Below are 142,444 nucleotides of genomic sequence, written 5' to 3'. Positions count from 1 at the left end.
TCATTTCAAGTGTTTGTCCATATTATATATATATATATATATATATATATATACATGTATGAATTTTCTATTCAGACAATAGGAGTTTCTAGGCAAACAATAATAACAATCCACCGGATTTCTTTTAGTTAATCTCCGTTTTCCATCCATATCCAGCATTTCTACTCCTTCCTTCCCTCGGTCTCTAACCCTCTCCCATCCATATCCACCGAAATTCTTTCCTTCTTGAACTACTCATACCAAGTCCTGCTTAAGCAAATGATTCACATAACAGTTATCATCAAAAAGAATATGTAAGGCAAATTTACATGCAATTGCACACGACCATCGAACCAAACACACTCGTTATATGTGACCATTTATATTGATCTAGACAATTTGTTCATGCTAACATCATTCCCTGATTAAATATTCTCACAATTCCAAGCAAATTGAGTTTTGTTCCAAGTGGAAATAAATTTCTCTAAAGGGGCAATAAAACTATTTATTATTGTGTCAAAGTAGACAGCACAGAATCTAGAAGTGGATCAAACGAGCAAAAAGTTACAACAAATGCATGACAAAAATAAACACAAATTAGAAATTTCCTAGAAACTTAGTTGATCGTTTTGCATTAACCCGGTGAAACCATAAGAAGATCATTTGAACAACCTCCTTCAGATCTCATTGAAATGAAAAATGAGGAAGACATTTATAATAAAAAAAATACAATAAAATAATTTTTTTTTTTTTTTTTAATGATATCATCAAATGTGGTCCAAAATCCATGGTAAAGGAGACTTGAACTTTTTCAGATCTCATGGATTGTCTTTGCCTGCAACATATATTATGAAAAGAAACTAACCGGGTAAATTTTTTAGTCTCTTATAGAAAGCAAGTGTATTGCCAAAAATTTTCCTGTGCCTTAAAAACTAGAGATAATTTTTTTGGAAAGAGGGAATATAAAGTCGAGAGTTTGCATATAAAGAAAGCCTTGAAATAGTGACAACTAGACACATCTAGTAGTATTATTGGTTATTTCTTTCCACTTTCTTTGCTGTTATGTTCAGATATTTTACTTGTACAAGAAAATATTTGCATGCACTGAATTGTTCACTAAAGTTTTGGAAGATATATAGCATTATTATCACTGCCCACTGCAAGATATATATATATATATATATATGTATATATATTTTGGTAACAGCCACTGCAAAATGTGGTTCAGTGCGCATGGTGTACAACCAATGTGGTATACGTCGGCCAATTAAAATTAGCCATGTCAAAATTATTTCTCACATTATCTTTGCTAATTAAATATGGCCTAAAACTCTTCGACGCAGTTATCTTATTTTGCTTTCTTAATTTCTTTATTGCTTTCTCATGTGTTCTGCAGAGGTTTTTGGACTGAGAGGAGTTAGTGTTGTTCCAGCATCGAGGCACCACCTGGCCACTCAGGCCATTAGTTTCTAATGAACTATAAATTCCACCGACACAGGGCCCAAAAATACCCGGATATCAAAAACAAAAGGGGAATTTGGCCCTTTACCCTCACGGGCAGGGCTTTAACTGAATATACCCCCTCTTCTTTTATTTTTTTTATTTTACCCTTCTATTTTTCAATAATCCTAAAATACCCTTATATCAAAATTAAATATTTTTTTCATTTTTTTTTTCACCGGCCTTTCTCTTCTCCTTCATCACCTTTCTCCCAAAGCTAGCTCACCTCTTCTCATTCATGAAGATTTCTTCACTTAGTTACCTTTTTGCTAAACAATCTGATTTTATCTCTCAGGTCACTAAAATTCCATACATACCTGTTCAATTTGATAGTTCGGAATTCTAAATTAGGGTATTGTGAAGAAAGAGAATTTTAAAAGAATTAGGGTATTGCGTTGCCACCTCGTTACAAAAAATTCCTTTTTCTTCCACGCAATCCAATACCCAATAGCCCAAACCCCTCTCCATCGTCTTTTCGTTTCCTCTGCCTTTTGTTTTTTTAAGAAAAAAAAACATTACATTACTCAAAAATTTAATTTAATATCCTTTTTCAACCTTCTCGTTGTTATTTCTTTTTGTTCCTTTGGTGTTTCTTCAACCCTTGTTTTATGTTTCCGCGAACCAGAGAATCAGCCAAACTGTTTTTCTAGATTGTTAAGGCTTCAGAAGAAGCTGCGTACATCAGAGACCTCTCAGATGATTTGCTGCAGCCAACTACAAAACGGTCTCACAATGTCTCAACCAAGGAAGTCATATTCTGGAAAATTTTTAAGTGCCAACAATTGAAGTGTTCCCTGCAGCTGCTCTAACACCTGCACTAGCAGCACCAGAGATGACAATGAGTGAGTGGTCCTGAACCTCCTTTCATTTTGTCGCTTTCCATCATTTTTTGGGTAGAAAATTTGTTAGTATATGCAGACTTTCAATTGTTGCAGTAATTATGATGTAGTATCAAGTCTGTATGCAACTATAATTAGTGCCAGATTAATAAATTCCATAAGCAAGGAAATTTATCTTGTTCTATTGCTTTCTTTAAGTACTCATCAGAAAATCTATCTTCAATATTGCAGACTGAGGGAGGAATCAGAAGCCCTTTGTTGGAGAACCCGAATATATCCCCCTAGAAAGGTAACCATGCCGAGTAGATATCGGTAAAATGCATTAGAAGGTTCTTAAACAGTCATGACATGAAGGGGTTTCAAAAAAAAAAAAAAAAAGTTTAGAGAAGAAAGAACAAACTTCTGAACAATAATAATTATAATTAATTTCTCAATACCTTTGTCCAAATTTTGTGTTCATCTTTGGTCATAATGAAGGACCTCTGTTTGTGTTAGGCAATCACTCTAGATTTTTTGAATAATTTCTTAGATGCTATATACATAATTTTAAATGTTTTGAGTTTCAGGCCAAGGTGTTATTACTCTTTGTACTGACTCTTTCGAATGTGTTAATGGATGATGCAGGCTTGCCAGACAAGGCATCAACAACAAGATTTGCATTTGGTTGGGTGGGATCTTCCCTGTGGTACTGTCAAATAGCTGGTGAAAATCTGAGAGTTTTGATATGTTTGCCTGCATTTGGGAAGCTTCACAAAAAAGTATTGCAGATGCCTTCTGTGGGTTTAGGTTATCAAATGTTGAACTAAGCGAGCTTGTCTTGTCCTGTGCTCCCTTTTTGCTTTGTATAAACATTCTTTTTGGAAAAAGGAATATATATATATATATATATATATTTAGGAATCAATTTCTAAAATGATTAATAGGAAGAGTAACTCTTGGAATCCGTCATTTCTATTACAGTAGGTATGACTCAAAATTTGATATGCAGCAATATTTAGTGGTGATTATACTGAATGTATCAATTTTTTAGGACAATGACCAAGATTTTTTCTTGTAGTCTTGATATTACAAATAATAAAATTCAAACCATGCCATGGGCAGCGATTCTTGAAAAGGTTGTCCAGCTACAAAGTTTGCAACAGCTTTGTGTGGTTAAGGATCTTTCTGCTCATGATGTGGTGATGCAATTGATGCAGAAGGAAAACTACTTGATCAGAATGCTTAACAAGGGAGTACTTGCATTTCCAATCTCAAAATGGGTCCCTGGTGCTGGTCCAACTGTCAAATCTGGTTCAAAGGGAAAGTGTCGTCGTTTGATACTGACTAAAACCCTTGAGTGGACCTTAAATTGGTGCATACTACAGAGCATGTTTGATAGGTATGTTAAACTTGACTGTGCATTTCTTGTCATCGATTTCTGTTCATATTTAAGATACATATTTTGATTGGTGCGTACAGTTGGACATATGTCAATATGTAATATGTAAAATGTCCATTTCATATTTTTGAGACAATATGTAGAAGACAAGAAGTTATTTTTAAATTTGGTAGTTCTTACAAGTTTGTTCTTTTCAAGGGATGGTTACTTCTTATCCTAGATGCTTTATTGAACTTTATACCTTGCCTTTTAAAAGACAAGGTGGCAATGCAAATTAGAGATAGCCCTCAAATAGTCAGACGACCCTTTATAACGAGGAAATTTAAAATATTTAAAAACTTGATATAATTAAACCTGTGATTTTATCCAAAGATTTGACTTTTGTTCATTTTCCAGTAAAAACATGTCATGTTTAATTTTCTGTTTGCAATTTAATATCTTAGAATGAATAAATTTTTTGCAATCAATTTATTTAGTTTGAATTCTGATTTTTCCTTATCTTATTTACAACTGATAATTTAAAAACTTGGAACCCAGTGGAGTTGGAAGGTTTGAAAAAAGCACACATTCAAGATGGCATTGCAGTGGTGCAATATCTTGTTTGGTTGGATAAGCAGGTAATCCGTGAAACTTGTGCATCTGTTTATTTCTTGGACAAGTAGTCAATATACCCTTTTTTGAGGAAAAGTTTTTTATGAAAACAATAAAACTAAAAAAAAAAAAAAATGTCTAAGCTTTTAGTGCATATACGGATGTAGGAGATATATGGGGTTTCTGGTTACTTCTTGGAGGGAGACGAAGTGACTAAGAAAAAGCAATTGTAAGTTCATTTTTTGTTTTTCGTTTTTTTTTTTTTTTTGGTTTTTTTAGGTTGTTATGCAACATCTAACATTTGATTGAGATACCAGTTGAGATGTATTGTGGCCTAAATATTTCCTGAAAGAGGAATGTAAAAGGACATAAACCGTATCAGACAATTTGTCAGTACACAGCTTGTGTATATTTCTATGTGTTTGCATGCAATGCTCTGCTTGTGCAGTTTCAATACACACTAATCAAATAATGATGGAATGATTGCAAGCATGGAAAATTTCACCATATAAAGATAAATAAAGTGTTTTCTAATTTCAAATGAACTTTGACATGGATATGCTAATTCCTACTTTAGCAACCACTTTCAAAAGCTAGCATGACATTCGATGCATAACAAATTCCAATATATCAAGAGAAATAAAGGGTTGTCCACTTTTAAAATGAACTTTGACATGGATATGTTAATTCCTACTTTATTAACTACTTTCAAATGTTCTTGTTAAAAAGTGATATAGTTGAAAATGCTATAGTGCAGTAAATGCTAATCTATTTTGTTTTTCCTTTTTATTATCCTTATTATTATTATTATATTTTTTTGAGTCTTGCAAAGTAATTTTGTTTGCTTTATTTTGCAAGTCCTTAAGGGTCATATTGCACTTGGGAATGCTCAATTTCCTAATGGAACCAATGGTATTTTATTTTATTTTTTAAATTATGTATTTCATTTTAAGTGAAATGTATTGACTATATTCTTGTAAGTTTGTGTGATAGGAAGGTACATGTCAATTTTCCTATAGGTAATGCCTTAAACATTCTTGCTTGAGTTCCACTATAGAAAAATGGTCTTGATTATCGGCATGGTACAGGCCACGGAATTGGGTCTTACCTTAATGTTCATGAAGGCAAGTGTATTTTACTACTTTACTCTATTATTACTGGGTATGAGCTATTGTCTTAATTGTTATATTTGAACCTTTATACTTCTTTATGGATACTCTAGGTATTTAATTATTTTATTTGAAACTTGTATACTAAATATTGTAACTAACCGTAGATATTTCGTTTGATTTCATCCAGGTATCAAATGAGTCTCCGTTATAGTGGAGGTGCCCCGTATGCTTTTAGTGCTATCACTAAAGTTTGGCATTATACCAATTGTGGTGCGAGTTGGTGTTCAAGATTGTGACATTGATGGGTTACGAGACATTTGTTGGACCCAACATTCGGGACTTTCAGCTGGTGATAGTCGACATGGTGAGTCTCCTTATGGTAGTAGTCCAATTGATAATGTGAATGATGATGTGCTTGCCTCTCCTTGTACCGAAAACCATTTGGACATTCGACAGGATTCTACCGCAACCATGGCTGAACTTAGGGTTAACCATCGCTTCTCATCCGTCAATGCCCATGAAATCATTCGAATCAACCAAATCTTTGCGAGTAAGAATGCGCTACAGAAGAAGATTAGTCTTTATGCACTAAGGAGAAATTTTGAATTCAAGGTCAAGAAGTCGGATAGAGTCCGATATGAGGTTGTATGTGCAAACGACAATTGCGTATGGCGAATGCGTGCTACCAAACTACATGGTGATAATACAGAGGCCTTCATGATTAGGGCCTTCAAGGATGAGCATATTTGCTCTTTAAATATCATGAAAAGGGATCATCGTCAAGCAACAAGTTCAGTTATCGGAGACATCATCCAGCCAATGTTTGATGGGATTTCAAGGCAATACAAACCTCGAGATATCGTGCATGACATTCGCTCTAATTACGGAGTAAACATAAGCTGCAACAAAGTATGGGCCGCTAAGGAAGTTGCACTATCAGGTTTGTGGGGCACGTCAGAAGATTCATATGCAAAACTTCCTTTATGGAGTCACGTTTTGAAGAGCAAAAATCCGAGCACATTTACTCGAATTAAAACTGATGATCAAAACAGATTTTTATATTTTTTCATGGCATTTGGAGCTAGCATTAGAGGGTTCCAGCATATGCGGAGAGTCGTAGCTGTTGATGGAACTACACTGAAGAATAGATATAGAGGTTTGTTATATATTGCATCATGTTTGGATGGGAACAATCAAATTTATCCACTTGCTTATGGAATAGGCCCTGGGGAGACGGATGCGGCTTACACGTGGTTTTTTGAGAGCTTTAAAGAAGCGTTTGGGGATGATCCAAATATAGCTTTTATATCGGATAGACACAAGAGCATTGCAAAAGCAATACGTACAGTTTTCCCTAATAATCACCATGGCCACTGCACATATCATCTTGGTACAAATTTATGTGCTAAGAAGTTTAAAGATAATGTCAACGCGATTATATCAACTTTTAATGATGCAGCTAGAGTATATATTGTTGAGAATTTTGATAAGGCCATGCAGCTTTTAGAAGGGGTTAGTATTGAAGCTGTACAATATCTCAAGGATGCAAGTCCTTCAAAATGGGCTAGATCACATTTTCCGGGCAATAAATACAACATAATGACAACTAACATTGCAGAGAGCATGAACTCTGTGCTTATTGATGCTAGGGATAAATCTGTTTTGCCATTATTAGATCACATTCGTGATGTCTTGCAAAGGTGGTGGTATGAACGTCGAACTAACGTTGCTGCAATGCAAACTCCTGTTACTAATTGGTTGGAAAAAATCATGCAGGACAGCTCAAATAATGGCAGAGGCTTACGTGTTATGCCAATGAACTTATATGAGTTTCAAGTTGTTGGCCATGGCATGTTCATTGGAGTTGTTAACTTAGAAAATAAGACGTGCTCATGCAAAGAATTTGACATTGATGGATTTCCTTGTGTCCATGCAATTGCAGCATGTAAGCATCAACATATCTCTCCATATTTTCTTTGCTCGGCGCATTACTCAGTTGACTCACTCCGTGATGCATATTCGGAAACCATATATCCACTTGGAGATAAAGTCAATGGCATGCTCCAGATGATGTCATAAACCAGGTTGTACTTCCACCTCAAATTGGCAAACAGTCAGGAAGACTGAGAAAGAAGAGGATTCAATCTCAAGGAGAGGAGCGTCATCAATATAGATGCGGGAGGTGCAAACAGGTTGGTCACAACAGCCGATCAAGCTCCGCCGCCGTACCTCTTGATAGCACTAACAACCAATAGCACCACTGAAACAAACGCCCATCAATCGCATGATGCTATATTCAGACAATGAGGCCATGTTATGTGGTATGCGTGTGTATGAAATGTAGTCAGGAATGCAATTAGTTGGTCAACCGCATAACGTGTGTTTTGGCATAATAGACGTTGGCTTTATGTGTTCTTTTATTGTCAAATTTATCTGTCGTATTGTTTTGATAACATATCATTCCGTCTTCAGTTTTTGGTTCAGTTGTTTGTATGTTTCTTACTATTGCCTGGATGATATTACTGCCCAATGGTAATGACCAATGCATCATCGGTAATTGACATTTGTACACCGTCGTAAAAGACTCACAACAATTCCATCCGGCAACTTCAATCATGTGTGTTCCAACCAATAACATGCTAAATGTAGCATTATTAATGATAAATTCTGGCAAAGTAAGTGATTAAACGGCATTAAAAAATGAAAACGTTCAATTTGTTTTTGATTCAAAAATTATTGAAGGTTTCGTCGGTAATTACCGAAACCCTATGGCAATCACATTTTATCAATTTTTTGGGCCCCACAAGTCCCCTAAGGTGTGTTGAATGCAAAAAAAATGAAAAATATGGTTTCTAAAATTATCCTAAGGAGAGAAAATCCCAAAATTGCTTAAAAAGTTCTCAAATTTTCTAAAAAAATAGGATGACTGTTCACCCTCGGTAATTCCCGAGGAAATCGTCGATAACCAACAAATACCCTATGGAAAAATTACCGACGGTTTCATCGGTAATTCCCGAGGGTGTACAGTCCATAACATTTTACCAATTTTTTGGGCCCCACAAGTCCCATAACGTGTGTTGAATGCAAAAACATGGCAAATAGGGATTCTAAAATTATGCTAAGTAGAGAAAATCCCAAAATTTCATAAAAGTGTATCAAATTTTGAAAAAATTTGGATGACTGTTCACCCACGGTAATTCCCGAGGAAATCGTCGGTAACCAACACATACCCTCTGGAAAAATTACCGACGGTTTCGTCGGTAATTACCAAGGGTGTACAGTCAATCACATTTTACCAATTGTTTTGGGCCCCACAAGTCCCATAACGTGTGTTGAACGCAAAAAAATGAAAAATATGGATTCTAAAATTATCCTAAGGAGAGAAAATCCCAAAATTGCTTAAAAAGTTCTCAAATTTTGCAAAAAAATTGGATGACTGTATTCCCTCGGTAATTCCGGAGGAAATCGTCGGTAACCAACACATACCCTCTGGAAAAAGTACCGACGGTTTCGTCGGTAATTACCGAGGGTGTACAGTCCATCACATTTTACATTTTTTTTAGGCCCCACAAGTCCCATAACGTGTGTTGAATGCAAAAACATGCAAAATAGGGATTCTAAAATTATGCTAAGGAGAGAAAATCCCAAAATTTCATAAACGTGTCTCAAATTTTACAAAAAAATTGGATGACTGTACCCCCTCGGTAATGCCCGAGGAAACCGTCGGTAACCAACCACATACCCTCTGGAAAAATTACCAACGGTTTCTTCGGTATTTACCGAGGGTGAACAGTCATCATATTTTTTTGCAAAATTTGAGACACGTTTAGGAAATTTTGGGATTTTCTCTCCTGAGCATAATTTTAGAATCCCTATTTTGCATGTTTTTGCATTCAACACACGTTATGGGACTTGTGGGGCCCAAAAAACTTGTAAAATGTGATGGACTGTACACCCTCGGTAATTACCGATGAAACCGTCGGTAATTTTTCCAGAGGGTATGTGTTGGTTACCGATGATTTCCTCGGGAATTACCGAGGGTGAACAGTCATCCAATTTTTTGGCAAAATTTGATACACTTTTATGAAATTTTGGGATTTTCTCTACTTATATAATTTTAGAATCCCTATTTGCCATGTTTTTGCATTCAACACACGTTATGGGACTTGTGGGGCCGAAAAAATTGGTAAAATGTTATGGACTGTACACCCTCGGGTATTACCGACGAAACCGTCGGTAATTTTTCCAGAGGGTATTTGTTGGTTACCGACGATTTCCTCGGGAATTACCGAGGGTGAACAGTCATCCAATTTTTTTGCAAAATTTGAGACACTTTTATGAAATTTTGGGATTTTCTCTCCTTAGTATAATTTTAAAATCCCTATTTTGCATGTTTTTGCATTCAACACACGTTATGGGACTTGTGGGGCCGAAAAATTGGTAAAATGTTATGGACTGTACACCCTCGGAAATTACCGATGAAACCGTCGGTAATTTTTCCAGAGGGTATGTGTTGGTTACCGACGATTTCCTCGGGAATTACCGAGGGTGAACAGTCATCTAAATTTTTTGCAAAATTTGATACACTTTTATGAAATTTTAGGATTTTCTCTACTTAGCATAATTTTAGAATCCCTATTTGCCATGTTTTTGCATTCAACACACATTATGGGACTTGTGGGGCCCAAAAAATTGGTAAAATGTTATGGACTGTACACCCTCGGGAATTACCGACGAAACCGTCGGTAATTTTTCCAGAGGGTATGTGTTGGTTACCGATGATTTCCTCGGGAATTACCGAGGGTGAACAGTCATCCAAATGTTTTGCAAAATTTGAGACACTTTTATGAAATTTTGGGATTTTCTCTACTTAGCATAATTTTAAAATCCCTATTTGCCATGTTTTTGCATTCAACACACATTATGGGACTTGTGGGGCCCAAAAAACTGGAAAAATGTTATGGACTGTACACCCTCGGGAATTACCGACGAAACCGTCGGTAATTTTTCCTGAGGGTATTTGTTGGTTACCGACGATTTCCTCGGGAATTACCGAGGGTGAACAGTCATCCAATTTTTTTGCAAAATTTGAGACACTTTTATGAAATTTTGGGATTTTCGTGTATTTGTGTGTTCGTGTAAAGTCGTTTGTTTGGTTCTTTGTATTTGTGTGTTCGTGTAAAGACGTTTAGAAAAAGTTGATTTTTGTTTGGTTTAAAATATAATAGGATATGTAAGTAATTTTTTTTTTGTTTGAAGGTTACAATGGATATTGAGGGGTAGAACAAAAAAGATATCAAGTGAGGGGGCAAAAATCATTAACCTAGGTCCTATGAGGGTATTGGGCCAAATTCCCCAAAACAAAATTAAAAAGGAGAATTTGGCCCAATATCCCTTTTGAAAGAGCTTTGAAGATATATACCCACTGATTGTGAACTTTTTTGTTTTGCCTTTTAATATCTATTATGCCCTTAAAAAACTTTTAAAAGACCTGTATGTCTTTTCTCTCCCTCTTTTGCTTCTTCTTCTTCTTTGAACTCCAAACACCTTCACTTCCACGGCCTTCATGTTCGTGCTTCTTCAAATGTTACTGCTTCTGCTGACTCTGGCAATGGCAATGGAGCCGTACTAGCTCTAGAGAAGAACCCATATGTTACTCCTTATGGAAGACAGTATTTCTCTCTAGCTGCCATTGTTGGTCAAGTACTTCCCTTTTACTCTTTTTTTTTTTCCCTTCTTATGGAGAAAACGATGCTTTTTTCTCATTAATTCTGCATTTTCTTATGAAAATGGAATATGGGTTTTAGTATGGTCTTTTAGTGAAATGGGTTTAAATTATTTGAATTTCTTGAACGTTTTTTGGAGTTTTGGTTATCAGAGAATTTGTAGATTAATTTTGTGTTTGGGTGTGATGGCTTGGTGTTACCACAGAGGTTTCGGTAATTATCGATAAAACCTACGGTAATTTTTTCAGCAAAGACAAATTGATTACCGTAGGTTGCATCGGTAATTACCGAAGGTATTAAATTTTTTTGGCCAATTTGAGAACTTTTTCCAAAATTTTGGGGTTTTTTCTCCTTAGGATCATTGAATAATGTAAATTTTGTATATTGTTACATTTAACACACATTAGGGGACTTGTGGGGGCCAAAAAATTGGTAAAATGTGATAACCATGGGGGTTTCGATAATTACCAATGAAACCTACTGTAATTTTTCCAGCAACTACAAATTGATTACTGTAGGTTTCATCAGTAATTACCGAAGGCCCTACGGTAATCAAATTTTTGTGCCAATTTGAGAACTTTTTCAAAACTTTTAGGGTTTTTTTTCCTTAAGGTCATTGAAGAATATATATTTGCATGTTGTTGCATTTAACACACATTATGGGACTTGTGGGGGCCAAAAAAGTTGTCGAATGTGATTACCATAGGTGTTTCGGTAATTACCGATGATTTCTACGGTAATGTTTCCAGCAAGTATAAATTGATTACCGTAAGTTTCATCCGTAATTATCGAAGGCCCTACGGTAATCAAATTTTTGTGCCAATTTGAGAACTTTTTCAAAACTTTTGGGTTTATTTTTTTTAGGATCATTGAAGAATGTATATTTTACATGTTTTTGCATTAACACACATTAGGGAAATTATGGGGGCCAAAAAATTGAAAAAATATGATTACCACAAGGGTTTCGGTTATTACCGATGAAACCTACGGTAACCAAATATTTTTGCCAATTTGAGAACTTTTTCTGAACTTTTGGAGTTTTTTCTGTTTAAAGTCATTGATATTTTATCAACACAATACGACAGATGACTTTTCCAACAAAACAACACATAAAACCAACGTCTATTATGCCAAAACACATGTTATGCGGTTGAGCTACTAATTGCATTCCTTACTACATTGCATAACACACGCATACCACATAGCATGCCCTCATTGTCTTAATATAGCGTAGAGCGATTTATGGTCCTTCAATTGAATGGTGCTGTTGGTTGGCAGTGCTATCAAGAGGTATGGTGGCTGAGCATGATCGACTGCTGTGAGCAATTTGTTTGCACCTTCCGCATCTATATTGATGACGCTGCTCTCCTTGAGATTGAATCCTCTTCTTTCTTGGTCTTCCTGACTGTTTTCCAATCTTAGGTGGAAGTACAAGCTGGTTTATGACATCATCTAGAGCATGCCACTGACATTTATCTCCAAGTGGATATATGGTTTCCGAATATGCGTCACGGAGTGAGTCAACTGAGTAATGCACCGAGCAAAGGATATATGGGGAAATATGTTGATGCTTACATGCTGCATTTGCATGGACACAAGGAAAGCCAGGTTTCTCTATATGGCATGTGCATTATTTGTCAAATTTAAATGAATAATATGCTTTAGTAACTACCAAATAAGGGTGCTTATGAAATGAATGATGCAATCTAGAGAAAATCAACTCTAATAAATTGAAAAGTGTGCAAAGACTTTCAGATAGAAATTTTACCAGCCTAATCAAATACACTCCTTATTCCCAGCACTATGATAAAGAAAGCTTGTAAACATGTCCCCAAAGAAAAAAGGTTGTATCCATGTTCCCAAAGAAAAGTTTATAGTATATGGTTAGACAACATAAAAGAAAAGCTCTTTAGGTAAACAAATCAAATACCAATAACATACAAAACTACATGGTAATAATTTAGAGAATGTCATATAAAAAAATAAAGCAAAAGGTCATCAAGTTATTTTTTCTCATGGACATAATAAAATTCATTTCCTCCAAATCATAGTTAACACCCCGTCCCAAATCGCACCGGAATCCGTGCACGTTGACCGAGGTTGACTGTTGACCGTTGACCAAAGGGGTCAAAAGTTGACTTTTTGACTCGGTGAGAATTTTGAGTTGACTAGGGAACCGTGGCGAAGTGCACGATGCCACGAGTTCGTAGACTGGTAGCACGTCGAAAATGGAGCTACGGTTTGAAAGTTATGGACGAAACAAGTTGCGGTCCAAACTGTCCAAGGGGTGCCGGAGTTGACTTTTTGTTTATGGGGAATTGAGCTTTGACTCATGCATGGTTGTGAAGTGCTCGTCGATACGAGTTCACAGACTAGCGGCACGCTCAAAACGGACATCCGGTTAACAAGTTATGGACGTTTGAAGTTTACCGGATACCGTATTATTTTAATATTTTTTTTGGGTCGTGAACAGTGAAATGCCACGTGTCAGCTTCTGAGTGGTCCACGTGGCATGAACAGTGTCACGCAGGGTTTTAATTTTGAAAAACTCTCGGGGAAGAGAGAGAAAGAGAGAGAAGAGAGAGAAAGAGAGAGAGGAGAGAGAAAGAGAGAGAGAGAGCCACCGCCGGCCACCGGATTTTGCCACTGTTCCGGCCGAGTTACTGTACACGCGCCGGACAGAAAGCTTGCCCACCTCATTTCCGGCAAAACCTCCAAGTTTCACGGTGAACGGCCGCCGGACGCGCCCGGATCGGACGTCCGAAGTTTGGCGGCGATTTTTCCCCTCCACCGCCGGCCACCGCGAATCGGCACTGTTCCGGCCATTTTCCGGCCACACGCGCCTGACAGCCTTGATCCTCTCCTCAAGTCCGGCCTACCCACCAAAAATCACGGCCATCGGACCACCGACGCGCCGGGATCGGAGCGTTTTCCGGCGAGGGGTCGAAAATCTTCAAACGGTGATTTCTCCGCCGTCCGACCTCCGTTTTGCTCACCGTCGGTCCCGTTGGATTGCTCTCCTCACGATCTACAAATCTGCAAAATTTCACAGCAAACGGCCACCGTCGGAAAATACTGTTCCGGTGACGGTTGCCGGTGACGTGGCGGCCCGCCGGAAATTACTGTTCCGGCGAGTACCCGAAAATTCCGGCCAGCTCCAGTCTGCAGTGTTCGACCTCCTGAACCCAAATCCGACTTCCGTTTCCGCCAATTCGCGACGGTTTGGGAGAATTGCGGAGCCGAAACTCGAAAAGCTTTCCGGCGAGATTCCGACCCCGTCGGGTTCGATCACCGGAAAGTAAGACCGAATCCGTGATCCTCATCACGCGAGCTTCGATTCGGTATATAACTCGTAACCCTTAGATGTCGCTTGGTGTTCGCTCCCCGGGTATCCATTTGGGAATTACCCGAATAAAATATTAATATTTTTGGTTTGTGCACTGTGGTTGTTTAGGTGCACGCGCGAGTAGTGGAGTGGATCCCGAGGAGGATCTTAGTTGATTTGCGCTCTCCAGGTGAGTGACCCACCTTCAAAAATTATTTTGGGCAATTAATTAAATTTAATTGGTATTTAATTTAGTATTTAAATTATGCTCATGTGGTGTGGTTTAATTATGGTTTTAACGCGGTTTAATTTAATTTATTTGTTATGCATGAGCAAGGTATGTTTCGGTATTAATTTTACGTGGTTTCAAATGTGATTTCTCGGGCTTAATTGGGTTAAATATTTTGTGAAAATATTTGGTTAAATTTTATAAATTATGCCCGCGGTATTTTTATGGTTGCATTTTGTATTTCGAGAAAATTGTGGTTTGTTGTTATCGCTGTTTCGTACCGGGTGATTGGATAAAATATGTGGGATGGTGTTTTGTGAAATTTTGGTATACTTCCCACGGTGGTTTTTTGGAAAAACGGTACGGTTGGTTGTTTATGTTTATTTTTAGACGCACTCATACAGTATTGGTGTTCTGGTGTATGGTGTATGGACACGTGGTTTAGCACGCGGTTATTATGTGGTTTAGCGTGCGGTTATTACTTCACCCGTGAGTTGCCATTGGACCGTGGGCAGGCAAGGTTATTGTTGCGCACAGCCGCCCCCCTCCTTGGCCGGGTGATGGTTTTTAGCAGTCGGTACTGTCGGGACGCCGAAGTGACCACTGCAGGTTTCTCTCTTTAACCTCCCGCCAGTCGGTGCTCGGGACGCTGGGTATCGGAGGGCATCACCGGTATATGGTGTGGTGCGTCAGGTGTAATTGTCGGTGTAATTGCAAATAATGTTTTAAACCCCAAAGGTGTTCAAAATTTATTTATTATAATTTATTATATTTTTATTATATATTTGGGGTATGTATTTATTTAATTGTTGTTGTTAAATTATTTAATCCCTTGGTTTTTTTGGGAGGTATGCACATTGGGTTTTGCGAAAAGGTTTTAAAAAGGGAACATTTCAAACGGAGCGATTGGTGAGAGTTTTGAGGGAAATCATTATTTTCCAAAGGTTATTATTATTTATTATTAATTGTTGGTATTTGTTCCACTCCTTAATTATTATTATTTTATTATTATTATTAAAAGGTGTTCAGTAGTTCGGGTTACTCACGGAGATGATTAGCATCTCACACTCTTAAATTCCGTTCCCTTAGGTGCAAGTGGTGGTAGACGTTCTTCCGGAGCGAACCAAGTTTTCCGCTGCTGTTGTGTTTCGAGAAGTTTCTTTGTACTCTTTCATTTCAGTGTATTATTTCTTTTCAGCCTTGTTGTATTTCTGTTGTTTAGCACTTCTTAAAGCTCTGTATACTATTGGAATACTTCTGTTTTATTTGCATTGCACTGGACTGTTGTTGCTTTGAGAAGTGCTGGAATTTGTGGAATCAGTTTGTAGTTTGTGGGAGGAATAAGGGGATGTTTTTTAGAAGTGTGTTTTCAGTGCAGGTAAATTGTGGTAAGTAAATCCCTTAGGGGAGGCTCTGTCGGATTTTCCTTTGGAGGGTCCGGTAGGGTTTCCCTGGGATCAGGGCTGTCTAGGGTTCCGGGGAAGGAATTCTGGACGGGTCCTGACATCGATGACATGCAAAACGTCATCAGCTTAGGTACCAAACAAGTGAGCATTTTCCTCAAGATTAAGGGCTGCTCTTTCTTGGTGGTCCAAAGTAGTCTTGACGTGGCCGAGAGCGAAGTCCCGATGGTGACTATATCGCTGCCTAGAGCAGAAAAGGCATCTATGGCTTTGATAATTGAGTCTCATTTGGTTGGATTCTTTTGAGTCTTGAGGCCCGATTTTGTTCAGATATGAAGTTGACGAGTTCCTACTTAGAGACTTTTGATTGAGCTGTGAGGGACGAGCATGAAATCATAGTGGAGTTAGAGTGGTGGGGTTTCAGAGAGCAAGAATTAAAATAGCAGTGTTGTGGGTTGAATTGACTATTGGAAAGAAGGAGGTTTAAGGACGTAGAATTCTGGAAGCTTTAATGCTTTCGTAAATTTTTTTTTAATTTTTTTGTTTTTTTTTTTAATTCCTTTGTAATTTTTTTATATTTTTACAAGTATCATGCAAAATAATAAAATCTGATCTTAACAAAAAAAATTAAGCACTAATTGAAAATTACAAAATTGAAAAAATAACAAAAAAAAAAGAGGGAACCAAAGCCAACGCTTTTACATCCCAACAGCATTGACTTTGGTCCCCCAATTTTTAATTTTTTTATTATTTTCTTTTTTACTTTCTTTTTTTTTTAATTCCTATATAGTTTTTTTAGTTTTGCAAGTATCATTCAAAATAATAAAATTCAAACCTAACAAAAAAATTGAGAACCAATTGAAAATTACAAAATTGAAAAAATAATTAAAAAAAAATTAGGGGACCAAAGCCAACGCTATTACATCCCAGCAACGTTGGCTTTGGTCCTCCAATTTTTTAAATTTTTTTATTATTTTCATTATTATTTTCTTTTTTTTTAATTCTTTGTAATTTTTTTTATATTTTTATAAGCATCATTTAAAATAATAAAATTCAAATTTAACAAAAAAAATTGAGGACCAATTCAAAATTACAAAATTGAAAAGATAATAAAAAAAAATTGGGGGACCAAAGCCAATGCTATTACATCCCTGCAGCATTGGCTTTGGTCCCCCAATTTATTAAATTTTTTTATTATTTTCTTTTATTAATTCCTTTGTAATTTTTTTATATTTATACAAGTATCATTCAACATAATAAAATTCAAACTTAATAAAAAAAATTGAATGCTAATTGAAAATTACAAAATTGAAGAAATAATTAAAAAAAAAATTGGGAGACCGAAGACAACGCTATTATATCCCAGCAGTGTTGGCTTTGGTCCCCAAATTTTTAAAATTTTATTATTATTATTATTTTTAATTCCTTTGTAATTTTTTTTATATTTTTTCAAATATCGTTCAAAATAATAAAATTTAAACTTAACAAAAAAAATTGAGGATCAATTGAAAATTACAAAATTGAAAAGATAACAAGAAAAAAAATTGAGAAACCAAAGCCAACGCTTTTACATTCTAAAAGCCTTGACTTTGATCCTCTAATTTTTTAAATTTTTTTATTATTTTATTATTTTCTTTTTTTTAATTCCTTGGATGAAAATTGGACCCAAAAAAAAGAGGAAAAAACTTTTGATGAAAATGTGATAATGATTTAAAAAAAAAGAAAAAAAAAAAGAGGGTTTGTCTTTAAAATTGGACCCAAAAAAATAGAAAAATTTTCTAATGAAAATATGATAATGAACAAAAAAAAAAAAAGAAGGTTTGTGTTTAAAATTGGACTAGAAAAGAAGAAAAAAAAAAAAGAAAAAAAACTGTCACAAAAGGGAGCAAAGTCGACGGTATTTTTATAAAAGCGTCGGTTTTGTATAGACTTTAGCAATTTTATTTTAAAATAGCATCGTTAAAGCCTGTACAAACCTTTTTTTTTTTTTTTGGTTCATTATCATATTTGCGTCTAAAGTTTTTTTTCTCTTTTTTTGGTCCAATTTTAAATATAATTTTTTTTATTCATTATCATATTTTCATCAAAGAAATTAAAAAATAATAATAAAAAATTTAAAAAATTGAAGGGCCAAAGCCAAAGCTTTTAGGATGTAAAAGCATTGATTTTGGTCCCCCAATTTTACTTTTTTTATTTTTTCAATTTTGTAATTTTAAATTGGTTTTCAATTTATTTTGTTAAGTTTAAATTTTATTATTTAAATGATACTTATAAACATATAAAAAAATTACAAAATAATAAAAAAAAATAAAAAACAAAATAATAAAAAAAATTTAAAAATTGAAAGACCAAAAGCAATGCTGATGGAATATAATTGCGTCAGTTTTGGTTCCTTAATTTTATTTTTTATTATTTAATCAATTTTATAATTTTTAATTGATCTTTATTGTTTTTTGTTAAATTTAAATTTTATTATTTTAAATGATATTTATAAAAATATTAAAAATATTAAAATAAATAAAATAAAAAAATAAAAAATTGAGGATCAAAAACAACACTTTTAGCATGTAAAATCGTTGGTTAAAAAAAAAAGATTAAAAAAATAATTGTGAGAAGGCCGATCGGTATTTTCAATATTAAAAAACAAAATTTTATTTTTCGTAAAAAAAAAAAGACAAAAAAAAAAACAAAAAGATTTTATGTGAAAACCGATGCTTTTAACCAATGCTTTTTTAAAAGCGTCGGCTTTGGTGCTTTTAATATTAAAATAAAAAAAATAAAAAAAAAGCACTCAATTCCACCTTCCTGAGCAACTATGAATTTCACTCATGTTTTCCATCACTTTGCTTCTAACGCTGCAAGCGCAGTGATCTTATCGCCGTTGGCTATGGCGGTCATTCTTTGAACTCCGGAGGTGGGGTGGTGGTGTGATTCCTTCTTCCTCCAACGCAAGGAAGAACTCCGGCATTGACCGCTCCGTTATCGAATCTCTGCCCGTTTTCAGATTCGGATACCTCATGGTCAGAAAGATGGGCTCGAGTGCGCCATTTGCCTCACCAGGTTCGAGTGCTCCGAGGTCCTCTGTTTGCTTCCCAAATGCAAGCACGCTTTCCACGTCGAATGCATCGATACGTGGCTAGACGCCCCATTCCACCTCCCCCCTCTGTCGGTACAGGGTCGACCCGGAAGATATCCTCCTCGTCGAGGACTACAGGATCTTGAACCAGAACCAGAACCACCAATTGTCACCGCCGGAAGCACCACCACCCTAACCGCGTCTTGCTTCGAACTCGCCGAATCAGAATCGAATGCCAGGTGCAGAAATTTTTTGGTCATGGGGTCGATGAATGAGTAGCTTTTCTACCTTATTTGCTTTTCTGAATTTATTATTTTCCCTCAGAAATATCATACCACTAAACTTTAGAAAAAGATGAACCAGAGTAGAAAATTGTATAAAGATGTTGTATCTTCTTCAATTAAAAAAGCTATATTACGTTTTTCTTTTTCTTTTTTTTTTTTTTTTTGCGCTGATCTTACATTGTTTATGGATTATGCCTTTTTGGTACTGGAAGATTCATATTGAAGTTCCATCATCTTTGGTTCTTTTTTTTTTTTTTTTTCCTCTAAATTTTGGAGGAAAGTATATTTAGGTCTATGTAGTTTACCGACTCTCATGGCTGAGTATTTCTCATGGAATTTATTTTCTGCATAATAATCCAGCAAAAATAGTAGATTAAGGCAATAAGATTCTATTTGATCTTTGAAGAAAATATATTTTTATTTCTTCATTTTTTCTTTCCCCAGTGGATCCAAAGCATACAAATGCGATATAATATGTCTATCATTAAAGACCAGGTTTTGCCCTAGCTAATGGCACCTCTTCAAACCGCCACAAGGATATTGGAAGCACCTAATGCTTCAGTAAGTCAAACATCTCTTACTTAAACTTGATCTCCTCCAAATTGATATCTTCAACGGGGGTGAACCCTTCAGTGGAAAATGAATGGTGTTTTACCTCAGGCATTGCAGGAAGCTGTAATAGGCCATTTCCCATGGCCAATTTCCCAATTTCAAGTTCTTTCCACCTGTGTTAAAACAAAAAAAATTCGCTGCCACGGAGAGAGAGAGAGAGAGAGATAAACACCTAAAGATGTGAGAGCAATGATGCTCTTTATAGGCTCGGATGTAAGAAACAAATGCCCTGAGTCCTTTTTCTTTGTAGCAGACCGTATCTGAACAAGAGAAAAAAAAAAAAAAAAAAAAAAAGCATGCGAGCGCAAGCACATTTTTTCTGTAATGCTTGTGGAGCTTTCTTTTTCTTTTTCATTTTTTGCAACTTTTTTTGAATCATATTTGGTATATAGATTGTGGAGTTTTGTTTTTTTTTGTAATACTTTTCTTTTGCTGGAAATCCTTTAATTGATGGTGTGAATGGGACCCGTGGCGTCCAGTGGGAAGGGACTTTCGACAAGCGGGAAGAGAATTTTGATAATTTTTAGAAAATTTTAAATCTGAACTGTCCCTGCATATAGTTTTGAATCCAATTGTTACAATTTTTAGCATATTTTTGGACTGTATCATTATGATTAGGTCGGGGGGCCTGATTATAGAAAAACTATATATATATATATATATATATATAGTGCTAACATTCCACTGCAAAATGTGGTTCAGTACACATGGTGTACTACTGATGTGGGAACCCAATTCACCAATAGGACCATCCGCAGAAGAGTTCTTATAGTTTTCACATGTTCTCATTTCTTAACATATTAAATCATTAATTTGATCCAAAACTTCAGTGAATAATTCAGTGCATGCAAATGTGTTCTTGTACAAGTAAAATATCTGAACATAACAGCAAAGAAAGTGGAAAGAAATAACCAGTAATACTACTATATGTGTTTAGTTGTCACTACTTCAAGGCTTTCCTTTTTTGCTTTGGCACTATTTCAAGGCTTTCTTTATGTACAAACTCTTGACTTTATATTCCATCTTTCCAAAAATTTTACCTCTAGTTTTTAAGGCACAGGAAAATTTTTGCCAATGCACTTGCTTTCTATAAGAGACTAAAAAAATGACCTGGTTGGTTTCTTTTTATAATATATGTTGAAAGCAAATACAATCCATAAGATCTGAAAAAGATCAAGTCTCCTTCACCATGGATTTTGGACCACATTTGATGATATCATAAAAAAAAGAAAAAAAGAAAATTTATTTTATTGTATTTTACTTTATTATTATGTGTTCCTCATTTTTCATTTCAATGGGTAGTTATCATGCCCCTCTTAAGCTTTGACTTTTAGATTTGTGCAGGTGTCAACACATATGTCAGATTCTTGATATCTATATATATATATATATATATATATATATTTGTTTTTTTTTTTTTCCCCTTTCAAACATCCTAGAAAGTTTGATGTTAAAGATCGTTGACATTTACGAAACTTTTGCCTTAATTTCTCTCACTTTACGATATCCCTAGAAGAAACTTCCACTGGGAATTTGTTTGATGCTCAATCAGACGTAGATTGAAATCAAAGAATTGTTTAGAGCAACTGAAAAATATATTTTATTGTATTTGGATAAACAAAAAAAAAAATAATAATAATAATTATGTTACTACATTTCATAGAGTTGCATCTAGGGAGAAAAAACTATCTTCTTTGTTATTGAAAACAAATAATGTTTGTTGGTCTGTTATACAATACAGTTAGATTCATTTTCTATAGGCTTTTTTTATTGATTGCATAGATAGGTAGATTCATTTTCTATAGGCTTTTTTTATAGATAGGTGATTTAATATTTGTATGGAAAATTTCTGCATATTATTTAAATTATTGGCATTTAAGGAGACTCAACTATATCTGGTGGTTACCACGTACCAATCAATTTTTGCAATGAAAAAAATAAATAAATTAAATGTCAAATCTCTTGTATTTAAACGTGTTGGATGGCTCAAATAATTAATTCACCATTAAACTTTTCAAAAAAAAAAATACTTTTTTTTTTTTTAAACAATATACTGATGCCACCCAAATCTGTTTGCTCTTTGGAAGACAGTCCAAGAGGACATGTTGGCTCCATTTCGTGGCCTCCTAAAAAAGACTCAGTGATAAGGAAGCTTTCAACATCCCCCGGTGACAAACATTGTTTCGGACTGCACCATGTTGTTAATCACTATAACAGCCGGAGAAGAACTAGCAACTCCTAAGGTGTTGTTTTACACTATCTCTGTTTTTTCTTTCATTGGCATAAAACAATATCCTACTATGGTTGAAAAGTTAAGCCATCGGCCAAATACAGGTGAGAGTAGTGATGAAAACATCTCCAAATGTCAAGGTTTAATTTTATAGAAATATTGACAAAAATATCGATGAAATTATAAAAATTATGAATATTTTATTAAAATTTATACATGATAAATAATTTTAAAAATGCTAAAACAGTTGATAATGTATCACTATACAATTAAAACATTTATAAAATAATATATAACTGTTAAATTAATAATATATATAATAAATATAATCAACATTATAATGTAAAATTCTATCAACCATCATTTTTTTAACATTTAGAATTTTTAAAAAAGATAAATATTAAATATATTTTTTTGGATATTAACTTAGCAACTATTTTGCTTTATTATTATCCGTAATATTTCATTATATTTAATAATATTTTATACAAGCTACTTTATTTCTTTGAAATGTTTTAATGCAATTTTGATGGAAATAATTGATGTTTTGAGCCTATTTACTTCATTCATTTGCAAAATTTTCAAACATACTCTTCAAATATTACTTTTCAAAATTTTTTCCTTCCTAAATCTTTCCATGAAAAGGTTGAGTACCTTTTTATTTTTATTTTTTTACTCTATTTTGAAATAACAAACATTTTAAAAGAACTTTAATTATATAATTTTATCTTTTACATTTAGTTATTTAGAATATTTATAGAGTGAACTCAAATCCCACATCGGTCAAGAAAAAAAGTGAATAACACTTTATAATAATTTTTAAGTGTGTGCTTGGTAGTTAAATTGAATAGGTATATATGTATCTATTCAATTTAGCTTCTTGATAACTAAATTGGGCTACTTCCGTAGCCATGAGAAAGCTAAAACTTTTTGGTGACAAATAGCCACACAGGACTACAAGACGATGACCCATTACTGAAGAAGCATCAGGACTTAAACAGAAGAAGACAGCCAGACAAAAGAAGGCCCACACCGAAGACTTAAAACAGAAGAGACCAATAAAAAGGGACCAAAAAAGGAACAATACGACCCACATAGGACTGAAAGACACTGACCCATTAGAGGAAGGCAAATGAAGGCCCACACAGGACTAAAAACAGAAGAGAGACTCCAAAAAAAGGACCCAAACAAAGGGATAAATATGACCCACACAGGACTAGAAGACAAGGGGAATTTAGCCCAATAGCCCTGCTTGAAGGAGGCTAATAAAATCTATCCACGTTGTTTTAAAATTTTTTGTTTTACCCTCTTACCTTTTGATATTTCCAAATTATCCTTAGAAATAAAAATTAAAATGAGAAGCTATTGCATTTTTTCTGAAAGCGGAGTACGAAGTAAAAGAGGAAGAGAAAAAGCAGAAGAAAAAGTGAGAGGGAACGGTGAAACAGCTTGGGACGAACGGAGAGTTCTTCAAGAATAGTAATTGGATCAACTTTTCTTCTCTTTGTTTTTATTTTTCCATTTGTTTTCGAAACCATCAATTTATAAGAATATATAAAACGAAAATAATATACATGATCAGTAATCAGATCAACTGGCCTCTTTCCTTGAAATGATTCAGATTCGGAAGGCCAAAAATCAAATTGCAAAGCAAAAGATCCACAGCCGAAAGTAAAAGCAAAGCTGTGGTGGCAGGAACTGTTGAGCAATGTCAATTTTTCCGTTGTTGTATCCCAGTTGTTGCTCCATCTCCCATTCGGTTCAGTTTATCCTATTTGGCTTTTATAGTTGTGGATCGGCTCATTGCTCATTGCAACCAAAGTTTCAAAAGAATCGGTGGGCATAGTAAGTAGACCCAAAAAAAAAAAAAAAAAAAAGCCCCAGCCAATGGTTTTTATTTATTTATTTCTTTATTTTTTTTACTCGAATTTTCTAGTAAAAAAAGAAAGAAAAATTGCTCTCCAGAACCCCCCGAAAAAAAAAAGGGAAAAAAAAGAAAAATTTTGTTGCTTATCTTCTGGTCTCCACTAAAAAAAAAAAAAAAGGTAGAACTCTGTTATTGGGATTTGATAGTTCCAAACATTGGTAAAATCTTGAGCTCCCATGCGACTCTTTCTTGGCTTTCAAGAGAAATTAATTACATTTTTCATTAGTTTTTTATCTTCAAAGTTCAATGGGATTGTGTATGGGTTTGGGAAGAAGAAAGAAGGAAAGCAGTGCAGGGATTGTGCTTCTCGGGGAAGGAGGAAAGAAAAAAGTAATATTTTATTTTAATGAAGGGTAAAATAGGAACAGAGGGGCAGATATAAAAAATTTGAAAGAGAAGAGGCATATTTCATTAGCCATCTATTTTGGTGGGTATTGGGCCACATTCCCCATTGTATAATCTATTAAAAACAAAAGATTGGTTGTTCAAATTTGAGCTCAGCCCAATTGTAACGCCATCAACGCATATACACTATCCGGCTCCACTGGCTTCCTCTAGCGGGTCATTTTCTTCTAGTCCTGTGTGGGTCCTATTTGTCCCTTTTGTTTGGGTCCTTTTTCTGGAGTCTTTCTTCTGTTTTTAGTCGTGTGTGGGCCTTCATTCGACTTCCTCTAATGGATCAGTGTCTTTTAGTCCTGTGTGGGTCCTATTTGTCCCCTTTTTGGTCCTTTATGTTGGTCTCTTCTGTGTTAAGTCTTGTGTCTGGGCCTTATTTTGTCTGGCTGTCTTCTTCTGTTTAAGTCCTGGTGCTTTTTCAGTAATGGGTCATTGTCTTGTAGTCCTGTGTGGCTATTTGTCACCAAAAAGTTTAAGCTTTCACATGGAGTAGCCCAATTTGGTTCTAAAAAGACTAAATTGAATAGATACACCTATATCTATTCAATTTAGTTATCAAGTACGCGATCAAAAATTATTATAAAGTGTTATTTACTTTTTTTCTTGACCGATGTGGGATTTGAGTTCATTCTATAAATATTTTAAACAAATAAATGTAAAAGATAAAATTATATAATTAAAGTTCTTTTAAAATATTTGTTATTTCAAAATAGAGTAAAAAAATAAAAATAAAAAGGTACTCAACCTTTTCATGGAAAGATTTAGGAAGGAAAAAATTTTGAAAAGTAATATTTGAAGAGTATGTTTGAAAATTTTGCAAATGAATGAAGTAAATAGGCTTAAAACATCAATTATTTCCATCAAAATTGCATTAAAACATTTCAAAGAAATAAAGTAGCTTGTATAAAATATTATTAAATATAATGAAATATTACGGATAATAATAAAGCAAAATAGTTGCTAAGTTAATATCCAAAAAAATATATTTAATATTTATCTTTTTTAAGAATTCTGAATGTTAAAAATGATTGAAGATAGAATTTTACATTATAATATTGATTATATTTATTTTATATATATATTATTAATTTAACGGTTATATATTGTTTTATAAAGATTTTAATTGTATAATGATACATTATCAACTATTTTAGCATTTTTAAAATGATTTATCATATATAAATTTTAATAAAATATTCATAATTTTTATAATTTCATCGATATTTTTATTAATATTTTTATAAAATTAAATCTTTGACATTTGGAGATGTTTTCATCACTACTCTCACCTGTATTTGGCTGATGGCTTAACTTTTCAACCATAGTAGGATATTGTTTTATGCCAATGAAAGAACAAGCAGAGAAAGTGTAAAACAACACCACAGGAGTTGCTAGTTCTTCTCCGGCTGTTATAGTGATTGACAACATGGTGCCGTCCGAAACAATGTTTGTCACCGGGGGATGTTGAGAGCTTCCTTATCATTGAGTCTTTTTTAGGAGGCCACGAAATGGAGCCAACACGTCCTCTTGGACTGTTTTACAAAGAGCACACACATTTTGGGTGGCATCAATATATTGTTTCGAATCGGAAGTCAGGCAAGCCGTGGAGGACTCAGGACCTACAGATTTATGAAAGCATTTGTGGTTGTTCTCGGTGTTCACAAAAGTGATGTGAAAACCTCTGGAATGAAGAATTTCCTATCATTTATAAGTGTTTTGTCTGTATTATATTATTATATAAACAATAATACAATGATGCAATAATAAACAATAATACAAAACTCAAAAACTCTTTTTCACAATAATTATTTTAGACCAAGCAAATTTAGTTTTCTACTGCACTAATAATAGCTCATCAAAACTATACATGGCCACGTTAAGCATAACAGAATCTTAAAAACAAGAAGCTGTAGAGGAAGCCAATCCCGCAGTATAGCAGTAAGGAAATTGTTGTATGAAGCAATGTGTAGATGCAATTTTTGCTAGTCTTCCTTTGAAATCTTGATACCCATTTTCTTATCCTCAAAATCACCGGCACCATGGTGTTTCATTTCATATAAATTATCTTTATCTTCATATTTTGATTTTATAATCTAGCATAAATTTTAAAAGAGTCACTTTGTTTCTTATATATTTTTCTTTGTTTTTAAAAATTGCAATTTGTACCTCAAATATTTTTTTTCATTCCTTTTTGTGTTAATTAAATTTAAGACGTTGCAATTTAAGTTTTTGGATTTCATCTTAGTCCAATTTGATTTTCAGCAAAGTTGTTAAAAGTATGGGAGCATTAAAAGGCAATTTCTTTAAAATAAAAAAGTCTCTATAAATTGCAACAAATTAAAACTAAAAGGTTTAAATTGCAATAAACTATATTTTAATATTTATTATTTAATTTTCTACAATAGTAATGTTAAAAGTATTACTTAATGTTTAAAAGCATTATGAAAGTTATATAGATTTTATTACTAAATATATGGCTAATGTCAATCATCGCTAATATATAATTACAATTAGATTTTACGAACTATTCTTCCACTATTTAAGTTTTGCTTTAGAAATACACATATATATTTAAACGATAACATCATTTGAAAAATATAGGTTGCCACATTGAAAATCTTCTTTATAGAGCATCATCCTATTAAAAAGGATAACAAAGATAAAATTTCAAAGGCTTGGTTTCTAAAGATGACCAAGATTCTAAAACTGGATAGCCAACTTTTCATGCTTTAAGAATGATGATGATGATGATGATGATGATGATGATGATGATGATGATGATGTTATTGAATTAAAATTTTAAAACAAATTAATAGCTATAAAAAACTAAAAAAACAAAAGATTAGTTGTTCATATTTGAGCTCAGCCCAGCCATTAACACTTAAGCACTGGTTGTTCAACTTTTAGCTCAGCCCAGCTATATTATTAACACTTACGGACCGTTCCCAGCCAGTATTTGTGATTTTTTGTCCTGTTTATGGGGCGTTGTCCTTTAGTTCTGTTTGTGGGTCTCTTCTATGTTTTCAGTCAGAGCCCTGTGTGGGCTTTGTAGTGTTTGTGGGTCTCTTTTGTGTTTTCAGTCAGAGTCCTGTGTGGGCTTTGTGCTTATTCTTTGTTTTAGTTTGGGAGAATTTGGTCCAATATCCCTATTTAAACAACTCTAATGAAATCTATCCTCTACTCTCAAATTTTTTTTTATCTACCCATCTCTTTCTCAATATACCAATTATACCTTTAACCCATAAATTCTTCGAAAAACACAGAAGCACAGAAGCTAGCAGACATGGGTCTGGGGTTGCACAAACCGAATCTTCCACATATTAGAGGGATAAGTCGGAGAAAAGAGCGTGCGAGGGGGTGAGAGTAGGAAGAAGAAACAAGATGAATATGAAGAAGAAGAAGAGGAAAGCGTGAGTTTGGGTTTGGAATGGGATTTGGAATATGGGTTATGGTTGGTATTGATGTTAATGTCCTCTATACAGGGGACTCTTCTTCGATGGGTATTCATGCCCTTTTTTTGTTTTTTTTTTTTTTATGCATAGATAAAAAAATATAAAATAGAAATTGAAAATAAATGGAAAGCACAGGTGGAGCAGGATTGTTTGTTTTTTTTTTTTTTCAATAGGATTGTGTGTGGATTTGCTGAAAAAAAAAAAAAAGAAAGGTGAAATGCTTTTCGGAAGGAGAAAAGGAAAATAAGTAATTTTAAATTTAATTGAGGGTAAAATAGAAAGTAGAGGGTAAATAAAAAAAAAAACTGAAAAAGAAAATGATAAATATCTTTAATCCCTTCTTCTTTTTATGGGTATTGGGCCATATTCCCCTTTAGTTTGTCATGTTATATTTTATGGGGGAGAGAGAGGCTTGGCGTGCAGCTGAGGCGTTTTGCTGAGGTGGCAAAGCAAGTCAAATGGGGCAGGTCAATGGCTATAGTGTAGGGCAATTTGATCAACCATCTTAATGCCATCGCTTTGAGTAACAGGCTAGTGCTATATTCGAAGATATAATCGTATATAAAATACTTACATATACATATACATATACAAATGTGTTGCCTATGCTATAACTATTTGTTGCTGTCAGTACCAGAGAATTTCCTTTCACTTCAAGTGCTTGTCCATATTACATAATATATACATATATATATATATATATACATGCACAAATTTTCTATTCAGACAATAGGATTATCTAGGTAAACAATAATAAAAATCCACTGGATTTCTTTTAGTTAATCTCCATTTTCCATCCATATCCACCATTCCTACTCCTTCCCTCCCTCAGTCTCTTAACTTTCTCCCATCCATATCCACCCAAATTCTTTCCTTCTTGAACTACTCATACCAAGTCCTGCTTAAGGAAGCGATTCACATAACAATTATCATCAAAAAGAACATATAAGGCAAATTTACATGCAATTGCACACGACCACCGGACCCAACACACTCGTTATCTGTCCCCATTTATATTGATCTAGCCAATTTGTTCACGCCAATATCATTCCCTGATTAAACATTCTCACAATTTCAAGCAAATTGAGTCTTGTTCTGAGATATAGTAGAAGTGACAATAAAGTTCTCTAAAGGAGCAATAAAACTATTTATTATTGTGTCAAAGTACACAGTACAAAATCCAGAATTGGATCAAAAGAGCAAAAAGTAAGTTACAACAAATGCATGACAAAAGTAAACACAAATTACAAATTTCCTAGAAACTCAGTTGATCGTTTTTTAGTAACCCCGTGAAACCATAAGAAGTTCATTTGAACAACCTCCTTCTGGCTGATAAGAGACATTTTTGTTGGCCTGAGATGGATTAAAAGAAATGCGGGTGGAAATGATTCTAACTTACTTGGGCAGCCCGGTTTCTGGGTTGAGAAGAGCTAGGCTCTCGTCAGAAATCAAAACTGGACCTTTTCCAAGTCTCGTACAGATAAAATAACTCACATCTCCTCTGCTTTTCTTAGATGGAATGTTATCCTTAATTTCGGGAGGTGGTGGCAAAGCTTCAATATCCTTCAACCCCTGAATTCCAGCATCTTGTAGAATTGACTTGTCTCCAATAACAAAACTGGATAAGACAGAAAGAAAACCACAGAGAACAGCTTAATAGAGGTGCTCAATTTTCGAAGAGCCTTGAAAGAAGGAAAAACAATAAAAGAATATAGCATGTAGAAAAACTTTACTCGTTCAGATCTGCATCAGAATTTGGAGGAAAGTTGAAAAGTAGCCTCTGAAGCAAAAGACCAGCAGTTTTTCTGTTACGTGCAATCATAACTGCATTTGGCCCCGCATCAAAAGTATATGCCACCTGTCAATATCCATGATTAGGCATATAACTTAAGAAGATTGAAACTCAAAATAATAATCTAGTGGAGGCGTTATCACTTTGTATTTTCCAATAATAAGCTTTCAAATGTAAAATATTCAGGAAAACAGAGAAAAAAAAAAAAAGTGTGTAAACAAGTTAGAAAATGTAGTATGTCAGACAGATGCAAAGAGGTTACTGACTGGACAAAGCAATAGCAGGCTTGACTTTTGAAGTTACTATTTCATGAAATTACCATGCCAATGGTCAACAAAAATCATGATTATTTCCCCATTGTAAACAGCTCCAGATTAGGATTTCCAAGCTTACAAGAATAAATTATAATTTCTAGAAAGTCATAACAAATAGTTTGGAACTTAACCACTAACAAGGCGAATATATTTTCACTTGTGGAAGGTTATGTCTGAACGAATATTTATTAGCATGAGTTGAACAAATGATAAATCTGAAATCCAGTCCGTGAATTGAATTACCGCATAGCCAAGTGATACAATTCTCTTTTGTACTCACTAAGATAATTTTGGATATTTGGCAAGACTTTTATTTATCATTACTGTCTTAGAAACTGGAGCTTGTCTCCAAAATAGCTAGATTATTGATATTATCAGAAATTCAGCAAAGGAGCTTTAGCCCATTCTGTCATTGTATGCGTGTTATCAAGTCTTTTCGCAATTGCTCAGCATAATTATTAAACCAGATGTATAAACAATTCAGGTCTAAAGCTTCAGCTAGAAACTAAGAACTTGCACATTCATGACTAAACGTTTCTTTTTCTTTGATAGACATGACAATATTTACATCACAAAAGAACATGCAATCTTGAAACTTTTTGAAAACAATAATAGGAATATAAATAAAATTTGGTGACGAACAAAAATATGAAAATATGAACAGGCTGATTATCCTAAAGATAAGCAGAACAGTTCATACCTGTGGCGTTCCTTCAGAACGATTCCACTTCTCAACAAGGCTGATTATCCTGAAACATAGTAACTTTGTCAATAATGAATTCAAAGACTTTCATTTTGCTGCTCAATGAACAAAATTATGAACAGTAGGATTTTGCCTGTGGGATGTATCATTCATGTAGAATATTGGAGGAGATGTGTCTAGGCAAACTGCATGAAACTGGTTACTGTCGGCACAGGTCAATTGTGCGAAAGAAGTAAAATCACGATTTCTTATGGCTTCTTCCATTTGTAACACACGTTTTGGTACCACTTCCTACAATGTTCAAAGTAGAAAGGGATATTATTTAATGTTAAATGGACTTCAATAAGTACCAGAAAACAAACATATAATAAAATATAAGAAACAACCTGAAAGAGAACCAAGGCTGTTCAATTGGAAGAATATTTCAATGGCCTTGTAAAGCATAGACCCATTAAAATGAACAAGGAACAACTTTCAAACTATCTAACCAGGATGAAAGAGAAAAGACGGACTGAGAGAGAGTACCTTTGCCCTATGCTGTAAAAGTAAACTTGTTTCAACAGTGTCACGCATTCCAGTGGTGCTACTTGTTTCCTTCTGCCTTGAACTTACCTGGAATCAACACAAACAAAATTGGAATTAAAGAGATGATAGGGTACAGCAGGACCAGGAGACACTTTCAGACTACATCTATAAGAGAGTCCGTCCAACAACTCAAAGGATCCAAGAACATGATTGCATGGAGCAATGCTGTTCCATTTCTTGCTTTAAAATTTTTCTTCACTTTTTTTCTTTTGTTAGTTCTATATATAGATAGCAAAGGAATAAAAAGCACACAAGTTTTTGTAAAATGAAGAAAATGCCCACCAACCAAGAACCACAAGCTTTTTTGAATGACAAAAATACCCTTAAAGGGGAAACACTTACCACAGCAATAACAATGACAAGATCATCCCAATGCTTCTCATCTGCAAGTTGAACTGCAAGACTGTCACTTCCTTTATCATCCTTTAAGAGGGAGGGAAAAAAAAAAAAAAAATTCACATTCAAGACAGTCTCAGGAAAATTGATCTACAATGAATACTTTTGAGACAAAAAGACATTGAAAATAAGCAGACAAAATTAGTTGACAAGAAGACATTCAGAGATAAGCTGAAAAAATTAGACATACTTTTCCCATGATCCACTTTACAAATCCACCATATAAACTACGGCAAGCACTGCCTGAACCTTGCCTGTATAAATTTAAAAATAACAGCATTATGAATTATTATCTTCAGGAACCAGCATTCATGAATTGCTATTACCTAGAAATACTAAGCAATTTAAGATACAACATACTAGCGGAATATATATACATATATTGAAAGAAAAACAACAAACAAGATATAATAATATGCATCGTGACATGATTAAGTAAAGAAGAGCTTAGCATTGGCGATAAGATTGATGCCTCAGGATAAAGAGACCAGCAATAAAGGTCATTCAAAGATAATCATATCAACAAATGCAAACTTCAAGAACCTTGCAATAGCAGAAAGTTTGCTCTGATCTTCATTCACATTCATCAACTTTGCAAGGGCAAAAACTGCAATTGAAAAGAGAGTTATGATATCATTAACAATTCTTCATTTATAAAACCTGGCAATAGCTAGCTCAAATTCCCAACAAGCATATTGCTCTAAGACATATGTATAATGAAATGAAATACATAAATACTTGTATATTCATGCATAAGCATTTATGTAAATTGTATATTTTAAGCTATTTGTTATTAACATACACTGACCATTTAGAATGGAGATGTTCCATGTAGGCCAAGACTGAAATTTAATATGTAGTAGGTGGCAACAAAGTATTTCCAGTCATTTAAACATGTGTGTTTGTGTGTGTATATGTATAATACATATGTTACCTATTAAGACAATAGGATTTCTTTTAACAAGTAGACCAATGGGATTTGAACAATAAAAGGTTACTATATTGTACCCTACAGGAATATCGACCACTTATGCCATCCCATTCTAAAAGTATCCAGGCCTACAAAGAGTCCGACAAACAAAAAAATAGAAGCATGTATTGAAAGTGTCAGCTCAGAGTTGATAAGTCAATAAATTTAGAATATGCAGAGCTCTAAAAGCATGCAGACGAGGTAGGTCAAAGAATTCAACTATAAGCTTCTTAATATGTTACGGTAATCAATGTCTATTTATCTGACCATGAATACAAAGTAACAGACTTTTCCATAGATATCTTTTTCTCAAACAACTAAATCTCAGTTTCCCAAATTTTTAAATTCCAAGAAGTCATGCCTAATTCAGAAAATGTAAACACTACAATCCTTAATTCGGGTAGCTAAATCATTATTGTCAAGTACATAATAAGGAATAAAAAATCTCAACTGAATTCCAAAGAAAGAGTAAGAAAGCTCCATTTCTGACCACCCTTTACCCAGGGCTTGGTCCATGGTTCAAAGGCATCAACCTTTACATAAAGAAAAGTACATAGAAATTTCTAAACATTTAGCACAATGAAAAAATACAAGTTGGAGACTAGAATATAAAGCATATTTATATAGCCAAACTCAGCTAGGAAAATGTCTATAAAAGCTGTATTTATGCAATTAAACAATAAAATCATCCAGCAAGCATACAAAATCGGGATTTTGTTGAACAAAGTTATCTCAATAATGAAAAATAAATCAAATATATTAGTCATTAAGCACAACTTATCCTATATTAACAAAAATATTAAACTCAAAACTCTTGTTCACAGTGATCTTAGACCAAGTAAATTATAGTTTCTACTGCTATAATTTGCCAAAACAATAACAATAACAAGAAGCAAATATGAGAAAAGCAAGTGGGAAAAGGGATATGTTACCAAGACAGGCAAAACCAGCTGCTGAGGAAGCCAATCCAGCAGCGGTAGGGAAATTGTTATATGAAGCAATGTGTAGATGCAATTTTTGCCAGTCCTCCTTGGCAATCTTGACACCCTTATTCTTATCCTCAACATCACCAGCACGACCACGAATTTCTCTTAAACAATTTTGGTACCGGCCTCCAGAAAGTGAAATCTCCTATACCAACCAGCAAAAGTGCCATTAATCAGCACATGTACAAAAGGTTGGACCCGAGTATTTGGAAAGACAATCATCATAACTCCCATTACTTAGTTTCACTTTCACTTTTAGTGATATTATTTGTCAAATATTTTTTTTGTTTAATGTTATTATTTTATTTTCTTAAGATACAATACCTTGGAAGTCAATTGGACAATAACGTATAAAACCCAGAAGATTCATCGTCTTCCTCACCATGAAGCGACATCAGATTTTTTTCTAAGCATATTAATTTCAAGTGAATTTTCATTCCACCGAACTCAAGCGAATTATATATGCCAAAAAAAAAAAAAAAAAAAATTTCCAAAACCTTACTGTCTAAACTCTTTCTAATCGTCCAAACAATAAATAAATAAATTATCATCCTATAGATATAGATAAAAAGTTCCAACTGAAGGTATTAATTTTTCCTTGAACACAAACCTAAAAATTTCACTTCCACTCATTTTAAGAGAAAACCAAGGAATAAAAAATTAAAAAAAAATTGGAAAATGCAAAGTTTAGACCTTTCCATTAAGCCACATCCGATCACTGTCAAAGCTGGGACTAACAGCCACAGTGGTAGTGGTGCAGAGATGAGTGGGATCAAGGGTAACACTGATACTATCATTGACAGGCAAAATGAGGGTCTCATCCCTCTTCCCCCAGTACTTGATGACGGCTATGTTTGTGGGCGTCTGAGCAGTTACGGTCAGTATCCATTTCTGCGACTCGCCCGCCATTACAACACCAAAGAGGGTCGGAAAATTTTCCGGGAAAGTGAGAGGAAAGTGGAGGAAAAATGGCTATTTGATCTGATGGGGGAAAATGGGGAGTTGGTGAGGAAGCTTATATATAGAAAACAAGAGGAAGAGGAAGTAGAAGTAGGTAGGATTAATTTAGCCCATTTTCATTAACAAATCAAAAATCAAAAATCAAATAAAATTTTAGAAGCTGAGGAAATAGGGTCCCACTTCTCTTCTCTGAAACTATTTGAATCAGGCTGTCAAACTCATCATCAATCTTCACTCTCCTTTATTTTTATTTTTTATTTTTTGTTTTTAATTATTATTATTATTATTATTATTAACTATCGTTATTATTTGTTGGACTTCTATTTTTCTCGTGCGAAATTTATTTCCAAAATGCTCTATTTATTTATTTATAGTTTTTTTTTTCAGCAGAATTATTTATTTGTTATATATGCAAACTATTCCGTAAGTCGACTTCATTGACTCTTTGCTCTGTGTTTAATGTTTATAACGTGAGCCTGCCACCAAATTTTGATATTTTTGGTTTATTTATTTATTTATTATTATATTTGTCGTTAATACCAACTCTCTTTTCCCAAAATATATATATATATATATAAATATCTTTTCTTTCCCAAAAAAATACTATATTTTTTAAAAATTCTATTTATTGATAAAAAAAACTTAAATACGTAGAATAGTAATATGTATAATAGTTATACGTATTATCCGTGCAGATGAAACTACATGACACATTAAAATAAAAGCATGTTGCTATCTAGTTTCAAGTTTCAACTTGATAAAAAATATTAGAGATTAAACTACATGACACATTAAAATAAAAGCATGTTGCTATCTAGTTTCAAGTTTCAACTTGATAAAAAATATTAGAGACTCTTGCTTTATTTTTCATCGTTTTTTTTAATCATCAATAACAATTTTTTCTTGGTTAAATTTATCAATTGAATTAATTTTACTTGATAAATTTATTACCATTACATATGATATTTCATTAATATTACAAATAAATTTTACTTTTAAAGGGAAAAATATAAAAAAAAAAAATAGATACAAGGTTAATAGATGTGGTAATTTATTTTGTTTTTATCGACAAGTTGCAGCATTGGTAGTTTTTTATTTTTTTTCCCAATAAATAATGGCAGCATAGGTAGTTAGAGAATTTAGTATGCTAAAATAAATGGTAGTTGTCAATTTATTATATGGTGAAAAAAAATATAAAATGATATTTCATAAATAATGTACTTGGATAAGATTTTACAGACGTCAATGAAAAAAAAACAAAAACAAAAAAATGTAGGTAATACAATATCAAGCTGGGCAGTGTATAGTGTAAAAACAAATAAGAATAGATCAAATTTGGATCCCTCACTTTTTTAATTTAAAATATATTATAATCCTAAATAAAAAAATCTAGCTGTGCAAAATGCAGCAAAAAAAATATTAAAATAAATATTATACAAGTAACAATTATATTTTTTAAACAGAAAGTAACAATTGAATTTGATAAACAAGAAATAAGGAGGGAGAACATTATCGTAGAATTATATTAATTTCTTGAATAGATATATGGTTCTTCTCTTTTTATTATTATTATTATTATTATTATTATTATTTTAATGAGCTACGTGTAGTATATATAAAAAGATCCTTCTTTTTGGTCTCAAACACCAATCCCAAAAATAAACAAACAAATAAATAAATAAAGTTGATACTCCTATTTGTAACTTATATATAGATTAGTCCTTATTTTTGTTGTTTATTTCAGTTTGTCTCATTTACTCGAATTGAACCTTTAGAGAGTAGGTGGGGAATTGTAACTTTTTCTTTTATTATTATTTTTTTTTCTTTTTTTCTTTTTTTTAAATAAAATGAGATGGGCATTTGGTATGGATGCCCAATATCTGCTGAATAGGGTCATTGCTGGCCATCAGGTTGGAAATCCATTGGCTTTCTTTTTCTTTTTCTTTTTTCTTCTTTCTCAACAAAAGAAATCCATTGGCTTAGCCAATTTTTGTATCTAATTTATGCATTGTGAATTGGGCTAATATTAAAAATAAATAAATAATAAATTTCACTCTATTAAGTAACTGGGAGAGAGGAGAAACCTATTTGGCAATTTTTCTTTTTTCCTATTGCTCTATGTTTGTTTTCAGTGCCCATGTGAATTGAAAAATTCAAGGTTGGTGAAGATGATTTGAATATTGACCAAATTTTGTAACTATATATTATAAAATAATCCAATGTGTTGCACACACTGAATATTCTAATTTTATACAGTCAGTGACAACATTAACCGCAAAATTGTGGCCAAAATCATAAATGTATTGAAATTTGAGGAACAGATTCACAGTGAAGAGTAAGCATGAGCATGCTACATAGTTCACCAGATTTAATGCAATCTTTCTTTCTTTCTTTTCTTTTTATTTATTTAATATCCTTTTTGATGTTGCACTTTCCTTGTTGAGACCCATTTCAAATTAAAAATAGATAATTATAATTATGAAGGATAAATCTCTTTCTCTTGCTATTTTATTTTCAAATAAACATCCTCATAATATTCAAGAAATTTTAAATAATAATATATGGTTGATATAGACAGAATAATTATATGATCATGATCTTTTTGTAATAATAGATATTAGATATACCTTGTAAAAGGGGGTAAAGGAAAAACTATTTTATTGTGCAGGAAGACAAATAGTGGGATATGTGGTTAAGGCGGCTCATAAACATATTACCAATAATTCCCTTGACAATTCAGCAAAAAACAAAAAAATAATTTCTTTGACAAACTGCTTAAGTATTTTATTCTAATAATTAATTAGTGCATGTGGGTGTGATTTTGAAACCTTAATAGATTCTAATATGAGAAAATGAAAATAAATTAATGTACCAACTACTTTAATCACTATATTTAATCAATATAAAAGCTAACAATTTAATTTAATCAGGTACAACTACTAAAATTCAACATGGATTTTCTTGTGATGTAAGCAGCAGTACTAACTAGTAAGTAATATATGAGAAAGGAATATACCCAAAGCAACTTCAAAGCGAGATTGAAGCAAAGTAGCAATTTATAAAAAAAGGAAATACTAGCAGTTGAAAACAACGAGTCAAAAAATGATACTTTTTTTTTTTTTGGCAATAAAAAAAATGATATTTGTTACTAATGACTCATATGATAATATTGAGTTCTTTTTTGAATTCAATTTGAATTGTGAAATTCCTTTTTTTTGGGGGGGAAGGTAAGGAAGTTTAAATTTGAATCACTATCTATATGATTTTGCCAATTCACGATTAATTCAAGCAGTTTCATTAATTAATATTATTTGACTCAATGAGTATTTCCTATAAGATGGTACCCTATCTATCTGAAATTGCAAATTTTCACAGTTCAGGACAAGTATTTTTCTATATAATATTATTATTATTATGGTATGGATTATAATCAATGAGAAATGGGACTGTTTAAGACTTGGTATATTCTCATTTGTTCAATAGCCTCAGAATGTCTTAGTGATCAAGTGCTCTCTCCATTAGTCAAATAGTGCACAAGTCAAATGAGTACAAATAAAACCAAAAACATTTTTTCAGTCAAAATGGAGCAGCCCATTCGCAGCCCTCCATCGTGGGCTTCGCACGTATTGACCATGACTGCATGATTAATTGTCATTTTCTTAGCTTACCCTTTTTCAAGCTTATGATTTATATAATATATTTTACTGCTTTATCTGCAAAATTATAAGAATTTTGATTTTTGTTCCTTTCTTTTTCTTTTTCTTGTGGTTATAGTTTTAAATAATACGAAGAAATTGTCAAGAAAAGAAGGCTAACGAGGAAGATTTTTTTTTCTTTTTTAATTGTTGAGAATAAGAATGATTTATGCAAAAGCCCAATTGGGAAGCTTGGCATATGATATTGAACATTCAATATTGGACGCTGGCATATGATTGTGGATATAATTTTTCAAAACCCATACATACAAACAAACAAACCTACCTAATTTTGTTGCTCACTTGAGCAGACTTCTTTCCATTATTATTATCATTGTTTTTTATCAAAGTTTGTGGACTATTAAGTTAACCCAAAAAAAAAATCGACGTGAACTAACTAGTTATAATTATAATATGCAATTAATAATAAGTAAAATTTTAAGAAATTCTTATATCTAAAAGCAAGTTTGCTCGAGGTGCTGCTTTTTTTTTTTTTTTTTTTTTTGGGGTCAATTTCCTCAAGTATAAGCGTTTTGATTGTATACATTTATCAAGTAACATATATTTTGAAAGCATATATTTTTCATTTGAAAAAAAAAAAATATATATATATATATATATATATATATATTTAGTAACGTAAATTTAGCAATGAATTAAATTTTCATTTTGGGCCTTGGAAGTCTTTGAACTAAAAGTTCATTGGATAATTGAATTTACAAAATGTTTCCCCTCTCTCTGGTGAAAAATTTTAGAGGAACTGACTAGAAACATAAAATCACCAAGACTAAAATATCATTCATATTCAGAATCTGGATCTACATCCACAATATCAGGGAAAGCTTCCATCTCATATTCAGAATCCGCTTCAGAAGCAAATGCCTTACTCTTCTCAGGAATTGATGCCATTGAAGCACCTGTGTCTATCTTAGTAAACCCTTCTGTTTTATCCACCAAAACATTAAGGCCTGAGGCCATATCATTGCCTGCTTGATTTACAACTTCACTAAATGAAGCAACCTTTTCAGAAACTATTTCAGTACCTAATGAGCCGCCAATAGTTGCAGGAAAGGTGGAAATTTTTGCAGAAACGGAGTTTTCAACCTGTGTAATGGATTCTTGAAACTGATGTGAGTCAATCATAGTTTCATCCCCATTGCCTTTCTTCTCAGTACTTGCACTGGTTGCTAGAGGTTCCTTGTCACTCACGTCTAGAATTTCTTTATTAAATGAGCCACTCTCAACTGGAAGCTTTTTATCTAAATGGACTGTTACGGTTTCAGATGGCTTATCATTGTCGTTCGTAGTGTTGCCTGGGGTGCTGACTGGAAGTTCAGTTTCTTTACCATTTCCCAACCAGCATTCATACAGGTCATCATGATCCGGCTCAGAAGAACTGTGTCTTATTCCATCTTTGCCACTTGAAAATGTGGTTCTGTTCTCAAGACCATCAGAGCACAAACTTTCTGGGAATCTATGGTGGACACCATTAGAGATACTATTTGCGGTAAGGAAATCTTCCAGTGGAAGGACCCTGGGATGTATAAGCACTTCCAAGGCTAATAGTGCATGGGCACAGAATTCAGCAAGTTTTGTTCCAGTTTCTTGCTTACCTACAGAAACCACAAAATGCAATTACAACAATTCGCGAAACAGAACTACATGTAAAATATATGACAATGAATCTGATCATTTAAATGATTGCAATTCTCAGACTATCAGGATCATCTAAGTGTTATGAAAATGCAAGAGTGGAAGATCCTATCATTTTGCAATTTCAACAAGTATATAATTCTCTTCTTTTTAAAAAAGTAAATAAATAAATAAGAGAAGGGAAAATAAAAACTTAAGGCGTTCTGAATTCAAAAAATTTTCTCACTACAACAGAACCACGTAAAGAGTGATTTTACTGCATCATCTCTACCTCTTTCATTCAGGAATGGAGCCATAAAAGAAATTCAAAATACCTAATACCTGATTTTAATAAAAGAGGTACATGGTTAAATATTCATATTATTTTAAAGGTTTTTTAAATTGTAATCCTATTAATTTAGTGATGATTTGCCAGCGTGATTCAATTAGTTTTATATGGAAAGTTAAATAGTGAGAGAAGTTTCTGCTATCTAGTTTTCAATAGAAGAGGTGTCTCCACCTATAACCACAACAATTAGGGTGTGAGAGCAAAATACAAACTCATATTGGAGATAATTCAAAAAGCTCTAAATTTATTTTTCATTATTATCTCATTCACATCTATGATCCTAATTTCTGTAAGTGTACAGGACTATTTAGTGTAGTAACCGTGGTTTCGTATTACCTGTCATAACCACATGGTAATTGAAAAAGGACCACGAATATTGCATTTTACTTGTATATTCAAGTCTACATTTTGAAGAAAAGTGGACTCTAAATTGCAGACAATCACCTTTACGAAAGAGTTCTAGACCCTGGGCCAAATATGGTGAGCGAACACGAGATGAGGACAGAAAAGATGCTAATAGTGCACGCAATGCTGCGAGCTGCAAATTTGCCCAAACTTCAGTAGGTTCATTTGCCCACCCGCCTTTTAAAGAATTTGTTGCTATGTTCATGATAAGAAGATCAACATTTGACCGCCAGCCTTCAGATCTTAATGCACCACCCTGTGGAGAAAAAGAATATAATGTCTTGTAACTCCTCAGTGATATTTGAGGTTGGAAAAGAAGATATAAAAGCTAAAATTCCCAAACTAAGAAATTCAAATATTATAGATCAAGAAGATAAATCAATTCTGCAGTTAAGTATAATTGCCTGTCAAAGAGCTATCCTTGTTCTTATTACACAGTTCGCACAAGGGTGTTTTTGCTGCAAGTTGGTGACCACTTAAGGTGATAAAGCTAATAAAGAGGGAACATAAAGCCATAATGCACCAAAAGATTTTCAAAATTTTATAGTACAGACATTCAAATTTTTATTCTATTAAGACACAAAAGAAATTTTGCAAGTTTGCATCAAGTTTCTGGATAAAGAAAATAAAACTTGAAATTACTACAGTTGATATCAGTGGAATGTACCACAGGAAATATGTTATTTAATAAACTGCCATTAGGGTAATAATTCAGCAACCAGTATGTTCTTTTATAAGACAAAGATGGATCTTTATATCTCTCACAATATTTGTTTTTATAGAACAGTAGCGGGATAAGGAAAAACATGTACATGTATATCTTGTCTATCTTTCTACTCTCAACGCCATAAATTGCATCCTAGCACCACTGCACCAGTGTGAGAAGAAACAGCTGGCACTTGTGTTTGATACCTAAAACTTTCACTAGGTTTCACCCTGAATCAGACCTTGTAAAGGGACAAAACCAATGAAATAATACTAGAAGATAAATCAAGTAAACTAAATGATCAACCATCTTGATCCTAGAGGATAATTTATTCTAATGCACAGGTAGAATTCCTTACAGATAATGTTCTAAGACACATACCACGGTCAGAAGAGCCTCTAATGCCTCCAGTGCAGCTATTTTCAAAGAAATCAGAGTCACTGGATGGTTTTTGGTGGCTCCCGTATCTGAACTGCTTCTGTCATGCCACTGAAGGGATCCCATTGTAGTACCATGTTTCCTCTTTCTATTGCCTGCCTGTGGCAATGCTTCAGTAGAAGTGTTTGAGCTTGCACCAGAAGATGCGCCACCAGTTTCATTATCAGTGGGATTTAAATCAACAAATGCATTATTGATAACTTCCTGTGCAAGGCATACTGCCATTCCTGGTAAAGATAAGATCATGAATTATAAATCCAAAAAACATAATGTCCATTTGAGAGATATTGACAGCTGCTGGTGCAAAACTAGAAGGAAAAATGAGAGAAAGGAGAAAAACATAGATGAAGAGAAATAGAAGAGAGAAGAACCTAAGTTCTAGTCTATAATTTTCTCAATGGATTACAGTTAAACAATTTCATATTTGTGCAGAATAACCTTAGCAGTCCATGATAATTAAAGAACCTCTCAAGTTTATCCAAGTCATGGACACCAAAACAAAAGAAAGTTTCCAAAATCAAAATAAAACAAATAAAATAAATTGACTGAGATCCAGAGCCTATTACTAATGCACCCAGGTCCACTTCAAAATCCACACCATGTATAGACGTAATCATAACCTGAAAACATGATTGATGCTAAAAAAAGAGAAGGAGGAAAAAAATAAAAATAAAAAACTGCTCCTAATGATTGAAAATCAGTCCATTCAGAAAATATATGAAGATTCCTGCTAATATACTGCCAGTTAGCTCCCGTTGCTGATAACAGTTGCAAACAAAGAAAAGGGTGGTTTCATTTCAAATAGTTTACCTAGACAAAATATGCCTTATTTGCAAGATGGAAGACCTGTTGATGTGGTCTTCAACCCCATAACAGATGCTGTCACTTGAAAGTGTTTAGAGTTAAATCATGGGGCAAAACCAAGCTTGCACTAGCAAAGTTGAATATTCTCACGAACTAAGTCAGATAATTCATTAACAGGGTCTAAATTTGACAGAGATCTTTCAGATGTTACTGTTAAATTATCCCCTTCAAAATCCCTCCCCAACCTTAGCGTAAATTACCTAGGTTCCAATGGATTGGGCAACATACGGTAAGTTCATCTCTATTAGAAAAAGAAGAAAATCACAAGAGCAAAATGATAGAGGAAGACTTACATCTTTGCTACATTATCAACAAAAACAACTAATAAATGTCAGTTACCGTTATTTCTTTGACGAAAGGATATTGTGAGCATCAGCAGCTATTTGGTAAGACAAATACTAGGTACAAAGATACGTTAAAAAAAAAAAAATTTATGACATACCAACACCCATGGATATCAGCAATATCCTTGTGATTGAGTAGATCTTTTTCCTCAATTCTGGCAATGCACATTTCTTAAAATACACAGAGATGAGGCGCACAACAGATGCAGCATGTGGCAAAAGTTGACTGCAAAAGAAATATTTTTATATGGGTAGAAAATGAGCATTCCCATTATAAGATGCTGAGAAAAGTAAAAGTAAAAATCTCTTGAAAATATGGAGTGGCAGAAAGACACTAAAGAGCAATTCAGCATTCACAGCAAAAAAAGAATTAAGCATATTAAAATAAAATTTAAGTTCTAGTTGACTCGTACACAACTAATATCACAAGTTCCAAAAATCATGCATCACTATGTGTCATAGATCCACTAATGATGCGGAATAAACTCAACTATATTTATAATAAAAATGGTACATAAGAGAAAAAGGATGAAAATCCTTCATCAAATATATAATGACAAAACATTCTTCCAACTCAAATGTACTATAAATGCAGCTATCTCCTCCTTAAACTCTTTGGACTTGACACCCAGAAGGAAGCCAAAAACTCAATCCCATAGTAGCATGCCATATTGAAAATGTCTGAAATCTTTTCATTGTTTTACCATCCAAATTTTCCAAATCTAAGTCATCATTGCACACTTCCAAGGATTTTCCTGTTTCACTTCCCATAAACACCATAAAACAACCAATCAAAATCACGAAACAAGATTTTGGTTACACTCAAGAAAATTTAGCTCTGGTACCAACCAAAGGAATAAGCAGTTAATACTCTCTACTCCTCTTGCACATCATAGTCGTTCTCAGGTCAAACAAGCATTAGGTCTTTTTTTTTTGGGCAATACATCAGCACATGACATGTATTTAACTTTTCATGCATTAAAGCCAGACAAACACTAGGTCATTGTGGTAAAATATTCTTCCATATGACCTAAAAAAATTTCTGGCTTTATTAAAATTAACATTGAAGAATGAAATTGAAGGTTGAGTCAGCCCTCTGGAAGTATGAATGTGAAGCTTTCCTCCAATATTACAATGTAATGTCTAAGTTTATTTAGCTAATGAAGCAATAGGGGTATAATCTGCCTTACCTGCGAACACCCTTTACTATTGCAGTGAGGAGTTCCAAACCATATGAGTGCAAAACTGGAAGTTCTGAAGAAATGAACTCTTGCTGCATGGCTGTCGTAAGAGGCCGCACGGAAAGTGGCAAAGAGCCATTCACCATCAATACTCTTTCGACAAGTGCTAGTAAGGAGCGAACAGGCACAGTTACCTATTAGTCAAAACAAATCATATTACTGAGAATTATTGTATAGTTTTATGCATTTACACACAGAGTACTTTAAAACTCATCTTTTTTTTTTTGATAATTACTTTAAAACACATCAAGTACAAAGAGAATATCAGAATTTCACTCTTTCATTGAAAGCTTCTCTTAATAGCTACAAAAAGCACCACCTGAACAGGATATGAACTTGTGAGCAATTTACAGCAGCAAAGCATCAATGTAGAGACACTGGATATTAGCAAATGGGCAGACCTCCTTCTTTCCTTGTATGATTCTTCGTCCAACAATGCAAGTCCACCTAAAGGAGGGCGATCTTTTCCAGGTGGAACCAATAATCTAATGGCTTCATTAGATTTCATTTCTGCAGTAGACATAAAACATCATGTCACTCACCACCTTAACCCAGCACAAGCATAAAAATACAGCATCAATATGTACCATCTTCAAACCCTTGGAAGGCATCATTCAAGTGATAATTTATTAATAACAAAATCTTCTGCATCATTAAGGACCAGCTGTCCTCATCTCCTCTTGATTTTGGAAGTAACGCTAGAGAATGAGCAAGCTTCTGAAAGTTAACATGATATCAAATTCATGCGCATAGCATAGTTTGCTTAGAGTAATATGCTGGAGACATTATCATGAGAAAACAGAAAATCTTTACCTCAAAAATGTTAACGCTGCAATTTCCTGACAACATTTTTGAAGCAATAGCAGCTTCTACCTGAAAAGAGATTACACTATTAACATTATAATTGCATTAGCAAACGACATCTCATGATTATTTAGATGGCCAGATCCAGGGGAAAAACAGAGAGGAGGAAAATTAGCAAAGAGCTATGATTCCCCGACCTGTGGACATGGATACAACTGCAACACATAAGGTATCTCACAAGCCAAATACCATGAAGTCTAGACACATGAGTACATCACATACACGCATGCAAATACACAATTAAGCTCTTATCAAAATGTCCAGATAGAGCCATTATCCAGACCATCTCTTCTGAGCCCTTGGATCAAATCCGCATTCCTGATGCACAACTTCTTTTACACAAAATATTATGGTACACCATCCACAATACAGTTTTGTGAGCAAAAGATAGGAAGTTCAGTTCACATTTTGACAACCTTGGATATAGTTACATAAAATGGTTACATATGGAGAATTTAATTCCAGTTTCCAGTTTCTAACCTACACATTGCAAATTCTATGGATATCATAACTGCCACCATGGAAACCATATTTGATAATCCACTATGTAATTTGGACATAATATACAAGTGATGAAGTTAAAATTCTGCAACGGAAGGGTAAGGAACTCACACTTTCATAATGACGACTGATGGAAAATGGAAAGAAAGTTATAATGGTGCATAATAAAATATTTGCTCCTTCCTGCAAGTAATTCAAGGAAGATGACATAAGAATTTGGTATCAGATCACATAATACCATGAACAAAAATATTATCATTACTTAATGTTATATGCTATCCACAGTGTATATCTGAGCTTTCCCAAGTTCAAGTAAGAGACAGAGGTTATTAACATGTAACAAAAACAAGCAACTTACCAAAACAGCCTCTGATTGAACATCATTTAACAGCTTTAAAACTGGTTGAATGACTTTCCCAGCATGGGCAGTTCCATCTTTCTTCAAATTTGGAAATCCTCCTAACCTATTCAGAAAAGTTAATAGCTTCATGGGTTATAAAAGAATAAATGTGTACAAATATACATTAGGCTTCAAGTATAAAATAAAATAATGAAAACGAAAAAGTTGCAATCAGTGTATGTCCATTCAGAAAAGTAACAAGGAAAATTCAGTCACATTTTCAAGTTGTCTCACAACATAAAAGCTTAACTAAAATATTGTTGACATAGAATCCAGCACCAGCAAAATGGTAGTATCCTAATAATTGGAGGCATAATCAGGAAGACCAACTGGAACACGGACTACTGATAGCCACAGATGTACCAAAGTTTCCAGGAGAAATTTAAAAGAAATAAAATAAAATAAAATAAAACATATATATAATATAAGAGATTATCATTTTATTGACATGAAAACAAAATGGCTCCCAGTATTCAAAGGACTGAATATGATAAACAAATAACAATTTACATAAGATACCACTATTTGATCTACACCAAGACACATACCTAAGGCTTTTGCAGATGGGAAGTACCGTTTCTAAAATAAGTGCTGACACAACATTTACCACCAAGAGACCACATCATATATGAATGGGATGGAGACTTTCCATAAGGCTTAAGAACCTCCCTAAAAGGTCCACAAAATTTTTATGAAGCTCAATTCAAGAGGTTAACATGAGACACAACCTCTACTTCTTCTACATAGATATATAAATATAACCTCAATCTTCTATATTCTATATGTTTGTGTAAGTATATATATATATATATATATATATATAGAGAGAGAGAGAGAGAGAGAAATTTCTCCATCTAGTGACAAAGGAGCTGAGATAAAACACAGTCAATCAATCAGTTCCATGCACCCATGGTATTTGTTGTCACAAACAGAAGTTTCTACATTTATGCATGAATTACCTTGTAAGCATATCCGACATTGAAGCACAAGAGGCAATCTTCAAAAAATGAGAAGCTGCTGCTGACTGTAACAAGGACATAACGTAGCATAACATGTTAAAGTATCAAATTACAGACAAAAGTTTTTCCATAATATTACCTCAAAATCTTAGACCACTTAACTATAAGCTTTGGAATTGAAATGAATTTTTTGAAATATTCAGAACTTTATTATTTTGAAACGATATAGAAACCTTCAAGTGTCATATTCAAAAACCCAACCCTTAGTTCTATAAGTACAGCACAAATTATGACTAAGGCATGGCACTACCATACAGACGACTTACAAATTATGCATTATCTCAGTGCTGTGCACAACAGCTCTTAAAACAGACTAGTTCATGAACAAAAAGGAGGATTTAAAAGGACAAATGAGGTGCTGATGTTCTTGTAGACATTATTAGAAAACAAATGTACAATGCCAGATTGGAACTTCTATGAAAGCTTATATGAGGATAGGTAGACGATTGCTTCAAGGGAAACCTCTGATTCATAGATCTCCATTGATGATCAGATAGATCATCAACTAGGAAATTAAAATAAAATTTTGTAACTATAACTATTACACAAATTACAATACTACGATGCATAATTAAAATTTGGTTTCCGTACCTGAATATGTGATAGAAGCTTCTGGAACCAAACAGAATATGAAGCCAAGAAACGATCTGAGCTGCATTCTTGACAAGTCATTCCCAGCAAACAAATTCCTGCCCAACATTTGTCTGGCTGGAACAGAATCATAAGTACATATAAGTTAGTAAACGCTTAGGAAGATTCTCAAACAACTTAGTAGAATAACAAACAGATAACTTTACCCTTCCTGTCTCCTCGACCTACTTTACTACTAAAACTTATTACTTAGAAAACAAAGTTTTGATAATTTTGCTCCCTCCATTCACCAGTATAATCAAACTGCATCAAATTCTAACTTTATAACGCGGGTCCAATTTGTATTATCAAGTGAAGTAAAACTAGCCTTCAGAAGTACAAAATTTTAACAGTTCGATTCCAACATATTTTTCTAAAATTGCGTATGAATTTCTCTTACAGCCCGAAGAATAATTACAATTAGCATTAACAAAGTTTTGTTTCTGGTAAAAGTAAATAATAATAATAATAATAATTAACCGACATTAAATACAAAGGAAACAGTTTAGCCACTTAAGCTGAATTTTCATCAAATAATTTAAGTTCCTAAAAACAGGGAAAGATTTTATTTTTCCATCCATCCTTCACGCCTCCACATTTTTTCAGAGTAACCAAGCAAAGGTCAGATTGAATCCACAATTTCCATTATATATAAAATACACGAATCACCCACCAACCACCCTATAAAAAATAAGAGATAGCATTTTGCTAAGCAATTAGAAAGAAGACAATATAATTTTGTTTGAAACCAAGAATTAGCAGATTCATACCATGTCACTGGAAACGAGCTCCAACAAGCGGTTGACCCAGGAATCAACGGCGGCTCTCCAAGTATCCATTACCTTTTGGTCCGTGGGTTCTCTAACATATTCGGAGAGCAGATTGTGGGTTTTGATTGCGGAGACCACCATCGAAAGCTCGGATGGGCTACCAAAAGGGTGCTTCTCATTGGGGACATGGTCTCTGATAAGCGTACGGAGAAGCCGAGGCTTCAGAGCGATGTCATACATGTCCTTAATGTAGTCGAAGGCTGCCATTTCGGACTCTGAAAGCTCGAATTCTGAAAAAACACAGAAAAGAGAGAGGGAATTTGAGGGTTTAACGGTTGGTTTTTTTTTTTTTTGAAAAAAAAATATATATTTTATTTTAGTGTAGCTTAAACCCTAAACCCTATTTCACAATCCCTTCTTTGCCCTTTCATTGCAGACTGAATATTCATTTCCGTTAAGTTTCTTTTTCATGTAACTAGTATTTTTCAACCAAATATCTCTAAATTGTTTAATAACAATAATAATAATAATAATATATAATTAGAACTATCTGAAAATTTTAGCCTTCAAATAAAAAAATAAAAAAGAAACCTCCAATTTAAAGGGGCAGGTGCATGTGCAACACGCCCAATACATTCGATCTCTCTCTCTCTCTCTCTCTCTCTCTCTCTCTCTATATATATATATATATATATATATTTTTTAACACCTTTTGTCCTTTTAAGGGATCTATAAATTAGATCTTTTTTTTTTCTTTTTTTTTCCAATTTGGTTTTTTTTTTTCTTTAATGGAGATGGGTAACAAATTCAAATTATTATTAGCAAACAAAATATATAAAATTAGATCCAAAAATTAAAAATAAATAAATAAACACATTACAAAGAGGCAAATAATTTCAAATTGTTCAAAATCATATTATCAAATTATTAAAAATGTTTAATGATGGATCAACTAGCATATCATGTTCTATATGACTGAATTATCTAACATGTTGTTAGTTCATAAAGTATCAAACAAATTTAAACGAAATCATTGATAGTGCACAGATAAATTTTGGATGTCAAAAGTAAAGAATGCTGTAACAAAATGGTTATTTTTCAATTGTAATAAATTATATATTGAGAGTTTCAGTTTTTTTAGACAATCTAGATGACAATGATTATTGGTGATATTTTTTAGATTATTGTTAAAATTTTTATTTTTTAATTTTCAAAAAATTATATATATTTACAGAGAGAGAGAGAGAGAGAGGTGACTTATTATTTTGTATTGTTATTACATGGGTAGTTATTATGTATTGTTTAAGAAGAAAATAAAAAATAAGTAAAAGGGGATGTGCTTGGAGGATGCAATTCACCTTAGATGATCTTGATCTGAAATGGGCTTTTTTGCAGTTAATATTTGATGGGTTATCAAATAAGGGTTTTGCCTTCCAGAAAGTCCATGAAGAAGTAGCAAAAGTTGACGGTGTACACCTTGTGAAATTGAAAGCAAATGGGAAAGTAACAAATTTCTAAAGCTTTTATTTACCCAAAAAAAAAAAAAAGATTCATTTTTTTTTTCAACTTTGTAACAATATAATCAAATATTTAATACACTATTTATCAAAAAAATCAATATATAATTTATATTAAACAGATTTCACTTTTTTCTTGATCAGAGGGGTACAATTGGTATTAGATGGGTCGATATATAAACTCGGATAGTAATAAGGCTGGTCTTGACTAGAGAATTTTGGTGTCGCACGTTCTATTTTCGCTGCATAATCAAACCATAGAACTAACTACAAATCCACACTTTTTTAAACAGTAATTGGAATTTGATTTATGACCACAGTTTGCATTAATTCCATGAGTTTTTCTGGTCTTGATCTACAATTGCACAGAATGATTCTACCATTATGTTATCTCTACACTATTACTGAGCACCTACTGACTTTTATTTATTTATTTATTTTTTTGGTAATAACTAAGCACCTACCGGCTCTAACTTCAATATATATGTGTGTATATATAGAGAGTTTTCAATATATCCCGATTTTAATAAAATATAAATACACATCTCATAATTGTGGGATACATAATTTTAAATGTACATTTTATAGTATGTTATAGTATATATACATGTACTTTATTAAAATAAGACTGTCTTAATGTGAGGGAAACAAAAAGCCATATATAAATATAAAAAAAAATATATATATATATATACAAATTAATATAATTTTTTTATAGTGTGGATATCTACAAGTTAATATATATGTATATATATATACAGTCCGTCTATGGTGCGGACGGTCCTCATACGGACCACAGTATTGGTGATGGTTTTTCATAGTATTGGTGACGATTTTCTAAGAATCTGTTGTTAATATTATGAAAAAACCGTCACTAATACTGCGGTTCTCATGCGGACCGTCCTCATTATAGAATTTCCGTATATATATATATATATGCATATATTTAAATAAAAATAAAAAACTAATACCACTAAGGATTCATTTGATATAGTTGATGAAAATAAAACTTTAGTTTTATATAATAGATTTTTTTGAAAAAAAAGAATTTATTAAAAAACTAATAAATGTTTTGTTGTAATAAAAAAATTGCATTAAATGCTCGTTAAACTTTATTAAATGCTTATTAAATTTCCATATAAGGTAAAAAAAAGAATTTTTTTAGAAAAACTCAAAATTTGGACTTCTTTAAAACAGTTTAAAAAAATTCATTTTTTTGGTCAATAACTACTTATTGACTTTTGCCAAATATTTTTATTTTTTAATAAAAAAACTTTTAACCTTCTAATAGAACTTTAAAAAAAAAAAAAAAAAATCTGCTAAACAAAACCTAAATAATTATCTAATAAGCTGTAAAAGGGCTTCAGTTGAGAGTACATATCATCAAAGCTATAATTAAAAAAAGTAACAATTCTGTTTATAATAATTATTATGATAACTTAGTAATATATTATGTGAAGTTAAACTTTATAAGATGGAGGATGCAATGCAACTAATTTTGATTTATATATAGCCCGGCCAGCCGACGCTGGGTCGAGTCTTTTGGCGGGGAGTGCCTGGGGGCATAGGAAAAAAAAATATATATACATATATATATATATATATATATAGTTATATTCTCCACAATGACATTCTATAATTTGCGAAATATTTTATGTAATCTAGTGCCACGCTACTCAACGCATCAAACTATTTTACACTCTCTACAGAGCATGCTTGGTTTAGTTTGAACTTTTTGTGGTGCGATGATCAATGATTATCTCTCTTTTTCTCTCTCTCTTTCTTTTTGACGTTTGAAAAACAAAACCCCTACAATGTGCATGGCCTACACACACCGCCAGTCACGCTTTACCTAAATCTCTTTCTTTTTTTACCCTTAAATTTTCATTCAACTTTCAACTACCAAAAACCCTCTCTCTCTCTCTCTCTCTCTCTCTCTCTCTCTCTTACACATACACAACATATACATACACAAAGAAGCAAGAGTCAATGTTCCAAACATTATAATGAAAAATAAAGGTAAAGAATTAATTACACTAGAAACAATGGCAATAAGTGATAAACGAACACTCTCACCAATATATACCTATGGTCCACACCGTTACCGCAAGTTATGCCTTATTTATGCAATTTAAGTCCTTTTTCTACCTTTACAAATTTACTCTTCTTCTTCTTCATTTGGTTGAAATAAAGACTAAGCCTAAGCCTCTTCTATACCTTAGTTTGGCTTTCAATGGCTAAACCAAACCTTCAATTCCTCTTCTTGGTCTGCATTTTCAGTCTCCTACTATGCTTCTTCCATGGAAACTCATCACAGTTTGAGCTTGATAATGATGAGAATTCATGGCTAAATGAGGAAGATGATGAAGTCATTACGGTTCAAAGTGGGCAGAGGAGCCAGCAAAGTAGATGTGACTTCTCAAATGGGAAATGGGTTTATGATCAATCTTATCCTCTATATGACTCTAATTGTCCATATCTGAGTACTGCTGTGACTTGTCAAAAGAATGGGAGGCCAGATTCTGACTATGAGAAGTGGAGGTGGAAGCCACAGGGCTGCTCCATTCCCAGGTATGAGAATTGCCCACGTCTTAACTTTTGTACATCAAATTAATGGTGAAAAGCCAAAAAAATAAAAATAAAATAAAAATAAAAATTGATATGGCGTTGTTCTTTCATTTCCAGTTTTATACCATTATCACCAAGAAAGGAGCTAGGAATGGTATATACTATATACTAGTTTTTCAAAAGAAGTTTTTACTCTTCTTATTCTTCTTAGATCGATAGCAATTTTAGAGAATGATGCTGAAACAGTGAAGTCTTGCTGAGAAATATGAGATTTATGGTAAATATTATGTGGCATTTGTAATCATCATGTGGGATATATAAGACAAATTATGTACAACTTATAAGTAAGCAGCTTATTTTATTCAAAACTGCTTTATCTTAATCTCTGGTTGTACTTGATTGGAAGTTAATGTTTGTCTCTGCAATAAAAATTATGCTTAAATCACTAGAAATTTATGGCTTTCTTTTGTTCTTTTGGCATTTTTCTTTTCCATACAGGTTTGATGCACTGAAATTTCTTGCAAAAATGAGAAAGAAAAGGATAATGCTGGTGGGAGATTCAATTATGAGAAATCAGTGGGAATCTCTTGTTTGCCTAGTACAAGGAGTTGTTCCTGCTGGCCGAAAGAAAGTCACCTATAATGGTCCTTCTATGTCATTCCATGCCCTGGTAATAAATTAATTTAATTTTTTTCTTTTTAAATGATATTATGATCATTATACATCATTTAGATTATTACTGCATATACAGTAATCAAATCATTAATTTCTCAGGCAAAGGCTAACACATGCAAAAATTATTAATGTTTGACAAACAGGACTTTGAGACATCAATTGAGTTCTCGTGGGCTCCACTCCTGGTAGAGTTGAAAAAAGGACCCGAAAATAAGAGAATTTTACATTTGGATATGATTGAAGAGAATGCCAGGTATTGGAGAGGAGCTGACGTGCTTGTGTTTGACTCAGCTCATTGGTGGACTCACTCGGACAAATTTAGTTCGTAAGATAAATTTCACAATAATCTTTTCTCTATATGATCATATTCTAGTTTCTTTTTTTTTCTTCTTATGAGCATCGGAGTTCTATATTCAAAAGGGTGTTTGAGTTTTAGGCTTTTTCCAAGTACTAATTGATATATGATAAATTTGTAAATTAAACTCAGGTGGGACTATTTCATGGAAGGAAGATCATTCTACAAAAGTATGAATCCGATGATTGCTTACCAAAAAGGACTGACAACATGGGCTAAATGGGTAGATTTGAATCTAGACCCTCATAAAACTCGAGTCATTTTCCGGAGCATGTCACCTAGGCATAACAGGTATGATCAAGTCTTCTAATACAACTGTAAGCTAGATCATGTTCTTACACTTTGATTCACAAGAAAAATGTTGTCCTAATTATTTATTTTCTGGCAGAGAAAATGGTTCGAAATGCTTTAATCAGAAGCAGCCTCTTGCTGCTTTTAGTCATCAACATGTTCCTGAACAAATGCTGGTACTACAAGGGGTACTAAGAAAGATGAGATTTCCGGTATATCTACAAGATGTAACTAGAATGTCTGCTTATAGAAGAGATGGTCATCCTTCTGTCTACAGAAGGGCTATGGGACAGGAAGAGAAGCAGCACATAAAAGACTTTTCCTCTGACTGCAGCCATTGGTGCTTGCCTGGTGTGCCTGATATTTGGAATGAACTGTTGAATGCCTTGCTCTAAATTTGAAACTATTGAAGAAAAAAAAATGTAGGTAAACTGGTTAGAATAACTGTTCTGCCATTTTGGAGTTTGTTTCTTCTTTCTTAGGGTCTGTAAAATTAAGTCATGGCTCTGTTTTGTTCTGTTTCTTCCGGTTGTTTTATTGCAGTGTTGTATGATGATGATGGTATGTTTGGAAAGTGGCTCTAATTGTCAGTACCAAACCATATAGGCCAAGGTACTCTTTCCCATCTTTACATAACCTCAGAATAGAAATAATCGAGAAGTTAAAATGACCCAAAAATGATGAAGAAAATTAGTGTACGTTTCACAGTCAACTTTTTTTCTATGTTACATATTTGAGAAAGGCAAAGAAAGGAAGTGGAAACTGAAGAAGAAGATAAAAAAAGGATGTTGTTTTAAGGAGATTCTAAATAGAGTTCAGAAAGATTCAAAGTGAAAATGTGTCGGTCATAGGATTCCAGGAGTTCATACTTTCAAAAGCTAGAAAAAGAGGTAAGAAATATTTAGTAGTGCCTTATCATTGGACTGCTTCTCCTTTTTCAGTTTTTGATCACTTACCAAAGAAAACTATGCAAAGTTAACCCGTTGCTTTTGCTACACCATTCAAAATATGATATTTAAAGCATTAAGCAAGCATGATGGTTAGTTATAAGGTTGAACCACCACGCTTTTGAAAAAGAAAAGTGATGCTTGCTCTTCACTTTGTAGCCAAGACCTTATCTCAAATGATGATGTCTGGTCATAAGTGGTACTTTCTCTATTGCTTTTACAGCAGGAAGAAATATCTCCGGTGATGCAGCTGAGAAATATAAAAGTTATAGGTGCATCCATTTTGAAGTAGATAAATATCGAAGACTAAAAAAACCCAGACCAGCCAGACCATCAATCTTAAATACTAGAGTATGATGTGGTAGACATAAGGAAAAGGATTAGTTTCAGGGTGAAATTGTAGTATAACATGTTACGGAATTACAGCAGTAAATAGATGAAAATTCTTGTAAGGAAATTCAAGAGTCTGATAATCTGTCGGCCTAAATCTTGTGAACTCAAGTATTTGTAGCATAACTCTAATTTACCAATAACAATTGAACAAACATTTGCACTGTGGCAAATCTCCCACATTTTATTTACTTTTGGAAATAAATGTTCTTTTAGCATGATTTTATATTAAAAGACCCTCACTTTCTTTTTTTTGGGTGGTGAATACAAAATCTTGATCTAAAATTCCAAAGTTTTGGCCAAATAGAGAATTTTCTGCATTAAAAGAAGATAATTGAAACAAGATTAAAATTCTCATTAATTCGCCCACCAATCTCATAACTTGAAGATCTTTTCTAATGAGCATTGAATACATGCTTGTTGCATCTGTTTTTAGATTCATGAATTGCAGCAATCAAATTTAGCTCAAAAAGAATATAGTACTTCCAAACTTAATTTGATCATTTTTGTAACTTCCAAGAATAATGTATAATGAAAAATAAAATAAAATAGAAACAAAAATGAGCTCTTCCCTTTTAGCTCAATCTATGAGGAGCAAGCCGTTTCTTCAACTTAGAAATCTCCTTAGAACTCAACCCAAAAGCCTTCTCCAAAAGCTCATCTTTAATTCCAGATCCAAAAACCGCAGTAGGAATTCTCTGCAATCCAGGATTCTGGCTATTAAAACTCCCAAGTATAGTAGCTTGAGTATCTCCAACATTCATTTGGAAGTGCACTAGACCCCTTGGAAACACCATAACATCACCTTGTCCAATCACCTTAGCAAAAACCCTGTTATTTGTATCGACAAATCCCGAATAAACCTTCCCTTTAAGTACATATGCTATCTCAGTTGCTCTTGGATGGAAATGTGGGACATTAATGCCATCAACTTCAAAATCAGCTCTCACCAATGACATACCAAGTGTGTTCAGTCCCGGGAAGACATTAGAGTTCACCGCAGTGGAAGAAAGCCCGGTTTGGCCAAACTCTCCACGCTCCTTAATGCCAGAATATACAAAATCTTCAACTGTCACAGTAGAAAAATTCTTGCACTGGATGACACTGCTTGCAGGTTTGGTAATCGGTATACAGAAGTCCTGGACAGGATCTGGGTCAGAAGCCCTACTGACATACTTGTTGAGAATGATCACAAACAAAAATACAATTCTTGACAACATTGTTTTGAGCTCCCTACACAGCCACCATACGTCGCTGAATGTACGGTTTTCGTTACTAAAACAATTGAAAATACGTAGTTCTTTTTTAATTATACAGCAAAATAAGGGATTGGTATTACTTTCTAAGAACTGGTAATTCTGGAAATGGTACTATAGGCTACTACTGGATGGACAAAAACAAGTAGTTCTTTGTATATTTATAAACAAACTGCTATTTTTTTATAATATAGCTTGCTTTGGAACCAAGAGAAAAGAGGATTGGCTAGAACCTAATCAAGCAACCACCAGCAAGGAATGCCTTTTCCATTTTGGCTGCTTTTAGTGAAGTAGTTAAATAAAGGATGAACTGTGTTAGTGGGTGTGATTATTGATGCAGGAGTATTTGTAAAGACAAATTGCAACCCATTTCCTTAAGTAAATGCACATGAAATTCCCAACTACTGCAATGTCAAAAGAAACAAATTGCATTATTAGAGTATTCAAAGTACAATTATTGGTTTAGGTGGTCTAGGATGGACCATCGATTATTTAGTGGTTTTGTGATTTTATTAAAAGCCAAAAAAAGAGTCTTCTTTTTTTGCTTCTCCATTCTTTATTATTTTTTTATTTTTTTATTTTTTTATGAGGCAAAATCTCTCAAATGCCAGCATATTATGCAATCCAATCAGCCACGCATTTGCTTCCCTTCTACTCGAATGCATGTGTGCCATACATCCTCCATGAGAGTTGCTACAGTCCAGTTGATTTGTTTCAATACATCCACAATTGCACACCTATTTCTTCAGCATCGTCCATAAACTTGCAACCATCTGTGCATTCAGGTTTTAGGACTCAGTCACATAAAACCATAGCGTGTCCTGCAACGCTTATCGCTCCTCGATAGCCCTCACCAAATGAAGCATCCAAGTTGAGCTTTCTTTAAAACTCCTTGAGACGGTTGTTTCAACATAAATCTTTGATATCTTGGTTTTCTTTGTTGCGTTTTAGATAACCTTTTGTGGATCCTGTTAAAATTTATTTACCAAATATTTTTATACACCTAAAAATCCAATTTGATATACAAAAAATTTCTTGCCTAGGCAGGCTTAACTATATATTCATGTACTTGGAAAAATACGTGTACAAATATATCTATTTCCCAAATATGAAGAAGATTGCTCCAGTTAACATAGATCTATCTCACTTCAAGCTTACATATTAGCTGGATTTCTAGGTATGCACTACCTCTAATTTGGGAGGAGATGCACCCAAAAAGAAAAGAAAAGGAAAAAAAAAAAAAAAAAAAAAAAAAAAAAACAAAAACAAAAAACAACTAATGTTTGCAAGTTAAGTGCACAACATTTTTTTAACCAATACGCAAGTAGTACAAACACAAATGGAACGTGCTCTTGAATTACTCGGTACAACAATTACTACAGTTTTGTTTACAATCAAAAGTTGTTCAGCCGGGTATCAGTAACTATCAATCTCTGTTTCTGGCCTCCGCAGGTAGTAACGCAGACAGTTAACTAGCACCTGCACATCGAATAAAATGTTGAGAAGGGGAGATGCGGTGACTGATAAAGGTTTTAACTCGAAAAACCAAGTTATATTATAAAAGTTAGAATAGCATTTCAGTTTTCACTACACACACGAAATTTTAACTTCTGATGGCCTATAATAAACTTTCAAATAAATATCTAGATTGACTTTAACCATTTACCTGTGACAAGGAACTGTTTAATGCTGCACCTCTGTAACTGACATGCAATTTGTCTTTTGCAATAAGCCCCTAAGGCGAGAGATAAGGTGTTTATTAATAAATAAAATAAAATAAAACCAACTTGAGAGAAAGATAGAAAGAGAGAGAAATACTTCGGTATCAATCTCTGCTGATTCCACATCAATGTTAATGTCAGCAATGATTTTGATGATTTCAACCAGCAATCCAGGTCTATCTGCCGTCTCTATATAAAGCAAGCTGGAAATTTGCAGAAAATTGTGCACACCATTAATAATATAGCCAGCACCCATTTTAGCATAATATTGTCAAAAATAAATAAATAAATAAATATTCAGTTTCAAAATAACCATCCTCGAGTGGAAAGGTAAGATCAAAGAACAAGATGGAATGCTAAAAGCTGTTATTAAAAAGACAAACCTTCTCTTAGGACCATCTTCCTTTACATGTATATGAGTTGCAATATCAACGTCAAGCTACAACAACAAAAACATGGGAAGCAATTGATTCAGTCCAAAGTCTTTGGCAACCCTTTTTTTGGCTGATAGATTGGCTACAAACAATTGTTATCATTTCTAATATTAAAATAATATAGCTATCAATTTTAATGTTAGAATAATTTGATCATCAAGGCAGAACAATATGCCCTCTTTATGTTACACTCCCTTCCATAGAGTGTACAAGAAAAATCATCTTAAAACAGAAATAACCACAGTAGATAAGAACATATAGGACAAAATGGATCAAGATAAAATATTAAAATTGCAAGGCTAAAAGTATTAGAAATGCACCTTCTTTTCTGGAGCTTTTATTCCAAATGCCTCCCCCATTGCAAGTTGCTGACTAGACTCCTAGTAACAATTCATGCAGAAACCATAAACCATGAACCAAAAAAACTCTCTCCCAGTAAATGTCAAAGTTAAAAATGAGCAATCAACATGCTTACAGGATGATACTTCAACAGATTGTTGATGATAGTCAGTCGAATTCTTTCCAATGTATCAGGATCTTCAACTTTGCGGCCAGTATCTCTAAAATTAATGTCATGAATGATAGAGAATAAAAACTCCAGAACAATTCAGATCATGATTATGAAAGCTGTAAAAATCTCAACCACTCTTGTAAATTAGCAAAAACTTCCTAATACCATTTAAAAGTTACCCATCCCAAAATAAAACATCCTAAAATGTACTTACAAGCGCGTTATGAAGAATTTTGTTTGCTTGACTGATCCCTCAGTTGTCACAGTTCCCTTAGCCACATCCAATCCCAAATCCTTCAATGCTCTCATCTGCCATAAAATATGACAAATCAAATGAATAATCATCACATTCAAGGAAAACATTTCTTTTGTAAAAAAGGAAAAAAACAAACAAACAAAATGCAAAACTAAATCGAAAAACAAAGAATTAAAATAAGTTCTCAGCTCTAGTCTCTCTGCAGGGCCAGCTCAACTAAAAATCAAAATAAAACCCTCACAACATTCAGCATATTTGATACACAGATTAAACGTATTTTCCACCAACGTTCAGAACAATTATGATGAAGTTCACCTAATCTTCTATATTTGCACAATTTAACAGCTTAAACCAGATTGTGGAGTTCCAACATAAGTAAGAAAGTAACGATAGATAATACAAATGAGGTACATTAAAAATCTAGTGTTATAGCAAATCTGCTTTAGAAAGATGAAGAAATTTGTGAGTCTTCTTCCACAATTTCTATGAAGTTGACTATATTTCCATTAAACTGAACAACATATATATATATGGGGAGGGGGGAAAAAAAAAAAAAAAAAAAAAAGAAAAGAGAAAAGTAAAAAACAAAACCTGTTATATATCCAACTACAATAAATTTAAAAGTTGCAATAGCCACTTCACCGTATCAATGAGAGCTCCAAGGCGATCTCCAAAGCTAAGTTGTGCAATAGTTGCATCAGAATCAGAATCTTGATCTATCATGACAATTGGCATTGGAACATAATCAGCATCTTGATCAGACTTCTGCATTTTAAATCATTTTAAACAATGTTAGGGTAATTCACATAATCCAAATAAAAGCCATAGCCATATATTTTAGATAACCATAGTTTCAAAAGAAAAAAGTATGTTTCTTCACCAAAATTCAACACCCAGAATTCAAATGATAAAATGAATGAATTTATTGAAACTATGAAAAATCAGAATTATCTATAGTTACTAATGAAAAAACAGTTAATGCCAGACAACACATAAAGTATATTGAATAAATAACACAACAGATTCACCAGAGTTTATGAACGAAACAGTACTTGTTGCATAATGTCATCATGAATAGCAATAGTGACGTGAATTAAATTTACCAATGCAATGACATAATGAAACCTAACATAAGTAAAGCTTATAACGGGTAAGCAGGCACATCACACATGGAAATCAATTACCAACATATTAAGTGAACTCCAATAACAATACAAAAGGATAAATAGGGGACTACCATAAAGTACGATAGAAGTAAGACAAGAGAAGAAAAATTAATTGATTAACAATACTAATAATAAAAAAAATCCTGACATGTAAGACAGATGCTGAAAACAGTACTAAAGTTTTAAGACACAACATTTTGCATTTCAAAGTAAATCATCAACAAGGTAATCTTCATGGTGGCACAGCAAATACAGGCAGTATGTAAAACACAATTAAAACAAGCATAATCATCACCATTATTTTAATGCAGAAAAATAAATGCATCTCTATAATCAAGACTTTATACATGTATCAATTAAGTATGTTACATACCAATGAGGTGGACCCTACAGCGTTCAGACCATTGGATGAAGCATGTACAACAATCCTGCATAACAGCTTGAAAACTTGTAAACAATCTATAATGCAGTTCCACAGATGCAATTTCATGCAAATAGAGGAAAGAACAAAACTAAACAGGAAATTTAATCCATAATTTTGAATCACTGCTTTTCCAATTCTTTAAGACCCCCCCAAAAAAAAAATGGTACAAAACAAATTCGATATCAAGCTTATACAAACATAATGTTATCCTTCATTTCTAGAAATTTTCCCAAACGGACGGCCAATTATTTCCCATAGTTCCCAAATTTTCCCGGAAACCATCCAGAAGGCGAAAAGAAGAAGAAGAAGAAAAAGAACCGGACAGATATAACACACGGTTCAACAAACGCAAAGTTTATAAAAACAAAGGAAAACCCAAAACACAGAAACTCATCAGTATTTATACAAATTATGAACATTAGATTCTTCCATTGCTCAAGACCAAAATAATCGTTCGAGTGAACAAATATAATATTCCGATTGACATTCACCAAAAATAAAATAAAATAAAATAACAGCCGATTGACTCAACTCCTCCATTTCTAGCGAAAACCAACACCGATTATCAAATTTCGTCGATTATATTCACTTTTAACCACACGGAAAGCAGCTTACCTACTCCCAAAAAAACTTCCAAAATTTTCCCGGCAAACAAACAAAAAAAAAAAAAAAAGGATAAGAAGAAGAAGAAAGGAAGTATCGTTGGCGTTGGGATTACCTGAAGGTGGAGAAATTGGATTGATGAGGCTGGGAGAATTTGTGGTGAACGGTGGGGATCATCCTGAGGGGGTCACGAAGGAAGATTCTGGATCGATGGGGAGCAGAGGAGGACGCGATCATGGCGGTGTTTGCCAAAGCCATTGGAGCTGAGAGAGAGAGAGAGGTTGCTTTGGCTTGCGAAGGCCGGAGGACCAGAGGGGCCGAGTAGCTGTTGGTTCAGAGAAGTCTGAAGAGGAAGGCCAAAAATGGCGATGAAGAAGCAAGGTTGGGCTGGGGAGATTTTGAGGGACTGAACCGGTGGACCGGCCGGGGTTTGTTGGGGGAAGTAAAAAGTGAAACCGTTACGTATTTAATGGGACCCACCTCAACGTCAATATCGGAAATCCACGTCGGATTGCATATGAAAGAGAAGGTTTTTGGAAGATATTTTTTTGAGGTGGGTTATTTATTTATTTTATAGGATGCCAATAATATATTTCTGTGTTGTTTCTTGTTGGGATTTTTTGTTTTTAGAATTGTAAAATATAGAATAAGTTGAAAACAAAAAAGGTTTTGGTTTTTTAATTGTTTTTCTCTCTTTTTTTTTTTTTCTTGAAAAGCAATAAGAAAGAAAATATTGAGATTTTATTTTTAGAAAAATTATCATATAATTGAATAAAAAACATATAACTTTACATTGTTACAGTGTTATATCTTATACCATTGCTTATTAACTTGGTGATTTGAGGATCATACAACAATTAGTACTTGTTAGGCATAGCTTGTGAATAAAGGCAACTATTGGACAAATAGAACAAAAAAATAAAAAATAAAATCATTCTGCTCCAACAAAATGACTCTATGTCCTTATAGTGACAAAAACAATTCCTTTATTGTTTTAATAGGAATGTTAATAATAGGAACACATTTATAGTATACATCATTAGAAAATTCTAGCTTATTGATCATCCTAAAGTACTATTCCAACTTTATTGTCGATTTACAATTGAAGAAGAAGTAGACAAAAGCAAGAGAATAACAATTTAAAAAAAAAAAATTGCAATTTTAGTGAATATCTTTGACGTGTAAATGTCCCAAAAAAATATAATTTTACTTAACATGTGTAAATGTATAAATGCTAGTAACATATGATTTTAGTGAATACTACTTTTTTTTTTTTTTTTGGGGTAATTTAGTGGAGATTTAGTTGGTATACCTTATAATGAGCTCGTTTGCATCGCACGGATAATTTATAGGACCTAGCAGAACTGAGTACTCACATTTCTGTACATACCAAGTTCAAAACAATGTCGTTTTCATCCTCAATAGGATTGATGCTTCCTTGTTCTGTCATGAAGGTATCCTCTGGTTTTCGTTTTGGTGCCCAATCAAGCGTGTACGTTCGATCGGGCTGTCATGATAATCATGGAACTCGTCACTAGCTTTTCATAATCCATGTTCTAAGTCAAAATTTTATTTAAATTATTTTTTGTTATAATTATATTTATAAATTTTAATTATATAAATAAATTGTAAAAAACTTTACAGATAATTTTAGAGTATACATTTTTAAATATCATAAAACCAAAATTGAAAGGGTTAAATAAAGTTTTTGCTATGATGTAATGCTTAATTGAATATACATAGGATTATTTTTTTTTTGGGGTCAAAATAGGATTTTGATTTTCCCATTTTAATTTTACATTTATTAATTTATATGATATTTTGATGTTTAACACATCAATTTATTCTTATTTACATTTATTAATTTATATGATATTTTGATTTCGATCCGGCTGTCATGATAATCATTGAGCTCGTAACTAGCTTTTCATATGGTGTATGGAAATTTGAATATGTTGTAAGCCTAAATTTTATTTAAATTATTTTTTGTTATAATTATATAAATTAATTGTAAGAAACTTTACAGATAAATTTAGAGTATGATTTTTCAAAATCATAAAAAGAAATTTTTGATATTGGAATATAAAGAATTGAATTCCAGATTATTGTTCCAAAAATCGTTGCTTTCCTAAACTTCATTAATTTAACCAAAATATATATATATATATATATATATATATATATATATATATATATCAATATGTATCCTTAAGTAAAGGATTCTACTTTTTTCAGCAAAAAAAAAAACAAAAAAAAAAGTAAAGGATTCTACTTTGCTCACGGTACTAAATTCTTGGATTTGTACACGCTGGATGATCGAAAACAAAGAGTGGACCCCACTCCCCCTGAAGGGCAAAATAGAGATTGAACCCATTATCAGGGTTACACAGCACAGCTATAGCAAAGATTGAAAAAGAAATTTCCAGTCGCTGATTTGTTCATTTTTCGCTTTACATTGAAATCGAAATCGATATCGCATCCTCCTCAGCCTCTCTTCTCAGGTAAAGATCTCAATCTTCTTGTGTTTTAGCTATTCAATTTTTATTTTCGATCCGTCATTCCTCTTTATTATTATTATTTTTATTATTATTATTTCGATTTCTCCTCCAAATCACTTTCCCTAGGGTTTTGGACCACTGGTTTCATTCCGAGTTATACAATTTATGTTACTTTTATATTTTTTCAATTCGAGGTTGATTGGTTAAATAAGAATGCAGAAATATTGTAGATATGGGCAGATTTCTAGTAAATTTTGCCGTAATTTTATAAAAGATTCATTTGGCAAAGATGCTCGTTGATAACAATAATTTTTGGTTACAGAAAGAAATGAGAATGAAAGTAATTTTTGTTTTGTTTTGTTGGGGTAAAATTTGTTGGCAGAGTAATTGGAAATGGCGGGTCACAAGATTGCTCATGCAACCCTGAAAGGACCCAGCGTTGTGAAGGAGCTGTGTATTGGTATGGTTCTTGCTTTGGCTGCTGGTAGTCTCTGGAAAATGCACCACTGGAATGAGCAGAGAAAAGTCAGAACTTTTTATGACCTGCTTGATAAAGGTGAGATCAGTGTTGTGGCACAGGAAGAATAAGTTGTCTGCTTGTTTTTGTCATGCTCAGTCTGTTTTTTATGTTCCATTAGATGTGAATGAGCTGCTGCTTCGCTTAGTTTGATATTTTTGATGTAATAAATTTCTTGTACCGAGTAGAATTTGATGAATTTCAGTCTTCAAATGACATCAAATATTGTTTGGTTTTGGATTTAAACCGAAACCAGGAACTTATGTTTTATATTCCTCTTTGGGTTACAAGTTATTTTCTGCAATTTTAAATGTGTTGAACTTTGATAATTTGTTCTAATATGAATGATAAACAACCTTGTGTTAAAGTGGATGGGTTTCGTTTATATTTTGTTTTTGTTCATCTTGAACGAAGGAAAAATGTAGGATAATATCAATTGGCATGAAGCTTCAGTGTGGCAAGGGATTTGGCAAGTATCATCTTAACTGTTGAATAGTTATGAAGCTTCAGAGAGACCCCTGACATTTCAGTTTCAGCGCATTGAAAAACCTTTGTGATTGCATAGATCGTTATAAAAACACCAAATGAATGACATTTAAACATGCAAGGCAAAGATAATAATAATAAATATAAATAAAATTTGCCAAGCGATTCTTCTTTTGCTTGTGTTCTAGGAAGTTACTTCTAAGGAATTATTTTATTGGTGTTTCTTCCAGATTCATTGAATAGATGATCTTTTAGAAACAAGGACCAACAAAAATGTGCTTCTCTGTTTTTCATCAAGCACCAAAGGAAGTGTTTTTATTCTCTTAGAAGTAATTTTAGGTATTTCAAAATTTTTCCCTAATGGACATTAAAACAGCTTTAATTGTTGCCCATATTTATTTAAAAAAAAAAAGAAGCTAATATGAATAGAAGTGAACCAATGATTATTTACCTGCATGGTTAAAGTCCCGGAATTATTAATGTCTTCTTTTGCATGGATAGGCAAAATTGGCTTCTTAATCTTGTTAGCAGCTTTTGCAATTGCAATCAGTCCCTCCGCAAACCTGGTCAAGTTATATTTGTTTCATAATCCAAATAAACAATCTAGAGCTGCTTTTTATTTATTTGTTTATTCTGGTTGGGAAGATTTGAAACTGAAATCGTTTGTCTTAAGCGTCAATCTTTCAGTATAAAAAACCATAAAGAAGCCTAATTGTATAATCAAAGAAGAATAATTTACGGGGTAATATTTTAAGAAAACTACAGGTGAAGATGTGCTTCGGCACTTTCTGTTCGACGGCTGTGGCTGGGATGTTCAATCTCTCGATGATAAGCGACTCTGTGTTTCGGTGTACTAGCATGTGTACTAGAGCTGCTGAGTATTCAGTAGCCTGCAAATTCAAGAATTTGGTCTCATGGCATGTAATTGTTACATTAGATGCAATACTTTCTAGGAGAATAGACATCCAAAAAACAAGAAAATTTGAGTTTTCCTTTTTTTCTTTTTTTTTTTTTTTTGGCTGATAGATGAGTTTTACCAACCAAAAAGACAAAGCTAGAAACTGGTCACAAGTCAAGATGCAACCCTTCTAGCCATTCTCTTGATTCACAATGTCTACAAACCGAAAAGAAAAATCCACCGGATTTACAAAACCAGAAACAATGTTCCTAGTGCCCCATCTACAAACCAAGTAAGCCGAAGAATTTGACTCTGGAGTCTAAACAGAAGACAAATCCAAAAATTGTGACTCAAATTCAATACGTTATCCACCAACCATTAGGCTGCCCAATTGGACAGATTTGTTTAAGCTTTAAGCAACTGCTTTACCATCACTTTCACAGCGAATCTTTGACCAGCCTGATTAGCCCTCCTCCGTGGCCAGCAAAACAGCTTGATGGATGACGGCATGGATTTCCATAACCTCTAGAATATCGATGGAGCAACGAAGTATGCAAGTCTCCAGGACAGTTCCATTATGATCTCTTACCACCGGCACAACAACATTAGAATTAATTTTAATAAACTTCTTGAGGAAGGCAGCATCAAAGGGAATCACCTCTTAAACCAAAGGAAGAAACATTGGAAGCACTAGAAAGAGAGTTTTTAAATTCACCAACCCTTTTTGTAAAAACCCTGAATAAAAAAGATATCCAAGGAAAATTTGATGATATGCATGGATATTGGCTACATAAATTTTGGAACATTTTGTTAAATAAGATAAAATTTTGATTAATAAATTTATGTTTTATTTTTTTTTATAATTTATTTTTACTAGCTATTTTATTATTTTCAAAGTTTTTTTTTTTTAATCTTCATTATGATAATAAATTATTATCCATAGTATGATTTCTGTGTATCGGCAATCTCTGAAATTGATTTTTGATTAAATTGAATTAAGAAAATTTTATTTGCCCTTCTTTATTATAAAAAAAAAATTATTTTATCATTTTTGTATTTTTTAAATTGTTTTCCTTACATTTTGACCCCTCAAGCACAGCATAACGGTTGGAGTCAATGTTTATATATTCATAATTATTTGTATGACATCATTGAAAAAAAAAAATTACTATAGCTAAAAAGATAGGGACTATACCAATATATTTGAATTTACTCTTATGTTATAACATACAAATTAAAATTTGATTTATGCAAAATACTTGGTCCAATCAAATTTCATTGTATATTCACCAACCAAAAATAGACCCCATCATAAAATTACAAAAAATCCAAAGTCAACCCAAAATTCCACTCTACTATAAAATCCAACGCTTTATGATCTTTATTAAAAAAAAAAAAAAAACATTCCATAAACCATCCTATCAAATTATCCAAAGCAAAATCCAACTTCCAAAAATCTTTATCTAACAACCTTACCAGAAAAAAAAGTGCAAAAAGAAGAAAAGAGGAAAAAAAAAAAAAAAAAAAAGAGTGATAAGAAAACCCAAATAAAAGACATCAATCTTCAATCATACCCAAAAAATGTATAATAAAAAAAGGAAAAAGAAGAAGAGGGGAGTGAGTATATTCCACCATTAGACCATAAATATGAGGGACCCATAAATCAGAGACTGGACACCTTAGAAAAACCTGATAAAGGGCCCTGATTTTAGAGCCACTGGCGTCGGGAAGTACACAAACCCACCTCACTCCAGCCTCCCCGCGGCCCTAAATTTCTGCGGGGCCCCCAGAGGTCTCTCTCTCTCTCTCTCTCTTTCTCTCTCGAGCACACAGAATCTCCACGACGACACCTCCTGCCACAAATCCTTCTTACTCGGTACTCTCTCTCTCTCTCTCTCTCTCTCTCTATATATATATATATCTAAAACCCCTCTGTCTTTCTCTCTCTACGTTGCGATCTCTTGCTCGATCGCTCAATGCCGGTAGGTTTTTGCTTGGATTTCGATTGCAATTGGATTTTCACTGTTCGAATTTTGTATGTTTCATTGGGTATTGGTTCAATTACCCGTGGAAATTTCGGAAAACCCTAGTTTTTGCTGGGTTGAATTGGGGTTTTGAGTTGTCAATTTTCGTCTTTTGATTCTTCAGCTGAATTTTTTTTTTTTGGGGTTTTTATTTTTTGAATTGATTCAATTCTGGGTTTTGTGAGTTAAAGCGGTTGATTTCCTATTGGGGTCCTTTATTTATGTATTTATTTTTTTAAGTTGTCAAATTGCTTCTGTTGTTGAGCTCTCTTTTCGTTTGCTGGGGAATGTAGGATAATGAAACAATTTGATTTCGAAAGGCTTACTATTTTTGGAATGCTAGAATACAGAAACTTTTTGGTCAACTGTATTTTGGCTTGTATTCTAATCCAGTTTTTTTTTTTTTTTTTTTGTTTGTTTGTTCGTTATGTTTGTTTGTTTTTTGTGAAACTGAAGCTACTTAGTGGCATACAGTTTAAAGTTTATGTCTTTGTTTTCCTGGCTATCAGACAGAGTGTTATTTGTTTGGGGTAAACGAGTTATCTTAGTTCTGCACTAAGTTTAACCCTGGCATGGAATTTTTATTGTTTGTATCTAGAGGAAAGTTTTAATAAACTTCTAAGTTTGTAAGTAATTCTAGTTCGGGTTATTGCAGATAGGATGCCGAGCTTATTTATGGTTGTATTATGTCTCTGATTTAGGTTGATTTTAGTAGGACATAAATAACAAGTTGTTGAGAAGAAACTTAGTAGGCATGAGTTGGTTAGTCTTGCATTGAGTAATGGCAGCAAATTTGAGATTCGAGTCGAGTTCAGCTAGTTCAGAAGATTTGGCTTTTGCGGGGAGCTATCCTAGTGGGCATAGAGGAAATTATGCCAATGCAAGTTTGGATAGGTCGGGAAGTTTCCGTGAAGGTGGTGAGAGTAGGATGTTTAGTTCTGGTGCTAGTACACCCCGGGGAGGTGCTACATTAATGGCGGATATGCCTTCGCTTTCTCATTGTTTGTCATTAGATCCTATTACAATAGAAAATCATAAATACACTCGGTTAGGAGAGTTAAGGAGGGCTTTGGGAATAATATCTTTTGGGAGCACAGCAGAAGACAATTCATTTGGAGCTGCTCATTCAAAGCCTGCTCCTCAAGTGGCTACAGAGGAGCTAAGACGGTTTAAAGCAAGTGTGCAAGATGCCTGTAACAAGGCCAGGTAAAATTGAAAATTACCAAATGCTATCAGGTCTTTGAACAGTCCAAATCTTGTCTCTAGATTCTCTTTGTAAAATGTCATAGGTTTATTTGTCAAAAAAAAAAAAAAAAAAAATACATATCTTTTTTGAAAGATAAGTAGAATGTTAGTTTTCGTTGAAGATTAATCAGTATCCAATTGTTTTCCTGGATATATCTACTTATGTTTGTTGTTCTCAAGGCATTTTTTAGTGTTGTCTTATTGTACTGGATGACTTAGAATGGCAATTTTGGTTTATTATCATGGAAAAAGGTATCTTTACTAATATGCTATGATATTTGGATATATGCAATAATAAGATTAATCAGTATCCAATTGTTTTCTTGGATATATGTACTTATGTGTATTGGTGTCAAGGCATTTTTTAGTGTTATCTTTACTCTACTGGATGACTGAGAATGGCATTTTTGTTTATTATCATGGAAAAAGGTATCTCTTTACTAATATGCAATAATATTTGGTCAGGATAAGAACAAAAAGGTTTGATGAATCTATACACAAATTGAACAAGTACATTGAAGCTTTGAACTCAAAGAAGCAACACTGGAGTGAGATGATTTCAAATGAGAGATCAAGTGGGTTGAATTTGTTGAAGATGGGATCTCAGGTTCCACGAAACCCTGTGGACCATGCAAATCAGAGAGTGGAGGACCGGAGTAAGAATGTTCTCAGTAAGCGAGCTAGGTCATCAGTTGCAGAAAGGGTTAGTACATGACTGTTCATTAATTGTATCTATATTCCAGTCCTTTGGAAAAATTATCTTTGATCTTGCATTTAGTGCTGTTATATGCCTGTTATAATCCTATATTAAGAATAGTTCATGATGATACCTCTATAAGAATGGTTCATGGCTTTACGTTCAGGTAGATTGAAGTGCATAGACACCATATTTGTTTATGTGTTTTATCTACATTCCAGGTTACATGTATCTCCTTCTAACCTATTTTTTTGGCTTAATTACGTATTAGTCCTTTTGATGCGTTTAGTGTTAATGTAATTTCAGTTGAAAAATAAGGATGCCTTAGTTTGTGATTTGAGTAGAATTTTAATTTGATTCATTGAATTTGGGAATGAGTTAGTTTTAAACTCAAATATGTGATAAACATAAGATATGTAATTTTTAAAATAGTTTTTTTTTTTTTTTTTTAATTTTTAATTTTTATTTTTATTTTTAAATTTTTAAATTTTTTTTTAAGCTGTAAATAATATATTATATATCTTGAGAGAAAAAGAGAAAAATTTACAGAAAGAAGATGAGGTTGAGAAAAAGGTAGTAGGTTTCTCAACTTATTTGTGGTTTTTAGATTTTTCCCAGTTAACCCCTTTTATTGGTTGAAAAAAATATTTAATTCGGCATGCTTTAGGCACATCATCTATCTATAACAATTATGCAACATTCATATGATGTTTGTTGCAACCAAGTTGTATCAATAGGAAACAAAATAATGTTTATTATTGTAAGTTTGCCTATATACATAAAATACTTTAAGAATTATTAATATGAATATTATAAGGTATTGAAGATTTTTATATTGTATGTTACTAACAGTATTTGAACTGGCTGAAATCTTTTGAGTGTAATGTTGTGGTGATAAATATTAATCAGCAAGCATTCTATCATTTTAAAAAATTCGTTTATAGAAGAAAAACTCAATTTCCTGACTGCTGAATTCGAAACTAGCCTCCAAGCACCATGTGTAATTTCCCCAAAATTTTTATTTTCAGTCTTTTTCCCGAGTCTTTTTTTTTTTAAATATTTTTTTAATTTTTTAAAAATATATATATATATATATATATATATATATTTATATACATTTTACAGTTTATGCAATAAATATGGGCATACTTAATAGACTTGCTTTTTAATCCGTCTTATTGAATGTCTGGAAGTGATCCTTCATTGGAATGAGTCTACCTGGTATTGCTTTTCTTTTGTACTAAAAGGAGTAACTCTATGAAGGAATGTAAAATGAGGAGAAATATGTATTCTTTAAGAACACAAGAGAGAATACAGAAATGGATATCATGTCAAGGGCAAAAGGTGAACACATAACATTGGACTTGAAACATGAGAGAAAAAGACTGTGAAGCAACAGTGTAGAAACTAAATGACACGAAATATGCACAGACTTTTCCTTGTTGAAAAACCCTCATTAGCATAAAGCTTTCCGAGTTCTCTGTGAGAGCAAACTATGAAGTAAAATTTTCACACTTAGAGCTTACAATGAAGTTTTAACTCCCCATCAGTCACCTAACAGTCTCTTGTCTATAAGTCTGTCCAATAAGTGACAAACATAGGCCTTCGACTCAAAGATTAATAAACTACCAAAACAGAAAAGGCATTACTAGGATCAGAACATAAGACTGGATGGACAAATAGACTTTGATTCTACTTCTAGGTTATCATTAACCTCAAAAGATTAAGTTATCAAAAACTGGGTCTAACCATTTATATCAAGCAACAGAAGTTCACCATAAAATTATGTATTTACTTCTTTAAATTATATATTTTGTAACAAAGAACATGGAATTAGTTTCATAAGACATCTTCAATTGTGTTCCTTAACCATCATGAATTCTCTTGGAGATTAATCCATTACTTTTCTGATTTCCTTATTTTATATACTTTTAGGCTGAAAGCCGAATTAATACACTTGCAAGGCAGCCTATAGCTGTAGGAAAGGATAGAGATATGCTCAGAGATAGTGGTGAAGGTTCTGATCTTGTTGAAGAAAAGATTCGGAGGCTGCCTGCTGGAGGGGAAAGTTGGGACAGAAAAATGAAAAGGAAACGATCTGTTGGTACTGTTCTTAGCAGACCTATGGATGATGGAGAGTCAAAACGTGCTATGTATCAGAAGCATACCAATGACATTGGCTCGCAATCTTGTGATGCCCAAAATTTTAGGTAATTTCATTTATGTTAACATTTCTTTTCTTTGTTTATTTTCCATTTTCTTTTTGCCCCCTAGATTCTATTTAACTTGTAATAGTAGTCTTACACACAATTGCAAATGGGATTCAAGACATTTGTACAAAATTTAGAAGGGGTATTTGTGGATAAGGTGCTGGTGCCAGACTTATTGTTGGGGAAAAGGAAGAAAGATCAACATCCACTGGGCTATTTCAACTTTGGCTACTATATTATTTTCACCTTATTGTTAGTGATAAGTCTTTTAGCTTCTTTCTTTGCGTTCATTTTTCATTCATGTGTCTATTGCATATAGTTCATTTAGGCTAGACTGAATACAAGAGGAAGTAAATTAATTACCAGGTACTGTTATTCTTAATATGATGAGTTTTCTTAAGAGGTCTTATGCACATTTTCATTAATTTTTGGAGCAATTTGAGAAAAGTTATCTTTTAAGAAATTATACTTTTCTGGAATGGGTAACAGAGGTTTTCACCTTCAGCTAAAGTTTAGGGAGCAAAATCTTTCTCTAATGCAGTAACTTCTTTTATTGTTGCTTATGTGAATTTTTATAAGAAGCAACCTTTTATTCAAAGGAAATCAATACAAAGGGTAGAGAAGGGGATGAGAAATCCTTAAAACCTTAATTACTTGTAGCTTATGTGATTGAAATCTCAGATTGTGAAAAAGTAGAAGGTACAATTTACCCTTTTTTCGAATTTTTTAATGATATTTTCCCCTTGCTTGATTCTTAGATTGACATGATTTACTCATTGGGCATTAGGTTCCAAATCAAGTTAAGTTTTTTGCTTGATGCAGACATTTTTGGAACCAGAGTTCAGTCTGCTCCCATCTGTACAGGAAGAGTTGTTTGACTTGATATAAGTGTGTTGTACAGGAAGAGTTGTTTGACTTGATATAAGTGTGTTTCTATTGAGTACATAATTTGTTGTGGTTCAATCACTTTGTATGATTGTGTGTTTGAGATCATATAAGAAATTTTTAGTTTTTCTTGAGATTTAAAAATGCGCATGTGAACTTGGTAGTGAATCCTTATGTGTTTCTTTCTAATTAAGGAGGGGGTTTGAGGTTTCTACCAATTGTGGTGTATTAGGTTCATCATATTCTCTTCTATATTGGAAATATGAATGAGAAGTTTGGACAGTTCTCAATTTTCAATTCTTGTGAGTGTTGGGTTTTTTGGGTTTGCTCTGGACATGTGTTGTAGATATGATAATCATCATCATCATTATTCTTCTGCATATCCCACATTTTTAATTTAATTTAATTTTTCTGTGTTATTATTCATCTAGAATTGACCATTAGTAAACTTGGTTTCTTCATGATATCATAATCAAACTAAATTATGTTAGAGTTCAATATTCCTTGCAGATCAGGATTGTCAAGTGGTACTACTGGTATAAACAAGTTTGATGGTAATTCCCTGCCTGCTAGTTCAAATGGCCGGGCAATTCCTAAGAATGATACGGACAAGGTCTCTCTTTCAAGGGATATGATGGCTGGATCAAGTAAAGAGAGACTTAAGGGTAACAATAAGTATGTATTTACTCTTCCATCTTGCTTTTGGTTGTACCTTGTTAATAGAAGTCTTGTTTTAGCCGCATTTTCTTTTACTGTTTTGGTAAAATTATAATTATGTATAACACGTTGCCAACATATAGTTTATTTGCTAATGTGGTTAGGTTAAATATTCGTGAGGATGGTCAAGTACTTAGCCCTAATCCATTGATAAAAGGTAAGGGTTCAAGGGCACCTCGAAGTGGCCCTGTAATGGCAGGCAACTCGTCTCCCAATTTTCCTCGCACATCTACGACTCTTGAGGGCTGGGAACAACCTGCAAGTGTAAGCAAAATTCATTCAATAAGCGGGGCCAACAATCGCAAACGACCTGTGCCCACAGGAGCATCCTCTCCCCCCATGACTCAATGGGTTGGTCAGAGGCCACAAAAAATCTCACGCAACAGAAGAGCAAATTTAGTGCCTCCTGTATCAAACCATGATGAAGTGCAGATGTCTCCAGAAGGTCGTTCGCCTTCTGATTTTGGTGCTAGATTAAATTCATTTGGAACAAATGGGTCTCCTCTTGCCAGAAGTGCAGTTAATGGTTCCCAACAGCTGAGAGTGAAACTTGAGAATATTTCATCCCCTGCAAGATTATCTGAAAGTGAAGAATCTGGTGCTGGTGAAAATCGTGAAAATAGATCGAAGGAGAAAGGTTCAGGAAGTGGTGAAGTAGATGAGAAAGGTGCTAGTGCCATCCAAAGTACTGGTCCTTCCATATTGGTTACAAAGAAGAGTAAAATTATTATTAAAGAAGAAACTGGAGATGGTGTTCGGAGGCAGGGAAGGACTGGAAGAGGCTCATCATTTTCTAGGGTTAGCATTTCACCAATGAGGGAAAAATTGGAGAATGTGGCCTCAGCAAAGCCACCTAAAAGTACAAGGCTGGTTTCTGAAAAGAGTGGCAGGTTTGTTAACATGTTTATTATTAGTATTATTGTTCTTACCGTTTCTATTATTGTTATAATTAAAAACTTCCTGGATTTCACTTACAGCTTAAAAGAGCTGTACCTTCATTTTTTTTTTTATCTTTATCTCTTAAAACTTCTAACCTAGATTTATTATTTACATATAAATGTATATATTATGTATTTGTTTCAGCAAGTCAGGGCGACCGCCTCTAAAGAGAGTATCAGATCGGAAAGCCATTTCTCGGCTTGGGCATATATCAGCTATCAGTTCCCCCGATTTTGCAGGTACAATCCTAATACAAGTAATTGATTGGATTGGTGCATTTCAAGTAGGAAAATTAGCTTGTAAACATTTTACTGTGTTTTCAAACTTTCAAGTTTCGTATCACTTGATTATTTTGCAAGAAAGATGAGAAAATAAAGCAAATTGGAATTAGAAGTCTGTTGTCAAATGTTTGCTGGATATGTGACATAATCATATATATATATATATATTTATTTTTTTTTAAAGCTTTGTTGCGTATACTTTTGAGCTTCTAGTGTCAACTAAATCATCAACTCCAAAAGTTTAAGCTGTTAGGAATTTTGGATGTACCCAACTCTGTATCAGGTCAAACACAACGGACACTTAAAACTCCCTCTCAGGTGTCTGGCTGTCTAATATAGGGAAACTTTTTTAAATAGGAAACTTTAGTTAAAATTAAAAAGGATGAGAAATCCTCAAAGGGACTAAAATGTTTAACCAGTTATATCCTTCCAATTCAATAAGATTAAAGAAATTGGCATGTCTCTAAAACTCCTTTGAAGAAAATGCCTGTAAAGAAACTTGATAAAATCCCATAAAACTCTCACATCTTGACTTATATCTTGAAAAGTTCTAGCATTTCTTTCAACCATATTTACCAAAACAAAGTTGTCTTTGCACAAATCCAAAAGCTTCTCTACTTTTATTACTCCCAAAGCAATTAAATATGCTAATCAGTAAATGTGGACAAGCCTCTGGTTACCCTAACAAAGCCTGGTTCCTCCTCCAACCAAGACCATAATTTAACAGGCTCTTGAAAATGAAGGAATGAATGGTCAATGGATTTGCTGTTTTTACCACACATTGTACATCAAGATGGAGACAAACAAGGAAGTAGTCTTCCTTTTTGTAAGAAATCACATGGACTTAGCTTGCCAAGCACAAGATTAACCTTGGTGCACATGCTTTCCGAATTACATAAGAAGGTTCAGAAACTTGTAGAGAAATTTCATTAATAAGAAAATCTAAGAAATATTTGCTAGAAAATTCTTGTTATGAATCTTATTTCCACACTCTCCTATAGTACTTGCCACTTCAAGATGACTCATGAAGAACACATGAAGAACTTCTCTATCATTTAAATTGTGAAAGAACTTAAAATTCTAAGAAATTGAGTATTTCTCTATCATTTTGGGACAACAAGAGAGCCGTACATATGCAACACAGTGAATTAATTGAAATAAGGGGTGGCAAGATTTGAACTCCGGACCTATAGACAACTAGTCTTTACAATACTATGTCGAGTTACTTGTCCACAAAGAGGACTCAACTTCCAAAAATTATGGACTTCACAAAAAAATTGAAAAATATAAGAAATTAGTACTTTAGTTTTTTTATTTATATATATATATATATAAATATATTTGGCCTTCCAAGATCTCATGGCTTAGTCTAACTAGGCATTACAAAGTTTGTTTCACTACTAATGTTTTGTTTATGTTCACTGAGTGAAAATCAACGATGTTCCTTTGATACATGTTCTTGGAAATGAGACAGACCGTCATCATTCTTTTTATTTATTAATGTAAAAGTAAGTTCTAAATATATGGGTGAAGTACAGTTGAAATCCTTGTCTTGTTATGTAAGCCTCATTCTTGATTTAGAACAATATACATGAATTTTTCATGTGATTGTTCTTCCTATGAAAAATTCTGTTCCATGTAATTCTTCTTCCCATCAAAATTCAGAATCTAGGTACAGCATTCAATGACTTGTCCAACTGTTGCTGAAAATTGTTTTACTATGATATACTGTTGCATATGATATTTTCAGGTGAATCAGATGATGACCGTGAAGAAGTATTGGCAGCTGCAAATTTTGCTTGTAATGCGAGTCGTATGTTCCTAAAACCAATGTTGTTTTGCGACAAGGAATTTATATACTGTTCATATACATAGTTGCATTAAATTATTGTTCATTGTAGATCTTGCTTGTTCTGGCAACTTCTGGAAGAAAATGCAACCACTATTTGCTCCTGTCAGCTTAGAAGACACAGCTTACTTGAAGGAGCAGGTGATAACTGAAATCTGTGATTAGATTCTATACATATAATTAGAAAAAGAATTAACAAATAATTTATAAATGGTTTCTTACTCAAGGAATTATTTGCATGCTGTGTTACTTAAGTTTTCTGTATTTCTTTGTATTTGGATCAGCTAAAATCTAAGGAGGAGAATCATGAAAGCTTCTCTCAGACATTTGGCAATGGAAATGGTGCTTTGGTAATGTCAAAACAGAGCCTTTCTTAGTTTGATTCTAACATTTGATGTCTAATTCTTCCATCTTTCCATTTAATTTACCATAATTTTGTATGATTTTGGTCAAGCTTTGCATATTGTTTGATTGAATTTTGTCATCGTGTGCTCAGTTGATGATGTATTCTTTTTGTTAAGGGAACGCTGATCTTGCTTTAAACATGTGTTAAGGGAATACTGATCTTTGTCTTAATGTTTCCTTGTCTTTTATTTTTAAGTGCAAAAAATTTATCTATTGGTTGGGTGACTTCTTTGGATGGACCAAATCTACAATAGCTTGGAAACTTGATTTCTTTAGTAAGATTGAGACGAAAGCTTTTATTTATCTATGTTCATCGTTAGTCTTCTTGATAGGGTGAGAATTATTTTAGATGTGAATGATAGGGGAATGTTGAACTAGATTCCTAAAAAAAATTTCTCGTAAATCCTATTTCATCATCTTGCTTCATGTCTCTAATGTCTTGGCTTTTGAACCTTGTATAATTTGGAAAGTTAATCTACCAACGTAGTCAACTATATGTTTGTATAGAAAACAGAGTTCAGTAATCACTCATTTTCCTTCATTATGATGTTGCTGCTAAGTTATGGTTGTAATTAGTGGAGCAAGCTTGGTGTATTTGTGTATTTCGCCAATCTTGTTCATCTCTATTGATAATTAATTTTAAAGGTTTTTTGGGTGACAAAAGTAGGCATGCTCTTTGGAGTTTTGCAGTGCTGGCTTTTTTTCGACAATATGTTTGGCATTAAATGGAAGCTTTTTGAAGAAAAGTCTCAGGACACGGGTATTTGTGGGTGTTTTGAGCTTTGAAAGAGTTTTAAGGATATTTCAATATCTCTGATTTTCTTGAGTTGTAAGGATGTGCTCTAATATATTTTGTTTATTTCTTATACTGTTTTTAGGATTTCTCATATTCTATATTATAATCTGGTGTTGATGTTGTTGTTCTTGGATTTTTTTATTTTTATTTTTTATTTTGATATTAATCATTTATTAAAATTCTGTCCAAAAAGGTTATTTCAATATTTTCTGTTGATCATCATTGGATGGTGAGAAACCATGCCTTATGATCAAAGGGAGCATTATGCCTGATCGAGACCATAATTTTTTCTGCTTATGTAATTGATTCAGTGATTTGACTTCCTTTAACTCACTTGTATGGCTACTGACAATGTAGTTTTATTTTCACCACTCAAAACAGCTCTCTTAATCTGTTTCCTACTCGCTCTTTTCTGTTGTTCTTATTTATATCTTGTTCTTGTTATACCTGATTTACTCATCTTGTTGACATCTTATTCTTTGGTGGCTTAAGTTTCTGATAATATAAAGAAAGCCAAAAAGTGGAAGACATATTACGAAACTTACCGAGTTTTCTTCATATGGCATTTTATAAGCTTGTGGTTATTCATTTTGGGTTTATATTTCTTGTTTCCTCAGGGAGATTTTGTGCATGAACAGAACTTTGCCTCTCAAGCTTATGTTTCTGGAGGTAAAACCGATATCTTGGAAGACCAAGTTTTTGGCTCAGATACTCTATGTGGGAGGTTAGAGTTGGATAGAAGTAAGAAAGCTCCTGATTTGTGCCAAAGAGTATTGTCAGCTCTGATTATAGACGATGAAACTGAAGAATTTGAAGGTAACAATGGACGGAGAACATCATACAGATATAGTGAAGATTATCCTTCTGATGCTACATTTATGGCTGTTGATTTTGAGCCAAGGAATATGGTCTTCACCGAGCTTGAACATGAGTCCAATTCAGATCCTCTGATTTTGAAGCAACATGCTGTTAACAATGTTTCTTGCTATGGAAATGGTAGCTTTGGCAAGGGCCGGAGCGTCCACAATCCATTGTTTGATCATGATTTGTTGAAGGAAGATCAGGGAGTTGTGCATTTGGATAATGGTGTGTTGAGTGAGTCCTCCAAAAATGGTGCCGATGGGCCATTGCCCATATTTACAAATGATTCTGGTATTTCTTATGAGAAAATGTCTTTGAATGAGAGAGTCTTGCTGGAGCTGCAAAGTATTGGCTTATATCCAGAGACAGTGGTAAGCTCACGCATAAGAAATGATTATGAAGGGAAAGATAATTTGTTTTTGACAGGAAACATAAGTTTTATAAGTATAATAAATTAGAAAACATAAAAAAAGGAAGACGAAAAACTCTATTCTATTCATCCAGCATGCATTTCCATTCCGTACGAGAGAATACAAAAATGAAACTCAATTACACACTTTTTTTTTCTTTTTTTTTTTTTTTTTTTTTTTTTTTTTTTCAATTGCAATGCTAAAATGAGGTATCTCCTAACTCCATAACAGTTGAAGCCCATAGAAAGCCAAAACTTGCTTCTGTTCCATCTCGTCGTGTCAATACATCTTATAAGCTGTCTCCAAATATCCTTCCATTTTCTTGCATCGAGATTATTTGGAATAGAGCCATCATTCAACACCTCTGAATGACTTTTCTCTTCATAATAATCAATGCTGGATATTCAGATTGTGAAAACACATAAGAAAGTCTGTGTCCTCCACCCATCAGTTCCGTAGTTGAATAACGCATCACAGTGAAGGAATGAATGGTCAATAGATTCTTCACTCTTCTTGAACAATAGTCATTATTTTCTAAATATTTGGTCCCTATTTTTTTTTTTTTCCCCCAAAAGACCAAATGAAAGAACCTATTTTATTTGCAAAATCACTTTCTTTGATGTAGTTTTGCATGACTTTCATTGCAGAAATGTGGACTGTGTAAATATGAAAAATGTTGCTTTCTTTGTGGTTGAATTCTCTTTTTTATTCTTATTTTCACTTTCTTTCTTTCTTTCCTTCTTCCTTCTTGTAACAAATTTCCATCTAATTGAGAAAATGTTATGGTTGCTTTGTCACAGCCTGGTCTGGCAGATGGAGAGGATGAAGCAATTAATTTTGATATTCTTAAACTTGAAAAGGGACTTCACCAACAGGTTTTCTTTCACTTGACTAATTTTTCAAACATATGTGACTTGAAATCTATATTTTGAGGTTCATTATCCTTGATTACTTACTTGCATTGCATATCTATTCTTCCAAGTTTGTTCAGCAATTATTTCATTTATTTGTACTTTTCAATATTTTATTAAATAAGTTGTCATCTGATGTTTTTAGGTTGGTAAAACAAATATGCAGTTGAAGAAAATCATTGAAGCCGTTGAAGAGAGCAACGAAATGGAAAAACGGTTGGATATTATGTGATTTATCTGTGGTTTAGTATTAGGTTTTTAGCCTAGTGACGGAATATTTACCATCAAAATCAGTTTGCTAACAATTTGTTGAATTAATTTTCAGGGGCCTTGAGCAGGTTGCCATGGATAGACTTGTTGAATTGGCTTACAAAAAGTTGCTGGTATGTCTTCTTATTTGTTTAGACTGGAGCTCTATGTTGGGATTGGTTGTTGTGTTGTTATGATAATACATTATTTATTGTTGGTTACGTAACATATATAAAATTCTTCAATCCAAGTCTCTGATATAGTTATGAAGTAGAAAATTGTGGCCACAATGTTGACGACAATGGAAACAAGGATATGACCTACACATTAGCTAGCTCACATTCACTCACATTTATACACACACGCACAGATGTGCACATATATGCTATCTTTGATAAGATATGCACATATTTTTCTGTAGTTGCAAGATTTGGTTGAAGTCAGTAGAATCTTTGGGTATATTTTACTACAATTTTAGGTAAGAATGCCACTAGATATGGGCATCAAATAGTTTCTGAGAGATCTATAAATGGCTGTCATAATTGTAAGCGGCAGCATCTAGGTTTAAATCCAAAGTGGCAAGTGATAGTGTCAACTCCCTTGATATTGTTCTTGAGAAGTGACAGCTTTGGCCCAATCCTTGAAGGAAATTTTGTGGATCTTATCTTCTAAATTTAATGCTTGAATTGGAAAAGAGACAATCATCAGGTTTGGCCTGCGCAAATATGTAGATATTTGTACGAAGAAAAATAAATACTTACTCTCAGCCCTTCTCTAGTTTTGCATTGAATTCCATAGAGAGTGGAAATTCACAATTTGAAAAGATTTTGAAATTGGGTAGTGAGGGAGCACATGGATATTATATATCCATCTTCCTGTAAAAAGTCACAATTAGACATCCCACTGATTTTTTTAGGGGTACCAGTTTTGGCTGTTGCTTTTTTTCTCGTTCATTTATGAATTCATAACTACCCATTCTCCTAAGGAATTTGGCTGGAAGTTTGTTTTCGAGTCACTTGGTGTAGTTTAGAATTCAAATTAGCCCTCTTTCCTATCTTCCTTAATCATAATTGCTAAGATCATTTTTAATTGTATGATTCAATAGTTTATAAATATGCAACTGTTAGTTTAAAGTATTTGTTTAAACGTGATAGCATTTTTCAAATAAAAATACTTGTTTTTGGGGTGCTGGGGATTTTATTGCATACTTTGTGTCCTCACGTTCTAATGATTGGTAGAATGCAACTCCACGATAGCATTAATATTTTCTCTATTATGAAGGATATAGAATATGAAAATAGAAAATTGTTACTGAAGTTATATTTCTTTTGTATGAATGAAATAACTAAGATCCATTATTGTGGATGTATATTATGCTTCATCGGTACTTTTTGCAGGCCACTCGTGGAAGTATTGCTTCAAAAAGTGGGATTGCTAAGGTTCCTAAACAAGTTGCGGTGGCATTTATGAAGAGGACTCTTGCTAGATGTCGAAAATTTGAAGATACTGGCAAAAGTTGCTTTAGTGAGCCTGCACTTCAAGAGATCATTTATGGTGTACCTCGTGACAAGGATGCAGAGTTGACAAGCATGGCAACAGCAAATTTGCCAACCGAATCTCAGAATCCTAAACTGGAGCCCATTTTGTCAGGTTTTCCATCGTTTCAAGAAACTTTTTATGCTTTTGAAAAGTGGATCATAGTTATTAGCATTTTTGGCTTCCAATAATCGTTTACTTTTGTCAACTTATTGGCTGTGATGGTTGGTGTTTGGTCAGAGGCAAATATGTATATTTGTTTATGTGTGTGTGTATCTCTCTCTTTCCATTTATGTTTATGAGGGAGAGTGGACAGAGCAATATCAATGCAAGATCTGAGAAAGAAAATGAGAGTGAGAAGAGAGGAGAGAGAAAAAAAAGTGTAAATGGGGTGAGAACCACAGAAAACAAGAGGTGGGAATATTCTGTATTATTCACGAATCAAGTGTCGTATGTTTATAGGGTTACAATTGACCTATCTATGGTATATAAACCTAATATAGTAAGGAAAACAAATCATATCAAATCATCTAATAATTCAATTAAAAAAAAAAAAAAAAACTAACAAAGCTTCTTAACTAATAAAACTCCAATTTTAAAACATAATAATTAAATAAAATCCTAAAAAGTTTTCTGCTCAATTCTCCCCAGCTTGAAACACTACTACTCTGTTGAGTAAAACCTTGTGGTATAACTGAAATTTTTGTGGTAACTCAATCACCTGAACTTTGAAAAACATCTTCAATCTTGTATATTGAAGCTTGACAGTAATCTATAAAAGAAGGAAATATTCCTGCATCACACCTGAAACGAGGCTCAATTTGTTCCTTCTTACGGATATGTTTAACAAATTTTAATTGAATTCATAGTTCTATTAGTAGACAACTCTGGTAATAGGAACTAGAGCTCAACATAAGTGGTATTGAAAAGGGCCAATGCCTTGGGTATATTTCTTCTTTTGGGGAAATATATATAAGGGAAGTGTTGGGCATGGAATTGACAAAAGTATCACGTTCATTGAGAACTTGATTTCTACTACAAGCATTGTTTGCAACTTTAAATTTAACGTTACTTGAAATAGTTTTATATTTTATCTCGGGATAGATCTGTGACTTTTTTGAGTAAAAGATGTGACAAGTTTAGGAATATGTGAGTCCAGTGATGAAGATGAAACATTGCTACGCTGTCCTAAAGGAGTTTTGGCAAGAGTTTTATGTGAAAGGAAGGTGTGGATAACAAGGAAATGGTTGAACGGAGTTATTGGGAGAAGGGTTGGTTGAGAAATACTAATATCATCAGTAATGAGAGGTTTATCATCAACATGTTGACTAAGGGAAAGACTAAGAGTAATAGCCTGAAGATTGGAAAATAAACTGTCGAGGAGAAGAATCATGATCATCAGACTGTAGCGGGGATGTTGTAGGAACAATTATTTAACATGATGACTTGTATTCCTATATATTAATTTCACATGATGGCTACTTCTATTGTTAACATCCATTGTATGAAATTTCTTGCTTGTGCAAGTTGTTATCTGCTTTATTTGTTTATCATAACTGTATTTTCTGTTCTCACAGGATCCTTATCTGGTTGGGCTGAGCAGCATGACAATAATGAAAAAATTGGCAGGATTACCTCTGGTGTATTTGGAAGTTTTTCCAATCCCTCTGAGCAGGATTTTGCTAAAACTGGTCCAATATTGAATAGAGGGAAGAAAAAGGAAGTGCTTCTTGATGATGTTGGTGGCAGCCCATCCTTGAAAGCTTCATCTAATCTTGGTAATGGTCTATTGGGCAGTGCAAAGGGCAAGAGAAGTGAGAGAGAACGGGACAAAGATACATTAGCCAGAAACTCTGTTTCTAAAACTGGTCGTCTACAGTTGGGTAACCAGAAGGGTGAGCGTAAAATGAAAACAAAGCCGAAGCAGAAGACAGCTCAGCTATCAACGTCAGCAAATGGATCTGTTACCAACACTTATCCTTTAGCTACTGCTTTTAGTGAAGTTGTTAACAATGATAGCAACACAAAAAGAGAAGCTGGCTTGATCGCTCATAGTAGTGTTCTTGAAGATCCATCTACAGAGAACAAGGAGCAAATGGATTTTACAAACTTGCAGTTCAATGAATTAGACTCCATAGAACTAGGTGTAGTCAATGAGTTTGGTGGGAATTCAGATCTAGGTACTTGGTTGAACATTGATGAGGATGGCTTACAAGAGCATGATTTAGTTGGCCTTGACATACCTATGGATGACCTGTCAGAATTGAATATGCATCTATAAAGACCGTATACTGTATATTTCCTTTATTATTTGACCATTGAGATAAAAATCACAGTGCTGCTGTCAGAGGACAACCTGCTGGTATAAGTTATGGCTCTGGCAGTCAGGCACATTGTAATTATGGCCATTCTTTTTGTATACTTATCCGAACGAGTTAACGAAATCCAATTGTTCATGTGATCAGATCAATTTTGCTACAGATCAATTTTGCTTCATAATCAATTATAGTTCTTTTTGGCCTATCTTTTATCGTCTTTGTTTTTGTTTTCCTTTTGGCTGTTTCTTCTTGTTTAAAACAAATGAATCTGAATTCACCCTGTATTCTCGTGTGCACCAGTTCATCTTCATTTCTTATGTAATTTGAGATCTCAGTTTTTTATGGACGTGCACCCACAAGTATGTATGCACTGGGTTTGTTTTATGTGAGCTATCTGTTGAGTGTTATTAAATTGCAATAAAGCTTCAGATTAGATTACATTCTTTAGTAAATATGATGATTATTGGTTTTAGAAATTATTCTTGTTAATAAATGCTCAAGTGCAATCGGTAATGTTATTTTTTTATCTTATTATTTTTCACTGGCCTGACAGTTTGCTTCATCATTCTGTATTATTTTGAAGGGTCAGTCTAATTGATTTAGCAGTTACTAGATGTTTGGTTCTTTCTTCCAACACTTCTTCTGGCAGGTATATTGACCTATACAGCATTAGATGCCTCTTTGGCTACTCTTGACCAGCTCAAGCTTGTGGAATTTATTTGACACTACCTGGTGCTGTGCCCTGCTTCTACTGTTTATATTTCCATGCCTATTTCGAAACAGAAGACTATGGTGGCTTGGAAAAAGTATATTGTTAAGGTATGTGATCATTCTTTAGTCTGAAAAATATAGTAATAGATTTTATTGTTTTTAAACTGTAGATATTAAGGTACTCATGGTCAACTAGTATCGCTTGCAAATAGAAGTTCCAAAAGAAGTTACTGTCAAGGTCTGCAGATTTTTGGGTGAACCTCAATTACATATTGAGGTGAATTTTCAATTCCTATTTTATGAGCATTTTCTACAATTTAGGGCTTGGCTATTTCAGATACTTGTTTTTTTTTTTTTTTTTTTCTTCTCTCTTGCCTCTACAGGTTGAACTCTTAAAGATGCTTCTGAATTTATCTCACAGGTGCTTGCTTTTTTTCAACTTTATGATGTGAAGCAGGTGTTGCATTGCCTTTACTATGTACAACATTTATGTACTGCTTCAGTTTCCATGCATCTAATCTGATTTTTTAAACTCAAATGGAATGTAACTTGTCAGAATAGGCTAATAAGCTCAAAAGACATGAGTGGTAATAGGAATGTGTTCTTTTTATGTAAAGAAGTGATAGCATATATTGTAGCATGCTTTTTGTTTCCTGCAACATTGTTCCTTACAAAACATGTGCAGTAGCTTCTATGTCCTCCCCGGGGCATACTTGTGTTGATATATTTATATAATTTTCTATAGGGTCATTACTTATTTGCTAGGTTCCTTCCTCCTTACTAAACTACTGGTATGGTAATTAACTGTTGTAATCAATGTGATACAGGACCAGGATAGAGAAAGAGATCAGGGACATGATAATTTGATGAAAAGGGGTGAGAAGTGGGGGGGAGAAAATGGATGAAGGGGGTAATAGGCAAGTAAACAGAGAATTAGATGTAAAGTAGAGGAAGATAGTACAACGAAGAGAAGAAGGATAACCCTTCACTAATCCATCATTTCAATTATCTGCCTCTAGAGCTTCATAGAACCCTATTTTTAAAGAAAACATCCTAATCCAAATTAAAATGTAATCTAATGATAGTTCTAATTAGAAATGAACTAAAAAAATCTCTAGAATCCTAACCTAACAAAAACTTAAAAGAGAACATAGTTATTACATAAGTAGCCAATTCCTATTTTGGATCTGTTTTGTGTGGTTTTTAGTGTTTTCCTTTCCATTTTCTTTATGATATCGGTTACCTTCTCTTAGGCTTTGTTTGGTAGAGTGGAAAAGTGGGGGGAAGGAAAGGGGAGGAGGGAGAGGGGAAAGGATGGCAAGTTCTTTTCGTTTGGTAGGAGAAAAAAGGAGGAAAGGAAAAGTTAAAGAGGCTGATAAATCCATCTAAATTCCAGACCCTTCATTCAGATAGGGGTATTCTAGATATTTTATGTTTATACTTTGATCTTTTATAGAATGAAGAATAGCGTTTTATGGCTTATGGCTCTCTTCTTCCCTCTCCAGTATGGTGTAAGTGCCATAGAAAAACTAGCTGCCGTTAATCTATCTGATATTCATCTTCTGAAAATTTTCAAGGATTACTAGGTTGAGTAAGACCTGCACAGTATCTGTTCTTTTTTCATGGTTACTGGGTTTGCTGAAAGTTTCTTGGATTGTATTGTATCTGCAAGTTTCTTCAGGCTTCTAGGTTCTGCTGCAAATCATACTACTTCTGGCACATCTGCTGCAGTTCCTGCATGTTCTGAAATCTGGAATTCCTGCTTTGCGTCTGGTGATATTATCTGGTATTATATGCTGAGTGTGGGCTTCCAGCAAGTTTTTTTGGATCCACCAGAGATGTCATTTCACAAGTGTAAAATAATGTAGTTCCTTTTCTGATATACTTGCTACACGATTGTTATGAATTTTTGTACATACATAGGCAAAAGTTATGAGCCAATAGTTGAAACCTCTGAGGCATTGTTATGTATAAATTATATTCAAGTTCTATTCGATCCCATCAACCTGAGCTTGAAGAGAAGTTCAGAAAACTCTTCCCCCACTGTTTGCTAAAACATTATACTGGACATTTCCATCCTCATTTGAAGAGTTTTCTCGTTTTCCATCAGATAGGAGGGGACTGGTGAAGCTTTGAGGTATTACGACTATTAGTACTCTCAAGAAAGTGATGGAAACAATCAGTGATATTAGGTAAATACACCAAAAAATTCAAAAGTTGAAAGAGTCTTACAAAAAGTGATGGAAGACTAATTAATTAGGAAGCTTATCTACATATGGGCTTGGATTTTTGAACTTGTGGTATAGAGGCATGGGTTTTAGGGCATATGAAACTATAAATAAATTCTGATATAAGAAGATTAGACGTTGATGGCTGAAAGTTGTAGAAACCTGAAAGTTAATGCTCACTGCATCATATTATCTCAAGATTTGATATAGCTTGCTTACTGCATCATAGGGTCTCCAGAATTGTTATAGCTTTATTAGGGGTTAATTCTGGACTAAAGGTTGTGGAAAATGGAGATGCAACTAGGGGCTTTTGATTGGTGTTGAAAAAAGGTCTTCTTACAAGAGGATGCAAGGCGATATGAAAAACAGTTTAGTTTAAGCAAGCTGGCAAAATAGCAGTGTGGTTATGGTTTAATTACAAGATTAGTTAGATAATTATGCTGTGATACTATGTTTAAGTTTTCGTCAATATAGATAGCTTAAAGGTTGTAGAAAAGTTGACCCCATTTTGTAGACAATTAACAGTACACATAATGGTAATTAAATTCTTTTTCCTCTTTTCTTTTTTAAAAAAAGCGAGAGAATAAGCAAAAGAAAAGAGGGAAATGCAAAGAAAAGAAATATTTTATAAAATATTTTAACTAAGAAGAGAAGTAGAAATATTATATGTAGTCAATAGTCATCAACTTGAGCTGTGGTGGCTTAACACAGGTTAAAACTTTTTCCACTTTCTACCAGCTTTAAAATCCTAAACCTATCTATATTTCCTACAATGAGGCTCAATTTTTAGTCCCGAGAATATTGGAACAGTAGTGCTAGGATTATAGTTCCTTTAGGATCTGGTGCACTTCTACTCTTGGACCTTGATCTTCATTGAGTACGAACATCATCAACATTTATCATCATTGATCTTGCTGATCCTAGTGTGGGTCACTTCTTGACTTTATATACCAGCATCTCTATTTTGCCTAAAAATAATCTGTGTCTTGCTGATTAACTGCAGAATTAAACTGGTAGGTGAGATTGTAAGATCCATGGACATGCTCAGACCAGGGATTGGTGAGAGAATGAGATGCATCATCTAGTTTCTACTAAAAATACTTGTTGCATGACATAACAAAAGAGAAAATGAATCACATGGAGAAAATGAAAAACAATTTGATTTCCGGCTTTCTGTATACCTTCCATGGAGAAGCTGCAAAGCCATCTTACTGCCACATGGCAATAAAAGGCCCCTTGTCTATGCCTACAAAAAAGAAGAAGAGGGCTCCAATCCCATATATATTGGTTCTGCTACAAATTCATACAAGTTCATCTGCCGCAGTTTCTGCATATTCTGAAATCTGGAATTACTGCTTTGCATCTGAATGCTAATACCTGGCAGTACACTTCTGGCTGTGGGCTCTTGCATCAAGTTTTTAGTAAAAGGACAACCTAAAAAGAGAAGTTGTTCTATATAAATTAGTTTGCAGGTTTAGAAAGAATAAAGATGATCACCTTCAAAGTTAATGCGATAATACTGCTACTTATTGCATTCCTTGCCTATTCCATTGGTTTATATCATCTTTGCGCATAAATTGCATGGATGTGACAGTTTTAAGTAATTTTTATTATTTTTTATTATTTTATTTTATTTATTTTATTTTAATCTTTTTATGATTATTGAGTGTTTTATCGAGTTTCATACATTATAAACTTTTTTTTTTTTTTTTTTAATGAGATTTAACCATCCTTTAATTTATTTACTTTTTAGTTATTCAGAATGCAACCAAGTCAATGCTGTAAAGTGTTGCCCAAATAACCCTGGATTTGGTAATATGTTTACCAGATCATGATGGTGAAAGATGTGCTGATTTCTGCATGCCAGCGTTTGATGGAGGTGTACGTAAAATGGAAAGCGTCCACAACCAATGCTTCCACAACTGTTGATCTTCTGGTCTCTCTGGTATTGCTATTAAAATAAAATATAATAATAATAACAATTATGATACAGCAAATAGAAGGACATTAGTCTTTGTGTGGCTACTTAAATCATTATTCTTCCAATAATATGCTGAGTATTGTTTGATAACAATATTTTCTTATTTTTACCACATGGATTTGGCTTGGCTTGGCTTCCTTATCACATTTAATGCAATTAATCTCTCACGTATATGAAAAAAATAAATAAAAAGAGTTAATAATCAATAATAAAGATTTCAATGTAAAATTCCGAATCAAAAACCATTTCTAAGTGTTTTCAGGAAATAATCTACATCTTTTAAGATTTATTATTAGATATATATATTTTTCAAAAGGGGTTTCCTTCCTCCCCTGTTTGAAGAGAACATGCAGTTCAATAGGAAAATTTTCAATGTCTTCACCTCAATTCTGGTTGCTCATGTATTCAAAATGGTTGATACAATGCATGATAGTCATCTGTATGCAAAATAATGGGTATGCTTTTTATTACACTTCTACTGGATTAGTGTTCATCAGACATTTCTTCTACATCAACTGTATTATGGATCCTAGGTCTAGGTACTCTGTAAATTTCTTTGCATAAAACTTGGATGAGTTGTTCAACGTTTCTCAGCGAAAATCTTGTGTTCGGAAGATTAAGGCCTTTGTGGTATTCTGCTTCATCGAAATCTGTAACGTCCAATGTTTTCTTGTAATTACTAGCAGCAGATCTTGGGTGACCTCTTGCAAGTGATACCTGTTGATTCAGCAGGAAAAAAACTATTATTCAAGGTGCAGCTGTAAATAAGTGACTTCTGATAACCACCAAAACTTTTATACTTTTCAACGAGAAAGTGCGACCATGCTTTGCTCTAGTTTGCTCTTGTTCCATGATCGAGACAACATGATTATATCCAATAATGAAAAATTCCAGCATATATTTAATGACAAAGCACCAAAAACAGAATAATCCATTTACAGCACATACAGAAAGTAGGCAGTTCAACGAAAAGGAAGTATAATTTTTTTTTTTTAATATTTTTTTTCATTTTATAGACGACTTACCAAATGACCTTTTCCCAGCTCAGAAAGCCAAAATCTCCATTCTGGCATAGCCTTTCCATCAATTTTAACAGAGATATTTGTCCAACCAGTATGATGAAATTCCACTCTGTCCAAACCATAAGCCAGCCCACTACCTGTTGCTTTGACATATGCTTCTTTGAGACTCCAATACCTATAACAACTATAATCAGTTAAACATAATTTTATCACTTTAATTTGTTAATGATTCACAAATTTAGATCAAATCCAATTCTGCTTGTACAATGCCATCATATTGTAATATTATGGCATGATGAATGTTTTGAAGATTACATCAGAAATATACCTATAAAACTCAAACAAAATATCATTAGAATTCCCAGAAGTGATTATATTATCCCACTCCAAATTTGAAAAATAAGATGAGAAGTTTTGAATGAATTCTGTGACTGTCTCTTTCCAGGGAATGACATTTGACACAATATCCAACCCCACAAGGCATAATGGTTCAGAAGCTATAGCTACATAGTCACCATGATGCGATGTGTTAAAATTAAAGTTGGGGAATTCTTGAAAATGTTTCCCAGATTCCTGAAAGCAAAGAAGCATGGACGATATAGTCATAAAAGATTATAATAATGGATGCAAGACAGGGAGGGGAAAAAAAAAAAAAAAGTGCTCAGGGAAGTAATACGATAATATTGTGTCAAGTAAAGCAAAATTGGAGAACAAAGTTTGCAAAGAAACAGGATTTGTCATCCCATATACTCCCGAGTCAGCTGACACTAGGATGTCTTTAAGCTAAAGAGACTTCTATCCACAGCTTTCTTCCCTCTCTAGTCAACTGATCTTTTCCTTATCAACTCTGCTTAAATTTTAGCAGTCACATGTATCTTAAGTAATGAAGCTCTCTAAAAGTTGGTGTGAATCATAAAGCAAACAAGAGATAAAAAGGATGCTTTATTAGTACATATTAATAATTAGAAATGATATATAAAAGACAGCAAATCTCCTAAAATGACCACGTGCAGGACATATGGAAAGCAGAGGAGTGGATGAAAAAGGAGCCAAAAGAAACACAGAAATATGAACCAGCAATTAAACTTTTTTTTACTACTTTTTCTGGACACCATATTGGAAAAAAAAAAAAAAAAATGAGAAAATGGTATGGAGGCGTAGTGGTATCAGCAGTCTGACGGTTTACTGGTATCCCGTCCTTGGTAAATGTAAAGTCTTTTGGTCACTCAAGGGACAGCTCAGGTAGTACTTTCTGTAACACTATGCCCTGAAATTGTAATAGGATTTGTGTTTAGCATTCTCTATCCACCAACTTAATATAAGTCCAGAAATGGAAAAGAAACAGATAAAACAAGGTTTCTTGAGTCCTGTGTCCAAAACAAGGCAAGGGTGCAGAGGGGATAAGGAAAGGGCAGAAAAGCCTATCCCTTTTTTGGTAATACTGGCATGACCAAAATTGCCTGATTGATCTCCAATACAATCTCACGTCAATATGGGAATAAGCAATTACATGCTTCTATATGCCTACCTTTTTGAATATGGGAGGAAAAACCTAGCAGCAAAAACTACAATTTACATAATTGATCATGCATTTTGAATATCCGGAAATGATGTTTAATAAAACAATGTTTAGGAAACGCCTCCCAATGATTTTACCAAATAACAATCTTAAATTGAACTCAGTCAAATAGTTACAGATAGTTGCTAAATTTCGAATATCACCCAGAAAAACAAGATAAGACTACGATAACAAAAAAGTAGTTGACTATGTTGATTACCAAATATGGTTTGCCTTCCAATGTGCGCTTGATGATAATTTCTCCACATGGGATTCCCAACACTTCATGTACTATAGCATATTGAAGCATCCGGCTCACAAGTGCCCTTTTCCTATCTTCCATTTTTATAAACCTACCAGTTTGACAAATTCATTGTAAGGTCATAGACACTTCAAAATTAAGTGAAAGCAAAGAATCCAAAAAATATAGTAAATTAAAAGTCTTGAAAAAGCTACTTCCTTTATTGTTTAAATTTCTAAAGAATTTGAAACTTTTTCAACAAACTCTAGCAGATGCACCATGAGGGCTACTATTAATAAGCCGATTTCATAAGCCACACGAAATTCAAAATTTCCAGTTTTCCCACATGAAACAGAGGATGACCAAACAAGCTTCTATTGGCATTCATTGATAAAGTATTTCATTGAAAGAGGCATACAACAAACAATTAATCTGTTTGGTTACCATGAAAAGGGCACCAAAAAAAAAATAAAAAAAATCGAATCTTTAAGTAGTCCATTCAATAATTCCAGTCAACTCCACCCAATACAGAAGCCATGTCTCTAAATAAGCTAAGTTTCTCACTAGAGGGAAAAAAAAAAAAATTGTTTTACATTCTAAACACAGAAAAGACAATCAAATATGCAACCTACAATATTCATATCGAAATCATTTTTCTTTTCTGGGTCTTTCTCGAGAAACAAACACAAGAGTAGAGAAAAAGAAAGAAAAAAAGGAAAAGGAAAAAACAGAAACCTGGTGATTGAATCGCAGTCTTGGACAGGAAGAAGAGAGAGGGCAAAAGAGAAGTCTTGAAAAGATGGTTTCCAGTCTGATATATCCACTGCCCATCTTTGAACTCCTCTCTCCATTGCTAACACCCTTCACAAGACTCTTCCTCACTGTCCCAAACACATTCATATTCAGAAACTGAATTTTATTTTTATTTATTTTTTTCTTTTTTGGGTCATCCAAGGTTAATCGCTGCCGGCATTACTGCCACATGGCAATAAGAGCCACATTCTCCGTGCCAAATATTAAAAAATAAATTACACTCCTTTGCTAGAAAAAAAAAATAATAACAACAAATTACACTCAATCTGAATTTTCGTTTTTTTTTTAATCCAATTTAACATGATTAAATAATTATTATAATAGTAAGTAGGAATAATTAAAGAGTTAAATCCATAAGCGACTAATTGATGATTTAATTCAGTTGGTGGATTATTCATATTTATATTAAAAGTTATAGATTTAAAATATTAAAATATAAAAAATTATTATAAATGAGAAAAATACACAAATTAAGCAAAATATCAACAACCAAATACATGATTCACTTTGCAGAGAACAAGATTTCTACGAGAACAAAATATGCTATTTCATCGAATGAATAAGCAATTAAGCAACACCTTAGTCCTTGCTGATAATATATAATCACAAATTTTGAATTTTTAAAAATATCCTTGGTATGGAATTTTGATAAATTGTTATATAAGTTAGTTTATTTAAAAATTCAAAATTTGACATAGTTAATCTGTTTCTCTCATTACTATAATAGACTGTGTTGTGAGTTAATTATGTTTATTGTTTTATTATTTACAAAGTTTAAAAAATTAGACCTTATGAGAGACTAAATTTTGGCTTAAATACTATGGCTTAAGCTTAAAAGCATAAGTTTGGCTTATTAAGCATGTTGAACTAACTAAAATAGAGGTCAACCATAATTTTTTAAAATCCATATATGAACCATCTATCAGTTTAGTTGCTGGAGAGTTTAAATCTAATTGGTTTGTTGGGATTTACAAAAAGGTCAAATAGATTCTATAGTGAACAAGAATAAAATCTCTTAATTGAATTGAATGATATTAATTAGTTGATATTAGCTATATCAATTTTCAATCATATAATTCCTTTTACTTTTTGATTTCCTTTTTAGATTCCTTTAATATTAGCAACTAAAAAAGAATCACTATTCTGTAGAGGTAGTTCATAAAATTTCCTCATTGTTTGATAATAGAATTTTTTTTCTTTTTCCCCTCAGAAATTTTCCTTCAAGTTTGAAACTTTTACATAACATATCGTTGTATTTTTTATTTTAAAGTTTTCAAAATCTTCCATTTAATTTCCAATTAATTAGCATTTTTCTTTTGTATAAAGCGTATAATTAATTCTAAATTAACGTGTAGAAGGATCTTATAGATTAAAATAAAATATTAAGAGTTTTGAGAAAAAATACATGTTTGGTGGCCTGACAGTATGACAAGTTTAAAATCTAGAAAAAAAAAGTTGTCAAAAATCAAATATTTGATTTTTGAAAACATATACTACCTACCTAACAATAAGAAAAACAAAAGAGTCAATATAATTAATGTGATCTACACGTTACCAGAACGGCAACGTGTTATTCTTAAATTGGTAAACAAACAGTTTTTTGGCGTGTATGTTTCTGTGAATTGGTTGTCCTAACTATATATATATATATATATCTATAATTTCATCTGACGCAACCATATTTAATTATATAAATATCCTCATCTAGTTCGGACTTCAAAACCCAAAATATTTGAGCAAAAGTTTACCACAATGAAGTATGTGAAGCTTCAAAAGTGCAAGCTCAGGCAGGATAACAATTTGTCTCCAACAAGACAGGAAATCGAGGATCCGAGGATCACAAGGACGACGGACAATCATGAGGGTAAAGAAGATAAACCGCAGACATGTATGCAAACCAAACTTGCAAAAAGCATACACAAATTTTTTATGGTTAGGCAGCAGCAGCAGCAGCAGCAGCAGCAGCAGCAGCAGCAACAGCAAGTAGCACATCCACTTGCAAATGGTATCAATGTTGCTGAAAATAATGAATCCAAAATTGGTGGCATCAATCAGTGAGGAATATATATATATATATATTTTTTTTTTGTATGGTTAAATCACTGTTTTAAACTCATTATAGCTGGAGATTATGGAATTTCACCCCAGATCAAAAATTTGAACCTTGGATCTAGAGGTGTGCCAAATCCACAACTATAATATTTTTTGCTTGTAGAAGAGGATGAGAAAGTCATCTTAAGATTGTTTAGTGAATGTCTTTTTTTTCACCTTCTAATGGATCTCACCTACTTTTCAACTTTTTGGGCTTATAATTGGTATTTGTTCTTTTGCATTTTTTCTTTTTCTTTTCTTTTTGGGAATTAAAATCCATATAAATATATATATATATATATATATTGATCTAGAAACAACACCATGTTAATAGTGTTATTACCAAAAACAACAACAGTGTATAAAATCCATATATCTTGGAGGGAACGAAGTAACCAGTCTGGTCTTTCACCATCTAACATTCAAAAGAATTGGAATAATTCTTTTGCATGTATATATACATTGTGGCTAATTTTAGGAATCATTCTTGCAAATCTTAACCATTATTTATCATTAATTAAGTTAATATACTAGTTTTAGAAATGCTAATTTTACATCCTTATATGCTGGTGTGAATAATAAAACATTAAATTCAAATTAAAGATGTGAGATGTAAGAGCTAACGATGTTCTGTAACTAATTAATGGAAGTTTAGCTAAATTTATTACCCCAAAAAAATAAAAAAAAAAATATATATATATATATGGACATGAATGATCATGAGATGAACCCATAATTCTTTACACTCATAAATCCATTTCCCAGAGCAAATGCACTTAATTTGCAGTATTCATTGTTAGATATACAATCAAACACAATAAGTTTAAGCAAACAAAGACAACCTTTTATAATTCACCCTTTTACCTTTTACTGGATTATATAATTCGCCCTTTTTTTTTAATTTAATTTAACTTCTTTGTTTTTTCTCTTTCTTCAATTCCTCAAATTGAGATACTACTGTATAGAAACATATTTTATATATTTTTTTCCTTAGATCTGCAAAGGAACATGGTATATAAATCTTTTTTTAATTTTGGTAAAAACATGGTAGATAATTCAATGTCAAATTATTGTTAAGCCTTATAATTTATATTTCCTCCAAAAAAAAAAAAAAAAAAAAACGAAGCTTTATAATTTTACATAAACCTATTTTGGGTTTGCTAAAAAGTTAATTTATCATTTGTTAATAACCATCAAATTATTATTATTATTATTATAGAGGAACCGGTAGCATTTAGAAAAAATCATTGATTCATGAATACGTCCGCCCCCATAAAATTCATAGAAGTCCCAAAAAAAAAAAAAAAAAAATCTAGGATCTATTGGACCATTAGGTGTTAAAACTATTTTTTATTCTATAAAATAAAAAATTATTTTTAAAATAAAAAATCATCTGTTTAACTATAAATTTTTCAAAATAATTTTAAAAAATAAATTTAAAAAATATTAAAATGATATTTTTTATTTTTTATTTTTTAATTTTAAAAATTGTTTTCAAATATCACTTATTAAATATAATTATTTTTAAAAAATAAATAAAAATAATTTTTTATTTTTATTTTTAAAATAATATTTTAAAAATTGAAAGCAAAGATCAAGGCATCCCCCTAGTTCCTTGGACAGTGGTATTGCCATGCAACCGGTCTCCTCTGCCACAGTAAATTTTAATTACATGTTTTTTTTTTTTGCTACATTTCCATTTTTGCCTCGTTGTCTTTTCTTCCATTCTTTCTCATCGTCCCGCAAATCAAAATTTTCAGAACAATTTTTATCTTTTTAGAAGTTCGTTCATCTTCCTTCAATCCAACAAAAAGTGCAAAATTAAAAAATGTACAAAATACAATCAATTTTACCGTGGCAGTGGAGAAAGGGTGTCGTGGCAATAACATGTTTTTCAAAGATAAGCATAAACTTTTAATAATTATATCCTTTTGTTTTATTTTTTGCCCATTTATTTCATTAACTTTTTTTTTTTTCAAATTTATTTTTAGCTACAAAGTTCAAAGTTTTCATTGTCTTTCAAATTACAAAAGGCCATATATTAGAGTCCAATTTAATTTTCTTGTAATAATCTATATATATATATATATATATATATTTTTTTTTTAAAAAAATCTAACAGTTTTAAAAAACGCAAAGAAATAATAATAATAATAATAATAAAGTTTTCATCAAAATATCTGAAATAAAAATGTGCGTGTGGAGCAGTGGGATTTTTCTGCGCTGGTGAGAAGAAAGAAGTACGGAAAATACGAAATAAATTGGAGTTACGCTAATTCGCATGAAGAGGAAACAATCCTTCCTAGAGCTTTTCAGCTTGTCCTTGTGAATCAGTACCATTGCTTTGCGTCATTCGAACGCCGATCACACCATGAGAATAGATCCCAGTAATCTGTGATGCTTTACTTCTTCTAATCCTGTTTCTTCACTGGGTTTGTTGAGAAGTTTTTATCGTCTTTGATATAAACAAGTTTCTTTCTTTGCAATTGCTCATCTGAAAAATTTGACAAATTTCATTGACCCAAGTGAGTATTCTCATTTTATTTGGCCATTCTATACAAACCCCTTTAATTTGGTGATTGCCCAGTTCTTGATTTATTGTCCTTTGTGTTCTAGTTTTTTGGGTTGGCAAAAAAAAAAAAAAGAAAAAACAAAAATGGGTTTGGGTATATCATTGTTGATAGGATTGAAAGCTGTTCTTCTGTTCCTTTTATTTGCTTTCCTTAGCAGCTTTGGTTTCGCATTGTTAGCAGTACCATTCCTGTATGCTTCTTTGGTGTCTTTGTTGGTTGCATTAGCATCCCATCCATCCATTAATCTTCCAATGCTTTTGGCCAAGAACTCAGATGGGAGTTTCCCCATTTGGTCAATTGTTTTGTTCAGCCCATATTTGTATTTTGTCCGGGTTTTCTCGACATTGCGGAGATTATTTAGTGGGGAAGCTCCTTATTCTGAAATTTCTGATGGTTTGTATGTTGGTGGATGGCCTTCTTCACCTGATAGATTGCCCCCTGGTAATCCTGCCATTGTTGATTGTACTTGTGAATTTCCTAGAAGGTCAGAGTTCTTGGGGCATGCATATTTTTGTATACCGACGTGGGATACAAGAGCTTCTCAGCCACATGAGATTGAATCAGCAGTGAAGTGGGCATGTAGAAAGAGGGAGCAGAATAGGCCAGTATTCGTCCACTGTGCATATGGTACGCTTTTGAATTCGAAGTATTTGTAACCACATATGTTTTTAGTAAAGAACTTCTGCCTTTCTATTCATGCTCACTAATTGTTAAGGATTTCAGACTCTTGGTATTTGCATTGGTAGTAACTTATAAAATAAATATTTCTATTTCATAATTTAGTTAAAGAACTTGTGGTCGCACTATTGCTTGCCATAGTCATCATTGCCATTTAGATAAACAACTTAGAGGCTTGAATTGATCTTGATTGAAAAACTTTAGATAGTTTGATCTTATGAAATCTCTCAACTGAATATATATATATATATATTGATCTACAACTTATATGCTGATAAAAATACCTATCACTTTAACTATCACTAATAAAATCAGGTTAATAGCCTCTAGCAATGTTCCATCTGGTCTATTTGGGTCTTGTGACTGAGTTACAGGCCAGAACCTTCAATCACTACCTCTAGTGCACCATTAAGAAATTTCCTTATTGTGTTTAGCTTGAATCTCTCTGATGGGTTGATGTTTAGATTTGTTGCGCACTGTCCTACTATCAGACTTTATGGGTAAGCAAATCCTGTTATAAAGAGTATGCTAAAGGAAAGAAACGTTTTAATTTTCTCATATCTGAAACATATGAACAATTTATATGAGCATATGTGATGATACTGATGAACATAGCTAATAGGCATTGAATTATGTCAGGGACTTAATTGAATTATAATATGAGATTGTCTTGTTATTTGAGTTTTGTTTAAGTACTCTGGGACTATGTCCTATTTTAGTTAAAGATCCTTTTTGTTGATTTACCATTTCCTTATGCATTTTACCTCATCCAGTTTTGGATTCTATGGTCCTCTGTTTTGATCTAATGTTAAGTCATGATTCTTGAATTGATATTACATACCGAAACCCTACCTCCTCCTCTCTTTCTATCATTTTCTCTCTTTCCCTAATTATGCTTTGTTTTCTGCATTCTCCTTCCTTTAGCTTTCTTCCTTTCTCCCTGTTTATGTCAGATGGGTATCTTGGCACTTGTTTTTTCCTCACCTTTGAATTTTGTCTTGATAATAGATGCTTGATTCTTACGCTTTAGAACAATTCCTACCGTCTTTCTGAGGCCAAATTAATTGATGTACTATACGATGAAGGATGCATATTTCATCCTCCCAAAGCCCAAAGGCAGACCATTTGGGCTCTTGCCAATACTTGAAGATAATCAAGTCAACAATAAAATCCTCTAGCCCAAACTGCCCCCATGGGGTTTTGTCACTGAACTGTAGCAACAATATATGAAATTCTGAAAATGTAATAAAATTTAAAGCATGTTTAGAAATTCAAGCTGTAGGAAGCATTGATAATTAGCTAGGTTCTGGAACTAGACAATGATGACAGAATGAGTATATTGAAAATTTCAAATAGAATAGGCACTTAAACTTTTTGTTTTTATTTTCTCTGTTTGTTACATGATATTTTCCTTATTGTTGCAAAATGTTTAGACTCTGGTATTTGGGGATTTTACTTCTAGTTTACTCTGTCTGCCACAATAAATTCCATTTGATTAAGATGGCCAATATTTGAATGAAGGCTCTGAACTAGTTACTGGCTACTGCAAGACCCTTGAATTTAAAAAAATATAAAAATAAAAAATAAAATCAGCAATTTTATTTTTCTGATCACAACTTTTCTATTTCCTTGCTTTCATTCAATTGGCTGACTTTACATGCATGCTTTCAAGTATCATGTGTTGTAATTGACTGATTCTCCTTCATAATTTTTTTATTTTTTATTTTTTATTTTTTTTTTATTTTTTTATTTTTATTTTTTATTTTTTATTTTTTTTAATTTTTTTATAAAGGTCATGGAAGAAGTGTTGCTGTAATGTGTGCACTACTGGTGGCCCTTGGTGTGGTGGAAGATTGGAAAAATGCTGAAAAATTAATCCAAGAAAGACGACCTTATATCCGCATGAATGCTCTCCATCGTAAGGCTCTAGAAGAGTGGTCTAAACACCGGTTATCTCCTCCTAAGAAGGGTGGAGAATCAAAAATAACTTCTGTAATTTCTTCTGATGCTTCTCAGTAAGAAGATTTGTAGGGTAACAAAAATAGGTCAATTTAAGGAAATGACACTCCTGCAGTTAACATCTAAATTATTACTTAACTAACTTATATATTATTTATCTACGAAAAACTTGGCATTTTCTGGCTATTGCTATCTTGATTCCTTGGTTCTTTATTTTGCTTTATTTTACCATCATCTCGTGTTTAGAGGGGAATTTGTTATCTTCTATCTGTGTGATGTCCATAGAAAATTTGTTACAGGTTATATGTTCCAAAATGATATTGTGTATCGCTGCATGTTATTCATGAAATCAATTCAGGTATGATGGGTTGGCAAGTTACATTTTGGCAAAATGTAGCACAAGTGCAATATGCTAAATAAACTGCCTGATCCATATTCTCTATATTGCACCTTTTGGAATGTTCCTATTAAAATATCTATTTCTATGTGATGAAGTTTGTGCAGAACTTCATTTACAGAGAAACCGAAATTAGGGCTTTATAATGATTTGGTGGCTATTGAGTATGCGAAATTTAGTTAAAGTATCAGAGGAGCTCCTTTCTAATCGTTTTTACAAGGTTCAAAAGTTTGTTGCTAATCATGGCTTTAGTGGAGAAAAAGGGGAAATACTTTTGTTGGAAATATTTTTTGTAGAATTAGAGCTTGTCTTCCTTTTTCTACCTTAGCCATTGATACATCAAAAGTTCACAGGAAACATAAACAATGAGGAAGTTGGATTGGAGGGTTTGGTGTTTTACAAGCATCCAGTGACAGGAAAATTATTTCTCTTAAAAAACAACCTTAACAATTATTTGTAAAAGAGAAAATACAATTCAATTTGTCTTGTAAAAGGAATGAGAATAATAATAATACTAAAACACTCAGCCAATCGGATAGAACATAAAAGGCAAAGAGTGTTGTTAATTCACAAAGCCCCCACAGCACATTAATCTTCCAAAACATGTAATTCTTCTCGTTCAAGATATTGGAGTGAGCCTTCTTCTTGCTTCATCTCCTTAACGGTTCAATCCATTGCTTTCGTCCAACCTTTCTTCTGAAACGAGCAAGCCCATTGGGCCGGTTCCAGTTCCGGTTCCGATTCCAAGTCCAAGACTTGTTCGGACAATCCCAAACTCGTTTGAGTGATATCGGATCCTGGCCTCACATGTAAATAACAAAATGTTTATTCATATATTTGTTTCATAAAATTTTTCATTGTTGATATAACTTATCTTAAAAATGAAAAAAAAAAAAAAAACTAAAATAATTAAGACAGAATCATTCAGGTGATTCCATTAAATCTTTTAAGATTTTGAGACAAAAAACAAAGGCAACCTAAATCTATGGGGAGTAGTCGAGCACTTAATTTTATGCTTCCTCTCTCTCCTTGGTTGATAACAACACCCTTGTGCAATTTGTTTCAGGTTTTGCATTCATTATTACCTTAAAACAAAATAATTTGGTAGTTAATTTATTGAGAAGCACTGTCTTATTTGCAATGGAGTAAATTGAAGAACTTGGTTATAACAGAAAACCGTAGCAAACATGGTAGGTGATAAAAAGGTCAAGCAGATAAAAAAGATAAATTCCAGATAATAAAAAATTTAAGAAAAATAAAAAAAGAGGATAAATTAAGTGCCATTTAAATAATTAACGATGGCACTTGCCAAAAGGAACAAAAGAAAAAAAAAAAAAAAGAAAAAAAGAAAAAAAAGAAATTAAGAATGAGGAGGACAGTAATGATCCGAGTAAAAGTTGTACCATATATTTATTGAACGTTTCTGATGGGTTACATTTTGGCTGGATGTGTTATTTCAATTATTGTACTTTTTATTTTTATTTTTATTGTACTTATTTGGTTTTTTATGGTTGGAAGAGTGGTCTAAACACCGGTTATCTCCTCCTAAGAAGAGTGGAGAAATACAAATAACCACTTCTGTAATTTCTTCTCATGCTTCTTAGCAAGAAGATTGGTGGGGGAAACAAAATTAGGTCTACTGGAGGAAATGACCATTGACATCTCCTGCAGTCAAAATCTGCATTATTTCTTATTTAACTCATTTATTATTGATCTAAGAAAATTTTGCACTTTCTAGCTATTGCTATCCTGCTTTCTTGTTCTGTGTTTTGGTTTCTTTTACCATAATCTCATATTTGATAATATAATCATATCATATCCGGATTATTATTTAGAGCGGAACATATATATATATATATATCATTTCCATAGAAATTTTCTTACAGATTATATGTTCCAAAATGATAAAGTGTATCACTCATGCTATTTAAGAAATCAATTATTCAAGTAATTATTGGTTGGGACTTAGGAAGTCACGTGTTGGCAAAATGTAGCACAAGTACAATATGCTAGCTGCCTGATGGCCCTCATCCATATTCTCTCTTTTGCACCTTTTGGCTCCATGTGATGAGTTTGGGTAGGATTTCCATTTTCAGAGAACTTGAATTTGAAGTTAGGTCTGTACAGTGATTTGGTGGCTATTGAGTCTGCAAAAAACATAAAAGTTACAGACGACCTTCTCTCTAATCATTTTCCTTTTTCTTCCCTTAACCACTGATACGTCAAAAATAACCCAAGAAACATAAACAAGGAGGGAGTTGGGTTGGAGGATTTGGTGGTTTATAAGTACCATCCAGTGATAGGGAAACTATTTTTTCAAAAAAGGACCTTTACACTACAATTATTTGTAAAAACAATGATAGTAATGCTAAAACATCGAGGAAATTGGATAGAATATAAACAGAAAAAATGCTGTTGGTAAATTATAAAGCCCCAATAGCACATTAATCATCCAAAGTACATCTAACTCTTCTCTTTCTCTTGTTATTGGAATGAGCCTTCTTCTTGCTTGGTCTATTTAACAATTCAGCCCATTGCTCTCCTCCAACCTTTCTCATGAAATGAGCAAGCCTCTTATCCGAAAACCATGTATATCCTATTGATATCCCAATCGCTAATCCACTTCCACACCTCATCACTGCAAACTTCCAAACAAATCCATTTCCAGACCCCCAATGATCTGATGAAGATGGTTGTTATGTTATGCTCTATTTTTGCATGTTACACACAATTAAAATCCAAATCATCCATTATTTTCATGAATGCATCATTTCTGGAACTATCAAATTGATTTCCTCGAAGAATGACTCTCATAAGCTAATATGAGAAAGGTTCAAAGCTCCAATCACTGCCATTTCTGTTAGTTGCATTAGAGCCCTTTGAGTGATTGCAGATATCCAATCTGCTTTAGATTGTCTCCCTCAAAGTTATTCCTTGAAAAATTAATGGTTGTGAACTTGTTTTGAATTTTTTCCAGTTCAAAACCAAAACCTTTTATAGTTAATTATCGCTCCTAACTTTTCCCCATGTATCTTGTTTTATCTACAATCATCCACCATGGACAAAAGACTCTCACAATATATATTTAATTTGTTGGAAAACAGCCATTGAACTCATTATTTGCTCAAGACCATCATTCACTACTTTCGGACAATACCAAATAATCACTAGAGAAATAGGCAACAAAAGAAAACAAGAACGATGTTAGAAGTAAATGAACAATGAAAGATGGAAGGTTGATGAAAGAGAAGGTGATTAGGCTACGTGTTGAAGTCTACCTGCAAAGACTTATTCATTCAACCATCCTAACTATTAAGTTCTTTTTTCTTTGGTTATCCCTCCGAGATAGACCATCCCTGCAAATCCAAAAACTGTCTATTTCTTTACAAAGAAAGCTTCTTAGAAAAACTGCTCAGCATTTTCTATATAAAAATGTAAACAATATATGACACATACACTTTCTAAAGGTTTACAACATATCACCGCTACTAAAATGGTTTACCTGATGCCAACAACCAAAGGCCATGATCTTTTGGATTAGTTAGACAAACTGGGCAAACCTGAATAAAAGAGAGACAACAGATAGCATAAAAAGGGTGGTGATAACAGTAAAAATGAATGTTCTTGATATATAAAAAAAAAAAAAAAAAAAAAAAAATTCAGCTATCTCAAACAAAGCATCCAACTTCTTGTTGTATAAGTTTAGTACCTGGTTATCGTAAAAAGAACTTGACGATGGATTTATGCTTACTCCAGCATCATCTGCAGTATATATAAGGACGTGAAAACTGGTTTTGCCAATTACCATGGACTTGTCCAATAATCAGTTCGTTGCTGGTTTTCCACCAAAATATTTTGAGAATCATTTGGCTACGGTGAATAGTCATAGATATAAAAAGGTAGATGGGAGAAAAAAAGTTGGGAGCTATTGTTATGAAGATTTTGTGATACTAACAATCAAAGGTTCTGGTCTTGAACTAGAAAAATTCCAAAACATGTTTGCAACCATTGATTTTTAAAGAAATAATTTTGATGGAGAAATTCCAAAGCAGATTGGAAATCTCAAATCACTAAGGGCTCGATATCTCTCCAAAAATAAATTTTCTGGTAAGATTACTATGTAATAGAAATGATGCCCTTGGAAGTCTCGAACCTTTCTCAAAACCAGCTTATAGAAGTCATACCTAGAGGTAATCGATTTGATAGTTTCGAAAAGGATGAATTTCATTGAAAATATGTGATTTATTTGGATTTTAGTTGTCCATAACATGCAAAGATAGAGCATAACAACCATCTCCATCAGAAGGTGATCATTCAAAGACTTGGAAATGGATTTGATTGGAAATGTGCAATGGTGGGGTGTGAAAATGGATTAGTGATTGGGACGTCAGGGGGGATATACATGGTTTTCAGATGAAAGGCTTGCTCGTTTCATGAGAAAGTTTATAGGAAAGCAATGGATTGAATTGTTAAAGAGACGAAGCAAGAAGGCTCACCCCAATAACAAGTGAAAGAGAAGAATTAGATGCGTTTTGGAAGATTATGTGCTAATGGGACTTTGTAATTTAACAACACTATTTGCTGTTTATATTCTATCCAATTTGCTCAATGTTTTAGGATCACTATCCTTCTTGCTCAGATGATGGGCGGTATAAAAGTGGTTATCAGACAAAAGACAATTTCCATATACCACTTCAGTGCGTATAGGCAAACAATGTTAAGTGAGATTTTAAGAAACAACATCAACAGCAAGAGCAATATTTTGCAAATAATTAATAGTAATGTTTAAGAAATAGATTTTGATTGACAACAAAGTGACAAGTGATGCATGCTAATCATGTATTCCATTAACATTTAACTACTTATATCTATAATAATAGCTAGAAAATAATAATAATGATAATAATAATAATAATAAAATCAGCAGCAGAAATCACAAAAATATAAGTATGCTTACTCATGTTCATATATACTGCATTCCTTAAATTGTATTCTTTATTAAACCTCTCCTGAACCTAAGGCTAAATTTCTGTTCTGATCGATATTTGAAAAAGAAACAAGTTGAGAAATTGTAAAACATGGGAAAAAAAAAGTGAAAGAAGGTAGAGAAATTTATAAAGAATTGAAGAAAATGATCTGTATTTTCGATTCGTCAAAATGAAAGAACTGTTAAAGTAGTTTTATGTATGGATGATAGCCTTATTAACGGTAGTACTTCAAGTAACATAAACTGAATTATTCTCATATAGTTTTTAAGTAATTTACAGTTCTTATAAGCATTCATTTTAATATGCAGACAGGTCATAAAACATGCTTTCTCTGAAAACGTAGTGTTCTGTGCAAAATGTTATAAGTATGCAAGAATTCATCCGTATACTAATAAAAGAAAATGCATCCAAAACTGGATCTAGCCGCAATATTTCATTCATGCAAAACACACTGCCAAAGTGGCTTACCTGGTTTCGTTTATCTAGTCCCGAATTACATGAAGGCCAACCAAGCCTTTTTACTTCAGACCCTTAATGGGGAGAAAGAAATTAGTCTTTTTAAGAGATTCATCGAAGTTTGCTTCCTGTAAAATCACAACAACTGAAAAGAATCAAAAAAGAGAAAGTGTTAATTTATGAAAGACATGATATGAGAACTATAGACACGGAAAATATTGTTACAAGAGGGGTCGGTCCAAAAGCAGTGAAATTTGCAAATTTGCAAAACCATAGTGTCAATTTACAATGACAAAGATATAATTCATCCGTAAGACTCTCCATACGGATATGTGATAGTTAGTGAGACTCATACGAAGTACGAAAGTGCTGCTAAGCTTCTATTAAGTGGATTCATCCGATTAAGTAAAGCACTTGATCATACAGATATGTATATAGATAACTTCTTCAACCCTAAAGAGAAAACCCCCCCTTGGCACTGAGTCGGAGGATATGACAGCCATTCCTGAACAGCTCCAGCTCATGTGGGGAATGAATTGGGATGTTCTACTAGTTAGATTCAAAATCTGGGTGCATGTGATTCACTTCATTTAACTATTTCATACTTTGGTAAGAGTCTAGGAAGAGGGTGGTTTTGTTTGGTTTAGCTAGTGTAGTTATACGGATCAAAATAATATATTTCTTTGCTTTGGTCTAAACCAGGGTCAAACTGGGTCATCGCAGCCATCACCAGGCTATGAAATAGCAGTGACCTTTTTCCTAGCTGGCTCCTCAATTGTTGGCTGAACCGAAAAAAGAAAAAAAAAAAAAAAAAAGGAAAAATAGCCAAACCATCAAGAGAGCTCAAAAAATTTGGATACTCGAAGAAATTACTCACCTTATCAAGAGGTCAAAAATGGGGATTGGAAGCAGAGGATTTGGGTGAGTGCGTGTTGCCATTGGAGATTTGCTTTGGAGCTTATTATATATTCAATTCACCTCAAGCATGGTTTTTGGTGTTTGGTGTTTCAAAAGAGTTATATAAGCATACTAAAATGATATATATATATATATATATCATAATAGAGTGGAATACTATGGTGCAGTCTATTTGTATGCAGATCCACATTATTAATGGTGGTTGCTGTTTATATGTAACAGCATGAACGATGATGTGATCTGCATACGGACTGCACTGTAAACTGATCCATACACACACAGAGGCAATGCTTTTCAAGATTATCAAGCCCCTAATAAGCCGATGAGTATAATTGCTAACACCTTCTTTGACAATTTTATAACACTTCTAATGAAGTTTCACAATCCTTTTTCTAAAATTACATAAAAACTTAATAACAAAGAGAGGAAGATGGAAAAAGGAGAAGATGCTTTATATGGAGACCCACCACCAACACTACAAGGTGGCACACTAAAACATGGAGTTGCACCTTTTGAAGCCTAACTAGGGAAATCCGGTCGGACATAAACCAAACTAACCAGCTTATATGATGCAAAGTCAAGCAAGTTCTATGTGATCGACATATATATAATCTATATTGAAGTATAAAATAATTAATCTTATATATATATATATATATATATATATATATATATTTTTTTTTTTGCTTTAAATAATTAATCTTATATATATGTTACAAAGCAATCTACTTTATGATGAATTATTGCAGCATCTGACCGTACAGAAGAATGAAAACAAATTTTAGAAAGCCCTTTGAATAATCATTCTTCAATATCCTTCCCGTTGCCCAAAATAATAAAGATTATTGGTACCACATATTTATTGAACGTTTTTTTTTTTTCTTTTTTTGAAAGAATTTATGAAACGTATTTGATGGGCTAAATTGGTTGGATTCCTCATTTTGTTTCAATTATAATGTTAGTTTTATTTTTTCTATCATTATTATTTTTTTAACCAATGAATGCCATTGGATTCACAGACCCACATAGGGCCCACCCTCCCTCAATTTTCATTTTTTCTTAAATTTCACATGCTTTTAATCTTGTGCCATTTTAATATACAATCGTGTGGAAAAAAACAAAAAAAGCAACCAAAAAAAAAAAAAAAAAGGCCTTTGTCTCCCTTATTTCATATAGTTTTTAAAATGTAATAAAAATTGATTAACATAATTTTAAAATAATTAATATAATTTAATATTTTAATTTTTTTATTACAATTTTTATTATGTTTCCAAAAATTTGTTAAAAAATCATATAAAAATGGATGATTCAGAACCAGCCTCTAATTTATCTCGTATTTTGCTTTAAACAGCTTTATAGAATATAAGTTGTCCAGACCCATATCAGTTCCTTAAAAATCTCATTAATTAATTTATGAACCTGTCTGATATATATAATAATTAATTTATTATTTAAGTTTCTTTGTGTTTATTTTGTTAATTTATATTTTAATTCTGTCATCAGCTGATTTTAAAAACATTAAAACTTGTACATTGGACAAGCTTTAATACAAAAAAAAAAAAAAAAAAAAAAAAATTCTTTACTTACACTTTATATATCTTATGAATAATTTTTTACATATTAATTAATTTAGTTCTGTCTTTTCGCAATTAATGGTGCCCTTTTGAGACTCTATTTGCCACGACATATCAGATGGCCAAAACATTAATGCAATAGAAATTAGAAGAACACCAAAACGACATGTTATTTTCAACTTTCAATTTATATATAAAAGGTTAAGTTGATAATCTGACGTATCAAAAATGAAGGTTCATGATGATTAACATCCGAGCTGACATTTCCATGTGCCATAGGTGGGAAGTTAGGTATTGGCATTGCCATGTAAATTGCCAAAGACTCAGAAAATCAAAGTTAAAGATTTTTTTTTTTTTTTTTTTTGAGAAAAATTATAGTTAAGACATACTGTTCGAGTATAAGAAATTTTGAGTAGGCTGATTTGGGGCTCTTTATTAAGATCTCCATGTCTTCGTTCCATGAAAATTAAACTCCAATCTCCTTTCGACCCAAAAAGAAAAAAAGAAGGAAAAAAAAAAAAAAAATCCTCCAATCTGCAATATGGAATTTTGACCTCTAGCCTCTATCTTGCCTCCCACAAACTAACTTAAAGACAGAAGAAGAAGAAGAAGAAGAAGAAGACAATAACATCTTTATTTATATATTTATTTATTTGGTAATTATGTAACTTCTTTATTAGTTAAAACTCATTGGTATTTCTTTTCATTTTTCATTTTTTTTTTTTTTTGGAAATAAAGTTTTCAACGAATATAGGCCAAAGTGAGTGCAAAGACTTTGATGAATACAAAGTTACCTATATATCTTACTAGAGTTGCAAAACATAGAATCTTCCATCGTAATCATATTTAGTAAAGTACTCTATTTTTTAACACTAACTAGAATGAGATGTGACATACTGTACCATCTCTCAATTTAATCCTCACGGTCTCATAAATGACGAAGAGATTAGGTAGATTTTTTTTTTTCTCCCTCTTTTTATAAAATGTAAATAGAATTATAGAATATATAAGACAAACTTGTTGATTTTACAAAGAAATAAATTGGTCCTGAAAACCCTAAGCAAAATGTTTAAGGTCCTTTTTCTGCTTCATTCAACAAAAATCAAACAACCTCCAGCATAAACCATATATTGACCTCAAGCCTCTTTTCAACACCCCCTCCCCACCCCCCAAAAAAAAAAATAAATAAAAAAAAATAAAAAAATAATAATAATAAAATAATAAAATAAAAAATACTGAAGCCTCTAATAGTCTAGCTTGCTTCCCTACAATAATAGAGAAATAATAGGCTGATCGGAGATCTGCAGATATAATAGTAACCATCCTATAATCGGGCAATTAAAAGAAATGGAATGTTACATCAGCACTATTTGTAAAAGAAATAAAATTTTATTGTCCTGTTAAAAGGACCAATTTTATAGTATTTATAAGAATGGTTAGCCTTGGATATAAACAAAATTTATCATTCTATGTTTTATTTACAACAGATGATGGTTAGAGATGCCCTAATGGCAAAAGATGTTGAATTACACTGGCAGGCGCTCACCAGAAGACAAAACAATATTTCTATAACTTCTAATTTATATAAATAAATATAGAATATATTTAAAAAAAAACAAAAAAACTGAGAAAAATAACAATAAAAGTTATAAAACTCCATACTCTGCTTCGACATCAATTTAACCAGTACGTACTTTTGACAACAATTTCAGTAATTCCCAGTGTGGTCCTTCAATTTCCAAGATGTACAAGACTACCAGGGGCTATGATTCAACAGTGAGTTTGTTATGATACTTACCTACCTCCTTGCTTAGTAGCAGCCGAACTACTTGTTGTCATAAAGGACTCTCCACAACCACACTGGCCTTTTGAATTTGGATTGATAAAAATAAACTCAGACCTGCATAACGAGTATTGTCAGCCAAATTCACCAAAAAAAATATTTATATTGTTAGCCATGACAGTTAATGCAAACTAGAATTGGGACAACAAAGTATGAATCAGTAACTGTGGCCAGTGGATGACCAAATATCCATACTGATTTCACACGCATCATAATCTAACAATGGAGAGTGTAAATAAGTAAATAAGTTCCATACAATCAAGGTGTCATCAACCAAAATGCAGGTGAGAAATTTTCTAAACTCATTGGATCAAACCGAGTAAGCAAGTCATAACAATTAAGTTAAAGTAAATGTAGGCTTATACCCCACAGTTAAGTGTATTACGATGAGTATGCATCCAGATGGAAAGACACAACTTAAACAAGACGTGTGTACCTAAGCTTGTCGTCAACAAAATCCATCTTCGTTCCAATAACATGCATTAGGGCCTTTGGATCAATCAATATCTTCACACCTTTGTCTTCGACTAACTCATCAAACTTACCTTTCTCATCTGAAAAAATGTGACAGAGCATTAAGAACTAAATAAATAACAGGCATTACTTCCTATGAAAAATACATATTGATGTAACCCAAAGGGAAGCTAACAGTGGCTGAAAATTTATATTCAGTTGAGATAAAATAAGAAAAGCACACATAAAGACAGAACCAATAAGAAATGGAATCGAAAACAGAAAACAAAGAGTGCACAAGTAGTGGAACAGTTTCTTTGGCCCATGTAAGTTGGCGACAAAGTCCAAAATCAGAAGAATATCACATATTCACTCTCGTTCTGAAAACACCACCCCAAATTCACCATGAACATGTCCGAAAGAACGATAACCCAACAAAGAAAGGATATACAGGACATACAATTCGTGGATCTAAGCTCAGATAGACATTTCCAGCAATCACAGTTTATTATCCTGAACTATGAATTAGCCCTCACACATAGTAACAGTACATTACAGAGAACTGCATGCCAAGGCCATGGATCACAAGAACAGAATTAGAATGTGGATCAGTGACCCAAACATTCAGGACACAACCCAATAAGAAGCGATGCTACCCTCAGTTTTCTTCTTACACTTAAGACCACAAGGCACAACATGATAAACTGCAATAGCAACTTGCACTATAAAATCTCAACGAAAGCATTTAAAGCCATAATTGAGAGTACACCATATCACCGATTCCATTTATTCAATTGTTACGCCTCTTTTACCCCTTTCCCAGCACAAACATTATAACATTTGGAATCTGATTGCAACAAGTGCAGCATCAAAGATTGCGTTGGGGTTTCCTTTCGTGTAGCCTACCAATTAAACTAAAGAAAAGTCAAACTTTGTCTTCCTTGGACCATTTGTTTTACTCCAAAAACATTCTTCAAACACCCTTTTCCGCAATCATACAAATTTCTTAAAACTTTTTAATTTCACTGCTTTTTGTCAAAAATTGAGCAAAAGTTGACAATGAAAAACAGCACCCACACACTCATTAAATTAATTTGGACTCTCCGCCATTTATTTATTTATTTTCTCTATCAGTGTGTTCACAATCTTAAATTTTCTAAACAATATTTAAAATCCAGATTACATAAAAACTTAGTTCTTTTGTAAAACAGAAAAGCGAAGAACTTGATAATTAAGCACTAATTTAAAAAGTAAACCAAAATAATAATAATAATAATAATAAAATGAAAGGCTTAGAAATGAATAGAAGAAATGCAAGAGGGGAAACAAATAGCTATACCAGCATAATTGAGGGTGTAGGATAAGCCATTGCAGCCGCGAGCCTTGACGCCGAGCCGAAGAAAAGGGCGCTGGCGCTGTTGAAGAAGGTGGCGTATTCTAGCGGCGGCGGCGTCCGTTATGCTCAGGGCTTGGCGTTTGAAGGCTGGTCCCACCTTCGACAACAATGAAGATGAAGAAGGAGCTGCCATTTTCACTCTCTTCGTTTGCCTTTTAATTTTTTTTTTGTGTTTTTTTTTCTCAGCTACAGATTTGAAATTCCTAGTCCAATAATGGGGTAACACTGTAATCGCTTAGGAGGTACAGTGCTGATTTCATATAAATAAACAAAAAAAATTAAAATTGGGGTACAAAGAATTAATTCAAAGCTCAGAAGAACTGGAAAAATAATGATAACGATAATTAATTAGAAGGAAATTGAACTTCATTCACTTTTCTTCGCAGCCAAACATTTTTTTTTTTAAACCAAAACTCAAAGAGCAATTGTTTCAATGTGAAGGTAATAATAATATGAAGACACGAACCCTAATCAGAAAGAAAATCTAGATGGGATTACACAAAAATCTCTTACCGAGAAACAGAGAATAAGGAAAGAAGAAAGAGAGGCTTCGAGAGCCTTCCTCTACATCCAAATGCCCGAGAAACAGAGAATAAGGAAAGAAGAAAGAGAGGCTTCGAGAGCCTTCCTCAACATCCAATGCCACGTGTCAACGTAATTGCCCAGAAATTATATATAAATATAGAAATTCTACGGTACGGTCAGAACGGTCAGAACTACTCAGTCTTGATAGTTTTTTATAGTATTAACAACGATTTTTTAAAAAATTGTTACTAATATTATAAAAAACTGTCACTAATATTATGATCCGTATGAGAATCATCCGCACCATAGACGGATTGTGTATATATATATATATATATCAGTCAGTCTATGGTGCGGACGGTCCTCATATGGACCACAGTATTGGTGACAGCTTTTCATAGTATTGGTGATGATTTTTTAAAAAACCATCGTTAATACTATGAAAAACCGTCACTAATACTGCGGTTCTCATACGGACCGTTCTCACTATAAAATTTCTATATATATATATATATATTAAAAAAAATTATTTCTCAACAGAAAAATATATATACATATATATGTGTGTGTTTTACATTTTATTACAATTTATTCTATTTACTTTTAAATATTGAGCACAACAATAATAATTAGTCATGGTTTGGAGTTGTCGTCCATTTTCATAGAAAGTAAAATTTTGCTTATTATGAAATTGCTGTAACTAAAAAATGTTAAATTAATTTTTTAATAAAGAAATATGAAATTCGGTAAATGAGTTATTGATTTTTATTAATTAATCCCGTTTACAGTTTTTAATTGTTTTATTTCTTCGGGTACATTTTTCATCCCTTTAATTGCTCTCCATATCTATTTTTCCAAATGATGACAAAAATAAAAACTAATAAACTGTTATCAATCAAAATGTTTATAGTTTACAACTCTCTTTTTGACCTTTTTTCTTTTTTTTTTTTACTTTGAAAACATAAATTAATTTGCTTCTTCTATCATTTAATATTTGAAATAAAATAAAGTTTTTGAATACTACAGTTAGCTCTTTTATTTTTACTATGTAAAATAAAATGAGAAATCTAATACATATTGCATCAAGTTGTGTTGATAACGTCTACATTTTATATCTTGTAATTTATATAAATTAAATATGGATACAAGAAACTAATTAATATGAATATAGTATAAGTGAACTTAGAGGTATAATTTTGTTTTTTCTTTCAAAAAAATTATATATTATGACAACAACTTGTATTATGCTAATTGTCTATCTAAATTAAAATAAAATATATTCTCTAGTAAAATTGGTGTCAATTAGGGGTGTTCAACAAACTAACCAAACCGATTCAATCCAATATAATTGAATTGGTTAATTGATTTTTATTTGGTTTTGTTTGGATTGATTTTTTAAAAAATCAATTTGATTTGGTTTTAATCGGTTGTTGAATTTAAAATTTTAATCTAAATTGAATTGAACTGACCTATTTATAATATATTTAAAAAATACATATTTTATAATTTATTGAATATTTTTATTTTTATATAAATATTTTTAATCTTTTTTATAGGCATATTATAATTTAATTATTGATTTTCAAGTAAATAAAAAGATTAAAAAAACCAAATTTTTTTTGGATCATTTACGATGAAAAAAGACTATAAAAAATGAAAAAGCCTATAAAATTAAAAAACCTAAAAAAAGTTAACAAATCAATTTAATATCCAGTCTAGTCCAATTAAAAATAAAAATTGATTGCCCAACCTGATCCAAATAAATTTATTATGAATTGAATTGGATTGAATATGTATTTCGGTTTCGATCAGATACAAAATTCAGAAAATTAGCTAAGATTAGATCGGTTTGGTTATTGGATAAAACAATTAGTTATGAACTGATAAACACTCTTTTTCATGTAGAGCCCTTTTCCATATTACAACTAAATATACATAATTCAAATTTTGAGTAATATTGTTGTGTACATTTTAAATGATTATTTGCAAAGTTATGTCTATTCAAGTGTAAAGATTAATGTAACATTATTTTGTGATGGAGATATATACAAATATAATCGAGCAATTTTAGCAACTAAACTTTAGATATGGACAACATTTTAGATGGTTGTTGGCAAGATTATTTTGTTTGTAGTGAAACTCTTTCCAATAATTCCAAGAGGAATGTACCAAGTGCTTAAATTCCAATTAGACTGAAAATAATCAAAATAAATAATTAAATAAATAAAGTTAGCTTTAATCAATTGAAGGCCAATAAAATTAATTACTTCAATGCTAAAAAATAAAAAATAAAAATTACCTGAAGAAAAGTAAAAAAATCAACCTATAATAAAACTTTTCATGTTTATCTTATTTATTTTTTAATTTCTTTCTTTTTATTCTATTGAGGAGATGAAGTTGCTATAACAAAGAGGCCAAAAAAAAAAAAAAGTAATAATAATAAAGTAACAAGTAATAATAAAGATGAAGATACTAGATTGTTGTTCGAATTTTCGAATTAACAATACATTAAAGAAAAAGATAGAATCTTGATCACAATTCATTCACAAATGTTATATATAGTTAACCATATAAGAAACAAAACATTAAGGATGGTTAGTGATGAAATTCAAAACATTAACCAGGATGTAAATATTACACCCTTCGACTTAGGTTGATGATTAAATTTTAATAATCACATTAACAGTAGGGATGATTGATAAATTTAAAAACATTAAGGAAGGTTAATGATGAATTTTCAAATGGGTCTAAGTGTAATTTCTTTTTTTTTGGCAATAAGTATGTGTAATTTATGAATATTCTAAATGAATCTCAAATAGCTTTGTCTATTATTATATATTTTTTTAATATTAAAAAAATAGATAGCCATTTAAAAAAAAAAAAAAAATCTTTCCAGTGGTTTTTCCTGAACAACTCGTCAAATTGATATGATAAAAAAAAAATAAAATCAATTCTTTCAAAACAAAAAATTATTAAAATACTTAATTCATTAATAACCATATATAGTTTTTGTGCACCTTATTAAAAAAATTATTAAATATACATGGTCTATTATCTTATGTCGTACATATAGCAAATTACACAAGTACATGTATAATATCAATTATACGTCAGATTTCTTAATCAAATCAGCAACTAATACTATTTTTCCCTCCCATTCAGTGTCAGTTTTTTTTTAATATTATTATTATTTTTAAGTTATATCCTTCCTTATTTTGGTTTTCCGAAAAAACCTTTATTCATTTTCTATGGTGTTTTCTTCTTAGTGGCTATTTCATTAAGATCCCATACAAGAACAAATACTCTAACTTTCTAAGTTGAAATGAGTATTGTGGTTTTAGCTTTAACTTCCTCAACCATTTTCTCTTCCTTGCATCATCCACTCTCCTCGAAACTTGAAGGCATTATATTATCTCTTATGAATAGGTCTCATATCTCTTTTTTTCTTCTCTCTCCCCTTTCTTCTAAAAATTAATTTGGTTTCTTCTAAAAATTAATTTGATTTCTTGCTAAAATATATAGTATGGGTTTGTACTTCAATTCTTTGAATTTATGAATATTTAGTGGAAAAAATAAAAAAAGAATTAATTTCAGAAGTTTTACTGTTAACGAGTTTATTTGTTTAGAAATTATAGTTTTGTCTTTTGTTGTTCCATAATTTGGATTATTGTCCTATTTGGGTTTGGAATTTTTTTCCGCCGTTGTTCAATAATTATTTTGCATTAAAGGTTGGAGGTAGTGAGCAAAGTGTGAGTTTAATGGAGATGGAGAGATCTGGGCAAGTATATGAGGAAAAAAATCCCTTTCCAAAAGAGAATTAATAATAAAAGCTGAATAAAAAGAAAAGATGATAATGGTGTTAGTTGGTAATTTTGCACCATAAGATGATGCGTGATTAACGATACCAATGCCTTTTATTTTTTATGTGTATCAAATCACATGCCAGATGGATTGGTACATGTTGAGCACTGAATAATTTCTCTATGTTACTATTAAAGAATAATTTTAAAATTAAATGTCTATTTATATTATTTAAAATTTAAACAATGTCAATTTTAATATTATAGAAACAATAATTCATATTTACTATTAAAAATATTCTAAACAGTTCAGATGAAATTTTATTTTTTTTTTATAATTACTTAAATATAAATATACGGAACATGTTTTTTAATTTCTCTTTTAAGTTACCAAAACTTTGTTGCTGTAGTTTTTAAGATAAAATATCTAGTAATATAATTTAACACCAAATACATTATAACAATTTATTTATTTATTTTTGAATTCACAAAGTAACAGTGCAAACACTTTTACAATACAAACCAATATAAAATAATTTAATATCAAACGCAGCATTAATATGATAAAATATTATTATAAATATTGTCATATGATATATTAGTATTTTAGTTGTTGCAGTCTAACTGCGATAGTAAATCAAACGTCTTGTAGGGTAAATACTGCCACAAATATGGGGAATTTGTGATTGCCAATGCATGCAGACAAGAAGCATCTGTCCCAGTTGTTTTTTTCTTCAACACCATCGTGATAAACGCCGCTAACTTGCATTTTATCATATACTACTTGCCAATCGCAATTTGAGAAGTGGTTTTTTTCACGGATCTCCGAATATGCCTGTATAATTTTGGTTTATCAAAATTTTAAAAATAATAATGTAATAAATAAATGAAATAAACTCTTTTTTTTTTTTTTTTTTAACCTAAGCTTGTACTTGGATTCCTTACAGTTTTTTTTTTAATTATTTTTTTAAAAAAATTATAGGATTTTTTTATTTTTTTTATTCACAGTAATTTCTTCTTCATTTTAATATTTTAAATTATAAAATCTTGATTGTAAATACTAATGGTTTAACAATTGAATCAATTTCATTTTACTTTTGTTTGACTTTGAAAACGATTCAGATATTCAGATTTTGTTAACCCATCAAATATTATGACCACGAGCATACATTTTTAGACTATTTTAATTTTGTCTCATCCCAGCGTAGGTTTAACTATTATGAAATTAATTACATATGAATTAGGCCTCGAAAGTTTTGAACGATGCTATATTTATTATCATTATTTTTTGGCAGAAAGAACGGTACCATATAAGTAAAATACTTACTTGCGTGTTCCACTTATTTTTGTCATTAGGGTTGTCCCATGACACCATCCAATCACAATCAACCCCTTGAGGGTCCTTGCCACGGTACACAACAGCCCCAATAGAGTGAACAGGCTTAGAAACATGCATAAAGGCAGCCCATTGTCCATTTGCAATCTGCATTGGATATGGAGAAGCTCCAATACGTCCATGCCAATTCTTGTGGGTAACATAGCTTATAGCATCCCCAGTGGCATTGTAGAGTAGGCAAAGTGTTCCCAGTCCAACCTCAGATTGTTCCTTCAGTTTCTCCAAATACTGGAGAGCTTTGGCATTCTTTTCCTCTGCATTCTTCATGTTAAGGGCCATTCGAGCTCTGTCTATGCGTTGTATATTCTTCTTATCTAGAAAATCAGGCAGTCCTAAAGTTGAGTTTGTGATGGGGTTGCCAAACACAGCGTCTCCCATATATCTGAGAAATTTCAAAATTCAACATATGCATGACCAAATCAACGGAACATGTTAGAAGAATATCTATATAGAAGCTCCTAGGCTACAACTTTCTTAACTAAGAGCATCTCCACTATAGGAATGTGGATTGTTCAAAAATAATTCTCATCTAATTATAAAAATAGAAATATATATATATATATATACATATAGTTTTAAAAAAATCATCTCCGATACAATTATATTCTACAAGTTTCTTAAGTTAATGTGGAAGAACTAAAGTAGACATCGTCCATGTGGAAGTCTCTACCTGTCTACCTTTATAGAAAGTTAGACAATGTACATTAGCCCAAAAACCAAAAAAAAAAAAAAAAAAAAAAGACAATGTATTTTAGCCCCAAAAAAAGAAAAAAAGAAGAAGACACGTTATTAATTAATTGTGTTTTAGACAATAATCATTAAAATTGATTCAATATCAACTCTCTATTAAGTAGACCTTGATGCTACAAATAGAGCAAGCTTTTCAACCTGTGTGTCATAACAATCCACATTTCTGTTGTAATGCTTTAAGAGCATTTCTAATTTCTAATGGGTGAATATGAATTTGTTGTCTATGTAATATGAAAACCAACATTGTTGATATCCGGATATTATAAATATACAATCATTTTATTCAAAAATTATTTTTCATTAATATTGTACAAAAAAATTATTAGTGATTATTAATTAATTTTATATTTTATCATTTTATCATATTCCAACCACATAAGAAAATAAAAGGTATTTAAATGGAGGAAATTAGCTATGTTAAACTTGTCATCAACGATGAAAATAGTTTACTGAGAATAATGTTTGGTTATTCTCTTCAGAACTAACAAAATAAAACCACAAGACATACCAAACACTAAAACGCCAAAAATCAGAAGTAAATCGAGGTATAAGATAGTACTTACTATTTACCTTAACGGTGGAGAAGGACCTATGAAGATATCAGCGGTGCTGTATGAAGAATGAGCAGAGAGAGCTGCCAAGATGAATTAAGTGCAAAGTACCAAAGGTAGTGTCTTTAATTAATTATAGACAAACTGAAATTACAAATATAAAGACAAAATAAGCCCATGTTTATCCTTGTCTTTTATAGCGGTTAATGTTTGTTTATATTCTTGCAAATATTATAATCAAAAGATGGAGAATTTATTTTTTTTATTAATGCAGTGGAACTCGTAATTAAATTTTTTTTCTCAATAATTATTTTTAGAACACGTTAAGTATAAAATATGAATAGTCATTCCAATGAATAAAAGATAAGGAATAGGAATCATTAAACTTTTTTTTCCTATGCTTGTCAATGGATTAAATATAATGTATAGCATAAATAAATATATTTTTTATTTTTTTAATTATTCTTTTTATTCTTTTGAAATTTTCAATATTTATGTTTATATTCTTCGTACTTTTATTTCAAAAATTTTAATTAAATTTATTAATGTTTAAATATGTAACTTATTATATTAAATTTAATTTACTATATATATACTTTTATTTTTATGTGATTTAAAATTTTTTTTTTGTATATATAGTTTAAATATGTAGATAATGTACATCATGTTTAAGATTTTTAGGATTTATCAATTTTATGTTTAATTTTTTACATATTTTGGGTGAAGGAATAATTATTCCTTAAGTTTTGGAAAGGAATAAAGTATTACTTAAGTTTTGGAAAAGAATTTTTGCCAACAAAAAAAAAAAAAAAAAAACGTTTTTGGGAAAGGAATAACTATTTTTTTAATTTTAAAAAGAAATAGCCATTCTTTAAAATAAGAGAAAGAATATGTTTTCTCTGAACGTAAAACTAACAAAACATAAATTTGTCTAATCTTATGGAATCGCCCTTTTCCATTCATTCCTTGCTTTATTGCTGCCTGGGGGCATCAAGAATTTTATGAAGATGTTTATCAAGCGATTCATCAAAAAATAAAAATAAAAAGTTTTACAAAGTGATGAGATGTTATTATTTGATTGGTTAAAAAATTAACATAATCTAAATATATATATTTTTAAATATTATATAACGTCTGAATATTTATTAATATAACCTAAGATTTTTTTAAATATTTTTTATTTACATAGTTTAAATAGATAATGGATCATTTTTAAGATTTTAAGGACTTATCAATTTTATGTTTAACGTTTATCATTATTTGGGTAAGATTTTAAGGACTTATCAATTTTATGTTTAACGTTTATCATTATTTGGGTAAGTTTTAAAAATGAATAATTATTTTTGAAAATGGGGGAATAAGTAATCCTAAGAGATATGTATTTTCTGACATTAAAAAACAATTAAACATAAATTTATCCAAGCCTATATGGTTCCATATCTTCCGGGGCACCAAAAATTCTATTATTTTTTTTATCAAAAAAGAATGTTTGCAGAGTTATGAAATTTTATTATTTGATTGGTTGAAAAATTAATATAAACTAAACATAAATATTTTAAATATTTATATAATGGATAAATATTTATTAATATAACCTAAATAGTTTTTTATTTATATAGTTTAAATATGTAGATAATTTATAAATGTTTAAGATTTTTAAAAATTAACAATTTTATGAGTAATGTTGTTTAACATTATTCAGATGAAAGATTAACTATTTTTTTTTTTCACTTTTTATTTTAACCAAACACTGAAAAATAAAATCCTCAGCATTTTATTTTTTCTTTCACTTACTATATGCATATACATATATAATTTTTCTCCCATCCAAGATTTAGAGAAATATCAATATATATACAAAATTTATATTATATATATAAATATATAATATTCCTCAAACATAAGTAAAATTACATATGTATACCACATAAATATCTTTGATTTGTTCTTGATGAGATTGATATTCTGAACTAATATGAATATATTTCATTCTGATTTGCAAAGAAAAAATGTCTCTCCGGTGAACAATAAATGAACTTGCCGTATACGTACTGTGGAGGATTTATTGGATTTGTTTCCTTATTTAATTTGTAATCACATTCATAAAACAAAATCAAATTATGCTACGAATAAATAATAATATGAAAAAAGACCCCCTTAATATACTGAAACATATTTCTATGTAATTAAGAAAGAGACTATTCCTTCCTTTGCAGCCATCTTAATTTCTTCAATTATATGCTGTTCTGTGGATATATATGGCCCGGTCTGCATATATATATATATATAGTGCTTTTAATTTGATAAAATTTATAGTACTATTTCAGTTGGATTCTAAAGGAGTTTAATCTATGCAATTCTAATTAAAGAAAATTTCTAAGCAAATACACTTGTAATTATAAAAGAGCTTGGTTGCAATTAGCTAGGTTAATACAAAATATGCAAAATAGCCTACATTATATGGTAATTTGTGCCACAGATGTTATATTCTTTTTTTTATTATTTATTTTAATTCGTTTCTTGCCTAGAAAGAAATTCCTTTTACCTAAAAAATTAGGTCACTGTTTATTTACTTCGGTTGCTAATTTACTTATTTGGGATTCTAAAATTTAAAACTCTAACATACTACTTTTGAATTACTCAAATTACCAATGGAGAACCGAAGTATTGTTATGTGTATATATAAATGTTTATTTACAAATTATGCCTAATCAAGTGTACCAATTCATGTAAACATTATTTTAAGATGATCCAAGTGCCAAATTATATATATATATATATACACACACCGAAATTTGATAATAGTTGTTCCCAAGATATTAATGTGTTGATGTGGGGAAACATTTTTTAAGGATTAGCAAGTGCCTAAAATTCCAAACATTTTTTTTTTAAACATATTTAGTTTCCTTTAGCTTCCTTATAAAAAATGATGCAAATTTGTTTGGATTTGTGGAGCCTAATATATCCTTAAAAATAATTCAGTTGTAAATAATGTCCGTTGTGCATAATGTTTCCATAAAGAATTAGAATATTAAATAGGAAATACAAAATAGTGTTTATGTCTTGCATAATATATAATGGCTACTGTCAGGACCCGTCCAGAATTCCTTCCCCGGAACCCTAGACAGCCCTGATCCTAGGGAAACCCTACCGGATCCTCCAATGGAAAATCCGACAGAGCCTCCCCTAAGGGATTTACTTACCACAAACTACCTGCACTGAAAACACACTTCTATAAACATCTCCTTATTCCTCCCACAAACTACAAACTGATTCCACAAATTCCAGCACTTCTCAAAAGCAACAACAGTCCAGTGCATAAATAAAACAGGAGTATCCCAATAGTATACAGAGCTTTAAGAAGTGCTAAACAACAGAAATACAACAAGGCTGAAAAGAAATAATACACTGAAATGAAAGAGTACAAAGAAACTTCTCGAAACACAACAGCAGCGGAAACTTGGTTCGCTCCGGAAGAACGTCTACCACCACTTGCACCTAAGGGAACAGAATTTAAGAGTGTGAGATGCTAATCATCTCCGTGAGTAACCCGAACTACTGAACACCTTTTGATAATAAAAATAATAGTAATAGCAATTAAGGAATAGAACAAATACCAACAATTAATAAATAAATAATAATACTGTTGGAAAATAATAATTTCCCTCAAAACTCTCACCAATCGCTCCGTTTGAAATGTTCCATTTTTAAAACCTTTTCGCAAAACCCAATGTACATACCTCCCAAAAACCAAGGGATTAAACCATTTGATAAACAATAATTAAATAAAAACATACCCCAATATATAATTAAAATGTAATAAATTATGGTAAATAATTTTTGAACACCTTTGGGATTTAAAACATTATTTGCAATTTACACCGACGCACCACACCATATACCGGTGATGCCCTCCGATACCCAGCGTCCCGAGCACCGACTGGCGGGGGGGTTAAAGAGAGAAACCTGCAATGGTCACTTCGGCGTCCCGACAGTACCGCTGCTAAAACCATCAACCCGGCCAAGGAGGGGGGCGGCTGTGGCCAATAACAAACTTGCCTGCCCACGGTCCAATGGCAACTCACGGGTGAAGTAATAACCGCACGCTAAACCACATAATAACCACGTGCTACCACGTGTCCATACACCATACATGTCAGGACCCGTCCAGAATTCCTTCCCCGGAACCCTAGACAGCCCTGATCCCAGGGAAACCCTACCGAACCTTCCAACGGAAAATCCGGCAGAGCCTCCCCTAAGGGATTTACTTACCACAAAATTCCCTGCACTGAAAACACACTTCTAAAATTATCCCCTTATTCCTCCCACAGTACTACAAATCGATTCCACAAATTGCAGCACTTAAAAAAATAAATACAGTAATCCAGTGCAAAATAAATACAACAAGAGTGAAAGAAATATTACAACTGCAATAAAAGAATAACAGGGTACTGCCGAACTAAAACAGCAAGGAAGATCAAGTCCGCTCCGAGTGAACACCGACAACCTGGTACCTAGAGGAACGGAATTTAAGAGTGTGAGATGCTAATCATCTCAGTGAGCGACCCTACTACTATACCATATAATATCACAGTAATAAGTATAAATAATAATTATTTGGAAATAATATTTTCTCTCAAAACCCTTACAATTCTCTCAGTTGGAAAGGTTCCCCTTTTAAAACAATTTCACAAAACCCTTTATCCATATTCCCCGAAAACCAAGACATCAATTAAATACCAGAAGCGGTAACAATTATATTTTTAATTCCAATTCAGTTTCCAAACATTTTATTTTTAAAACACAGTTCTGAAAATCATTTGATGCACCCACTATATACCAGTGGCGCCAACAGTACCCAGCGTCCCAAGGTACCGCCAGACAGGAGGTTATAGAAAGAAACCGGCATACGGTCGCGTGGCGTCCCACTGCGCCGCTGCTAACCTGGTGTCCCGGCCATGGGGGGTGGCCGCCCTCTCCGATGGCATGCACAGGACACCCTCATAATATCAACCGCGCGCTACTCACACCCACCTGCGCGCTAATCACAACCGTGTGCACACTAACCATATCACATATACCATATCACATAATCAGAACACCAGTACGTGCACGGTGCATCTAAAAATTATAAAATCCATAAATTTAAATCATAAAACAAATTTCACATTTTTCATAAGCATAGCGGGCATAATCCATCCGCTTGAACCGGGAATTTTCCCACAATTTCTTTGTAATCAATGCCATAAATTCCATGATTTTCAAATCCACCAACTCCCAAATCCATCAATTCAAATATCCACATTTTTTCCAAGCATAAATAATTTCTCGAAATATCATAATCAAATCCCATAATATTTTATGGGCATATTTCATAAAAATTGAAATCACCAACATAACCAAATATTTTCCTTGAAATATTTGAAAATCGAATCGTGCCCAATTTACCATTAAAACCACACCAATTTCAAAATCCTCAAAACCATAAAATAATTCCACATGGCATAAATTGGTGAAATACACATTTTCTTAAATCCGATAAATTCACAAATAATTCCACAATAATTCAAATAAATATTTGGCACATAGAAATTAAATTCCAAATATTTAAATCACACATTATATATTCACCAATTAAATTCCCAAAATTAATTTGAAGGTGGGTCACTCACCTGGAGCACGCAATTAACCCATGATCCACTACGGGATCAATTCTACGACTCACCGGTGCTCCTAGAACAAAATTCACAGACAGTCAAATAAATTAATATTTTATTCGGGTAAATAATACCCGGTACCCGGGGGGTCAAAACACAAACGATAACTAAAATTTACGAATCATATACCGAATCGAAGCTCGAGTGATGCTAATCACAGATCCGGTCTTAATTTTCGATGATCGTACCCGACGGGGTTTGAATTTTATCGGGAAGCTTTTCGGGTTTCGGCTCCGCAATTCTCCCAAACCGTCGCGAATTGGTGGAAACGGAAGTCGGATTTGGGTTCAGGAGGTCGAACACTGCGGACTGGAGCTGGCCGGAATTTTCGGGGGTACTCGCCGGAACAGTAATTTCCGGCGGGCCGCCACGTCACCGGCAACCGTCGCCGGAACAGTAATTTCCGACGGTGGCCGTTTGCTGTGAAATTTTGCAGATTTGTAGATCGTGAGGAGAGCAATCCAACGGGACCGACGGTGAGCAAAACGGAGGTCGGACGGCGGAGAAATCACCGTTTGAAGATTTTCGACCCCTCGCCGGAAAACGCTCCGATCCCGGCGCGTCGGTGGTCCGATGGCCGTGATTTTTGGTGGGTAGGCCGGACTTGAGGAGAGGATGCTGGGTGTATGGCGCGTGTACTGTTTATCAGCCGGAATAGTGCCGATTCGCGGTGGCCGGCGGTGGAGGGGAAAAATCGCCGCCAAACTTCGGACGTCCGATCCGGGCGCGTCCGGCGGCCGTTCGCCGTGAAATTTGGAGGTTTTGCCGGAAATGAGGTGGGCAATCTGGCTGGCCGGCGCGTGTACAGTAACTAGGCCGGAAAAACGTGAAAATGGCCGGCGGCCGGCGGGTCCTCTCTCTCTCTTTCTCTCTCCTCTCTCTCTTTCTCTCTCTTCTCTCTCTTCCCCGAGAGTTTTTCAAAATTAAAACCCTGCGTGACACTGTTCATGCCACGTGGACCAATTAGAAACTGACACGTGGCGTTTCACTGTTCACCGACCCAAAAAAAATATTAAAATAATACGGTATCCGGTAAACTTCAAACGTCCATAACTTTTTAACCACATGTCCGATTTAAGCGTGCCGCTAGTCTATGAACTCGTATCGACGAGTACTTTACAACCATACAAGAGTCAACTCACAATTACATCACAAGAAAAAGTCAACTCCCGGCACCTTTTAGACAGTTTACACTTCAACTTGTTTTGCCCATAACTTTCAAACCGTAGCTCCGTTTTCGACGTGCTACTAGTCTACGAACTCAGGGCGTCATGCACTTCGCCACCGTACCCTAGTCAACTCAAAATTCTCACCGAGTCAAAAAGTCAACTTTTGACCCCCTTCGGTCAACGGTCAACGGTCAACCTCGGTCAACGTGCACGGATTCCGGTGCGATTTGGGACGGGGTGTTACAATACACCAGAACACCAATACTGTATGAGTGCGTCTAAAAATAAACATTATTAACCAACCGTACCGTTTTTTCCAAAAACCACCGTGGGAAGTATACCAAAATTTCACAAAACACCATCCCACATATTTTATCCAATAACCCGGTACGAAACAGCGATACTCAACAAACCACAATTTTCTCGAAATACGAGATGCAACCATAAAAATACCGCGGGCATAATTTATAAAATTTAAACAAATATTTTCGTAAAATATTAACCCAATTATGCCCGAAAAATCATATTTGAAACCACGTACAAATACTACCGAAATACACTTTGCTCATGCACAATAAATTAAACCACCATAAAATCATAATTAAATCACACCACATGAGCATAATTTAAATACCAATTAAACATAATTAATTGTCCAAAAATGAAATAAAATCCAGACACAATTAATTTCTGAAAAAATACTTGCTCATGTGTAATAAATACCATTTAATCACGATAAAATAATAATCGGGAATTTCTAATGACCCCAAAATTTCAGTTAGCACCAATGGGTAAATATATATATAAAATAATATTTTTCCCGATTATATTTAAAATACGCCACATGAGCACAATTTACAGATATCAATTTAATACCACATAAATACAATTAATTACCCCAAAAATATTTTTAAAGGTGGGTCACTCACCTGGAGCACGCAAATCAACTAAGATCCTCCTCGGGATCAACTCCGCCACTCGTGCGTGCACCTAAACAACCACAGTGCACAAACTAAAAATATTAATATTTTATTCGGGTAATTCCCAAATGGATACCCGGGAAGCGAACACCAAGCGACATCTAAGGGTTACGAGTTATATACCGAATCGAAGCTTGCGTGATGAGGATCACGGATTCGGTCTTACTTTCCGGTGATCGGACCCGACGGGGTCGGAATCTCGCCGGAAAGCTTTTCGAGTTTCGGCTCCGCAATTCTCCCAAACCGTTGCGAATTGGCGGAAACGGAAGTCGGATTCGGGTTCAGGAGATCGAACACTGCGGACTGGAGCTGGCCGGAATTTCGGGTACTCGCCGGAACAGTCCTTTCCGGCAGGCCGCCACGGTCACCGGCAACCGTCGCCGGCGGTGGCGCGTGCGGTGGCCGTTGGTGGTGAAATTTTGCAGACTTGTAGATCTTGAGGAGAGCAACCCAACGGAACCGACGGTGAGCAAAACGGAGGTCGGACGGCGGAGAAATCACCGTTTGAAGATTTCCGGCCCCTCGCCGGAAAACGCTCCGATCACGGCACGTCGGTGGTCCGATGGCCGTGATTTTTGGTGGGTCGGCCGGACTTGAGGAGAGGATCAAGGCTAGCTGGCGCATGTACAGTAACTCGGCCGGAACAGGGTCGATTGGCGGTGGCCGGCGGTGGAGGGGAAAAACTCGCCGCCGAACTTCGGAGGTCCGATCCGGGCGCGTCCGGCGGCCGTTCACCGTGAAATTTGGAGGTTTTGCCAGAAATGGGGAGGGCAACGTTGCTGGCCGGCATGTGCACAGTAACTCGGCCGGAACAGTGGAAAAACTCCTGTGGCCGGCGGTCTCTCTCTCTCTCTTTCTCTCTCCTCTCTCTCTTTCTCTCTCTTCCCCGAGAATTTTAACAAATAAAAACCCCTGTGTGACACTGTTCATGCCATGTGGACCAATCAGAAGCTGACACGTGGTATTTCATTGTTCACGACCAAAAACATTAAAATAATACGGTATCCGGTAAACTTCAAACGTCCATAACTTTTTAACCGGATGTCCGTTTTGAGCGTGCCGCTAGTCTGTGAACTCGTATCGACGAGTACTTCACAACCATGTACGGGTCAAAGCTCAATTCCCCAAAAACAAAAAGTCAACCCCGGCACTCCTTGGACAGTTTGGACCGCAACTTGTTTCGCCCATAACTTTCAAACCGTAGCTCCGTTTTCGACGTGCTACTAGTCTACGAACTCGTGGCATCGTGCTCTTCGCCACGGTACCTTGGTCGACGCGAAATTCCCACCGAGTCAAAAAGTCAACTTTTGACCCCTTCGGTCAACGGTCAACCTCGGTCAACATGCACGGATTCCGGTGCGATTTGGGACGGGGTGTTACAGCTACTGTTTTATTATCGCCATTTATCATTTATCCCTCATTAAATGTAAAACGGGTTCTATAAATCAATGATAGTTTGAACTCTGCTAAATTACTCATTACGGAGTTTCCTTTACTAACAAATAAATTTAATCCTAAAAATATTTTCCAAAAAAAAAAAAAAATCCTGTATATCATAAATCAAATCAATTTTGAGATTCCAATTTAATAATAATAATAATAATAATAAAAATAACAATTTTAATTTGAAGAAAAATTGTATTTCTTTTATATTATTCAACTGACTGTCATTAGTGTCAAAGCAATATATATACATACATATATATATATATATATATATATATATATATATATATATATATATATATATATATATATATATATATATATATATATATATATGTGTGTGTGTATATATATATATATGTGTGTGTATATTCCATTTCTAGCCCAGGCTCAACCCGCATCAAGATATTGTCCTCTTTGGCCCAGTCCGTCGGGCCTCAAGGTTTTATACTCAAAACGCGTTTTGAAGGGAGAGGTGTCCACAGCCTTATAAAGACCGCTTCGTGCCCTTCTCCAACCGATGTGGGATATTGGGATATTACACACCCATCCTTCCCCCTCCTGGGGCCCAGAGTCCGTCCTGGCATACCGATCCGGGTTAGGCTCTGATACCATTTCTAGCCCAGGCTCAACCCGCATCAAGATATTGTCCTCTTTGGCCCAGTCCGTCGGGCCTCAAGGTTTTATACTCAAAACGCGTCTTGAAGGGAGAGGTGTCCACAGCCTTATAAAGACCGCTTCGTGCCCTTCTCCAACCGATGTGGGATATTGGGATATTACACACCCATCCTTCCCCCTCCTGGGGCCCAGAGTCCGTCCTGGCACACCGATCCGGGTTAGGCTCTGATACCATTTCTAGCCCAGGCTCAACCCGCATCAAGATATTGTCCTCTTTTGGAAAACTCTGGATCCATTCTGACCCAAGGGTGAATAAAGGCTTTTGGACCTAATTGTCGATGGGTGATTTCAAGGGCTTCATGGAGACTGTAATAGCCTCGGTATTGGGTGTTGATTTGGCCTGCTATTTCATGGGCTATTTGGGACCATGTTTTATAAAGGCCAGGGTTTGGACCTGTAAATAGGATATAATGGGAATAGTATTTACTATCAGGTTTTTGTTTGATTGATTGTAAATAAAACCAAAGGTTATCAAGGGTTTGAATAAAATCTGTTTTCTCGTCTGGTGATTCAAAATATATATATATATATATATATATATATATATATATATATATATATATATATATATATATGTGTATATATATATATATATATTGCTTTGGAAACTTTTTCTGAGTGAAGGACTAGTTTTGGGCTCTCCTATTTTCTTCTCTTTTTAGGAGAATTCCCAAATTCGGGCCTCAGACAGAGGCAGAGCGCAGCAAGTTTAAGGGCCGTATGTCAGGACCCGTCCAGAATTCCTCCTCCGGAACCCTAGACAGCCCTGATCCCAGGGAAATACCACCGAACCTTCCAACGGAAAATCCGGCAGCACCTCCCCTAAGGGATTTACTTACCACAAATTTACCTGCACTGAAAACACACTTCAAAAATATCCCCTTATTCCTCCCACAAACTACAAATTGGTTCCACAAATTTCAGCACTTCAAAATAAAAATACAGTAATCCAGTGCAAGATAAATACAACAAGAGTGAAAGAAATAGTACAACTGCAATAAAGAAGAACAGGGTACTTCACGCAGTAAAACAGCGATGAAGATCAAGTCCGCTCCGGATGAACACCGACAACCTGGTACCTAGAGGAACGGAATTTAAGAGTGTGAGATGCTAATCATCTCAGTGAGCGACCCTACTACTATACCATATCATATCACAGTAATAAGTATAAATAATAATTATTTGGAAACAATAATTTCTCTCAAAACCCTTACAATTCTCTCAGTTGGAAAAGTTCCCCTTTTAAAACATTTTCACAAAACCCTTTATTCATATTCCCCGAAAACCAAGACATCAAATAAATATCCGAACAGTAATATTATATTTTTAATTCCAATACAGTTTCCAAACATTTTATTTTTAAAACACAGTTCTGAAAATCATTTGATGCACCCACTATATACCAGTGGCGCCAACAGTACCCAGCGTCCCAAGGTACCGCCAGACAGGAGGTTATAGAGAGAAACCGGCATACGGTCGCGTGGCGTCCCACTGCGCCGCTGCTAACCTGGTGTCCCGGCCAAAGGGGGGTGGCCGCCCTCTCCGATGGCATCCACAGGACACCCTCATAATATCAACCGCGCGCTACTCACACCCACCTGCGCGCTAATCACATCACCTGCGCGCTAATCACACCCACCTGCGCGCTAATCACAACCGTGTGCACACTAACCATATCACATATACCATATCACATAATCAGAACACCAGTACGTGCACGGTGCATCTAAAAATCATAAAATCCACAATTTAAATTATAAAACAAATTTCACATTTTTCATAAACATAGCGGGCATAATCCATCCGCTTGAACCGGGAATTTTCCCACAATTTCCTTATAATCCATACCATAAATTCCATGATTTTCAAATCCACCAACTTCCAAATCCATCAATTTAAATATCCACATTTTTCCAAGCATAAATAATTCTCGAAATATCATAGTCAAATCTCATAATATTCCATGGGCATATTTTATAAAAATTGAAATCAGCAACATAACCAAATATTTTCTTTGAAATATTTGAAAATCAAATCGTGCCCAATTTACCATTAAAACCACACCAATTTCAAAATCCTCAAAACCATAAAATAATTCCACACGGCATAAATTTGTAGAATTCGCATTTTCTTAAATCCAATAAATTCATAAATAATTCTACAATAAATCCAATAAATATTTGGCACATAGAAATTAAATTCCAAATATTTAATTCACACATAATATATTCATCAATTAAATTCCCCAAAATTAATTTGAAGGTGGGTCACTCACCTGGAGCACGCAATTAACCCATGATCCACTACGGGATCAATTCTACGACTCACCGGTGCTCCTAGAACAAAATTCACAGACAGTCAAATAAATTAATATTTTATTCGGGTAAATAATACCCGGTACCCGGGGGGTCAAAACACAAACGATAACTAAAATTTACAAATTATATACCGAATCGAAGCTCGAGTGATGCTAATCACAGATCCGGTCTTAATTTCCGATGATCGTACCCGACGGGGTCGGAATTTTATCGGGAAGCTTTTCGGGTTTCGGCTCTGCAATTCTCCCAAACCGTCGCGAATTGGTGGAAACGGAAGTCGGATTTGGGTTCAGGAGGTCGAACACTGCGGACTGGAGCTGGCCGGAATTTTCGGGTACTCACCGGAACAGTACTTTCCGGCGGGCCGCCACGTCACCGGCAACCGTCGCCGGAACAGTAATTTCCGACGGTGGCCGTTTGCTGTGAAATTTTGCAGATTTGTAGATCGTGAGGAGAGCAATCCAACGGGACCGACGGTGAGCAAAACGGAGGTCGGACGGCGAAGAAATCACCGTTTGAAGATTTTCGACCCCTCGCCGGAAAACGCTCCGATCCCGGCGCGTCGGTGGTCCGATGGCCGTGATTTTTGGTGGGTAGGCCGGACTTGAGGAGAGGATGCTGGGTGTATGGCGCGTGTACTGTATATCGTCCGGAATAGTGCCGATTCGCGGTGGCCGGCGGTGGAGGGGGAAAAATCGCCGCCAAACTTCGGACGTCTGATCCGGGCGCGTCCGGCGGCCGTTCGCCGTGAAATTTGGAGGTTTTGCCGGAAATGAGGTGGGCAAGCTTTCTGTCCGGCACGTGTACAGTAACTCGGCCGGAGCAGTGGCAAAATCCGGTGGCCGGCGGTGGCTCTCTCTCTCTCTTTCTCTCTCCTCTCTCTCTTTCTCTCTCTTCTCTCTCTTTCTCTCTCTTCCCCGAGAGTTTTTCAAAATTAAAACCCTGCGTGACACTGTTCATGCCACGTGGACCAATCAGAAACTGACACGTGGCGTTTCACTGTTCACCGACCCAAAAAAAATATTAAAATAATACGGTATCCGGTAAACTTCAAACGTCCATAACTTTTTAACCACATGTCCGATTTAAGCGTGCCGCTAGTCTATGAACTCGTATCGACGAGTACTTTACAACCATACAAGAGTCAACTCACAATTACATCACAAGAAAAAGTCAACTCCCGGCACCTTTTAAACAGTTTACACTTCAACTTGTTTTGCCCATAACTTTCAAACCGTAGCTCCGTTTTCGACGTGCTACTAGTCTACGAACTCAGGGCGTCATGCACTTCGCCACGGTACCCTGGTCAACTCGAAATTCCCACCGAGTCAAAAAGTCAACTTTTGACCCCTTCGGTCAACGGTCAACGGTCAACCTCGGTCAACGTGCACGGATTCCGGTGCGATTCGGGACGGGGTGTTACACCGTATGGACTTTTGGCTGTTCTTAGCATGATGATTCTGAATGAGCTAGAAGTAGCTCGTTTCATAGATCCCTGTGTGTTGGATCTATGCAAAAGAGCCAAAAATCATCCGGCTCATTGTTTCAATGAGTGGTTGCTCTCAATTCCACAGGTGCCGATGCAGCCATCCCTAATCACCACTAAGCGAAAATTTAACCCACTTTCAAATGTTACAGATGGGTAATATTGTTGCATTGACAATTTATCTACCAATGAAGTTTAATTTTTAAATTAATTCGTCTAAAGTTTCTACGGTGCCTCCAACAATAATTCAAGTCTAAATCTTTCATCTTTCATGTTAAAAAAATAAAACAAAAAGAGTTAAATACATTTTGTTCTCTTTTGCATTTTACCACCTAGACTATTATATTTAAAAAAAATAAAAAAAATAAAATAAAATAAAAAAAAAAGCCATGGATCATAAGAACAGAATTAGCCTGAGGATCAGCAACCCAAACAAGATTCAAGATACAACCCAATAAGAAGAGGCTACCCTCAGTTTTCTTCTTATATTTGATGGCTTGACTGGTTTAAGACCACACAAGAAACAACATTATAAACTTCCAAAGCAACTTGAACTATAAAATTTCTATGAAAGCATGTAAAGCCAAAATTGAGACTATTGTCATATCACAGATTCCATTTGTTCAATTTTTACCCCTTCTTAATTTCTATCCTTTCTCAGTACAAACATACATTAATACATTTGGGATTTGATTCCCAACAAGTGTAGCCTCAAAGATTGTATTGGGGTTTTCCTTTTATGTAGCCTACCAATTAAACTTTTTTTTAAAAAAAAAAAAAACAAAACAAAACAAAAAAGTCAAACTTTGTCTTCCTTGGACCATTTGTTTTACTGCAAAAACATTCCTCGAACACCCTTTTTCCACCAGTATACATACAATCATACAAATTTCTTAAACTTTTTAGTTTCACTGGTTTTTCTTCAATAATTTATCAAAAAGTTAACAATGAAAAACAGCACCTACACACTCATCAAATGCAACTTGGACGCTTCCATTTTTTTTTTTCCAGTATGTTTATAATGTTAGATTTCTAAACAAGATTTAAAATCCATATTAAATGAAAACCTAATTCTTTTGCAAAAGAGAAAAGTTAAGAACTTGATAAATAAACACTAACAGCTATACCAGCATAATTGAGTGTAGGATAAGCCATTGCAGCCTCGAGCCCTGATGCCGAGCCTAAGAAAAGAGCGCTGGCGCTGTTGAAGAGGCGCGTATTCTAGCGGCCGGCGTCGGCGTCCGTTATGCTAGGGCTTGGCGTTTGACGGCTGGTCCCACCTTCCACAACGATTAAGATGAAGAAGGAGCTGCCATTTTCGCTCTCTTCGTTTGCTTTTAATTTACTTTTTTTCACTTCCAGATTTGAAATTCCAAGTTCAATAATGGAGGTAAAACTGTAATCAACTTAGACGGACAGTGCTGATTGCATGTAAATAAACAAAAAAAAAAAAAAAAATTGGGGGGAAAAAGAATCAATCCAAAGACCAGGAAAACTGGAAAAATTATAACAACGATAATTCAATTGGGAGGAAAATGAACTTCATTCAAATTTTCCTTGCAGCCACACACTTGGCACATTTCAGCCTAATCTACAAACCCTTTAAAAGAATCAGAGTAAGAAAATAAAGAAAAATAGTATTATTAATCTTCTTTGGTGTGCCTCTGTTAGATTGTCTGTCAAATTTTTTTTTTTCCCCCATAAAAAAACACCACTTTTCTATGTCTTTATTACCACTTTTTGTTTTTCTGACTCTTCACAGCTTAACTCTCTCTATCTCTCTGTGTATTTCTCTATCTTTTTCTGTCCGTTGAAACGCGATATTAAAAGCCCCTCTTAATATACTGCAAGACATTCATCATTCACGGGCAAACATTATTATATGTATTTAAGAACGAGACTCTTCGTTCCTTTGCAGCGATCTTCATTTCCATCTTAATTTCTTCAATCATATGGTGTTCTAAGAATATATAGAGCACCATTTCAATTGGATTCTAAGAAATAAGAATTATTATTTTAATATAACTTGGAGAATAAAATAATCTATACAATTCTAATTAAATACAAATTCTAAGCTGATAGACTTTATAATAATAACAGAGTTTGGTTGCAATTAGTTTTCTACAAAATAGCGTACGTCTTGTGTCACAAATGTAGATTCTTTTTTTTTCTTTTCTTTACTAGACAACAACTTTCTTTTACACAAAAAAATTAGGATTGTTTGCTAATTTTCTTTCATTTGGCATTTTAAAATTTAAAACTCCTACATACTAGTTTTGAATTACTCAAATTACCAAAGACGATTATCCGGTTGCCATCAATTAGCTAGCTTCATTAAAATCCCAACGAAATCCAGCAGCATCGTTTTGCTTTGTTTGTTTTGTTTTGTTTTTTTTCTTATTATAATAAATTTAAGTGCAATTATGACATATTTTGAGGGGTGTCCGAACGGTATTTACCTTTTTCTAATAATTACTTCAGCTAAACTTTGTTGCTGTAATTTTTAAGATAGTGCATTCTAATTATCAAAAAGATAAAAATAGTACATTGTAATATAATTTGAAGCCAAACACAATACCACTCTTTTATTTATTTATTTATTTATTTTTGGACTAAAAAAGTAGCAGTATAAATACTTTTACAATAAAAATACAATACAATACCAAATAAGACACAAATATGATAAAATACAAAAAAAATATTGTTATACGATAAACACCATAACGACATTATTCAAACCATATAAACTTGCATGCCCAAATCGTAGTTCATTAAGGATATTGATTTTTGACTGAACTGCAATAGTAAATCAAACATCTTGCAAGGTGAATACTGCAACAAGTATGGGGAATCTGTTACTTCCAATGGATACAGATAAGGAGCATCCGTAGCAGTTGTCTGCGTCTTTAACGCCAATATGACAAATGCTGCTACACTGCATTTTTTATTATACTATCGGCCAAAAATTGGGATTCAAGAAGTGGTTTTTTTCACGAATCTTCGAATAAGCTTATACAAATTTTGTTTATCAAAATTTAAAAATGATTAAAACAAAAAGTAAACAAACAAACAAAAGCACATTTTATAACCTCGTCCTGAGTGGAAAAATTTTAAACCAAGCTTTTACTGGGATCTCTTTATTTTATTTTATTTTATTATTTTTTTTTGGGTACAAATTATGGGATTCTTTTAGAAACTATTTAGATATCTATCCAAGATTTTGTTTATCCCAATCAAATATCATGAAAAACATATATGTAGATTTTACACTATCTTAATCTTGTCCTATCCATCTCATCCTTGTGTACCTACTAATTACATTTATGAATTTGGTTTGAAAGTTTGAAGGGTACTATGAATATACTTACCTTGGGTGTATTATTTATTTTATCAGTAGGGTTGTCCCATGCCACCATCCAATCACAATCAACCCCTCTTGGATCCTTTCCACTATACACAATGGCCCCAGTAGCGTAAGGTTTATTCGTCGATAATGGAACATGCAGAAGGCAGCCCATTGTCCGTTGGCAATCTCCATTGGATATGGAGTTGGTCCGGGATGTCCATTACCCCAGTCATTGTGGGTGACATACCTTATAGGATCCCCAGTGGCATTCTAGAGTAGGCAAAGTGTTCCCCCAAGTTCACCATCACATTGTTCCTTCATGTTCTGCAGATACTGGACAGCTCTCATACTCTTTTCCGTTGCATTCTTCATGTTGAGAGCCACACGAGCTCTGTCTTTGCGCTCTATATTCTTTTTATTTTCATAATCAGGCAGTCCTTCTAAAGTGGTATTTGTGATGGGGTTACCAAACAAACCGTCTCCCATATCTGAAATATTTCAAAATTCCCATAAAAATTGATGAAATTAATAATGTATATGATAATTAATTAGGATTTACTGTTTATTTGTTATAAAATTTAACAGTCATTAATGGTCCTATACAAAAAATCTATTAATAGTAGATATTAATCAACTACATATTTTATAATTTTTTTGTTTCTTTTTAAAAAATATTTTTTTATAAAAAAATTTTGCTTTTAAACTTACAATATCTAAAATCAGCTTCACTTTCATTTTATATATTAGCATTGAAAAGTATTGTTTTTAAACAGTGTTTATATTGCTTAGATAGCATAGATAATTTTAACAATTCATATTCCTATTGGACATGCCTTAAATAAAGTAAAAATATAAGCCAAAGGAAACATATAAGAAAATTAAAAGATAAATGTTGAAACTAGCTATGTTAAGGTAATGTGGAAGAACCAAAATAGACACCATTGAGGTGAAAGTCTCACATTGTAGAAAGTAGGATAAGCTATTTAGTTTCACTGCTTTTTCGTCAATAATTTAACACAAAAGTTAACGATGAAAAACAGCACCTACACACTCATCAAATGTAATTTGGACTCTCCCCAATTTTTTTTTCTTTTTTCTTTCAGTATGTTTACAATGTTAAATTTCTAAACGAGATTTAAAACCCAGACTAAATGGAAACCTTATTCTTTTGCAAAAGAGAAAAGTTAAGAACTTGATAATTAAACACTAATAGCTATACCAGCATAATTGAGAATGTAGGATAAGCTATTGCAGCCGCGAGCCTTGACGCCGAGCCAAAGAAAAGCACGTTGGCGCTGTTGAAGAAGGTGGCGTATTCTAACGCCGGCGGCGTCCGTTATGCTCAGGGCTTGGCGTTTGATGCTGGGTCTCACCTTCGACAACAATAAAGATGAAGAAGGAGCTGCCATTTTCGCTCTCTTCGTTTGCTTTTTATTTTATTATTATTTTTTAACTTCCAGATTTGAAATTCCCAGTCCAATAATGGAGGTAAAACTGTAATCAACTTAGAGGGGCAATGCTGATTTCATATAAATTAAAAAATATATATATATATACTGCGGAAAAAGAATCAATCCAAAGCTCAGGAAAACTAAAAAAATAACAACAATATAATTCAATTGCGAGGAAAATGAACTTCATTTGTTAGAGTGTTGTTAGACCCTCCATGTCAGCTTATGAAAGTCAACCAAAAAAAAAAGCGCTTAGAGAGTCACATGCTTAGTTTTGTTAGTTATAGCTGTTAGCTTAGTCACGTGAACAGTTTTGCTATAACTGTAATCTTACAAAATAGACGTGTGGTGGTTGAGTGCTATAAATATATGTCCTGTACTAGCTTCTGTGGTAAGCAGAAACATTTAATACAGAAAATTATTTTCTTTCTTATTTTCCTTCCTTCTTCCTCTCTCTGTTTTCTCTGTATTTTCTAGCCATTTTCTTGCATTTTCTCGACTACCAAACAGTTCTGTCATGGTTTTGTTTGAATAGCTCGTCAAGTTGATATGATAAGAAAAAAATAAACATTGTTAAAATGATTCTCTATTTCTTAAAGATCCGTCAAATATTTTGAAATTTCCTAAAGTATATCTTTTTTTTAAAAGTCAATTCTTTCAAAAAAAAAAAAAATATTAAAATGCTTAATTAATTAATAATCATATATAGTTTTTATGCACCTTATTAGAAAAATTATTAAATACACATGGTCTATTATCTTATGTCATACATAGAGCAAATTACACAAGTACATGTATAATATAATAACACGTCAGATTTTTTAACCAAATCAGCAACTAACACTGTTTTTCCCTCCCATTCAGTGTCAATTTTTTTAATGTTATTATTATTTTTAAGTTATATCCTTCCTTATTTGGTTTTCGCTTCCTTATTTGGTTTTCGGTAAAAACCTTTATTCATTTTCTATGGTTTCTTCTTCTTAGTGGCTATTTCATTAAGATCCCATAGAAGAACAAATAATCTAACTTTCTAAGTTGAAATGAGTGTTGTGGTTTTAGCTTTAACTTCCTCAACCATTTTCTCTTGCTTGCATCATCCACTCTTCTCGAACCTTGAAGGCATTATATTATCTCTTATGAATAGGTCTCATAAAATAAAATTATCTTGGATTTTGGAATTCCATCTCTTTCTTTCTTCTCTTGATTGCCATCTCTTTCTTTCTTCTCTCTCCCCTTTCTTCTAAAAATTAATTTGGTTTCTTCTAAAAATTAATTTGATTTCTTGCTAAAATATATAGTATGGGTTTGTACTTCAATTCTTTGAATTTATGAATATTTAGTGGAAAAAATAAAAAAAAGAATTAATTTCAGAAGTTTTACTGTTAACGAGTTCATTTGTTTAGAAATTCTAGTTTTGTCTTTTGTTGTTCCATAATTTGGATCATTGTCTTGTTTGGGTTTGGAAATTTTTTCACTGTTGTTCAATAATTATTTTGCATTAAAGGTTGGAGGTAGTGAGCAAAGTGTGAGTTTAATGGAGATGGAGAGATCTGGGCAAGTATATGAGGAAAAAAATCCCTTTCCAAAAGAGAATCAATAATAAAAGCCGAATAAAAAGAAAAAATGATAATGGTGTTAGTTGATAATTTGGCACCGTAAGATGATGCGTGATTAATGATACCAAGGCCCTTTATTTTTTATGTGTATCAAATCACATGTCAGCTGGATTGGTACATGTTGAGCACTGAATAATTTCTCTACGTTACTATTAAAGAATAATCTTAAAATTAAATGTATATTTATATTATTTAAAATTTAAACAATGTCAATTTAAATACCATGTAAACAACAATTCATATTTACTATTAAAAATACTCTAAACAGTTTAGATGAGATTTTATTTTTTCTTTATAATTACTTCAATATAAATATACGGAACATGTTTCTTAATTTCTCTTTTAAGTTACCAAAACTTTGTTGCTGTAGTTTTTAAGATAAAATATCTAGTAATATAATTTAACACCAAATACATTATAACAATTTATTTATTTATTTTTGGATTCACAAAGTAGCAGTGCAAACACTTTTACAATACAAACCAATATAAAATAATTTAATATCAAACGCAGCACTAATATGATAAAATATTATTATAAATATTGTCATATGATATATTAGTATTTTAGTTGTTGCTGTCTAACTGCAATAGTAAATCAAACATCTTGTACGGTAAATACTGCCACAAGTATGGGGAATCTGTGTTCACCAATGCATGCAGATAAGGAGCATCCGTTCCAGTTGTCTTTGTCTTCAACGCCATCGTGATAAACGCCGCTAACCTGCAGTTTATCATATACTACTGTCCAATCGCAATTTGAGAAGTGGTTTTTTTCACGGACCTCTGAATATATCTGTATAATTTTTGTTTATCAAAATTTTAAAAATAATAATGTAATAAATAAATGAAAAAAACACTTTTTTTTTTTTAACCCAAGCTTCTACTTGTCCTTATGGGTTTTTAAAAAAAATATAGGATTTTTTTGTATTTTTTTCATCCACAGTAATTTCTTTCTTATTTTAATACTTCAAGTTATAAACTCTTAATTGTAAATATGAATAATTCAACACCTGAATCAATTTTATTTTACTTTCCTTTGAATTTTTGAAAACGAATTAGATATTCAGGTTTTGTTATCCCATCAAATATTATGACCACGACCATACATCTTTAGACTATTTTAATCTTGTCCCATCGTAATGTACCAAACACATTACCGGGTTTAATTATTATGAAATTAATTACAAATCAATTTGGCCTTAGAAAGTGTTGAACGATGCTATATTTATTATTATTATTTTTTGGCTGAAAGATCGGTACCGTATATGTAAAATACTTACTTGCGTGTTCCACTTATTTTTATCATTACAGTTGTCCCATGACACCATCCAATCACAATCAACCCCTTGAGGGTCCTTGCCACGGTACACAACAGCCCCAATAGAGTGAACAGGCTTAGCAACATGCATAAAGGCAGCCCATTGTCCATTTGCAATCTGCATTGGATATGGAGAAGCTCCAATACGTCCAGTCCAATTCTTGTGGGTAACATAGCTTATGGCATCCCCAGTGGCATTGTAGAGTAGGCAAAGTGTTCCCAGTCCAACCTCAGATTGTTCCTTCAGTTTCTCCAAATACTGGAGAGCTTTTGTCAGGACCCGTCCAGAATTCCTTCCCCGGAACCCTAGACAGCCCTGATCCCAGGGAAATACCACCGAACCTTCCAACGGAAAATCCGGCAGCACCTCCCCTAAGGGATTTACTTACCACAAATTTACCTGCACTGAAAACACACTTCAAAAATATCCCCTTATTCCTCCCACAAACTACAAATTGGTTCCACAAATTGCAGTACTTAAAAAAAATAAATACAGTAATCCAGTGCAAAATAAATACAACAAGAGTGAAAGAAATATTACAACTGCAATAAAAGAATAACAGGGTACTGCCGAACTAAAACAGCGAGGAAGATCAAGTCCGCTCCGAGTGAACACCGACAACCTGGTACCTAGAGGAACGGAATTTAAGAGTGTGAGATGCTAATCATCTCAGTGAGCGACCCTACTACTATACCATATATTATCACAGTAATAAGTATAAATAATAATTATTTGGAAATAATAATATTTTCTCTCAAAACCCTTACAATTCTCTCAGTTGGAAAGGTTCCCCTTTTAAAACAATTTCACAAAAACCCTTTATCCATATGCCCCGAAAACCAAGACATCAATTAAATACCAGAAGCGGTAACAATTATATTTTTAATTCCAATTCAGTTTCCAAACATTTTATTTTTAAAACACAGTTCTGAAAATCATTTGATGCACCCACTATATACCAGTGGCGCCAACAGTACCCAGCGTCCCAAGGTACCGCCAGACAGGAGGTTATAGAAAGAAACCGGCATACGGTCGCGTGGCGTCCCACTGCGCCGCTGCTAACCTGGTGTCCCGGCCAAAGGGGGGTGGCCACCCTCTCCGATGGCATCCACAGGACACCCTCATAATATCACCTGCGCGCTACTCACACCCACCTGCGCGCTAATCATATCCGTGTGCACAATATCCATATCACATATACCATATCACATAATCAGAACACCAGTACGTGCACGGTGCATCTAAAAATCATAAAATCCACAATTTAAATTATAAAACAAATTTCACATTTTTCATAAACATAGCGGGCATAATCCATCCGCTTGAACCGGGAAATTCTCCACAATTTCCTTATAATCCATACCATAAATTCCATGATTTTCAAATCCACCAACTCCCAAATCCATCAATTCAAATATCCACATTTTTTCCAAGCATAAATAATTTCTCGAAATATCATAATCAAATCCCATAATATTTTATGGGCATATTTCATAAAAATTGAAATCACCAACATAACCAAATATTTTCCTTGAAATATTTGAA

At 33.2% G+C, this 142,444-nt stretch overlaps 14 protein-coding genes and 1 long non-coding RNA gene across 41 annotated transcripts in view; 6 read left to right on the top strand and 9 right to left on the bottom strand.

Moving 5' to 3' along the window:
* The first annotated feature begins 1,195 nt into the window (after positions 1 to 1,195).
* On the top strand, positions 1,196 to 7,968 carry LOC107433929 (uncharacterized). 16 transcript variants are annotated; one of them, XM_060819990.1, is made up of 9 exons: positions 1,196 to 2,321; positions 2,550 to 2,607; positions 2,943 to 3,281; positions 3,376 to 3,433; positions 3,515 to 3,696; positions 4,234 to 4,313; positions 4,455 to 4,516; positions 5,146 to 5,411; positions 5,587 to 7,968. In XM_060819990.1, the coding sequence occupies exon 9, from the start codon at positions 5,625 to 5,627 to the stop codon at positions 7,476 to 7,478; it is 1,854 nt and encodes a 617-aa protein (XP_060675973.1). In that variant the 5' UTR covers positions 1,196 to 2,321; positions 2,550 to 2,607; positions 2,943 to 3,281; positions 3,376 to 3,433; positions 3,515 to 3,696; positions 4,234 to 4,313; positions 4,455 to 4,516; positions 5,146 to 5,411; positions 5,587 to 5,624; the 3' UTR covers positions 7,479 to 7,968. The 16 variants fall into 16 exon arrangements, with proteins under 16 accessions (XP_060675973.1, XP_060675977.1, XP_060675976.1 ...); XM_060819994.1 differs by lacking the exon at positions 3,376 to 3,433 and having other exon boundaries at positions 2,943 to 3,076; XM_060819993.1 differs by having other exon boundaries at positions 2,943 to 3,076; positions 3,420 to 3,696.
* A 21,214-nt stretch (positions 7,969 to 29,182) lies between these two features.
* LOC107413046 (diphosphomevalonate decarboxylase 2) lies at positions 29,183 to 34,924 on the bottom strand. The gene is made up of 10 exons (XM_016020901.4): positions 34,499 to 34,924; positions 33,752 to 33,950; positions 32,393 to 32,456; positions 32,040 to 32,103; positions 31,796 to 31,876; positions 31,394 to 31,480; positions 31,002 to 31,159; positions 30,866 to 30,914; positions 29,793 to 29,917; positions 29,183 to 29,677 (listed from the first exon to the last, which is right to left on the bottom strand). The coding sequence occupies exons 1-10, from the start codon at positions 34,712 to 34,714 to the stop codon at positions 29,455 to 29,457; spliced, it is 1,266 nt and encodes a 421-aa protein (XP_015876387.2). The 5' UTR covers positions 34,715 to 34,924; the 3' UTR covers positions 29,183 to 29,454.
* A 4,219-nt stretch (positions 34,925 to 39,143) lies between these two features.
* On the bottom strand, positions 39,144 to 49,122 carry LOC107413049 (uncharacterized). 2 transcript variants are annotated; one of them, XM_025071550.3, is made up of 13 exons: positions 48,624 to 49,122; positions 47,815 to 47,931; positions 47,164 to 47,228; positions 46,163 to 46,268; positions 45,916 to 45,987; positions 45,253 to 45,312; positions 45,027 to 45,153; positions 44,759 to 44,949; positions 44,389 to 44,573; positions 43,297 to 43,424; positions 41,934 to 42,217; positions 40,886 to 41,102; positions 39,144 to 40,073 (listed from the first exon to the last, which is right to left on the bottom strand). In XM_025071550.3, exons 1-13 carry the CDS (start codon positions 48,888 to 48,890, stop codon positions 39,256 to 39,258), a joined length of 2,637 nt encoding a protein of 878 aa, XP_024927318.2. In that variant the 5' UTR covers positions 48,891 to 49,122; the 3' UTR covers positions 39,144 to 39,255. The 2 variants fall into 2 exon arrangements, with proteins under 2 accessions (XP_024927318.2, XP_015876389.2); XM_016020903.4 differs by having other exon boundaries at positions 45,027 to 45,156; positions 48,624 to 49,120.
* Positions 49,123 to 52,275: 3,153 nt separating this feature from the next.
* On the top strand, positions 52,276 to 54,650 carry LOC107413030 (protein trichome birefringence-like 36). Of its 2 annotated transcripts, XM_048469598.2 has the most exons (6): positions 52,276 to 52,711; positions 53,207 to 53,378; positions 53,527 to 53,708; positions 53,871 to 54,029; positions 54,127 to 54,451; positions 54,573 to 54,650. In XM_048469598.2, the coding sequence occupies exons 1-5, from the start codon at positions 52,374 to 52,376 to the stop codon at positions 54,422 to 54,424; spliced, it is 1,149 nt and encodes a 382-aa protein (XP_048325555.2). In that variant the 5' UTR covers positions 52,276 to 52,373; the 3' UTR covers positions 54,425 to 54,451; positions 54,573 to 54,650. The 2 variants fall into 2 exon arrangements, with proteins under 2 accessions (XP_048325555.2, XP_015876366.3); XM_016020880.4 differs by having other exon boundaries at positions 52,277 to 52,711; positions 54,127 to 54,650.
* A 1,050-nt stretch (positions 54,651 to 55,700) lies between these two features.
* LOC107413031 (germin-like protein subfamily 3 member 2) lies at positions 55,701 to 57,027 on the bottom strand. The gene has a single exon (XM_016020881.4). It carries the CDS (start codon positions 56,584 to 56,586, stop codon positions 55,942 to 55,944), a length of 645 nt encoding a protein of 214 aa, XP_015876367.1. The 5' UTR covers positions 56,587 to 57,027; the 3' UTR covers positions 55,701 to 55,941.
* An 877-nt stretch (positions 57,028 to 57,904) lies between these two features.
* On the bottom strand, positions 57,905 to 62,181 carry LOC107413032 (ACT domain-containing protein ACR12). 2 transcript variants are annotated; one of them, XM_016020883.4, is made up of 10 exons: positions 61,853 to 62,181; positions 61,084 to 61,138; positions 60,187 to 60,306; positions 59,503 to 59,597; positions 59,253 to 59,337; positions 59,098 to 59,157; positions 58,727 to 58,782; positions 58,441 to 58,546; positions 58,289 to 58,357; positions 57,905 to 58,101 (listed from the first exon to the last, which is right to left on the bottom strand). In XM_016020883.4, the coding sequence occupies exons 1-10, from the start codon at positions 61,993 to 61,995 to the stop codon at positions 58,039 to 58,041; spliced, it is 852 nt and encodes a 283-aa protein (XP_015876369.1). In that variant the 5' UTR covers positions 61,996 to 62,181; the 3' UTR covers positions 57,905 to 58,038. The 2 variants fall into 2 exon arrangements, with proteins under 2 accessions (XP_015876369.1, XP_015876368.2); XM_016020882.4 differs by having other exon boundaries at positions 60,187 to 60,309; positions 61,853 to 62,179.
* Positions 62,182 to 64,077: 1,896 nt separating this feature from the next.
* On the top strand, positions 64,078 to 65,119 carry LOC107413039 (probable cytochrome c oxidase subunit 5C-1). Its single transcript, XM_016020890.3, has 2 exons — positions 64,078 to 64,238; positions 64,618 to 65,119. Exon 2 carries the CDS (start codon positions 64,629 to 64,631, stop codon positions 64,821 to 64,823), a length of 195 nt encoding a protein of 64 aa, XP_015876376.1. The 5' UTR covers positions 64,078 to 64,238; positions 64,618 to 64,628; the 3' UTR covers positions 64,824 to 65,119.
* Positions 65,120 to 67,660: 2,541 nt separating this feature from the next.
* On the top strand, positions 67,661 to 84,631 carry LOC107413043 (uncharacterized). 7 transcript variants are annotated; one of them, XM_025072262.3, is made up of 16 exons: positions 67,661 to 68,012; positions 68,862 to 69,366; positions 69,871 to 70,108; positions 72,038 to 72,312; positions 73,708 to 73,872; positions 74,019 to 74,804; positions 74,998 to 75,092; positions 76,885 to 76,947; positions 77,036 to 77,124; positions 77,268 to 77,333; positions 78,802 to 79,416; positions 80,256 to 80,330; positions 80,512 to 80,582; positions 80,692 to 80,749; positions 82,013 to 82,265; positions 83,729 to 84,631. In XM_025072262.3, the coding sequence occupies exons 2-16, from the start codon at positions 68,942 to 68,944 to the stop codon at positions 84,430 to 84,432; spliced, it is 3,978 nt and encodes a 1,325-aa protein (XP_024928030.2). In that variant the 5' UTR covers positions 67,661 to 68,012; positions 68,862 to 68,941; the 3' UTR covers positions 84,433 to 84,631. The 7 variants fall into 7 exon arrangements, with proteins under 7 accessions (XP_024928030.2, XP_015876381.2, XP_024928028.2 ...); XM_016020895.4 differs by having other exon boundaries at positions 68,816 to 69,366; XM_025072260.3 differs by having other exon boundaries at positions 68,617 to 69,366.
* A 668-nt stretch (positions 84,632 to 85,299) lies between these two features.
* On the top strand, positions 85,300 to 89,680 carry LOC112491109 (uncharacterized). Its single transcript, XR_007239518.2, has 3 exons — positions 85,300 to 85,457; positions 85,564 to 85,601; positions 89,237 to 89,680. It is a non-coding gene; the product is annotated as an uncharacterized LOC112491109 (long non-coding RNA).
* Positions 89,681 to 89,831: 151 nt separating this feature from the next.
* Positions 89,832 to 93,131, bottom strand: LOC107413037 (uncharacterized). The gene is made up of 5 exons (XM_016020888.4): positions 92,946 to 93,131; positions 92,190 to 92,322; positions 90,740 to 90,984; positions 90,415 to 90,586; positions 89,832 to 90,106 (listed from the first exon to the last, which is right to left on the bottom strand). Exons 1-5 carry the CDS (start codon positions 93,059 to 93,061, stop codon positions 89,873 to 89,875), a joined length of 900 nt encoding a protein of 299 aa, XP_015876374.2. The 5' UTR covers positions 93,062 to 93,131; the 3' UTR covers positions 89,832 to 89,872.
* A 4,152-nt stretch (positions 93,132 to 97,283) lies between these two features.
* On the top strand, positions 97,284 to 100,510 carry LOC107413027 (uncharacterized). The gene is made up of 2 exons (XM_016020876.4): positions 97,284 to 98,314; positions 100,158 to 100,510. The coding sequence occupies exons 1-2, from the start codon at positions 97,771 to 97,773 to the stop codon at positions 100,382 to 100,384; spliced, it is 771 nt and encodes a 256-aa protein (XP_015876362.2). The 5' UTR covers positions 97,284 to 97,770; the 3' UTR covers positions 100,385 to 100,510.
* Positions 100,511 to 110,151: 9,641 nt separating this feature from the next.
* LOC107434164 (iron-sulfur assembly protein IscA-like 1, mitochondrial) lies at positions 110,152 to 112,997 on the bottom strand. 3 transcript variants are annotated; one of them, XM_048469602.2, is made up of 4 exons: positions 112,863 to 112,997; positions 112,293 to 112,599; positions 110,937 to 111,054; positions 110,152 to 110,557 (listed from the first exon to the last, which is right to left on the bottom strand). In XM_048469602.2, the coding sequence occupies exons 2-4, from the start codon at positions 112,480 to 112,482 to the stop codon at positions 110,452 to 110,454; spliced, it is 414 nt and encodes a 137-aa protein (XP_048325559.2). In that variant the 5' UTR covers positions 112,483 to 112,599; positions 112,863 to 112,997; the 3' UTR covers positions 110,152 to 110,451. The 3 variants fall into 3 exon arrangements, with proteins under 3 accessions (XP_048325559.2, XP_048325560.2, XP_048325558.2); XM_048469603.2 differs by having other exon boundaries at positions 112,293 to 112,552; positions 112,863 to 112,989; XM_048469601.2 differs by lacking the exon at positions 112,863 to 112,997 and having other exon boundaries at positions 112,293 to 112,856.
* Positions 112,998 to 117,228: 4,231 nt separating this feature from the next.
* LOC107434151 (23 kDa jasmonate-induced protein) lies at positions 117,229 to 119,539 on the bottom strand. The gene is made up of 3 exons (XM_060820055.1): positions 119,391 to 119,539; positions 118,002 to 118,452; positions 117,229 to 117,509 (listed from the first exon to the last, which is right to left on the bottom strand). The coding sequence occupies exons 2-3, from the start codon at positions 118,446 to 118,448 to the stop codon at positions 117,312 to 117,314; spliced, it is 645 nt and encodes a 214-aa protein (XP_060676038.1). The 5' UTR covers positions 118,449 to 118,452; positions 119,391 to 119,539; the 3' UTR covers positions 117,229 to 117,311.
* Positions 119,540 to 136,781: 17,242 nt separating this feature from the next.
* Positions 136,782 to 137,920, bottom strand: LOC132805046 (uncharacterized). The gene is made up of 2 exons (XM_060819798.1): positions 137,731 to 137,920; positions 136,782 to 136,999 (listed from the first exon to the last, which is right to left on the bottom strand). The coding sequence occupies exons 1-2, from the start codon at positions 137,918 to 137,920 to the stop codon at positions 136,782 to 136,784; spliced, it is 408 nt and encodes a 135-aa protein (XP_060675781.1).
* Positions 137,921 to 140,175: 2,255 nt separating this feature from the next.
* The window catches only part of LOC132805045 (23 kDa jasmonate-induced protein-like), a 10,668-nt gene continuing 8,399 nt past the window's right edge, over positions 140,176 to 142,444 (bottom strand). The window contains exons 2-3 of the mRNA XM_060819797.1: positions 140,861 to 141,139; positions 140,176 to 140,373 (exon numbers count right to left, since the gene is read on the bottom strand). Coding sequence (XP_060675780.1) covers positions 140,176 to 140,373; positions 140,861 to 141,139 — 477 coding nt within the window. The remainder of the gene's footprint in view (positions 140,374 to 140,860; positions 141,140 to 142,444) is intronic.

The sequence above is a fragment of the Ziziphus jujuba genome, chromosome 8 (assembly GCF_031755915.1).
Source record: "Ziziphus jujuba cultivar Dongzao chromosome 8, ASM3175591v1".
Lineage (NCBI taxonomy): Eukaryota > Viridiplantae > Streptophyta > Magnoliopsida > Rosales > Rhamnaceae > Ziziphus > Ziziphus jujuba.
This window is presented reverse-complemented; position numbering and strand designations above follow the sequence as displayed.

Bases quoted from the DNA above. Each gene is read 5' to 3' on its own strand.
- LOC107433929 (XM_060819994.1), top strand. From the start codon at position 5,625: ATGCTTTTAGTGCTATCACTAAAGTTTGGCATTATACCAATTGTGGTG.
- LOC107413046 (XM_016020901.4), bottom strand. From the start codon at position 34,714: ATGGCGGGCGAGTCGCAGAAATGGATACTGACCGTAACTGCTCAGACG. The intron at 33,951-34,498 runs GTCTAAACTTTG...TGGTTGGTATAG, and splicing joins GGATGTGGCTTAATGGAAAG to GAGATTTCACTTTCTGGAGG. The intron at 32,457-33,751 runs GTAACATATCCC...TTTCAATTGCAG, and splicing joins AGCTGGTTTTGCCTGTCTTG to TTTTTGCCCTTGCAAAGTTG.
- LOC107413049 (XM_016020903.4), bottom strand. From the start codon at position 48,890: ATGGCAGCCTTCGACTACATTAAGGACATGTATGACATCGCTCTGAAG. The intron at 45,988-46,162 runs GTAAGTTGCTTG...AATTACTTGCAG, and splicing joins TTCAATCAGAGGCTGTTTTG to GAAGGAGCAAATATTTTATT. The intron at 44,574-44,758 runs GTGGTGCTTTTT...TTTGACTAATAG, and splicing joins CAAGTTCATATCCTGTTCAG to GTAACTGTGCCTGTTCGCTC.
- LOC107413030 (XM_048469598.2), top strand. From the start codon at position 52,374: ATGGCTAAACCAAACCTTCAATTCCTCTTCTTGGTCTGCATTTTCAGT. The intron at 53,379-53,526 runs GTAATAAATTAA...TTTGACAAACAG, and splicing joins CTATGTCATTCCATGCCCTG to GACTTTGAGACATCAATTGA. The intron at 54,030-54,126 runs GTATGATCAAGT...ATTTTCTGGCAG, and splicing joins ATGTCACCTAGGCATAACAG to AGAAAATGGTTCGAAATGCT.
- LOC107413031 (XM_016020881.4), bottom strand. From the start codon at position 56,586: ATGTTGTCAAGAATTGTATTTTTGTTTGTGATCATTCTCAACAAGTAT.
- LOC107413032 (XM_016020882.4), bottom strand. From the start codon at position 61,995: ATGGCTTTGGCAAACACCGCCATGATCGCGTCCTCCTCTGCTCCCCAT. The intron at 59,158-59,252 runs GTAAGCATGTTG...AATTGTTACTAG, and splicing joins ATCTGTTGAAGTATCATCCT to GAGTCTAGTCAGCAACTTGC. The intron at 58,783-59,097 runs GTGCATTTCTAA...TTGTTGTTGTAG, and splicing joins TAAAAGCTCCAGAAAAGAAG to CTTGACGTTGATATTGCAAC.
- LOC107413039 (XM_016020890.3), top strand. From the start codon at position 64,629: ATGGCGGGTCACAAGATTGCTCATGCAACCCTGAAAGGACCCAGCGTT.
- LOC107413043 (XM_025072262.3), top strand. From the start codon at position 68,942: ATGGCAGCAAATTTGAGATTCGAGTCGAGTTCAGCTAGTTCAGAAGAT. The intron at 77,334-78,801 runs GTAATGTCAAAA...TTGTTTCCTCAG, and splicing joins GCAATGGAAATGGTGCTTTG to GGAGATTTTGTGCATGAACA. The intron at 79,417-80,255 runs GTAAGCTCACGC...GCTTTGTCACAG, and splicing joins GCTTATATCCAGAGACAGTG to CCTGGTCTGGCAGATGGAGA.
- LOC107413037 (XM_016020888.4), bottom strand. From the start codon at position 93,061: ATGGAGAGAGGAGTTCAAAGATGGGCAGTGGATATATCAGACTGGAAA. The intron at 92,323-92,945 runs GTTTCTGTTTTT...TCAAACTGGTAG, and splicing joins GACTGCGATTCAATCACCAG to GTTTATAAAAATGGAAGATA. The intron at 90,985-92,189 runs GTAATCAACATA...CTTTGCTTTCAG, and splicing joins TGGAAGGCAAACCATATTTG to GAATCTGGGAAACATTTTCA.
- LOC107413027 (XM_016020876.4), top strand. From the start codon at position 97,771: ATGGGTTTGGGTATATCATTGTTGATAGGATTGAAAGCTGTTCTTCTG. The intron at 98,315-100,157 runs GTACGCTTTTGA...TTTTTTATAAAG, and splicing joins ATTCGTCCACTGTGCATATG to GTCATGGAAGAAGTGTTGCT.
- LOC107434164 (XM_048469602.2), bottom strand. From the start codon at position 112,482: ATGGCAGCTCCTTCTTCATCTTCATTGTTGTCGAAGGTGGGACCAGCC. The intron at 111,055-112,292 runs GTATAGCTATTT...ACATTTTTTCAG, and splicing joins CTACACCCTCAATTATGCTG to ATGAGAAAGGTAAGTTTGAT. The intron at 110,558-110,936 runs GTACACACGTCT...CTCGTTATGCAG, and splicing joins TTTGTTGACGACAAGCTTAG to GTCTGAGTTTATTTTTATCA.
- LOC107434151 (XM_060820055.1), bottom strand. From the start codon at position 118,448: ATGGGAGACGCTGTGTTTGGCAACCCCATCACAAACTCAACTTTAGGA. The intron at 117,510-118,001 runs GTAAGTATTTTA...AAAATTATACAG, and splicing joins AAAATAAGTGGAACACGCAA to GCATATTCGGAGATCCGTGA.
- LOC132805046 (XM_060819798.1), bottom strand. From the start codon at position 137,920: ATGGCAGCTCCTTCTTCATCTTTATTGTTGTCGAAGGTGAGACCCAGC. The intron at 137,000-137,730 runs GTATAGCTATTA...GAAATATTTCAG, and splicing joins CTACATTCTCAATTATGCTG to ATATGGGAGACGGTTTGTTT.